Source organism: Boleophthalmus pectinirostris, unplaced genomic scaffold, assembly GCF_026225935.1.
Source record: "Boleophthalmus pectinirostris isolate CB_2022bp ecotype Guang Dong unplaced genomic scaffold, ASM2622593v1 HiC_scaffold_17, whole genome shotgun sequence".
Taxonomy (NCBI): domain Eukaryota; kingdom Metazoa; phylum Chordata; class Actinopteri; order Gobiiformes; family Gobiidae; genus Boleophthalmus; species Boleophthalmus pectinirostris.
In genome coordinates, this window is record NW_026571115.1 from 16240393 (window position 1) to 16365043 (window position 124651).

A 124651-nucleotide genomic window follows, 5' to 3' on the forward strand; every position below is an offset into this window, starting at 1 on the left:
ATGTCATGCAATATAAAACAAGAAATCACTATCCAAAAAAATACATCATGCTCGAAAATACTGGAAGTGTGCAAAGAAAAAGGTCAAAATCCATAAATGTGCAAACTGGGACTTGTAAAGAGCATAATAAAAAGTGCATGTATTGGTCTTATTAAACAGAATACATTTACAACACCCAAAGTGGCTTAAGAGTTTAGAGCATTATTTATTCAGACAGTGGTGGTGGGCTGCCTCTCCACGCACTGCCAGTCACACTGACACATTTATACAGACAACGTGGGTGAAGTGTCATGTCCAAGGACATAACATACAGAGCTCACACTAGACATTGAACTGCAAACCATTTTGTTAGTGGGCGATAATTATGACAAAGTTAGTTTTGTCTGAATTAAAAGAGAATGCCAGACTTTTTGTACAGATTATTCCATGTGCTTACATTATAAATTTTACAAATCAGAGGTCACACTAATTGAACCACCATAATTGAAAATAATTGAAAAAAAAAAAAAAGAAAAGAAATGCAAAGCAAAATAATTACATCTCCATGGAGAAAAGCAGGCGGTGGGCCCTCCACCAGAAAAGTGACATAGTGCATGTATGCAAGTATATATAAAAACATACAGACCTAGAAGCAGAAATTAAATTGCAAACCATTTAGTTAGTGGGCTTGGGCTATAATCAATAATGACAAAGTTAGTTTTGTCTGAATTAAAAGAGAATAGGAGACTTTTGTACATTAGATTATTCCATGTGCTTACACCATGCATTTTCCATAAGTGCACTTGGGTAATTGTACTAAATTACTGTACAACATATATAATGCCTCCATTGTAGCTGGGTGGGTGTGATCAAAATGGGCACCACAATCTTTGACGTAATTTCCCCGGCACGCTGCATTACAACTCTGGCAAAGATTGTGAGGAAAGTTGGCATGTGTGTAAAGAGGAGAAGGCAGCGGAGAGCAAAGGAAGCCACAAGTTCAGGTTTTCCCAAAATGAACAAAAAACACTAAAAGTCAAAATGAATGAGAAACTTCAGGATCCGCCTCTTCCGAAAAGTGTAGCACAGCCCAGAGCACACCCCTGGATTCTGGGAAAAGCATGCAGCGCATGGTGTTGAAACTGTCCAGAATAGATACAACTTTGAACAAGTTCAGATGAGGAAAAGGAGAGAAGAACGGTAGTAAAAGGAGTTTATGCAACCTCAGAACATGTGTGTATGTGTGTGTTTGTGTTGGTGTGTGTGTGTTGGTGTGTGTGTGTGTGTGTGTGTGTGGGTGTGTGTGTGTGTGGGGGTGTGTGTGCGTAGGGGGGTGGGGCATCCTATTTAAAACTGCACAACCATCTCCCCCATGACAATGCTGGGACTTGACATAAACTGATTTCACAATGATTTTGGAAAGTTGCCAGGTCAAAAAGTGCAGATGTTGTAGTTATGTGTGTGCCCTCTATGTGTAATCCATCATTTTCAGTCGGTGCGCTGTTTAGACGTAGGCAATAAATCAACATATTGATTATTGTTGTTTTGAAGATATGCATAATTTGAATATTGAGGGTACTGTTGGTTAAAAATAAAACAATGACATGGGAATCTTTCAAACAAAAGCAGAATCTGAGTGCCATTTTTACAACTCCTACTTATCAAATCATTATTACAAAAGCTTGCACATAGTTCTTACCTAACCTAGTCAAAAACACTGCTGCAGAGGGACAACCTCAAAGTACATTTTGAGTAGGGCCTGGGCTATATCACTAACAAATTAATTACATCCTTTTTTCTAATACTGACTGATCACAATTTTCTCTTTTTTGAAAACAAATTAAAATGTTTTTCAATGTTAATTTCCTGGACATAATAAAGAATTTTAATCATTTCAAACATTGCCATTTAGCTCAACAAATTTAAAGTTAAATTTCTTCCTCCAAAATCTGCTTTTACTCTAGATTAAGAAGACTGAAGTGGATCGCCCACAAGAGGAAATGACTCAGTCTTTATCTTTCAGATTTATATTTGATTGATTGCACAACAGTAATTTTGTGCAAGTTAGTCCCATCAAAAGCTTTGAAGTTGACTTTTTTAACCAAGACTTTTGAAACTGTACCTCCCTCATGAGACATCACCTGGTTTGTTCAACGTAAACATCTAACATATAAGTTACTGCCTGCAGGCTCCAGTAGATAAAGATATACCGGATTATCTTCAGACATGCTCTCTTTGACAGCTCTCACACAGAAGATGAAGATCAAAGTTCAGGAGGCCGTAGTGTTTTTTCTATGTGCATTAGCCATGTGGGAAAAACATACATCATTCCCACAGCTCCATAAGCTTTGCCCTGAGGTTAACCAGCCCCAGACACCATGCCAATAAGATGTCAAGCTACTCGTCAAAACACAGCCAATATACAAATAACCTCAATTTAGCCAAGTAACTGTGGAAACAATGGCTTGTAACCTGTGTTCTTGTCAACAGGTTACATCAAAGCTCTGTGCTGACTGCTTGGACTGGCGCTTCACATGGCGGGCTACATTTTGACAGATGAGGTGCTGATGGAGAGAGAGACAGGATGGTGTATGGTATGTTGGCAGACCAGGAGTGAGAAAGCGAGAGAGGGGGAGAGGGTGAGAGACATGGAGTCCTGGAGCTGGTACCAAAATAGAGCTGCTGTTACATTTTAGCATTACATCACATAGTGACTTCACCATACCAAGATGGCTGCCACCGCCAAAGTGTCATGGGACAATTGGAAGCAACGCCTGTGAGTCACACTGCTAGCCGTTAAGGAGGGAAGCTCAAGGAAGATCCAGTCTTTCCAGATCGCAAAATGGGTTGCCAATGTTACCGCTGCCATATAAATCAGCAATAGTAACAAAACAGTAACATAATGACTGAAAAGAGGATTCTGGGTAAAATCAATGTTTGTTTAGACAGTAATCAGCTCACATGCCATATTAGACACGCACCAGACACAACACGTCTTACACAAATCCCACAATATTTATGGTCACGCAACAGACATAAGCATCACCAGTTACTTTACCAATGAAACAGTATATTTTTTCAATTAATGGCAAGTAACAGCTGCTTTCCATGTGACTTCCAGTACAGAGTAGAAAAAATAAAACACTACAAGAAAGTTTAAAAAGTCTGTTTCACTTGATATGGTATAATAAAATTGTCCCAGGTATTATGGTGTGAATAAAACATTATATTTGAAATGTGTCTGTATATATTTTCCACAGCATACCAACTTTTTAATTATAACTGACTCATCCACACACGGTTTTGGGATGTAACTATTTTAAGACATTCTTGAAATGCTTTTTTCAAACAGGCAGCTAGAGTTTTGTGTGGTAGGAAACATTAACCAATATATTAACTCAGGAAGTATGCGGCTTAAGTAGCTGAACCGGTCGGTCGGCATGTTTGACCTCCTCAGACACCGCAGCCATGCCCCACATCCACAAATCAGCCCAAACTATTGTTAGAGTTTTTCAAAGCGGACACTGCTGTAATTACAGACACACAATAATAACTATTATGTAAGTATGTATGAGAAGAACCCAAGAGGTGATTTATGGGCGAGACTGATACAAAAGAAATGTGATGGAAAGTATGGGAAGACTTTTTAAACAAGGAGCTAAAGATATGCATGTATTTTTATGCTGCTGATAACCTGGACCTGAGTACAGTATTTAGTTTCTGGGTAATTTTTATGCTGAAATGACAAATAAATTCTGATTCTGATTTGAGGTACTATTTTTGTTTCTCAGTATTGCATCTGTCTAATCTTGCACTTTGCAAAAATATTAAACATTTTAGAATTATTTTCACATTAATTCTATTGAATCTCTTAATTTGCTTCTGCAGCTTGTACCACCAAGAATTTTATTAGAGGTGAGCTTATCAGCAATTGGTTGCTCTAGATTCTTAACAATCGATGAGTATCAGCTATGAAAAAACCTAGCTCTAATTTTGATGCTATTGAAATGTAACATCTATATTAAACAAGTTGAATTACGTTTCAGTTTGTTATCTACAGTTACAAAAGTTCAAATCTGTAGCCACAGCACTCCACATTTTTCTTTATGAACCAGTACAGACTGATTTAATGATAAAACAGTGCATTTAAATATAGTGTAATTCAATTGTAATAGACATAATACTCATTATTAGTCACCCACTATTACAAACTATTGTCTGTATTATGTCTGTATTAGTGACACTTGCCGTACGTGTCAGAGCAGCAGCCTAGGGTTATTTAACTGCATGTAATCTCCACACATGGAAGAGTTCAACCCAACAGCTCTTTTCATGTTTCGTCAGGAAGAACGTTCAAAATGACCCACAATCACAAAGAGGCCATCTGTAATGGGACCGGACAGATTTTCAGATAGAAAAGCTCAATTTCCAGGAAACATGGCGGCTTTGTGTTTTGTTAACTGTCCGTCATCTCATCATCAGTGGATCAAAGAGATTTCGTTCCTGGTTGATTACTGTGACCTGTGTGTGGAGATAGAGTACAGAGCAACATCTTGAAATGATTAGGACACATTTGGTGCCATAGTGAAGCGTGCGCCTGCTTGACTTGACTTTGGTTTGAATCAAGTTTGACAATGTGCAACACCCAGACCTGCTTTGTAGTTCTTTGAAGGCAACAACTGTGGAGTTAGGGGGCGATACAATGGAAAAATTAACCACATTTTTCATCATAGTGAACAAACTTAGAGTATGAATTGTTAAAACATAAACAATCATTGCTATTTAAAGGACTATGTCTCTTATATATGTTTCTTATATGTCATTGTGCTGCCTGGAATGTTCTACAGCATGACATTAAACATCTCTACCTCTCATTTATTAAATTACATGTGGTTTTATAGCTCAGAAATACCTAGAAAAAACAGATTTTGAGCAGGGTTGCCTCACCACAGATCTGAGCTGTAAATTGGACCAGTTTGGGCTAAATGAAGATAGAAAGGTTTAATACCATAATGTGAAACAATCCAGACAAAGCAATAACATCTCCATGAAGAAAAGCATTTGCCGGACTCCCCACCAGAATAGTTACACAGTGCACCTTTAACAAAAATGTTCTCATGAATTTAGAGAAGAAACTATCTGAATCTCACTTAAAGTTAGATTTTTTTTGCACAGTCTTATGTGGTGTATTTGTCATGCTCATTGAACTTGGGCCAGACAAAGAGATACAGACAGATCCCACACCATGAGTCACTCTAAAGTCCCTCAAAAACCTCACATACCACCACGATGCCAGGTAGTCAACACACGCACGGCCCCCTGGGATGGTCCACCTGCTTCAGCTTTCTAGAATACCCAAGCCTGCATTCAAGCTAATAAACTTTAACGCTGCACAATATAACATGTTCACAGTAGTTAATGCATTATAGGCCAAAGCAATAGGACCAAATATAAAATAAAGAGAAAATGCTGATGGAATATTTACACTTCTAGACACTTTTGGCTTCATTAACTCAACTTTACACTGAAAAACTGTCACCCCTCTCTCTGTAACTGCTGCTGTGAGCCTTATAATTTTTGTTTTAAATGTACATGTTAACCCACTCTACATGATCCTGGTGTTTTTATTTTGCTATTTTGTCGGTAAATTAATTCCTATAAATGCTAGCATTGTGAGCTTCATTTGACTGGAGCCAAACACTATGGGTAGCATTACACTCCCTCAGTCCACCTCTTCATACAGTCTATGACTCCAACACAGCTTATTACACATTTTTATTATAGCAATATCAGCCAATCAAATTTAACCAGATTTTACTAGAAATAGCTATTTTGAGTTTGTTCTGATGTTTTAATTAATCTGTTTTATAATATGATTGAAACAGTGATTGTTAGCATAGTTTGACACAGTTTTGACTGAAGTGATTTGAGCAACATACAGAATTATATAGTTATTGCATATTAAAATATCTTGCCTTTTAACTATAATATTGTGTCTTTTAATGTCCTTTGTTGTCTATTATAATTGCTTCACTATATCCTTGGGTATCTTGAAAAGCGCCAACAAACTAAATTAATGTTTAATAAATTGCATGTTTTCCATATTATGCAACTAATAAACACTCTTGTCTGTGTCTCTGGGTGGACTTGGATTTAAACTGGAGATGGCCCTCTTTTATCAGTTGGATTACATCACCTCCAGCCATGATGATACCCCACTCTCTCCATGTGACAGGCTTTCACTGTGGGCACAAAACCAGGCCATGTGCTCCAATGTCCCTTCTGCCAAAATAACTCAGCAGTTTCTAATACAGTAAGTGTACGGTTTCACTTCATGTATTGTACTCAGGTCAGGCATTTCATAGGACAATGGGATCTCATTTTAAAGGTACTGGGGTTTTTGGACTTCAGATGAGTCAGTGCACAAAGAGGTGGTCCCATGTGTCCAATGCATTCACGGGATTTTGTGACGGTCATGAGTCACTTTGAGTCACGGTGAGTTTGTTTTTTCAAAGGAGGAGGAGGAGAAGTGGGAATAGGGTTAGGGTTATAGACATAGGTAGCCTGACCTTTTCCAAATAGGACGCAAGCATGGACACGTTTCTGGCTCCATCAACTTTGGTTCCAATTCACATTCTAATGAAAAACCGTCGCCCCTCTCTCCGTAACTGCTATGAGCCTCGTGTGACAATATTTCAGTCTTAAAACTCTATGTGATCCTGGTGTTTTTATTTTGCTATTTTGTCTGTAAATCCAGACAAATCAGATGCCTTCTTTTCCCGAGGTCTCTCCCACTAGCATTAGTAACTAGTTTGATTCACAGCGTTGCTAAGAGCCCATTCCCTGCTAAACCAGCAGTGAAGCCAGACAGGGGCGTTGCCTTAAACAGCCTCGCTCTGGATTGGGTCTTTGATTGGTATGATACTCGCAGGTGGAATTCTGCTAGTCTCCATATGCTTCATTTGACTGGAGCCGAACGCTATGGATGACGTCACATGCCTTAGTCTATACTTCATACAGTCTATAGGCGCAATGCAGGAAAACCTCCAAAAGTCATGTGCATAGAGAGCATGTAGTGAGAGACACCACCCCAGGGCCAGAATTTTTAACTACTCCCCTGCTTGCAACACAGGACCAAAATCAGGTCATCATGTCAAAACAGGACTAAAATAAGAAAATACTAAAGGAAGAGCTCTAACCTCTAATGCCCAGGTCAGGACTGAACACGGACTGATCTGAACCAATACAAACCAAGTCTGTATCACATTAGCTCTAAAGTTAAACCAATAAAAACATACTCAACTACTATTAGCCTACTTGACCACCGCCAATCAAACATAAGCAGAATGGATTAAGTGTCTGGCCCAAGGACACAACAACAGGATGCACCAGATGGAATATCCCTAGACTTCGAGTTGGTGGGCGATCACTGAAACCACTAAGCCACTGCCGCCCACAACAACAATCACACTGAGCAAAAACGGAACCAGGACCAAAACGAGTCCAAGTCTAAGTATAAACCAGGTCTGAACAAGAAATAAATCCCAATTGTTTATGACAACATCTCCATAAAGACTACAGAGTACAGTTAGAGCGAGCCTGTATACACCACCAGCAGTGCAGGCAAAATCCCTTAGGGTAAATTATGTCATTGTAGTGTGGTCAGAGACAGGAAGTGTGACACCCTGTTGTTTTAGATTCATAGAAACACATGTAGGCCCTAAGTACTACACGGATGCTCAGAGACGTGGAGTGGGAGGTGATGAATTAGAAGTGTGAAGAAATGGCGTGACTAAAACACATGTGACCAACTGCATTATTTAAAAACATTTTCAAAAAACTTGTGTTAGATCATCACCTAATTTCACCATTTAACCTTATGTCTGGTGTAGAAATTGTCACTAGGCTGTGTAATAAATTGTTATAGGCTATGTTATGAATGAATTGGCTCAAGTTCAAAAGTATGTAGAGTATGGCTGTGTCTCATTGGTCTATTTTTGAGTGCAAATGGTAAGGTATGCCACACACTGGGTAATGACAGGGCCTGGGCTAGACTTTTAATTGCCACATTTTACAATAAGGATCCAGAGCGGTGCATTTCATACAGACATGTGATTTCAAGACAGCTTTGCTTTCTTAGCCGTACACTATAAACCTTTCAATGACACTGTAGTAATCTGTAATTCATTCTACAACTCGTAGTAAGAGCTTATCCTGCTAGATCACGACGTTTGAGCGTTTCCTCCGCGGATCCTGCCTGCTCGCCTGTCTTCCGTATGGGCGACCACACGGGAGAGAGACCGTACTATCACGATACACAGTAATGTCATAACTTACCCTTTTCACCAGCCGCTCTCGTGTTCTCCAACTGTGGAAAAATCCCGTTTGAATGAATTTCCGCAGGTAGCTCTATGAATGATTGGTCACATCATGCTGACAGCGATGGCACTGTGCGTTACGCGCGTATTTTTTTCCTTTCCTGTAATATTTTTCAAAGCTAAAATGCAGTGTTACATTTGGTCTGTTTCAATTATAGCAGTAGCCGGGGCGGTCCCGCGTGTTGTGGCTGAAGTGCGCTTTTCCTCCTACGGTCACAGCATTCCCACACTCCTCCATGGATCGAGCCGGGCTAAGTTTTCTTCTGCCGGTTGTAGCCTGGTTCAGTTTGCGGAGAGGCAGCCCCGCCCTGTGGAGAAGGGGCTGTGGAGACGGAGAGCGCTGGCCAATAGCTGTACGCAGGGAGGCGCTGCTTTCCGGGGATCACGCCATGATTTACGCATGGTTTACGCCGGTGACTAAGCGATATCCTCACACTGTAGTTCGGTCCAGGGGGAAGACACCAGTAACCTTTTTTTGTTATTCTACAAACACAGTCCTTTTGCCTCTTTTTAAGGAAGTAACTTACCAGCAATTTGGAGATGTAGGGGCTACACTTGGCTAGGGATAGTCACTGCAGGGGTCCAGGGTCCAGGAGAGTCGCACTGCAGAAAGCCCAGGGAAAATCAGTAGGCTGCATGAAAATCAAATTTGAAAATGATAAATTAAGGGTGTACTTTGTGACATTTCTAGTGGAGGGTCCGCCACCTGCGTATCCCCATGGAAATGTTATTGCCTTGACTAGAATGTTCCACAGTATAGATCAAACATATCTGTCGCAAGGGAGACAAGTAGGTTATAGCGCTATGCTGCATTACAGTTCAGATCTGTGGACAGTCTCCCCTGTTCACTGTTACTGTATTTTTTGAGCAATAGAAACATCCGTAATGAATAAATGCTAGATGGATGTGTTTAATATCATACCATGGAACATTCCAGGCCAAGTAATGACATCTCTATGGAGACAACCAGGTAGCAGACCCTGCACCAGAAAAGTTACACAGTGCACCTTTAAATATGACTCTAGCTCTACTTTAGGCTATAAGTTGCTGTTGAAAGTTTTCATCACCAGTTTAACTTGTAGTCAGTTTGTTTTCATAATGATGGCGTTAACTATGAAAAAACACACCGACTTGTGGCCTAATTCATCGGAAACTACCTAGGCCTATTTATTTATTTAAAGGGGGTTCTTAAAATCTACTATTCTGAATAATAGGCCCAGTACAGAGTATTGGAGAGTGGAGAGTTGGATTTATTACAGCAGTGTGGTCAAAAAAAACTTTGACTGGCCTACAGAAGCCTATTCAATCATTTTCAATCATATCTCAATGCCCTGGCACATTACCCTAGTATCCAAATGTGTAATTATCCAAATTAGAATAACATAAAATCAAAACAGGAGGCATAGTAAATGTCTAAAGGCTCAGATTAACACTATGGGACTAGCAAAGCAAAGAAGTTTAATCAAGATTATGATATTACCTTCTACTAATTACACAGATTAGCCATAGCCTTGTAACCATTTATGATTGGGTTCATTGCAGGCTAACAAGTAGGAGCCAAAACCATTACCACAAAAAGAGGGAACATGTTTTCATATACTTCGAAACAAAGGAAATCTGAGGCACAGTCACATGATAAAAAGGCTGTTTGGAGAAGTGCTTACTGTGCCAAATGCCTGAAAGCAAAAAGAACTGGAACCACGAAAGATTTGGTGATTAAGATGAAGCAAATGCATTTTTATGTTAAAAGGAAAACTGAATAATTAGAATATTGCAGTTTCTTTACAGTAATGGAAAACAGATGTAGGGTAATTTACCATGGAGTCTGGTCCATTGTTTCCAACGAGCTGGTGGTTGTTGGCAAATTAATTAAATGCCATTACACTAAACCTACCCTTGATGAGTAGACTACCCTAGCATATATATTACTTTTCTGTGCAAAATGACCAAAAATTGAATAATTAAATGTAAAAAGTAGCTGCTAACGTGACAACCACAGCTTTATGGCATCACAAGGTGGAACAGAGCATTTTAAGCTTTGGAGATGTAGATATGGACTATACTAGAATAATAAAGGGTTACTCAAACATGTGTGAATGAAACAAAACACACCGCCAGGTATGTTTTTGAGGAGGTAACAGCATTCTGACATGGCTTAAAGCTCACAAGAGTCGATTTTGCATAATTATAGGACCTTTAACAGAGACCCAGAACAAAACCACATTCTTTTGCCTATTATGTGACGTCTACTCGAATCAATGAGAATCTACATTGAGAGTGCTGCCTGTTGGGTCATATGAATCTGAGGTCTGGTCTGCTGATGTCGAGTGAGGACCATTTCACTCAGCCAAAACAATGTCTCCTCTGCACTCTGACCATATTTGCACAGCTTCTGCCCAAAATATTTAAAATTTTTATAGGGAAAGGGAAGATGTTTTTGCATGTGTTGATTAGTGTGTGGAAATATTTGGCTGACATTTATTAGTAATTGTCAAAATTTTGAGGACTTATTTAATTGCTATGGCCCCAGTACTTATTTTTCATGTTTTCATCTTTGGAAACTTGTTATATTGACAACTGATTGCTATTCATTTCAGGCAAACAAATGATGGATACTTAGCCATTTGGGGAGAGCATTTATTTCTGTAGACATGTCTAGGGTCCAGTGGAGCTATTAAAATAAAGTATATATATCAACAGCAAATATTCCTGTTCACTTACACATGTGTCCAATTACAATACAACATTTATATCTGAACATCTCATCCCTGTTCTATGTTTACACCTCCTAAAAGGGCCAATGCCTTGTCAGTAGTGTATTAAGCATATTTAAAATAAATGTGACTAACCTTTACTCTATAATAAAAAAAGCTATTACATTGGATTCCATTGTGTCTACAGCTCAGAGACTGATCCAGCTGGGACTCCTTTTATATTATGGGAGGCAGACGTTTGTGGGGTGTTGAAAAGGGGCTCTGCACAGACAGTTTACCTCAGATGAGGTTTCAGGGTAAATGAGATTCAAGTTCCTGTTAAACCACATCTTGTTAGTGGTCATTTTGATCTACATAATTAATGGTCTAAATTAAAAATGGTAATTGTATATAGGCCTACTGTACAACTTTACACATCCTAACATACAAGTCTACACTGCTTGCTTTTTTGTATCAAGGATGTCAAAATGAATCGCTTAATCAAGAATAGAGATAGATCGATATGTCATCAAAAGCCAGCATTTGCACTTTTTAGCTAATTGGCTATCAGCCTTAAACCTCCAGCACAGGCTGATATTTCATTTTGGCTAACCTGTTGCCTAAAGAGTACAGACAAACTATTATTTGAACACTTATACTCGCAAAGCGACAACTATCAAAACCTGACTATACTGCTCACTGCTCCGTTCCTGTTAAAAATAGGCTGTAGGTGAGTTTGTCGATATCATGACTTAAATATAGCTACTTTTATTTCACAGGCAAGTAACTCTAATAAAACCAAACAACAAATCATATTTAATACTGAGAATTTTTTCAAAAAAAAACTTGCTCTTATAGTAAAAATTTCCACCAAAGTTTTCTTTCTCTCCCAAGAAGGGTCCTGTGTCTGCCTGCATGACCAATGGTCATCCAACATGACAGGCCATTCAAAGCTCTTAAATTAAACTGAGAGAACACATTTTTGACATACTGATGCTATGGAAGAACTGTTTGGGGGCTTGTGGCTAGTCCCTGATCGATATAGCATGAAGTGTGAGTAATTAATGGTTAAATCTCCCCTTGGGATTGACACAAGTTGAAGCTCCAGGGCAGACGCTGCAATTAGGTAGTGACACAGAACCTGTAGGAGCACTCGCGGTTCCCTTAAGTCCAATCCATCAGGTGCAGATAAAAGGGGTCAGAGCAAAGCTAATGTTTAACCCAACCACCACTGTCAGACCGCACATAAACGGTTTCCTCTTTCAGACTATTTGTGGCTGGCAAAGAGTTTGTTTGACATTGTTTACACCAGCAGAAACCTTCAAAAAGATATTCTCAAACATGCCACTTTGTAAGAAAAACACTTGTGGTTTTATTCGCTGACAGGCCATAGAGCCAAGGGAAAGGTAACTCACTGGAGCTAAAGACCAAAGCAGATGATAGCTGGTAAAAAGAGCATTGACTTAGTAGATTTATGTTGAGCTCTATGTTTGACTTAAGTGTTGTCTCTTGCAGGTGTGAGCGGACACAAGGACTCATTGTCAAAAGCGGGTTTTGAAAGGTCAGGTGAGCATAAAACATCAATAAAGCACACAGCTGGGGCCCGGGGAGCAGTTATAATGATCTACTAAAACAGGCCTCTCATTGTATATGTGTGAAGAGCACAACACAAACTAAGAATAAGAGAGCAAACAAAGAAGAGTTCAACTTCAAATCAGGAATAATAAGTTGGGCCCAGTCAAGCAGAAGTATACAGCAAGGCCAAAAATTCAAGTTAATGCATCTGATATAAAAATTTATTCAACAGATAGCATATGTACTCTAGTTTATGAAACTGTTTACCTTTTTTCTGTACCATTTTTGGTTCTAAAGTTACATATGTTTCAAACATACCATGTATGAAACATGGAACAAAAATTATTTCCCAAATTTCAAAGACCTGCAAATCATGTAAATAAATTGATGTCTTTCATCATATCTTGTGTTATTCGATCTTTGAACTGTTGATGAAGGTACATGATTTTTCAAAAAAAAAAAAAAATTATTTAAAATGATAAAAATTTGCTTGGAAGGACTGACATATTTTATAGAAACAGTTACCTTTCATTTTGAAGTAATATTAAAGTATTTGGAAGAAAAAAGCTGACAAATTATGCAAAATCATGCACCTTCTACTTGTTTGCACAATTTTCCCTCCGTTACTTTTTCCTCCGTTACCATGACCTTTCTTAATAAAAAATCTCATGACTCAAAAAGTAAGAGGTTTTTCAACCTAATCTTGTACCATATGGTAGAAAACTATATTAAGCAAATATTCAAACCAGTTTGTTAAGGATATGTAAGTGAGAACCGGTAGTTATCACTGTTTGTATTTATTGCCCAAAAAGTTCTGCAGATTTCATTCCCACTGTTACCGACAGGAGTTTTAAAATTTTTTGTCAACAACTTGAAAGAATATCGCAGGGTTAACTTTACCCTGTTGGAGTGTTAACTCTTTCCTACATTCTAATACCTTACTAATTTCAATAGTCCCTGTAGTTTCTGAATAAGCGCTATTTGAATGTAAAAAATCTGCCCGTTTCCCTCCGTTACCACTTGACCGGACCTAGTTGCATTCATGTGACCTCACAGCATTTTAGGATCGGTCAAGTCAAAATTAATGTTTGTGTGCCTGTATCTGTTATTGGGCCTATTCACATGAAACAAAAGCAGGCATATATTCCAGATATTTTCTAGCAGTATAAATAAACACAACAACTTCAGAAAGTGGTGCCATTATTTGCAGTTGACTTTAATATGACACGTTTGCGAAGCCAAACCCTAACAAATAACAAGGTTCAACTTTTGTGTATATTAAAGGTTGTATGGAGGATTTTTTTTGTTTTTTTTTTTTGTTTCAAGTTGTCAATGATAGCATTATAGAGGTGCAGTAGCCTTGTAATTATGATGACCAAAAAAAAGAGAATAAAAATTCATCAACTCTGGACGTGGTGGGGCTAAACATTTGCCAATAGATAACGACACTGCCTCGTTATCTGTTAGCTGACAGGCTGTCAATCAATCTCCCTACGTTTCTAGCGTAACTGACTTGCCTGCGCGCCGCCGGTACGTGGTTTACGTACGACTGTCACGCAGTCCACAGACGCAAGACGCACAGACGCTGTTTACTCCACCAACGCAACAGTTCTTAGCGCTTTTTTTTTACCTATATCTTCCTCGCAGTTAGCACAAAGTTTGTTGCAATGGCAGACAAGAATCCAGGAGCAGTTAGCCGCAAAAGAAAGTCCGTTTTTGAGGTCGCTGAAAGAAGAAGACAAGAGGAAAAGCAGCGAAGCCAAACTAAGGTGATTCTTGAAGATTCATTCCAGCGATGGCGCAACTGAAGCAGACGCAGGGTCTAAAGACTGACGCATTGGTCGCCAAATTACTCCTGGACAGGTCACTTCTGCTTATTATGAAAACGTACTTTATTTCCAAGAGCTAGTCAAACGTTTTTCAGGACACGAAAGCGATATCCTATGTCTGAAAACGTAATTTTCAAGGCAAAGAAAGAGTCCGCTTGCTGCTGTGTGTTGTAGCTAGTTCATTCGCACAGAATCTCAGCGCACCCTTCTCTGCTCCCCTTTCCTGCTCCTGTCCCCGCTGCCCGTTCCGCTCTTCCCCCTGCTCCTCACTTCTCCGGGCACGGAATCTCCGCGCACCGCTCCCCTCTCCTCTCTCCTCTCTCCTCTCTCCCTGCTCCGCTCTTCTCCCTGCTCCTCACTTCTCGTCCGCGAACGAAATGTCCGCACACCCGCTCCCCCCGCTCCTCACTTCTCCACCTTGCCTAACCAACACTGTAGTTAGTTGTTTACAAGTCATGTGCAGCGCACCGGCTGTAAACAAACCTGTTTCTGGCGTAAAGAGGAGGCGGGAGAAGGCGTTTCTACGTAGGGAGCTGTAGGGGAGGGGGGGTGGTTTCACGCATGCGCAACATTTGAAAAAGGACAAACAGTCGCTGGATTTCTCGTTCCTTGGAAAATCCTCTATACAACCTGTAAGTTTGAATGTTTCTTCCAAAAACAGCGAAACTCCTATAGAGTTACGTGAACGCAATATAGATAATATATGTTAGATGCACAATCCCACGCTCTCACAAACTGGAGCTGGTTTGTCTCTGGTTTCATTTACAAGCTCCAGCAGATCTTTGTGAACACTTGTTGTGGTCCCTTTTGTTTTTATTGAATATTTACATGCTCTGTGTGTTGTGTTTCTGTCTATGATGTGTACAGTTGTGTGTATGTATGTTTTCCTGCTGGTGTCTGTCGGCCTGGTCTTGGTTGTAAAAGAGAATTAGTTTTCTAAAAATGTATCAGGTTAAATAAAAAATGAAAAAAGTTTATGAGCTAGTCCAGGATGATTTCTGCCTGTCCAAACAGCCCTCCCAAGCTCATCCCTTTCGAGCTGTGGTGGATGCTGCTGCAGGCGCTGGAGAAATCAAAGAACAGGATCCTCACTGTGCTGCCGGGCCTCTCCAGGTGAGACAGAGAGCACGGGACCCGTCTCTCACATGTCTTCATCAGATGGGACCTCAGAGCCACTGGCCTGAAGCTGCTGAGGTCTGGTGTGTGGTGCCTTGTAGATTCAATAACATGTGACCAAAAATAAATAAATTAATCAATAAATATTATGTTTTTATGGTATTCTTTTTCTTCTTCTTCTTATTATTATTATTATTATTAAAACATAAAATGGCTATGTTCCATGCAACAATTACCAAATTCTGCCAATTAAGGAGTTTAAATTGTGTACTTCAGAATGCATACCTTGAATACCTGCTCACATTTTAAGGATACGTCTAAAAGTTAGTTTGTTTTTTAATCTATCCTTTGCTTCAGGACATGTGGGACTATTTTTTGTGTTCTACTATAGGAGTATATTTGGGATCAACAAGGGATAACATTGGCTGTGGCAATTGTCAATTGCCGTGAAGGCTGGCAGTTCAAACATTTCTCTCACTACTGCATGCTGTCACTGTGCATCCAGTCTGATCCACTTTATTTCTATAGCACATTTCATAAACAAAGATGGTTTCCAAATACATATAACGCTTGTCTCCAGGGTATGAAGAGAGAGAGCAAGAGAGATCTCTAACACAAAGTAGTCTGCCACACAGAATGAACTCTCTGACCCACACATTTTTGCATCAGTCATTTTCTAGGACAAACCTGTGTGGTCTATGCTAAAGCTGGGCTCATCCTCAGTGGAGCAGACAATAGCAGTGTGCACACATGGAATCATCTCTGTGTTTATACCTGTGGCGTGGTGCATAGATTCCTAATGTGGAAAGTAAAAGACATGTTTTCATAGGGGTCACAGGATATGAACTCTACTACCCTCTGCCCATGACGGGTGTCCAGTCATCTGCAGAACAAGACCCCGCTACAAACAAGAAGAGCAAATTAATCTTTAATCATCAGACATTCATAATTAATACAGGTACAGGTATTCAGAAACCTTTGAAACTGCACCTGAAATCTAACAAAAGAAAAAACAGACACTTATGTTTATATGATGTGTTCTTGAAACAAAAACAAAAAACCCCAAAAAATCAAAAAAATTAGGCGTGTTCAACATGTTTAGTGTGTCATTGTTATATATTCTATATTCACCTGTATATACATTTATTATGTATATATATATATATATATTATTCAGCCAGTCAAAACTATATATATATATATATATATATATATATATATATATATATATATATATATATATATATATATATATATACACACACATTCATTTTCTTCTTGTATTAAGTCACTGTGTTAAAATTTCGTGGATGGATATAATAAAGTTAATTTATGACTGCTTATTCTGCAAATACCAGCAGCAGATTATGTAAGCAAAGCAATAAACATGTTATTTTGGTGTGTTTGTTTATTGGTCAGTAAAAGGAAATATGGCGAAGCTGGTCTGTCACTGTTGTGAAATTTAAGACATTACAAGATGTGTTATTTTTAGCAGCAGGAACATTGTAACTGCTCAGTACAGCTCGCAAACCTTTAAAGATTGTGAGCCGTACTGAGCAGTAAAAAGTACAAGTAGTTACGTACTGTAGTTAAGTATAAATATTAGGTATGTGTATTTTACTTAAGTAGATTTTAAAGTGGGTACTTTTAACTTTTACTTCACTACATTTAAGAGCAGGTGTCTGTATTTTCTACACCTCTACATTTTCTAACAGAACTCCAAAATAAAAGTATTTTTCATGATTGTTTGAAACCTGCTAAAAAGGCAGTTTTTTTAAGCAAGTAAATTTTTTGAGCAAACAAAATATACAAATAAAAACAGCTAGAAATAAGCAACAGATTCAGTTATTTCTACTGAACAAAATACAGCACACATATTCATCAAAATCTGTACATTTAAAGCTTTATTAGATCTCAAAATGTGAGTGAAATACTTTTTACATTAAGTATACTTTTAAACAGGTACTTTAATACTTGATTAGATATTTTTCTAATATATAACAACTGGGTGTTGGTGTCCCTTTGTCCCCTGTTTTGTGTCCCCTCTCTGCTGCTGAAGAGTGGACTTGAAAGTGGTCCAGAATGTATTTGGCCCAAGCTGTGAAGATTATCAGTGGGGGCAATAATAAGAGATGTCTAGATCTCATATACTTTCCAATGCTGCTGACTGGTAATACCAAAAGCCACAAAGCAAACAGCAGTCTTCACCATTCGGTCCAGCCGCCCAGGACTAAGTCAACACAAGCCATGCCAGGACTCCACTGCTCCACATGATCAGCAGATTTTAGTGCAATCTGTGTTGGAGCTAGAGGACTAAAGTTAACGATTTCCTTACAATAATAAAGCATGTGGATATGTAGTTACCATTGAAAAATCACATTTAGTTGTGTCTGAATGTTGTCTTGGCATTTGAAAACAACTGATTTAAACTACTGTGTGTTAGTCAGTGCTCAGTGAGTCACGTATAGATTGTTCATTAATGCTGGATGTATTCAACTTTAGGAATTATAGTGCAGAAAAAGTGACAATAATAACACATGAATGTCCATAAATGCAAAATCATAATATAAAGTTACAGCATACTAAACAGGACAGTTACATTCATCCCAGTGATACAAATGTTGAACGTAGGAATTTTTATGGTACTTTTTATGCTTCTCAAGTAGATCCTGTTCCCCTTGATCCACTAAAATGGTGTCATTCCCTGCCCCCTCTCACATAGCACACACAGGGCCGCACCTCCTGAGCACACTCCACGCTCTGGCATCTCTGCACTGTGGAGAAGAGAGGGAGGGGATTCTCAGTGCAATGATTTGATTCACTGTTGGACATTATCTTTTGTGGTATGAATTGAACATATAGAACATTTTATTAGACAATAAGAATAAGACTGTACGGTATTAGTAATTTACAAAAGTATAATTTCTGATCATAATAGGTCTGTTTTATATTTATTATGTTTAAACTATATAATTAAATATTTATAGTAATGCAGAAGATGCCCTAAAGGTAGATTTTCAGATGGATGACCTACAAGGAATATAAATTACTAATAAAATTATTAACAGGCTATAAATAAGTATTTCCAGGCTTAAGTAGGCTAAGGCTACTTTGAACCTCATGGACTGATGGCTTACAGCTAAAGTAGACAAGGAAAACAGACATAGGATAACCATAGACCATAATAGGCTATGCACTGGCTACATAATATTAGCCTAAATCAGTCTAGGGGGAAAACATGAAAACTCCACAGTTTACTAACCCACCGCCCCTGGCTCGAACTCGTGGCCTCTGTGAGGCGGGAATTCCACTCACCGTTTTACCAAGTTCAAGTTTAAAAACCTGTTATTCGTTTGTTTGAAAAAACTCAAGAATAAAATTCCAGCAGCCACGGGAAGGACATCTCTTTTCGCGTCCCACTGGGCCATCCTTACAATTTGCATGGAGGAGGAATGGGGACCCAAAGACCCCGTTAGGGACAGAGACGTAGACCACTGCCCTACAGTGCAGGTGGTTAAAACACTGCTCATTTATTTATTGCTATTTAACATGTACATTCAACCCGGTCAGTGAAACACAGCGCGTTTGCCATAGCAAGTGACCTAATATTTTAAAACAACATCTTATCTTTTGTATAATGAAAGAATCTACTGTAGCCTATGCACAAAACCAGACTTGAATGTTAAAATATTGTTTAAATTATGTGTTTTTGTAAAATTATATTAGGTTTAGTTCATAGACCGTATATATTCTTTTATAGAGTCTGTATAGTTTAGTCCCGCAGACTTTCACCTGTAGGAGAGGAAACCTACATCTGGACAGTGACTCTTAATATGAATTTCGCAGCGCAGCAAATATTTATAAAGTTACAGTCCAGTAGCTTGTGGTCTGACCGTGTCACACTGACTTTTCCTCAGAGAGTCGCACATGCGGACCTCTGTGCCCTGGGCCAATCTGGCGCTCTGGATTTCCAGGGCACGGGCTGCAAATGAGAACTGTAAATACACTCTTATAAGAGGCAATGTTTTCAAGCGAGGCTTAAAAAGATACTATTCACACAGAAAAACACGCAATACTCATGTATGCACTAATAAAGAATAGATACAGGTCTTCTTTCATATTTTAATCTTAGTCAAAAATTGTGCGTCGCCCCTTTAAGAAATTGACAACACGCGCATTCCTACTTCCTGTTAGCGCTAGCATCCAGTCACAAGAGAGCGTAGATATTACACGTTTTCTGTTTTTATTTCTAGTTTACAGCTGTGATTACATGTTATACTACGGTGGTATGTCAAGGAGAAAGAGAAAAACACTATCAATACCAGAAGAAGTTAATGCCAAAACATTAAATAAGCACGGAAATTGCCCAGCCAAACTCAAAAAGGCCAGTAATGTCGTAAATGATATCGAACAAAGTCATTATTTTATCAAAAGTGATCCAAACCTCAGACTAGGGGAGGATTTTTTCAAACAACCATGTGTCAGTTTGGCAAAAGCATTCCTTCGGCAAGGTAAAGGTTAAACTTAGTATCTTGTATATTGGTATATTTGATTGTTGCAGTTGCTGTTGCTATTGTAAATGCTATGTAAGTTACTACACTGAATAGAAGTAAATATTTTTTTTGGAATATGATACTGATTGACTGTTGTCCCATCATAATTTTTGCCTAAAATAATAAATGATTGCATATGCTGTAAATGTAGGATTTCACTACTTGAATATGCTTTGCTTAACAACCTAAAATATTAATGTATGTATAGCCTCCTATTTAGCACCAACTACATATGAATTATGAATTGTGAGAGTGCAGTTTCAGTTCGTTGGTGTTGTAGATTATGCATTAAACAGTAGTGTGTGTTTACCCCCGCAGGTGTTGGTCCGCAGGTGTGCAGATGGAGTGGAGCTGCGGGCGAAGATTGTGGAGACTGAAGCATACCTTGGAGGTGAAGATAAAGCCTCTCATTCAGCTGGAGGGAAACGCACTGAGAGAAATACAGCCATGTATATGAAGCCAGGGACTATCTATGTCTATCCCATTTACGGCATCTACCTCTGCATGAATGTGTCCAGCGAGGGTAAAGGCATTCATTATTACCACTCCTATTGTTATTGTGCAGTAAAATACATTACGTAATAACAAAGTCTCTAGGGAAGTCAAAGGTTTAGACAAAACTTTAAACTTTCTCCTCTGGTTTTTCAGTCAAACACTATTTTGATGTAAAATTGGAATATGATTTTAAGCATGAGTGTCAAAACCTTTTTTTTTCCTTCATGGCCAGAGAATTAAAGCATGGGCAAAGTGGAGCTGCATCAGTTGGTGAGTTATTATAGAGTGAATAATTCAAATGGGCACAAGTGCACATTTATTTAAGCTTAGGGAACCACACCTGCCTGGCTGTCCCACACCAAATGTTACTGAGGTTTTGATGGATGCTTACAGGTTTTTAGTACCGGTAGTAGTAATACTGTATGTCTGGGTTAGGTTCAGAGTAGCTTCAGTGAAGTTAGCTCCTACCTTCAGGCAGATATAAGGCTATAAGAGCTGTATGAGTAAGAGTATTCGATCAAAAAGCTTTGGCCCAGTTGACAGAATTATATTTCTCCATATTTTAAAGAGTTGGGGAGGCTAAGCACTGTGAATTGATGCTGTGTTTTGTTGCACAGGAGAGGGAGCCGCTGTACTGCTGAGGTCCCTGGAGCCAGTGCAGGGTCAGTCTGTCATGAGACAGTTGAGGAAGGCAAAGCGCAAAGATGGAGCGAAACAACTGAAGGACAAAGAACTGTGCAACGGTCCCTCTAAGCTGTGCCAGGCGCTGGATATACCGCGCTGTTTTGACCGCCGGGACCTGGCTTCAGACCCAGAGGTTTGGCTGGAGAGAGACCCCAGTGCCGCTCCAGAAGAAATCAGCAATATTGTGTCAGCACCACGAATTGGTATTGAATCACATGGGGAATGGGCTAAGAAACCTCTACGATATTACATATTAGGCCACCCATGTGTCAGTGTAAGAAATAAAGATGCAGAAAGAACTGTTGAATCTGAAATGGTAAAGAAGAATTTAGATTCTGTACAATTGCCTTTATTGGTATAATGTATGCATGTGTTTCAATTACTGTAACTGCTGTTGCAATGGTGCTAATCTTTCATAATGGCACGTATAGCACATGAACACTGGGATTAGACTGAACTTAACCTGGACTACCCAGAGCTAAACCAGGTCTAGAGCAGAGCTAGAATCAAGACTACTTCAGGACTAAACTGGGCTCACACCAGGGTCAAATGAGGAACACACCCTCTGAAACGCATGGATTGTTTAAATTATCCGTTACCAAATTGTTTCAAACTGTACTTTTAAAGGAGTAAAACCTGAAATGAAACTGCCCTGCCTCCAGTGAGCAAAGTGCATCTGTGTTTTTAATGAAAATATGTGTCTTCTTAGTGATTTCACAGATGTCTGGAAAGTTGTACTTCCTTCAAAGCCAATGCGACTTGTCTGATGTTGAGTATCTCTGCTTTTTCTGGGTCCTTGAATCTCCACCTTAGGGATTCCTGGACAGAGGTAGTTTGGGGTCTGGAATGGTCATTATTCACTATGCTCTATTTGCTTTCTACAGTGTAATAACAAGAGAAACAGGACAAATATAGTAATAGTTTTCAAAGATTTTCATTATGTTTTTTGAGGTGTTTAGTTCTAAATTATAACATACATTTGATTATAGTTCAATATTTTGTTCACTGAACTAAAAAGGCTTAATAATAGAAACAGGTTCATCTACTTCCTGTACAAAACTGCAGCACTGAAAGGTTTGTTTTGGCATTTCACTAAAGCAAGCAGTGGTTTTTGATTTACATGTTTTGTATTGTTGAAACTGGCTACACAACTTTTAAAAACACAACATATATGACTATGATTTTTTGGTTTTATAATCATCAACTGAAATGTTCATATCGCTCAAACCTCATTCAGAGCAATGCAAACCCAAACATGCAGGAATCATTCAAAATACAAGTTAATGATGAAGGAAAACCATTAATGCTGTATAATTAGACTTTATGTAATATGGTCCTTTTAATTATGAAATAGACTTGAGACATGGGTGATTTATACAAAATAATTTAATAGTGTAAATATTATTTGGCTCATAAAGACAATGTCAATACAAAATCATTATTGTTAATTTAAAATTAGGGGCATAATGATATCCAAGTCTCCCGATACGATATTGACATGGTATGAATCTCACGATACGATATTTATTGCGATATCGTGGGAAAGCTCACAATATGGTGGGGAGGCTCACGATATTACGATATTATACATAATAAGACGACTAATATTATTAAATGCTTTGCCCAGTCATTTGGTACAGCATTTATTGTCAAATTCATATCGGTGATATTTTCAACAGCTTGAAAAGCCTTTGAAGTTGAAGTGCAAAATTCAAGTAACAAATAAATAATTGTAATAAAACTGTAGTCAGTAGCGTCGCAGAGTAAGTCCGACAGAAGACAGAAGCTGACCGCATCAACGCACTAGGAGCAAGCTGTTTTTTGAGTCACAGAACACGCATTTACCCATCTCAAATTAGAATTTTTGTTTTAGGAATTCATTGGTTGGATACATTTTATTAAAAAATTTAAATTGTGCCTCCTTTACTTTAGGGGGAACTGGAAAGGAAAGATAATTTGTTCTAATTATTTTAAGATCTTTCTTTTCAAAATTCCTTTTAAGAATATAATCTCTTTTAATTGGCTTGGGGAAGCAATAAGGGTCCGTCCATATGAAATCAGCAGCCCTCCCCTATGAGCCATCTCAGATTTGGCTGAAAAAAATTACCAGATGAAAGAATCTAAAATTTTAGCTCAATCCCTTCAGTCGTTCCTGAGTTATGGCACGTTGAAATTTTGGGGCCATGCCCACTTTTCCAGAAACCTTAATTTATAAGCATTTTTGAGAGACCATAACTTCATAAAAAATAGAGCTAAGAAGCTGAAAGCTCTGCTGTGAAAGCTCTGCTCTGCTTGCAGATATCTACTCCAAGCAGATATTTGCAAGCAACTAAAGGTAATTTAACATTTCTAGCAGGTGGAAAAGTACCGAAGCTCCACCAAAAATTACCCGTGAGAGCTCATTTTAAAAAATTCTGTTTGAAATGAAGTAAGTTAATAGTAGATGTTTTTATTACTTTAAACTAATCAGAATATTCCAAAGTTTCTCTGGTCAATTTTATCAGCATCTAATTGTGCCCACATGAAGAACTGAGCGTCCAGAGAAGGGGCCAAAAAGGTCAAATTTGGTCTGTGACCATATTTGGGACTTCACACTATCCACATTGAAAGCTAAGAATAGTGTGAGATTGCTGTCAGAAATGGTCATTCTCTCAAATATTGAGGTTCAGCAGTTAGTTTTTAAATATCTGCTTGGAGTAAATAGATCTTGGACCTCAAAAACTAAAACAAAAATTGAGTAGCAACCAAATTTGAGAATTTGGGGGCCACAGCACCCCCTCTAATAAAGATACCAACAACAGATTTAGAATCTATGACCGAGAATCTACAATAATAAAAATTTTCACTTTCCTAGCTCTATTTTTCATGAAGTTATGGTCTTTCAAAAATGCTTACAAATTGAGGTTTCTGAAAAATTTCGACAGGCCATAATACAGGAATGACTGTAGTGATTGATCTAAAATTTTAGCTTCTTTCATTTGATAATTTCAGAAATATTTTGAATTTTTTTCAGCCAAATCTGAAATGGCTCATAGGGGAGATTCCTTGAAAAGGGCCGATTTCATCTGGAACGACCCATAACTTAGTAAGGGACATCTCAAAAATGTGCCATTGCACTTTGAATCACAAAATTCAATGCCTTCAATGTGAAGCTGTCTACCCAAAATGCTTTTAGACCTCAGAATTAAAAGTCATGGTGCGTCCACAACGGGCGCACAGGCCGATGATGCGGCCACAAAGGATTATGGTCCATGTAGTTTACTGAGCTATGCATAACAGGAGCAGCCTGAAAATTCATATTTTTGCCTAAAGACATACAGTTTAATAATGTGACGAGACCACAACGATATCTTGATATCGCCAATATCATTACACCCCAAATTAAAATGTAAGGTAACATCAGGTATCTCAAAAAAGGCTAGAGCTAGCACTTTTTTGTCGTCATTTCTCCATTGGCGACTGAAAGATTGAAATAATGGGATCTTCATGGTTGGTCACCACAAGGACACTTCGAAACTTGTCAAACAAAGTCTTGAGCTGTGAGCGCCTCATGTTCTCATTGTACATAATCTCCTCCAGGTGATGATGTCCCCTGAAGTAGTGCAACAGCCTAAAAAAAAGCATGTGTTTTACCGAGCCAGTAACTGTGCAAATCAACCATGAGACAGTGGCGCTGATGAGAGCTGTCGCTGCTGTTCAGCAGCACAAATGGATGGGTCAAGAAGCACTGTAACATTATATTCTGATTGAAATTTGCAACACTCTTGAAAGTTAATAAACCAAAACCTTACTTAAAGTAAACATATCTGGAGTTGTGTTTTGTTCCATTCACACATTTTTGAGACAAAAATCCTGCATATTTAGGCTGCGTTCGTCTCTCAAACAGAAAACACTTGGTTTCATCTTATGATGTTATATGGTAATACAAGAAGTGCTCCTCTGTGTTTTTAAACTGCATACACCTTCACTAGAATCATTTTCATAATTTTAGCCCTGGAATTTTCCTTCTCAACTGAACTACAGGTAAAAGGTAGCTGTTAACTTAAAAAACTACCACTACATGATGTCACAAGGCGGAAAACAGCATTCTGAACTTAAGAGATGTAGACAGAGTAATAATGAAGAGTTACTCAAACGTGTGAATGGAGCAAAAAATAACTCCAAGTATGTTTTTGAGGAGGTAACAACATACTAAGATGGTTTAAATCTCACAAGAGTCAATTTAGCATAATATAGGACCTTGAAGAAAAAGTTTTATGCAAGGTTGTGTATTTTACACATATTTTGAAATTGTTATCATAACAATGTAATAAATAAAATAGAAAAAAAATTGTCAAATTGCAATACCATTACAGATTTGTGCTGTTCAACTCCTGTTTATTTTAGACTAGGTTCATTCCAGTTTTGGTTTGGAATTACATCTGATTTAATTGTAGTATGCATACCTAAGATCTGATTTTGTGCTGTGTTAATGTTTTAAATCAACAACTACCTGGCAAACATTCGTAGATCTTCAGGATTCTGTGCCGCCGGGATGTTTAGTATGACCTGTCTCTCGTGCTCTGACAGACTGGACAGTAGAGTTTCTGTCATCCTTTTGTTGAGCGGTGAGTCCCCTCCCGTCACCAGCTCTGCACTGGAGTTGTCCATACTGGGGCTGGTCAGGGTCATGTCATCACTGCTGGCTGCACAAATTCAACACAGATGTTACAAGACACTGGGGCTTTAACTCAAGGTAAGATATCTATGGTGGTATGCAAGTTCTTTCAGACAATCTTCAAGAGTCTCTTTGATAAAAATAAATATTATTGTCTATGTGCTGTAATGGTAACTATGGCGATAACTCGTCAACGACTCTACAACAATCTCTGAGATTGGTCTAGTGAAAACCTTTGTACCATCTGATTTGGTAACCTTAACCTCTACTGTACGAACCACCATCTTTAGAAGGAAACACTTGAGTTATGAGTCCAAGAGGCCATTGGTTTCTGGGTATTTGACTGTCCTTAAGCAATACAGTACTCCCTGGTGTCACATTTGGATGGTCAGATTGCAGCGTGGCTGAAGTGTGGGCAAGAATTCTTTCCTCCACTTGTCTCAGAACGTGTTTGACAGGTGTTGAACCTGCCGCCACTGATGCTTATAGAGGTCTGACACTGCAAAGTTGCCTGCTGGTGCTTAAAGTGGGGACCACTTTTGAGTGAACAGAGTTGCTGGTGTCAGAATGAGAGGGTAGGGTAGGGTCAACAGAAATGGGAACAAGGGGCCTCGCGTTTATAATGGATGACATCTCTGGCATGAGTGAGCTTTGTCTTCTTGAGCTTGAAAAAACATAGTATCCAATATTTTCTGTGGAATCATCATTTCCCATGATCCACTGAAATGTGAAGCATGAGGTGGATTATAAGTCCCTGTTCTTTCAAGCAGGTTTGTATGGCTGTATTGTCCATGTTTGAGGGGATTTTGAGTTCTTTACATGCACTGACAAACTTTGTGCCTCTATCAGACCGAATGGTTTTGACAGGTCCTCTAATAGCTAGAAAACTTCTGTGTGTATTAATGAAACTAGATGTGTCAAGGGACTCAATCATTTATGATATGAACTACTCTTACACTTAAACATGTGAAAATCACAGCCCATCTTTTCTTTTGAATAACATGTCCCCTGGTTCTTTCTGAAGGCAAACCATGGGCCAAAGACCCCTATGCCCATGTGAATGGAGTCTAGAGAGAGATGGTCTGGTGGGAGGTCAGACATTTTCTGTGTGCTGAGAAGGGCACAAAGTCTTTTGCAATTGGTGAAGTTGAAGATGATTACACTTTCTTTTGCCTCTGACAATCTACCAGCCTGCAGCACAAACAGCTCCTTCTGTGAACAGGCGACCTTGGTGATAAGTTTGTTCATGGTAGTGCCTTATGAGAAGTGCTGGAACGTGATGGTGACCAGGAATGATGAGAGGGTTCTTTTCATTTTGGTTCAGATTTGAGTTAGCCATGCGACCACCTAGTTGCAAGAGCCATTTTTATCCAAGAATGGGTCGAGGTTTTTTAACGGACTGGCTTTAGGAAGTTTTTCTTGTTTTTGAATGCACTTTGTGGACTTCTGCTTCAGTGCCAGGCTCGACAAGGTCAGATTTGACAGTGGAACAGTTCTGAGTCTGAAACAGAATGTCTGGGCCTGTGAGGCAGTTATTTAGGGGCAGCTGGTAAGCAGGGACAGAACAAGTGGCGTAGTCTGTGGGGTTCTGACTGCTGGCAATGTAATGCCACTGACTGGGCTGAGATGACCTGCGAATTCTGTTTACACGGTTGCTAACATAGACATAAAATCAAGGTGTTTCATTATAGATATTTCCTAAACTGTTGTAAGGATGGAGGAGGACGAGAGCACTGCAGCTGATGGTGCTGAGGCACATTAGGTGATGTCGTAGTTGACTGCAGATTTTGGAATCATGTGAATGGAACCTGGGGCTGGTATACTGGTACTGGCGGTCACAACTGGCAGATGTTGTTGCACTGGAAAAGCTGGGTCAACTGATGTGGCCTGGTATTGGACTGGCATAGATGCTGTTGTTGAGAGGTGTGGCATAATAGCACTTGTTGCTGCAAAGGCTTGGTACAGTTGTACATAACAAGTAGGGATGAAAGGCGCTGTACCTGGCTGCATAGTAGGCAGCTGCTGATATATTTGACTGTTAACTGGCGGAATCATGTAGGCTGCATGATATGACTGGTTTTGGATGCTGTATCCACTTGGGCCCCCTGACCTGGTTGATCTGGAGGGGCACTGTGAGCTGTTGCGACCATCCTGTTGCTCCTGTTACTGTTGTTCTTATGTCCATTTTAATGTCTGTGTGAAGTAATCTGGCTCAAAGGACCATTGTTGGAGATAGCTAGGAGGACAACAGAATGTGTACTGGGACACTTCATCCATACAATACTCCGGTCAGAGAGTAGAAACAGACACCAGAACGTATTTTGAAGCCTTTAATGTCCTGTCTTCAATCTGTTTTGCTGTCTGTTAATCTACCTTTCATCTGCATTATCCTTGCATCTGGTAATCTATAGGAACATTTGAATCATATTACTAACTGAAGTTACACACACATATAATCAGTCTATGTGTAACAGTTAAACAGTTAACATAAACAATAAGGTAAATTAATCAAGTTAATGAAGTTAATTTGCATCAGAATATTACATGGCAATTAAAGAAACAATTCCATAAAAATTACACACCCACCTCTGTCATAGGACTTAGATAGGTTAAAGGTAAAGATCTGATAGGTTAAAGGCAGAGCTGAAGCTACAGCAGTTAGGCCACAAGTAACAGCGTCACCAAGGTAACAGTGACAGCATTACCATGGTGCTCCCAAGGACCCCTAAGCTACCTATGAATGCCTGATCTAAATAAACAGTTCTATTAGGGAATATACAACAATAAGCAATATTAATAATAAAGCTACATACTGGGTGATCCGAAGCTGAGAGCACTAGGCGTGCTTAGGCTGCGGCCGCCGACTCGCGGTGGCAACAGGGGGTCTTCATCTTTAAGGCTGGGCTCATCTTCACTTGGAGGAACCAACAGACAAACATATGTGTGCAGCTGGATTAGCAAGCGCCGCTGGAGCATCCACACCACCATCTGTATTAAATTGGCCTGCAGGGGAACCAAATGATGTGTTTATATTATAAGTCACATCTTATGAAGAGAAAATACTAGATAAGATAACATAAAAAGTAACACAGTAATGACAAACGTGCTACATAGGCCCTAGTCCAATCTTGGCATGTTGCATTTGTAGAATCTGATAATTGTTGGTCCCATTACTCTCCTCTCGTGGCTTGAATTTGTTATATAATTGATAACAATAATGGATAATGATTGAAACAATATACTATGGGTCATGCATAGTTTGAGTTCAAAATGGGAGAGCCATGGACCTAAAATAGCTCAACAAAAAAGCACTGCAGCTCTGATCTTGTGTTCATGAAAAATGGAGGACGATGTCCCTTTCATATTAATAATTTATAACCAACTGCTTGGCTCCAAAATCTGATGGGTCAATGAGAACATCTGCTCATTCTGCTAACAAAATACACTCAATGTCTTAATATTTTAGCAATAAAGTCACAATGAAATATAGTGCCTGTGTGTGCTAGTCTCATTCCAAAATACAACAACAAAAAAACTCCCAATTTATATGGAAACCAGGCTATGCTAGGAGTAAGATGGAGTGAGGTAGCCCTAAAGTCAGTGTTGGTGAGTATAGGGTTACCTCTTGTGCAGGAGCTTCCAATGGGTTTCTGAACTCAGACAGTGATACTGGCAGTGAAAACTTTGCTAACATTGAGGGCAAATCATGGCCAGGAAACTGCTGGGCAAACTGCTCTGCCAGTGGAGAGTATCTGTAAATTCAAGAGTGGCATGTAATGAAAACATTTAATATGGAATTGTATGATTATAATAAATAAGGGACAGTGTATGAAAAATGTAAGCAAAACTATTGTGTTGAAAATGTGCTGACTACATTACTCACAGGCTGATGTTGGCGTGAGGAGACAGCATGTAGACGTTATTCTCACATAGTGGATAAATTATTATGGCTTTGCCCCAGTAAACCAAATGAGCAGCAATTTGAAAAATCTGAGAAAAAAGCAAAGATATAAAAATATTAAAGTCTGTCTGGACAATGTTTTAGAAATGCTTTTGTAGATAATTGCAAGCATGTAAAGCATTTATTTCATTTAATTTGTTCCACAATGGGGAAATTGCAGTGTTGCAAGAGCAAGAGAATAGAAATAGCCACTAAAAAATCTAGATTAATAACTATTACAAAATGGACTACTACTAGATAATAGGCTACAGCACTCTAATGAAAAAAAACTGTCTCTGACTATGGTTACGTACAATACAGCATATGGACAATTATTCACACAGTACCATAGAGTGTATAAAGATATACATACATATTACACAGTCTAAAAGTAATGCCATTGTCCACAAGATGGCAGTAACATGCTGTCTCATTACGTTGTGTAGCCCTAAATAGGGTCATGTTCACAGTAAAGGATGTAGTAGAGTGGTGCACCTGGAGAAGAGCCAGGTCAGCGTCCTGGGCCAGTTGCTGCAGGTTTTTCACAGGAGAGCAGGTTTTGATGAGGCGGACCATCGCTGGAGAACAGTCCAGAGGGAGCTGACTTAGCAACACTTTTTCACTCTCCAACAACAGCAGGGCATGATAAGGCCTGTAAAAACAAACAGCAAATTAAACTGTTGAGAGCACAAATTCAAACAGTGATAGATTTTTAAAACGTAACAGTGTTTTTGAAATAGAGGCCACAGAACTCACAATCTAATGAAATCAAGTGCAAGTGGGTAATTTAAGGTTGTGCAAGTCCATTGAGATAACACTAGGGGGCAGTATGGCCTACACATACTGTCTCATGTTAGCAGCTCAGGATCTCAGTATTTACACGTACATGGTAAAATGGTAAAATGTGGACATAAGAGATTTGTATTGTTTTGTAAATATCTGTTCATACATACTCATGCACATACATATTCACAATACAATAACAAATGTAGAAAGAGAGTGGGAAGAACACAAACATAAACTGCCACCTGATGCTCAGTTACATTGCGTACTTTGTACTTTAGAAATGCAATTGCTTTTACTCTTTCTTTTCTTACTAATTCATGCATTTATTAATCTTGTTTTCTGTGTGTCATCATCATTCATGCATATTAGGTTATCACATTATGCTGCATAGATCTGAAACATAGCTACATGAGGACCAAGATACCAGTAAATTAATAAATAAAATAAATATAAAATAACAATTAAATAAAATAGTCCCACTATTGTCAAAATAAGGTCTTTAAAGAAAACATATTTTTTCATTTTACATTTTGTAAATTGTAAAAGAAATTGAGGCAGGAAAGTAAAATTTGGCCAAAGGCTATTGTGCTGCTAATATTGTGTTTATCTTGTGGTCACCATGGCTATTTCATTTTATTTATTTACTGAGCAGGGACTGTGTAAATTAATTAAACATTATTGCAAAGGATCTGATTAACTTCATTAGGTCTTCAGTTATAACTGTACTATAGTTTTTTTTTATGAACACACCATGACAGCTCTAGCTACACTTGTGAGTGCAGCCATAATATCTACTTAATATGGTTGGGTCAAATTCTATACTTATTATGTGAATATGTGTATTCATAGCACCAGCAGATGTCACAAATGTATGTAATTTAATCAATATGTCGATTTCAGCATGCCAGTAATACTTAACTATAAACATACAATCCTGCAGGGTTAGATTGTGTCATTATCACTTAAAATTGGTCAGAAAACTTCCTGCACATGGGGACCAGTGAGTGGGGCTTTATCAGACATGTGTAATGTCACATCATTACTGCCAGCAAGATCAGCCATTACTTTATTTGTTAATACTAAAAGATCTGTAGAGGGGCTTTGCTGTTTGATTAAATAGTTTTGACTTTAAAGTGGGCTAGACTGCATTATAGTGTGAAGACCTAACACATTAAAGGAAATTTAAAAATATTAAAAGAAACAAATGGATTACACTACCTTATGGCTTTTAGACTGCTTTCTAAGGCTTCTGGTGGGATGTAATAGCCTCCTATCCGGTGAATTTTGTGGGGCAAACAAAAGCTCACCTCCAGCCAGTTATTTATATGGAGACGCACCACTCCAGTTGTGCAAAGGCTAAAAAAAAGTGCATTAAGTATCAGCGTTTTTTAATAGTATGTAGTAAAGATCAGCATACCATACAAATAATTTCAGGCCTCTCACACACCTATCATAGGCATCCTTCAGATCTCTTGCGAGTTTACACTTTGGAAGGATTTGTCTGAAAGGAGACTGGGGACTTCCATCTGCTGACCAGAAAAACAGGTATCAGTAAAATGATAAAAAATTATCTTATTTTAAAACTTATGTAATAGAAAACCCTATGTCATGTCAATAACTATTTCATCTTTGCACTGTTTCTTCCTTACCCACCTCTTATATAGCCAAGATATATTTGTATTACTATAATTTTATATTTAAATTTTTACTTGAACATGTACATATACATTTGGATAATTATGCCTCATTTAACACCAGTCTGTTGCTTGCTCATTTTGAATTTATTATTATTTATTATGATTTATATTATTTCTCTTTGTTATTATTATTACATTGTAATGTGTGAGCTACTGTGTCCAAACATCAATTAAGTTCTTGAAGTTAAAATGAGTGTCTCACTTTCAGTCATGGTGGTGATTTCATCTTGAACTGAGAGCATGAGTTTGGCTTCTCTGGTCAGGTACTGACAGCGGCGCTCCTCATGTTGCAGGGCTATAGCGATGCGCCGGGACAGATTGTGCATACAGCTGATGACTGAGGGGTCTGCGTTAGCCTTTATAAAAACATACAAAAATAACAAATGAACTAAAATACACTCATTTAGCACAGCCCCATTAGTATTTTCATACTAAATGTTTTTAATTCCACTTTAGTGACTGTTTAGGGAGTGTTTAGTACTAGTAAATGTTAAAGGTGAATTGTTTAACTTTTCTGGTGGAGGGTCGCCAAATGCTTTTCTCCATGGAGATGGTATTGCTTTGTCAGTATGGCATTAAACCTTTTTATCATAATGGAGACCAAACCCAACCAAGTTACAGGTCAGATCTGTGGAGAGGCAACCCCCACTCAGTCAATTTTTTCTCGGTATTTCAGCTATAAAACCATCTGATATTGAAAAAATCTAAGATAGAGCTGATTAATGTCATACTATGGAACATTCCATGCAAAGCAATGACATATCCATAGAAACACGCAGGTGACGGACCTTCAATATACCTTTAAAGGTGCACAGTGTAACTTTTTAGCCCCAAAATAAAGGCGCACAGAGTAACTTTTTAGCCCCAAAATAGAAAATGAAAGTCTGTGTCCTTACTGTAAGTGGGCTTGCACTTAAACAAAACTGACTCTTATGGTTTTAACTTTGCATTTCAATGGAATATGCAGGAGACATGCCATCTCCAGATAGTTACACATGTCGTAAAAATATTAATACGTTTATTGCAACATTTTCAAAAATAGAAAATAAGGTTATTTTTAAAAATGTTAAAAGGCATAAACAATTTAAAATGTTATGTATTGACTTGAACATTCTAATAACCATGGAATACCTGTAATGCTATTGTAGAATAAATATGAATATGAATAAAGCATTTGAATGACCACTATTTAATTCACAAACAGTCAAGTAAGGAATAAACAGAGGCCATAACAAAACATGACAGAGCATTTTTACCCAGTCCCACCCAATCATGTGTTGGACTAACAGTGACTCAGCATGGGCCACGCCTGTTCGCAGCATATGATTAGGCTCCACTGAGGTTCCCATGCTCTAACAGATAGCGAGTGTTATCATCCACTGACACCCCTCCTTTTCTTTTAGATTTAATCTACTACGGTCTATATCCCACCCAGAAACAGCTTCTGCTAATTCAAAAGGAGGCACCATCATGTATTACTTTTACTGGGTCAACCATTGATTAGTTGGGATAACAACATAATAATCATGTCATAATAGATACATACCCTTAAGGCAAAAACCACATTAAACAGGATCATTGTAGGCATTTCTCTTTTAGGTGATGGGTCGGTTTTAGAACCCTACAAAAAATAATGAGAGGTGAAAAATTCTATTATGATTGTAAGAATAATTAAATGTACGTCACCACTAATAATTACAACAAAACTCAAATGTAGTACAATTCAATTAAAACAAAATACTGAAAATTCTAAAAAAAATTAAATAAATAAATAAATAAATAAATATATATATATATATCCATCCATCCATCCCCTTCCGCTTATCTGGGGCCAGGCCGAGAGACATTGTCCCTCCAGCGTGTCCTGGGTCTTCCCCGGGGCCTCTTTCTGACGGAACATGCCCGAAACATGTCCCGAGGGACGCGCCCAGGTGGCATATGTAACAGATGCTCGAGCCATCTCAGATGGCTATCTCAATGTGTAGGAGCAGAGGCTCTACTCTGAGCTCCTCCTGTGTGGCCGAGCTCCTCACCCCATGTCTAAGAAAGCACCCAGTCACCCTGTGGGGGAAACTGATTTCAGCTGCTTGTATCCGTGATCTTGTCCTTGTCCTCGGACCCCTTCCGACCCCTGACTGCACCTAGAAATTCTGTCCATAAATATATTGAACAGAACCGGTGACAGGGGCAGCCCTGGCGGAGTCCAACATGCACCGAGAACAGATCTGACTTACTGCCGGCAATGCGAACAGAGCTCCTGCTCCATTCATAAAGGGACCGGACAGCCCTTAGCAAAGGGCCCCGGACCCTATACTCCCGGAGCACTCCCCATAGGACACCACGAGGGACATGGTCGAATGCCTTTTCCAGATCCACAAAATAAATTTAATTTAATTTAAAAGACTTACATGACAGAAACATGCAGAGGAAAATGTACATTTTGTTGTATGCTACTAGCAAAGTGAAGTGCATGTAATACTGTCAGTCTTCTTATCAGATGGCCTTTTATCATGAGAATGTTAACCCGCTCAGAATGGGGCACTAGACCTGTTTTTTGTTACCTGGATGACAGGAGGATGCTGAAGGAGTGTTGGGTGACCAACAAAGCGAACATTGTCAATCTTCAGCTCAAACTTCTTTCCACACATGTCAGATTTGGTGGCCAGGATGGTAGCAAGAATGATGTCAGAGAACCTAAAAAATAAATTGTATCACAAACTGTTACCTTAAAAATTGTGTATCATTAAATGAATGACAAGGTGTGAATAGTTGTAATTTGAGTCTGGCCATAAATAATGTTACAATTGTCAGAAGCATGGTGCTCCAGTGTGATAATAATGTATACAAGAGCTTGTGTGGTAGAAAGATAGATAGTCCACTTTGCAGAAAAAGTTTCTGCGCACATCAAGATTGTGAAAGCCACATGCCAATGCTGCTCAAGTAAATCATGCTTCAATCAGAGGGATCAAAATCAAGATGCTAATTTCAAGATTGATTTAACAAAGGAAGAAACTTTACATGTACCCCACAATTATTATTTTTAATAAGATTTATTGGATAGTATCTCAAAGTACAAAGAAATGTTGAAAGTCAAATTAGGAAAATAATAATTCATTAGACTTTTAAAGAAATGGATTTTCTAAGATCAGGGTTGGGGTTCCTTTAAGGACATAACAAAGAAAAAGAAAGGGATAAAAGGGGTGATCTAAGCATAGCCAAGGTGGTTTTAGTGATTCGGTCTTACCCTGCAACCAACTGTTCGTCAGTTAGTGAAGAGTGTTCTCTGAAATGGGATTTGGGCCATAAAAAAAGAAGAAAGAAAGCAAACAATAGGGAAATGCAACACACAGTTGGGCTGAACGCAGCACATGGACATTAAGCAACCCTGCCTGCAGCAAGCTTATCCAAGTTATTGTTTTGACTATGAAGTTTTTTGGCAAATCAAATTTATTTAAGTCAAAAATATATCAAATTGCTGCATTTCACAGTAATACCCATCAAACTCGATTTTCTTCAATATAATATCTTAGTGTGTATTCTAATTCTTGCAACAAATTATAACCTGGAAGAGTTCAGCTGCCTAAAAATGGCCACCATCCATAAAAAATAAAAAATAAAAAAAAAGTATGCCATGAAGTACCTTGAATCACCATCTTGATCCTCTGGTCCGTCTCCAGATGTGTTGAGAGCATATCGACTTCTCTGCTTTGCTGGTAAAAAAACATACTTGGGAATTAAAATTATGATTTATGTTTAAAGTAATAATGCACTACGCACTTTTGATAATTTCCTCACAGACACTCAAAGCGTATGTTTTTTATTATTATTAGAATGAATGAACATTAGTTATATATTAAATGTGGCTATTTTGATCTTCATTGTAACGGCTGAACTGAACATGAAAAAGGTTGAATGGCTAATGTTTCTCGTACCTGTCAAAGACGACGGGCTGTCAGGGACTCTTTGGAAAGGGTAACGAAAGAGCAGTTTATTCCCCCGGCTGCCAGAGCTCACCAAAATAACACTGATGGGACTGGTTTTATCGCTACTTTTGTACTCATTACTTCGTGTTTGAGTATACATGGATTTCCTCTCTGCTTGCGGGTTATTCATCATGTTAGCATTATTTAGCTATATAGTCCACAGCTACAACAAAATAAAATGCAATCGCTATCTAAGCTGAAAAGTAAACATCAAACTATTCCTTCACAGTGTAGTTATTTCTACAGAGTTGCAGAAATAAAATCCTTAAAACGTTTTGGTAAAACGTAGTTTCCTCGAATTTGATGCTTATTTATCCATGTACAAAACGCTGCTTGTTGTGAGTCACAGTGAAAAGTGTTCGATAGGAACAAGGTACTTTAAGTAATAGTTCCGCAAATGTTTTAAAAAAAATCATTTAATGCACAAAAACGCTCAAACAGGCTAGCAGAATTATTATAAAATCTATATTTTATAATAGATAGATGTTTAAGTGTTAAATATATATAGATATTTTGTTCCCAAGTATTTTTTTTTATTGAAATCCATTAGATATACAATTTCAAGCATATTACAATAATGTGTTTTACATCCAAAAACACAGAACAAAACAAGAACAAACCCACCCTGTTGCACCATAAAAAAAAAAAAAAAAATAATAATAATAATCACAATAATAAATACATACAAAACATTACTTACTAAACAAATAGTAGTTACTCCTGTGAAATAAGTGAGGGATCAACATCTTTGATCATACTCAAAACAGGTTGCCAAGTACTGTAAAACTTATTGGCACAGCCTCTTATGGAAAATCTGATTTTCTCTAATGTTAGATGGTATATAAGATCAGCAAGTCATGATCTAAAGGTTGGAGGTTGTTTGTCCTTCCACTTAAACAATATTAGTCTACGAGCCAAGAGTGTGACAAAGCTAATTATGTTTTTATATTTCTTATGTTAGTTCACAGATTGTAACGATATCCCAAATATTGCAATTGTGGCCTCAGGTTCATCATTAACCCCTAATGCATCTAAAAGAAACTTAAAAATTGATTGCCAAAAGTTTCTCAGCTTTGTGCGAAACCAAAACATGTGTGATAATGTCCCTTGTTCAGTGGCACAGCGATCACAGTTAGCGTTAAGTTCTGGTTTGATCTTGGCAAGTTTGACCTTGGACCAATGTAGTCTATGAACAACCTTAAATTGTATAACTCTTTGTCTTAAACAGATTAAGGACAAATGGATATTATCTAAAATCAATTGCCATACATCTTCAGAGAGTTCCATACCCAGTTCTTCCTCCCACTTCAATTTAACACGAGTCAGAGGTTTCACATCATACGAGTTGATTAAAGTGTAAACTTTACCAATAATTCCTTTAGAGTTTGGATTTAAGTCCAAAATGTTTTCAAGAAGTGAGTCCGGTGGTCGCGAGGGAATGTGGCCGAATGAAGTAGACACGAAGCTACGAAGTTGAAGATATCTGAAGAAATGAGAGTTTGGAACATGACACTTTGATTTCAGCCTTTCAAAGGAGGCAAAATTATCTTCAATAAACAGGTCTTTCAGTGTCCTTAAACCATTTGTCACCCAGTGTAAAAGAGTCATCAATAACCGAGGGACTAAACATGTGGCTTTTCACAATTGGGGCATATATTGACATATTTTTGAGACAAAAATTCCTCCTAAATTATGCCCAGATATTTTTTTTTTTTTTTTTTTACTTTTATTGCCACAAATCAATTCACATCAACAGTGTCCTGAGACCGGGCCTTCACACAATTTATATATTCACTTTTTTTCTCCCCCTTCCCCCCTCTAGAAGAAGAAAAGAGAAAAAAATAAATAAATAATTTGCAAAAACAAATTAAAAAAAATATATATATATATATAAAAAATTAAAAAATAAGGCATATTAGGGAATATGTGTCTTATTTGAAAAAGTCAATAATTGGGCTCCATTTCTTTTCAAAAGTTGGCACCTTGAGCTGTAGTTGAGCCATTAACAGTTCCATTGTATAAACTTGTCTGATTTTTGACATCCATTGTTCAACAGTTGGTATTTCAGGTTTCAGACAGTAGATAGTGATCATTTTTCTTGCAGTCATCAGAAGAAGACGCAGCAGGAAGCACTGATCATGAGAGAGACCATCAGGGAATATATCAAGCAGAAATATCTTTGGGTCCATCAACACAGCCAATATATCTTGTAGAACATCTTTAACATTAATCCAGAAACGTTTTATATTGGGGCAGTCCCAAAATATGTGAGTCTGGTTGCCCACAGGTCCACACCTTCTCCAACATTTATCACTAACACTACATTTTGAAAAAAAAATTTTGAGCGCAGTTCTAAAAAATCTCAATTTGACCTTCCAGTCAAACTCCTTCCAAATCTGACTTCCTACCCCTCTTTGACAACCAGAACAAATACTCTCCCAGGTATCATCATCCAACGTCACATTCATTTCCATTTACCATTGTTGTTTTATATGATTTGTATTATCAGACACGTCCATTAACAATTTTTGGTAAATCTTACTCACTTGCTTTTTCAATACGCCAGAGTTTTCAAGTAGATCACTAAAATATTTCTCAATATTTGTCAGGTCTCTTCTGATATAATCCCAGTCCTTATGTTTTGTAATATTATTTCTTAACTGTAAGTACCTGTAATGGTCACTGGTAGAAAAGTTGTACTTGGCTCTCAATTGGGAGAAAGTCTTAAATACATTTACTTCAAATAACTGACTGACTGTGATCAAGCCTTTCTCCGCCCAGCGCTTAAAGCTCCTATCTGAAAGAGATGGCAAGAACTCAACATTTCCATTTATTGGGGCAGCTCAAGACAAGACCACAGCTCCCTTTAATAGTTTTTGTACCTGATTCCAAACATTCAGAGTATGATTGACGCAAAAATTTGTTATCTTAATTTTTTTTCGTGACTGTGGACTAAGAAATGGTAGACTCGAGAGGGAAATACCTGGTAATAAATATTCCTCCATATGCACCCAATGCATTTCTGGATCATGAATAATCCAGGCCACTTTAGCTTTTAATTGGGCTGCCCAGTATTAAAATTTCAAATTAGGCAATCCAAGCCCTCCTTTTTCCTTACCCGACATCAGAATTTTGAGTCGTACTCTTGGCCTTCTATTCTGCCAAATGAATTTGGATATAATTTTTTCTATCAATTTAAATGAAGACTGTGGAACCAAAACAGGCAGGTTCTGAAAGAGAAATAAAAGTCTTGGAAGAACATTCATTCTTAAACATTCAATCCTTCCCAGAAGGGAAAGTGGTAGTACATTCCACCTATTTAAATCCTCTTTAATTTATTTAAATAACTTTCCATAATTAGAAGCAAACAGTTGAGTCGTCTTGGGGGTAAGATTTACACCCAGATATCGAAACCCTTGCTTGGACTGTTTAAATACAACAAGGTGATCCAACTGTGAAGGCCATTCCCCAACAATCATCAGTGCCTCTGATTTATTTGTATTTATTTTATAACCTGACACCATACTATACTCATGGAGACTGTGGAGCAAAGCTGGAACAGAGTTGACGGGATTCTCCAAAAATATTAAAATATCATCAGCAAAGAGTGACAGCTTGTGTTGAACATCACTTTCATCTCTAATTCCATGTATGAGAGGGTTGGATCTAATTAGTTTGGCTAAAGGTTCAATACTAAGTGCAAATAGCGAAGGTGACAAGACCTCGCCCTGTCTACTGCCACGCCCCAGAGAGAAGAAATCTGAACAATGGCCGTTGACCCTCACCCGAGATCTGGGGTTTCTATAAAAGGTTTGTATCCATGTAATAAAAGTGTCATTAAAGTCCATATGTTTGAGAGTCTGTTGTAGAAAGGCCCAGTCCACTCGATCAAATGCCTTCTCAGCATTGAGGCTGAGAAACATAGATGGGGTGTTCCTTTTGTGCCACTATTTGGTGATTTAGTGCCCTTCTAACATTATCAGTTCCACGTCTCTGTGTAATAAAACCTGTTTGATCAGGTTTCACCAATTGTCTCATGAATTTTTGAATTCTGTTTGCGATGATGGCTGTAAGTATTTTCAAATCAACACAGAGCAGGCTGATAGGGTGATAAGACATGCATAGAGTCGGGTTTTCACCATCCTTATGGATGACACTAATGATTAGAGCCCGACCGATATGGATTTTGTTGTGGCCGATATGAAACCAATATAATGGGAGTTGGAGCTGCCGATAGCCGATATAATCACAGATATATTTAGTGATGTAAAAATTCACAGTAAATCTTGAATTGTTTAAAAAAACGTAGGTTTGGCTCTAGTGGATTCTAAATTGGGTTTATTTAGGCAATATTTATTGTTATTCTGACTCTTTACGTCATATTTACATACAGTAGATTGGTCTAATGGCATTTTTGCATCACATTCTAGCTACTAGTGATGGGTATTCCATTTTTTTTTTTTTTTTTGGAGAACCGACTCTTTTGGCTCGGCTCACTAAAGCAGCTGGCTCTTTCGGCTCCCAAGCGACTCTTGAGATTGTTTTGTTGCAAGCAGGACTAAACCAGAACTGAACCAGGACTGAAAAAGGACTAAACCAGGACTAAAACAGATTTAAACCATGTGTAAAACAGGACTAAACCAGAACTGAACCAGGACTGAGTGTCGGGACTTGGTCTCTCCCTGACTCGAGCCCAAGATTAGTCCTGGTTTATTCATTTTATGCTGAACTGAAGCCAAATATGCACTTTTTTTAAAAATCCTATGCACACGCAGATTTCTGAAAGTTTCGTTTTCAGCCGCTGCTGCTGTCAAACTACGGGTCTACAAGCGGCTTGAAGAGAAAAAGTGAGAAAAAGAGAAAACACGGCTCCCAATAAGAAACATGCTCCTGTTGTTCGCTTCAAAGAGCCGGATCTAAGAGCCGCTTCGATCGTGACCGACCCATAACTATAGATAGTAAATAAACTACCGCTATTAGCCTTTAGCCGTAAAAACGTGCGCGCCGCGGTAATTAAGTATGCATAAATGTGGATCATTCACACGTCTATTCACAGCTCATTTACATATCAATGCTGGTCCAGTAGCAAATATACGGCCAATATAGTCACTTTACAATAGGCCAATAGAAAACAGCCTGTTTATGTGCGGGAGCTACAGCAGCTAATCGCTAATAACAAATAGCGAAAACTAGCTTCAAAGTCGAAGTATTTACAACACTCACCGCTCACACAGGCTCCTCCTCACATCACAAGTCTGCACTAATAAAAGTTCTTTAATCCAGACTCAAACCGATTGTCCGTAAAAATAATATAATCTCAGTGTTGCGCACTGCGCACTGGTGTGTTCAGGGACAGTACGGATACAGATACTGACAAATTACACTGCAGATAAATACTGATGTGGAGCCACATATTAGGACATTTATCTGTCTGTAAATTGGATTAAATGAACATAATGTAGAGAGTCTAAGCTTTATAACGAGGTATAACATGCCCACGTGAAATATCGGCCCATATCAGATAGCCGATATGTCTCCTGGTGCCCATATCAGCCAATAATATCGGCCAGACAATATAACGGGTTAGCTCTACTAATGATTGCTTCAGACCACAACTGAGGAGGATCACCTTTTGTTAATGCGTAGTTATAAACCTTATACAAAAGTGGGGTCAACTCTTTCTCAAACTGTTTATAATATTCTCCAGGGAGGCCATCCACTCCTGGAGATTTATTATTTTTGAGTCTCCCAATACTATTTTTGATTTCTTCTACTGAGATAGGGTTTGTTAATAAATTGGCCTCCTCCTCAAATAATCTACTAAGATTAATTGAATTTAAACATTTTAGTATTTTTTGTGTTTTATTTGGATCCCCTTCTTCTCTATACAATTCCTGATAATAACAGGCGTTTTAAAGCCTCTGCAATCTCCTTAGGTTGGGATAAAAATTTTCCAGATTTTGAACATTTAATTTTATAAACCACTCTGCTTGACTGTGCTTTACGTATTTGGAATGCTAGAAGCCTGCTCGCCCTGTTACCATATCGATAATATTTTTGATTAGTAAAGCGAAGCTGCCCCTCAGCCTTATATGTCAACAAATCATTAAGTTTTTGCCTATTCTCCCTCAGAGAGGTCAAAATGTCATTATTTTGAGTTAACTGGTATTGTTTCTCTAGTTTCCTAATTTTGTTTTCCAATTCTAGTTGCTCTGTAAGCCTCTTTTTTTTTAACCTCAATGAAACTGCTACAATATTACCCCTCAAAACACTTTTGGCCCCCTCTCACAGCACTGATGGCAATACACTATCATTATCATTAAATTTAACATATTCATGTAGGCATGTTTGAAGTTCTTGCCAAATATCTCTGTTATTTAGAATAGATACATTAGCTCTCCAATATTTAAACTTGTTGTTTGAGCCTATCTTTAATTTTAAGCAGACTGGGGCATGATCGGAGATAGTAACTGCTTCTATATCGCATTGAGTAGCCCTATAAGAGTCCACCCCAGATATTAGGAACATGTCTAACCTCGAATGGCTACAGTGTACATGTGAAAAAAAGGTGAAGTCTTTTTCTTTAGGATGTAGATGGCGACACACATCTATGAGGCCTAACTCTTTTATCAGTGCACATAAAGTAGAAGATTTCTGAGATTTAGGGCCAAAGCCTGCAGGAAGTCTATCCACAGACCCTCGCAAAACACAATTGAAATCACCTCCTACCAAAATGATTCCTTCAGCTCTCTCTGCTATTAGTAATGGCAATACTCTTAAAGAACTTTGGGCAGTCCTCATTTGGTGCATATAAATTTAATAAAGTGATTTTAGACCCCCCTATTGAACCAATTACCATCAAATATCTCCCCTCCTTGTCTGTGAATGTTTTTTCATGACAAAAATATATTGTCTTACTGAAAAGAACTGCGACTCCCCTCTTTTTCCCATTTTGATATATAGTGCTATATTGTTGGTCAACCCATTCTCTCCTCAGCTTCATGTGCTCCTTTTCTGAGAGGTTTCTTTAAATGGTTCAATATTTTCTTCCTTTTAATTGGACTGCCCAAGCCTTTTACATTGTAAGAAACACAAATTAAATGATCCATTTTTTAGATTTTTAGCTTTCCTCAATTTTACGCGTAAACAACAATTATTGCATATAGTGAATTAATGGCCCATAGATAGTCTCAGAACATAAGAACATTTAAAAGTGAACTTAGAACAAACATTAACATTAAGAACAATAACTTTCACATACCAGACTGGATTAAGAACAATTGTAATACAACAGTTATTATACTGAAACCTGGCAAATCCAGTCCCCGATGTATCCTGGGCGGAGGGTGGCGACAGGTCCTCCGTGGGGGTGAAAAAAACACGAACAGTGTGTTGTCGCTGTCATCCGCTCCCAGTGAGGTTCGCTGCAGCTTTAGGCGAAGTGGTATCGAATCCACTCGTGTCGTCTTGACGTCCAGCCCGGAGTAAAAAGAACAATAAAACGATTTCTTATTCCTACCGTATACTTATCAAAACTATTCAGATGAACTCGGCGAAAACTGGATCCGTTAATTCAATCCTCATCCATAAAGAAGGCTTTAATCTCCGCATGGGACATCGTAGCGGGGCCTCTACCTGGTCTTCCTCCTGCGGTGCTCCACCGGTCCCGGGACAGCTCCGTTTCCAAGCGCTCCCTCTCATCCACACGTACTTGTAACCCCAGCTACTGTAGCATCGGTAAAGCGTCCGTCATTGTCGGGAACGTTTTTTCGCTGCCATCCATGGACACTCTCAGCTGTGCAGGGAACACGCACTTGGCTCTGATATTCTTCAGTTTTAGCTGCTTCACTGCGTCCCGAACCAGCGCTCGCTTCTCTGCAACTCGGGAGAAAAATCGTTGTCAAAATAAATCTGCTCGTCCTTGTACACGACTCTCCTCTGCTCCCAGGCTTGTCGTAGTATGATTTCTTTCACAGAATAGTCCCAAAATCTGACCAGCAGCGAGCGTGGCGCAGCGTTGGGCTTCCTGGGCTTGGCGGTGATGGCTCGGTGCGCTCTCTCGATGCCGATGTTAAGTTCAGGAGGAAGTTGAAGGACAGATTTAAGCAACTCTTGGACAAACTGTTTAACATCCTTTCCCTCACTTCCCTCTGGGACACGATAAATTCTCAAGTTGTTCCTCCTGAGTTTGTTTTGCATGTCCTCACATCTTGCCGTCAGATCCATTTCTCTGTGTAGCAAATACCGAAGTGCCCGTCCGTGGCGCCTGGCGCTGTCTTAATTGGCGCTGATACGGTCCTCAGCCGCTGTCGTTCTCTTTTCCAGACTCGTCATATCTTCTCTTAGAGTCTTGAAAGACTCCTCCAGTCTCGTCAAGATTTGTTGGGTTTTCATGTGGCCATCTCTATAGTCCTTCCTGAGTTTCTCAAGCTCTGCTAATATTCTTGATTCTGAGTCACGCATGCTAACGTTAGTAATAGCATCTACAGCCGCAATTGAGGCTTGCAGAGTTAGTTGTTTCAAATATTCGCTTTTATCTTTAGCTTGATCTTGTTTGGTTGCTCCCTTGCCTCTCAGAGATGCTGCCATGTTGATCTGAATAGAAATCGCCGAGTTATATAATGGGCAAGTTAGGAATTTATATTAAATTGGACGGAGCGTGTAATTTACGATGTTGCCTGTAACATGGCGCCACCGGAAGTCATGCCCAGATTTTAAATGAGTGTTTAATCACTGGATTTAAAGAAAATGTATCTAATGATTGAGATAAAGGTAGTTTTGAACAAAGTAAGGAATAAGAGTTAGAGATATATTTAAAAAAAAAAAGTAATATTAATTACGACTCCTAATTTTAATTGCTCACAGCAAAATCTACTCCATGGTTACTTTGTAACAAGGAGGGAGTATGCTTAGCTTCAACTATAAACACTCAATAATTAACATTTTCTTTTCATTAGGTTATAGACTATTTATGGCTTTGTACATACATTGTTGGTAATTCATTTGAACAATATGATTTTTCTTACAATGTATATATAGATTATGTAAAAGATATTGTCAGCTTCTCCTGGAGGCAGCCTAAACAGAGGATCTTAAGAAAGAGACTTGAAGAGTTAGAAAAGGTCTCAGACATGTCTCTTTATTAATTCAGGCAGATTCAGGTCTCATGATTCAAGTTGATTCAGCATGATTTTGCCTACGCGGCGTCTCTCTGTGCGTCGGTCGTCCCTCGACAACGCAGTCGGCGTTCCCCCACTGATGCACAGAAAAACTGGATGCCTTTTATACCAGCATAACTGTTGAGTTAACATCTTCATGGAAACTTACACAGCACTTTGTCCCAACACGTGTCCCATAACAGATTGGCATATGCTAAAGGTTGGAGATACACCCCTTATCTGTCCCATATACATTCACCATTGACACTCCAAAGTCCAAAAACATACACAGCATGTAACAGGGCAAATTACAGGGCGTATTAACATATGAATGAAACTTTAAAAACACAGGGTAGAAGCCCACAATATCTATAGTTCAATAAATAATTAATAAATACAAACAACAACTTGATGCATTTGCTCATTTATTTTTATGGTATACAGACTGACAGGGTATTCAGATCTGCTGCTGTCTTCTCCAGTTTACCGGTACTTCTCAGACAGTGCACGGGCCAAAGCCTGCAGGAACTTGTCAACACATGCATGGACCTCAGGGCTGAAGTCAGTTGGGAAGTTGATGGCAAAGACAACCATGAGGCAGTGGGCCAGAAGCTGCAATAAAAAGGTGCAAAGTCCAGATTATTATTACTATATATATTTTACCATAAAATATGGTAAAAATATATACCAGGTAAAAAGATGACGAGGATATTATATATATATATATATATATATATATATATATATATATATATATATATATATATATATATATATATATATATATATATATATATATATATTACATTTTTGAACTTTAAATGAAATTGGACACAATAGCAGTAGCAGTATGTGAGACCACCAGTCAGTTATAGTACCCTGAAGTTGCTGGGGTCCACACGCAGGGTGAAGGCATGCAGCTCACTCAGGGTCACAAGTCCGTTTGTCAGGTCATCAATTTTGCTGATAGCGTCAGCAACTCCTCCCATCACAGTCTTTCCGTGCTTCCTCACTTGAGGGGACTTTGGGCTAAGATCCTTCCAGTGAGAGAAGTAGGTCTTGGTCTGAGGGTACGCCGAGAACAGCCTAGTAGAAAAAAAGCACATAGATTAGTCCAACTTGTTTTATGATGCAGTAATAATTTATGTTCAAATAGAATTTACCTGATCAGGGCATCAGCACCCATGTCATCAGCCTTGCCAGAGACCTTGCCCCAGAAGGCCTTGACTGTAGACTTATCCTTGTCAGAGAGACTCATCTTGTATGGAGAGTTGGTGGCTTTGGTTCAGTGGTGTGAGATGTGGACTTTTATACATGACAGAAGGCATGGCACACCCACTACACCGAGGAGATACACTGTGGCATTTGGATGGGCTCCAAAATTTGGAGCAGTTTAAGAGAGATAAAACTCTGAGAATATTTTTGCCCCCTAAAGTCGGCTTTAAATTAAAAGATTGTATATTCTAATATAGCCTTAATTGTTATAGTTTTGATGATACACAAGGAAGAATATGCCACATTAATAAACATGAATTAAAGTTTGTATTAGTGAAAATGAGTTGAATTAAGTTTCACTGGGTCACAATATTTATAAACAAACTGAACATGGACCGAATGCCATCCACACTCCATAATACTGTAAAACAATTCAGATTAAAAAACAAAAACAAAAACATAGGCAATGCACAAATGACAACCTCAGACTGATTGAGAACACACATATGAACACAAGACAATACATAACCCAGATAACTAGAACTAACTCAGAATGAAGCAAATTCTGAAGCAGAATTAAACAAGGACTAAACCAGGACTAAATGAGTAAACAAGAGAAATTATATTTTGTAATATGAAGATGGGCTGAGTGGGCTTGATCTGGCCCCTGGACATGAAGTCTTTTCTTTTATTAAATTTAATCATTTGCAATTTTGTGTGTGTGTTAGGTCATTCAAGGTTAAGGTTGTGGGTCTCAAGTGTCTATAGGGCTTATCTGTACCAAAGGGGTGGATCCGCCAAGGGAAACAAAATGAGATAATTCCTCTTAAATGTGCAAGTTGCAGACCTTATTTGACAGTGTGACAGCCTTAATAATGTTGGCTATTTTATTTAGGATTCTGGAAATATAGTATCTTTTGTCACCAAACGCGCAAACTCTCCTTGCCCCTATTCTTAATGGCAAATATACACGCGGTAGTTGCGCTCAAACGTCCGTTTTTCTCTGGATATGTCAGGTTTTTTTTTTGTTTGTTTTTTTTGTTTTTTTAAGTGATGCAAATGTCCGGGTTTTCATTACCTTTCATTGGACCGTTAAATTGACCGGCACTCATAACTCTGTACACTCAGAAGGAGCGTGCAGACACAGAGTCGATCAACCTGCAACATGCTGAAGCGCAAATGTGCATTTAACTATGACTTGCACAAGAAATTCCCCGCTCTCCATCCTGGTCGGGACAAGTGGGAGACCATGTGCACAGTATGCAAAGCAGGCACAGCTTTGCGAGGTGAGAGTAGCTCAATGCCGAGCCCCACCCCCGGTAAGGTGTCCGGGTTTTCACAAACGGAAATGTGGTCATCCTAATAACACCACAAAGAGGTCTCATTTTTGTCACCCTTCTACTGGAAAAAAAGTTCCCAATTAGGAGCGTCATTATAGGTGCGTCCTCTCATGTAGTTTACTTGCGTTCTCGCTTTGGAAAGACCACAAGACAATTCAAAACCCGTGAGCACAAAAGCGCAACAAGACGCCAAGACCCTAACTCTGGTCGCTGTTCATTTTAACCAACTGAAACATGATTTGAGATCTTGGGTCTTCTGTGGGATCGAACAGGTGTCTGCCCCGCGGAAAGGGGCGACCATGATCGGGCGCACGAAGCATATTGGATTTTTTCTCTACAAACTCTCAATTGTAAAGGCTTAAATTATGAATTGGTGTTCAGTGTAATGTTATGATTTTTGATTGTTGTTTGTTTTGTTGTTCGGCGTTGTAATGAAGAGCGCATATAGACTTTCACAGAAGAGAAGTCCTAAGGGCAAATTTGAGGAAAAATCGGTTAAAAAAAACATTTTTTAAAACATAATTTAAGGGTGCTGATTCAGAATATTGTGTTTACCAAGCTGGATTTTGAGTTCTAAGCCTTCTAATTTGCATATTAATATATATATATATATATATATATATATATATATATATATATATATATATATATATATATATATATACATATATATAATTTATGAATATATTATCCATCCATTCATCTATCCATGTTCTTCTGCTTATCCGGGGCCAGGTCACGGAGGCAGCAGTCTAAGTAGGGACTCCCAGACTTCCTTCACCCTGGACACTTCCTCCAGCTGCTCCAGGGGGACCCTGAGGCGTTCCGAGGCCAGCCCAGAGACATAGTCCCTCCAGCGTGTCCTAGGCCTTCTCCCATTGGGACGTGCCTCGCAAGGGAGGTGTCCAGGAGGCATCCGGAACAGATGCCCTCCCCTCAGCTGCTCCTCTCCATGTTGTGGAGCAGCGGCTCTACTCAGAGCTCCTCCTGTTTAGCTGAGCTCCTCACCCTATTTCTAAGGGAGCGCCCAGCCACCCTGTGGAGGAAACTCATTTTGAGCGCTTGTATCCGCGATCTTGTCCTTTCAGTCATTACCCAGAGATCATGACCATAGTTGAGGGGAGGAACATAGACTGACGGTAAATCGAGAGCTTTGCCTTTCGGCTCAGCTCCCTCTTCACCACAATGGTCCGATACAGCGACCGCATCACTGCCGACGCTGCACCAATCCACCTGTCAATCTCACACTCCATCCTCCCCTCACTCGTGAACAAGACCCCGAGATACTTGAACTCCTCCACTTGAGGCAGTGCCTCTCCACCCACCCGGAGAGGACAAGATGCCTTTTTCTGGTCGAGAACTACAGCCTCAGATTTGGAAGAGCTGATCTTCATCCCAGCCGCTTCACACTTGGCTGCAAACCGCCCCAGTGCTGCAGGTCCTGGTCTGATGAAGCCATCAGGACAACATCAGACACGTGTAGAGCTGGTCCAGTGTTCCACGGCCAGGACGAAAACCACACTGCTCCTCCTGGATCCGAGGTTTGACTATTGGCCAGATTCTCCTCTCCAGTCCCTGGCATAGACCTTATCAGGGAGGCTGAGGGGTATAATTCCCCTGGAGTTGGAACACACCTTCGAGTCCCCCTTCTTAAACAGAGGGACCAGTCCAGAGGCACGGTCCCTGACCGCCGCACGACGCTGCACGCTGCAGAGACGTGTCAGCCAAGACTCACAGCATCCAGAGACTTAAAATACTCAGGACGGATCTCATCCACCTCCGGAGCTTGGCAACAACCTCAGTGACTTCAGCCCCCCCCTCCTTGGAAGATGTGATGGTGGGATTGAGGAGATCCTCAAAGTATTCCTTCCACCATCCGACAACATTTTTTTTTTTTCTAAATGGGATAAAGGTAACAAAGTAAATCACATTTGGAAAAAAAAAGTCTTAAACTGGAAATCAAACTAAGATTGGATATGAATCCATCAAATACAAATCAAATTTATTTACAGCATTTTTATTTTAACAGAAGTTGCCTATCCAACTGTAGGAGACACTAACCATTAACCATTTTCCTTGGAGTCACTGCAAAAATCACAAAACGTCACACATCAGGATTTTATGTTGTGTTTAATGTGTGTTCTTTTATGTTGTGTTTAATGTGTGAGATAAGGAGTTTAGAGAAAGAAGTGCTAATTTACTTTAATTATAACTGTATTGTTAGTCCTCAATGACAGCACTTTGGCATAGGTGATCTGGAATACTTCTACATTTGTAGCCACTTATACAGAACAGGCCAGCACTGTGGCAACTGCATTTGCTTGTCTTACAGTCATACTTGCATCTGCAGGTAACCATCAAGTTGAAGGTTTTTGGGATTGCATCAGTTTGGGTTCCAGGTTTCCACTGATTACGTTCCATCCCATTTCCTCTACAGGTGGTAGAAATGGATTTGTTCTGTTCGATTGTCTCTGTACTAGAGCTTGGTAATGTACTCTTCTAATAGGCCATGAGCAACAGCACTTTAGGGGGTAGAGCCTCAGGTCCCTGACATCTGAAAAAAAGAGTGGCTCTTTGTGGCAGTAGCTCAGTTGGTCAAAGCATTTGTCCGCTCCGAAGGTTGGCGGTCCGAGACCACTGATCTGAAGGTTGGCGGTTCAAGTCCACTGATCCGAAGGTTGGCGGTTCGAATCCCGCTCTCAACATAAACATAATTGGTTCAGCGGTCAGATCCACTGACCCACAGGTTGGTGGTGCGATTCCACCGCACACAGGTGAATGCTGTCGTGTACTTGGGCAAAACACTTAGCCTTTCTCGCCTCCTCTGTAACATTTACTACTAACTATTTTGTGATATAATACATAACAGTAGCCTATATTCTGAATAAAGAATGAAAACTGTCCTTAGTAAACAGATAAATGACTTCCAGAAATAAAAATGAGCAATCACCTAGAATCCAAACTTAGTAAAAATCTGAACCAGGAATTTGTTTCATTTCTGCTCATCAAATGAAGGAAATGAAAGACGCTAGCTTTGAAAAGCTGCAGTATAGCCTTGTTTTTATTTCAGCATGCTAATTAGGGGTCATGTGGTGACTTCTATCTTAGTCATAATATTTACCTGATCTATATACAGTATACTAGTATTTGTTTTCTGGATTTTTAATGAAATCCATTCAATTAAAGAGAACTTTAATTTGATTAGCCTGGCGTCTATGTTATTATGCTAATTAGCATAAAAACTCAAAAAACTCCAAATCCAGCTTGGTAAACAAAATATTTGGAATCAGCACCCTGGCATTATGGAAAATAGCACGTTTACCGACTTTTCCTCATATTTGCCGTTACAACTTTTTCTGAACAAATTTCTTAGAACTATTCTCCGTCTAATATATACGACACCTTCCCTCTGAACCACGAAAGCGGTTCATGTTAAACTCTTCAATGCGCCGCTTGTTTTTCTTAAAAATTAATTTTGTCTGTAGAATGAAATGTTGCTAACTTTTTTATGTTGATAATTGTCTTTATATATTTTCTAATCATTATCTATGTGTTTTAATTCACGAGAGACTGGTGTATAGCTAATCATATATAATATTGGGGTCTAATTGTGAATGTATTATTTTTCACTGCTGTGATAGGATCATTACTCTTGAGGGCGCAGTCCCTTAACTTATAAAAGGGGAGCGGAAATGGAAGGTCTGTGGGACCGAAACGTCGTATCAATAAAAGAAAACCAGGAATGAGATAGTGTGCGTTAGCTTTTCTTGAAAACAGCCAAGTGCCAAGTGCCTCTCCTTCAACGCACCTGTCGCCCAGTCAAGTGTGCAGAGTCTACACAGAAACGAGGACTCTGTGAATATAACAGGTAGTCGTTATTTGTAAACCGCTTATATTAGGTGCACTGCATAACTTTTCTGATGAAGGGTACACAACCTCCTTGTTTTCGAGGAGACGTTATTGCTTTGTCTTGAATTGTCCAAAGAGGCAAGCTGTTACCAGCAGCAAAGTTGCATATAGTGTGTAAGTTATCACTTTAACCCTGTGGCTCATGTCCAATTGATAACATTTACCTTTTTGACAGAATGTCACAGAAATATTATTTAAGTTTGAAAGTAGACTGTAAAATATAATGGGTGGCCTCACACCAGAATCACTCCCCAGGCTTATCTGTGATTAATTCTCAGCACTGACATTACATTTGGCAGCGTCACAAAAAATAGTGGAACAAATGTTTTTTTTTAAAGTTAGGATTTTGTACAACGGTGCCCTCCTGTGGACACAATATACACCTATCATGTAGAAATGCCACATTCATACTTGTGTACATACATTTACATTTATCCCACTTTTCCCAATTTGTTTTTCCATGGTTTTGCAGGTTGTGGAATCACTGAATTGTGAGTTTGAAGATAATAACTGGAGACCTGTTTAAGAAAACACAACACAGTGTAATAGATATACTACTATGCTATACAGTATATACTACATACTATATATATATGTATACTATATTGACTTATTATTAACCTACCATATTAACATACCTTATTAACATACTAGATCTTGCTTAGACTCCATATGATGGCGCTCTACTTCTGCCACACTGTCAATACTGTGAATATGATACACAGTAATATGTCTATTATCAAACGAGTACTAATAATTAATAATTACAATACAAAGTACTAATCATAACCAGAATTTTAAAATACACACAATACAGGATTACAAAACAACAAACCTTTTAATTTCCACCATAAACTGTTCTTTCACCAACTCCTCCATAGTGTTCTTCATTTTGTCCAATCTGCTCTGGAGGCAATCCACCATTTTCAAACCATGGATTTTTATTAGAGCTATGCGCACCTTTGTAGCATCCCCTAGAAAATACACAGATGAAGAGAAGAAAGAAAGACAACATGACAACAGCATTACTCATACTTGTCTTACCTTCTTGATTTAGTGCAGCTAAATATTCATTGTATACTTTATTCTGAACTATGGAGTCAATAACTGCAATATCAGAAACGTTCATCAGCCCGTTGGTTTGGACCCAGGAAAATCTATCTAGTAATGCATGTGGAACAGTACTTACTATTTCTATCAGTGCTTGGACAAGGATTGATCTCTTCTTTGTCCTTTGGCTCTCTTGCCTCTCTATCGAACAGTGGGGATTCTGCTAACACCTAAACACAACAGAATAGAAACATGCATACACTGAAGATTGTCTCTGTCATATATATTGCCAGCAGAATTCCTACCATGCTGCTTATAGTTGTGTAAGCCTCATCAGCATTACATGATATTAGACTTCTGTGTGATTGTGGCTTAAAAATACCAAGAAAAAACATTAGGGTACATTTATAATGAACAACAAGCAATCATCTTAGTAATCATCACTAGGATATACTGTATACATTAATTACCTTGGCAGCCTTTTCATCTGGCCTTATCTTAGACTGCATACTTGATTGACAAGAACAAATATTAAAGTAGTAGGAACAATTAATATGTCAAATGGTTTACTGAACATATCTTACCATTCTTCCTGAACACCAAGACTATTGCCAGGCATTATTTGTTCACACATGCTCAGATAGTAGGTTTGGAGAATACTAAGTATGGCCTGGAATCGCTCTACTTCCACCTTTATGACAGGCATAGCTATATTTATTACACCTCAAAATATGCAGATTGCCGATAATGGTATATGTTCAGTAATTGCTGGCCAAATAGGTCTGTTACCTCCTCAAAAAAGTTGTGTTTTGTTTCATTCACACATTTGACTAAACCTTTATTATTCATTTTTCTATATACCTAATCAAATCTAAATGCTTTGATCCACTTTGTGATGTCATGTAGTGGTGGTTTTCAAGTTAACAGCTACCTTTTCAATTCCAAGGCTGAAATTATTACCAGATTACTCCAGTGAAGGTGTATGGAGTTTTAAAATACAGTAGAGCCCTTCAAGTGTTATCAGAAGACATCAAGGTGGAACAGAGTGTTTTCCATTTGAGAGAGGAATTCTGCCTAAATATGCAGGGATTGTGTGAATTAAACAAACGGAGTGTGTATTTGCACCCTGGGTGTTAATAGTTCAATGGACACGATTCTTCTATTTACACCCATCTCAAGAAAAAAAAGGGAATGGTGACGTGTCTGCTTACGTCGTTTCCTATGAAAAGTGCGGGAAGATGGATTTCAGAATCCAAAGAATTAAAATTCAAAACGAAGGTAGGGTAAGGTAAAAGGTAAGTCAGTGTTGCTACAAAATATATTTACAATACCTGTCCGACCATTACTGTTTGGGTAATTAAGTTAAAGGCATCACAGCATCATGGACAGCTCGAGTAAGATAATGGAAACATTAAAAGTGGTTCAAATGTAAGCATTTGACCCTCGTAAGCACCATAATTACTATAGAGCGACATCAGCCCGTTTGAGATTATAATGTATTTATGCAGCTTTGCGCACAAAAACGAAACCTAACGCTACAAGGTTAATCTGTATAAAATACCCGCCGAAAAAACAGTTCGCTCTGTGCCTGATGCGGAGCTTCTGTCGGGCAGTGGTGAGTCTACTCTGGAGATGGTTCATGTAAAATTTCACAGAGATCATACATGTGCAGATCGTACGTATGCAGGTTCAGCGCATCTCTATTCAACAGTCATTTCACTCATGTACAGTCATTTTATTTACGTCGGTTTCCGTGTCACTTTCGTCTCCAGGAAAATTCTCCATTACGCGTGTGCTGTCCTCTTCATCACGCAGCAGTCCAGCCTTTCCAAACTCGTTGGTTATCGTGGATTTTTTTTCACATGGCTCCACGCTGTCACAGTGCATGATACAGTGTCAATACCGGTTCACCCAATACGCACAGTACGCACACTGAGTAGGGCCCCGCAAACCAATAGAGGTCCTCCAGCTCCCGTACGCCGCGTTTCCTCCCATACGCCGCGTGTTCTCCAGTACAGCGCATGGACCATGCCTCTTCCCGTGCGCCTCTAAACCAGAACTAAGACCAGGACTAAACCAGAACTAAGACCAGAAGTAAAACCAGGACTAAACCAGGACTAAAACTAGGACTAAAACCAGGACTAAATCAGAACTAAACCAGAACTAAAACCAGTTCTAAACCAGGACTAAAACCAAGTCTAAACCAGGACTAAAACAGGATTTAACCGGGATTAAACCATTATGTGCAGACTGCAAATAACTGATCGATGATTCCGCATCATTTTGAGTAAAAAAAAAAAAAAAAATCAAATATTACTGATTTTCACTGGGCTGATGCCTTTATGTTTGTACTGTCAGTGAGTTGTTTTTTTAAATAAATAAGCTGGGTGTAAAAAGCATTTTTGTCTAGGAACACCCGGGTGCCCTTCTATGTGCCACGCTAAATACACCCGGGTGTAAATAGCAACAATGGCTACTTGCCCTATGTGTAAATAACAATATTAGCTATTTACACCCAGGGTGCAAATAGCATCTGCCTTAAACAAAACTCCAGATATGTTTATTATGATACAACATTATAACATAGATCAAAAAATAGTGTAATAAATGGGCCCTTCCATTAATTTAATTTTGGAATCCACCTGTATAAGTGTTGAATGGTGTTGCAGCAAAACATCTGTGCAGTCCACCAGCCACCCATCTTCTTTTACATGAGCAATCTTTTGCTCATTTTCCTCCCTTCGTGTATCACTTATGGACCATAGTTCTTCAAGTAGGTCCTGTCACAAAATTATCAATATTCTAGTGAAAGTAAAGGTTTTTCTTTAATAAAAAAAAAAAAAAAATCTATAATAGGATAGTTTTTTGCTGAAATTGGGCCTTGTTTTGCCTCACATGAAGAAAAGTTTTGTTGTAGTCCTTTTCCCACTGTGAAATCAAATCCTACTTTGGGTCAGTGCAGTGCAAATACAATTTAAACTCATCTCTGCAAAAGAAAATACTTAGGTATTGAATAAGTGAACAAACACATGGAAACAATTAAAGATTATTATTACACCTCAAATTAACAAAGTGTAATCAATGGCAGCATGTTATCCCCTTAGCTGTTGAAATACTGTTTTTACTTTATTCACATATGATTCAGACTATATCCCAATGGAGGCAGATGGATGCTGCAAGGTCCTGTTTATGAGTGATGGTTGAATTATATGTGAAGTGAGTCCATAAAGTAAGATTTATGAATCAAAGCAACAGCAACAGTAATTGCTATAAAAGAGGTGTTTCTACAATTTTATGTGAATCAAAAATTTTCTCACTGCAGGAAGTTGCTCATCAACAATAGACAGGGGCTGGTCATGGTTAAATGATGACTCAGGCCCTTATGACAAACATAATCACATTTATTAGGTTCAGGAAAAAACAAATGTAATCTTGCATTCTTCCAGTTCTATGTTAAGGCTCTTTCTTGTTAGATTCAAAGCAAGTTCATAGTCCATGGATCCAAAAGTGGCTCACCACCATTTAAAACCAAGATTAGACCAATGCATTTTGAAAAACTGGTGAGATCATGTACAGTGTAAATTATTATTATGATAGATAAAATTAAATACTTTGTACTTAATTAATACTTAATAGTACAATTGTATCACTTACCTCCTGTTGGTTGGTTAACTGGCTGTAGGATGGACTCCACTGCTTTAAATAGCTCTTCCTCATCAACATCTGCATTCACATGGACCAAAATGTTCTGTTTCGTACCAAACCATTCCTCCAATTGTGGCCATGTATCTTCAAATGCTGCAACTCTTTCATGGACAGTGATGTTAGATAAAAATAGTTTAAAAAAAACAAAAAAAGTTATTAAGTTTTGTTTTTACATTACCTGCTTGAAATTTCAGCCAGCTTATTTTCATCTAACAAGACAGTGGCAATTAAAATGTTAGGTCCTTAAATGTCAGTGATAAAAAAATGTAAAAAAAAATCAAATAAAAATCTGCCATTACTTATTACTCATACCTGTTTGTTTTGCTGTTCGTGATGTAACACAATCGTCTGAAACATCTAGAATCAAAGCCAAGTCCAGAACTGGAGCTGAAATCTTAGCTGGATCGTTAAGACTGTCACTAACTTTACCCACTTTTTCGTCAGACCCTCCTAGGGCTTTCTCTATCAGATGTGCCTGGGAAATGTTCACAGGAAACCCATCCAGGATCCAGCCAGAGTAAGCAGGAAGGTGTCTGTGGTTTAAATATGAAAAGTTTACATATTTGAGATATTTGATTTGATTGTAAGATCCTACCTGATTGCCTCTGTTATAATGTCCACTAGTAGCTCATTGGAGAGTGGTTTCCCTTCTGTCATCACCTTGTCTGCAGCTTCCCCAAGCAAGGCCCATTTGGTTAGCTGGAAAGACTACACATGAATACGAATGGTACTTTTGTGTATACTTTTGAATGTTTTAATTCCTCACCTTAGTGTCTGTAGATTCTTGATCTAAAAATGAAAATGAAAGCTAATAGTAGTAGGACCACCAGGCAGCAAGTTTCAAGAGATTGTAAACTTGTGAGAAAAGGTGTTGTGAAGTTGACCTACCGTCTTTGGTGTGAGAATTTGATTGCTGATCTGAAATCTAAATAAAAAGTGATGTTATCATCATTGGTGTCAGTATAAGTAACCATAAAAACTCTGCAACAATACATGAGTCTCACCACATCTTTACTGTGATACGCATTGAGCACCTCCTCAACCAGTTTGTTAATGGATAAAATGTAGAAACCATGGGCTGTGGATGGACAATGATGTGACCATTATCTGAAGTTCAGTGTTTTTGAAATGTTTTATGTAGTTTACCTTGTGCTATCTTATCTAAACAGGTTGTCTTCCCGGAGCAGGACTTGCCTAGGACACAGGCCTTGAGGATGAAGGGAGGAAAGGCAGGAGTTGGATGCACAATGTTTCTCATTTGAACAATCACATGGTCAAAAATGCTGCTTTTAGTTGATGGTATCTTAGTCTGTTGTGCTTCTTCTGGTTGTGCCCACTCACCAATCATTTTCTTATTGAAAAATAGATAATTATATTAGTCTTACTTGACCCTTGACATTCATTTAGGATGGTGTAATCAATCCACACCTCGTATTCTTCATAGTCGAGTTTGTCCAGTACATCCTGCTTCAGAAACTCCACAGAATCAAGCTGATTATTTTCCTCTTTCTCATCCTGAACTGTCTCATATAGAGGCAGGCCACTGAGCAGGAACTCCTTCCACTCTTTCATCTGTTTCTCAGGGATAATACTGGACATAACATCACAAACAAATACAAATCATTTAGTTTTATTAATTTCAGTAACAAAATATTACCAAATGGCTGATATAACACAAGATTACATGGTATCATGGGTAGCTGCTGAATTTGATGTTGTTTGTATCCCACTTATATGAATATTTTACTTTAAATGATAAAAAATTACATCCAAAATAATGTCCCAAGGTGAGTTGTCAATATTTATTAGATTATTTATTATTAGACAGTTGGATTTCTGTACCTGGCAGTGTGCAGACGGTAATCTCCCGCTTTAGTGGCCAAATCCACGATCTGCCCCATGACCACTTTGCAGATGTTGAAGTGTTTCATGTATCTCTTCTGTTTTCTCTCAGCAGCAAGTTTATTACACATATCCAGCTTCCTCTGGATCTCAGCTGCAGGTGTTAGTTTTTCCTGTCGGGCTAGAAGCTAAATTAGAACAAGACTCAAATTATTTCTAAAAGTATACTGGATTATGTATTGTGGTTCTTATTGTGATACAGGAAAGAGATGTCCTAAGTTCAGTTCACCCCCATTCCCTGGGGGTGTGATGCTAACTGACGGCACTGCAGAGGATTGTTAGACATTAATCTGAGCTTTATTTTAGCACAGTCTAACCACAAATAAATTACTTAACTAAAACGACAGGTGAGCTAATTTGTGCAGGTAAACAAGTCTCTCACACATAAAATTGCAGACACACGCTAACAGTTTTTCAGTTGGTCACTCTCATCTTTATGGTTGTAAATCAAACACCTAAACAGGACCATGAACCCTCCTGAAACCCTCCTGAAAATGTGTTGTAGTTCTTGAATTTTCAGACAATCTTTTTTTGAGTTTGAGTTTGCTAATGTGTGCATCAGATACAGATGTGTAGAACACCCCAGTCTGATGTCACTACAAAGTATCAATAATACTGTATGTATACTGTAGGTTGTGTAATTACCGCCTCTCTGTCCAGTGCCTCCTGAAAGTCTTTCTCTCTCCTCTGATGAAACTGCTGCTGTCTCATGAGATTGTTCTTTATCATCACTTCCTTCTGTAAGCGGATATGCAGGAGCTCTGACACCAGGTGCTTTTCCTTTATTGTCTGTCGGGTCAAACGCTTCACCAGGGACTCTTCAATCTGTTCATCCTGGACCAAAACACAACCATGGAAGACAAGTTGAACATTTAAAAGGTCCCTCAGCCTAAATACGCAGGATTTGTGTGTTAAGTATGTGAGAATGAAACAAAACACAACTCCAGGTATGTTTGTGATGAGGAAACCACATTGTGATATAGACAAACAGTGTAATAAGGGCCCTTTAACCATTTAACTACTGCAAGTATAGTAAGTGCATAACCTGTTCAGTCTTTCGGGCCTTTGACTGCTCCACAAGAAACTGAGCTGCTCTCCTCTCCCTCTGTTTTTGAGTGAAAACATTCTCCTTCAGTCTTTGTCTGATCTGCTCGATGTACTCAGAGTTTAAATGCTGTTTTGATTCAATATCTTTTGCATAATCAGCTTCACTCTTTGGTTCCTCCAGGGAAAACTCACTGCAAGGATGGAAAATGGTTTAAAAAAAAAAAAACATCTAAAAGTGACATAAGAATTTCACAGTGATTATACTCATTGAAACATTAATGCATTTAATTTAATTTTCCTCAAACCTTATGGCAGAAATAGTTAACTTTGTGTTTTCTTCAAACTTTTGAATTTCATTTTGAACAATCTGAAAAATACAAACACACACACAGAATGGTGGTGATTTACACATAGCTACAGCTAGCTTGGGGCTGGCTGACAGAAAAGCCTACAGATTTAATGGCCAACCTGCTGTTTATAGACTCTAGCGGCGCCTCTGTGGGCCCTTACACAAACTGTGGCCAGTGAGTTTTCTAATAAAACATTGATTTAGAGTTGTACCTGTGCCTGTTTTTCTCTGCGCCTTTGTTCCTCTTTTTTCTTTTGTAGAGCCTTTGCTTTTTGAACTATTGTGGTCTGATGGGCACAAAGCACAATTCATGCCATAGATGGTTAGAAAATGCCAGAGGTGGAATCTATAGCCAAACAGTTAATATCAAATGCTAAACAGCACTATTACCACATTCATTCTTCCTTTTGTGTTGTCTTTGACTGGAAGTGGTTTCTTGTGTTGAGCAGCATCAGCCTCCATCAATTTTAAGTTTAACTGCTGATCTTCGTCTTGAATGGGCTGAGATATCTGGCCAGGGTTGGTATCTGCACTGTCAAACCCTCTATGCAGTCTCTAAATTGTATAAAAGAACAGAGCAGTAATTTTGAATTAACTTGCCATTTTAGTGAACATGACCCACACAAACCTCAGAGTACAGGTCTTGCTCTTTCTTGCACCGATATGCAGAGGAAGCCTTTGGCATAAGGCTCTCAAGTGATCCTCCAATTATTTTATTTTTCTGTTCCAGTGCAACATATAGCATATAAATGAGATGTGAGGCAGCACCCTGGTTCCCCTCCATCAACTCTTGGACAGTGGTTTCATCAAGTGATATCTCAATCATCTGTAAAGTTGTCCTAAGACGGCTGAAGTTGTTTGCCTTTGAAGACTTGTTGCTTAAAAAAGTACTAATGTGTTAATTTCTGTGTCTCAACAGTTGCATTTTAAGTAATATTTAACATTATCAAGCATTATGTCATTGTTCACATGAATTGAACTGTACTTACTCATCTTTGCTAAACGTATCAAAGTCTGTTTGCAGATTATATTTATGCAGAATCTCTCCAATGAGGTATCCATTAGAAAAATCTCTGGCAAAGGTTTTTGGCTCTGTTACGATTTAGCAAAGAAACATAATTTTAAAATGGAGGAATAACTTGATCTGTAATATGATACACTAGGACTACATAAGCTTTTTATATATATTTTGGCTGCCCTTGTCATTTACTTATCAAGAAAACAAGAGAAGATATCACTTACAAAACAACTGCAACTTCCTAAGAGCCCTTAGCCATTTCAGTTAATTTCCTACCATTTCGCCTCTGAAATAATATCGGGGTACGTATTTTTCTTGGGCACTAACTTAATCTATAATCACCAAAACGTAGCTAACCGCGCAAAGGACAAGATAGATAATAACGTTAAAAAAGTTATGTCTGATTATTATTTGGGCCTAATATAGCCTTTATTTCACACAAGAAGCTGTTTTTGAGTAACTTTAGGTGAGTACCCAGACCACTTGCTAGTCGATTCATGCATGAAAAGTAGCCTAAACTTACCAACAACTCGAGAGAGACGCAGTTTCGTATTCAACCACCTACACAATATATAACTCATTTTAGTATAATTTACAAAACCATAGCTACATAAAGCTATTATTGCTCGCGTTGAAGAGCCCAAGAGCTGCACGCTGTTGGCATGGTTACAGGGTTGCCAGGTTGGCATTGAAATCATCTACTATCAGCCATGATCTATAATAAGAATTTCCATATTATGAGCACACACAAGCGATGTACTTAAAGCTCTCCAGTCTTTGGTTACGATCTAATAATAAACTACCTTTTTAAACTTGTCTATGAGATAACGTTGTTGAAGAAAGCTTTTATCCCTTCTAGCTAGCAGGGGTGGAAAATAACTAATTACAAATAGCTTACTGTAATTGAGTGGATTTTGGGGAGTAGGTTAATTGTACTTGCTGGACAAGATTTTAAATCTTGTACTTGTAATTGTGTGTAATTCTAACTATATAGCTAACTTAGCTAATTGTCATTAGTTAACGCTAACTACATTTTAAATCATAGAAGTTACTGTGGGGCCTACCGATTAAAACAAGGCTAATTAGTACTCTGAGTAGGCTACTATTTTTATACATAGGCCTGCTTTTTACTTTTAGGGCACTTACACAGTCACAGTTTTGGCAGTAGTACTTGTAATTGAGTAGGCCTACATTTTAGCTATACATTTTTAGTCATCTTCCCACCACTGATAACTAGTACTCTAGAGTGCAAAATTCAGTGGAAAGTAGCTTCAGAAAGGCCTACTTGCTGGTTATTGTAGCAGACCTTTGTGGTCCACACTGCTGTCATTCTTAATCTTTGTATGTGCACTTTGTTACAAATATACAAAATAGACATTCAAATGGTATTTTTGCCTGCATACATTTATTGAACATTCATGTTGATTAACACTTTCTTTGTTTTCTTCTGTTGGAGTTTATCTGTATTTCTCTGACAGAGACAAAGACACTGCAGCCAAGAATTTGTCAAAGGACATGTGGACCTCAGGGGTGAAGTCAGTTGGGAAGAGCATGGCCAAAACCACCATTATGCAATGGGTTAAGACCTGTAAAAGACATTAAGACATTGTAAGTCACTTTATTTTATGTACCCATCCTTCACATAATATGAAGAGGTTTACCTTGAAGTTGGCAGGATCCACACGGAGAGTGAATGCGTGTAGTTCACTCAGATTAAATAGGCCACTCTTCAAGTCATCGATTTTTGACACAGCATCTCCCACTGCCTTCATAATAGTGATACCATGCTTGATCACGTTAGGGGAATTTGGGGTGAGGTCATTCCAGTGAGCGAAGTAAGTCTTGGTTTGAGGATACACCACAATCATCCTAGTGAATCACATGAGTTAGTCAATCTACAAATCTCACATACATAGGCCTACATCTTAGATTTTCTATATCAGTTTTGTAGTAGTTAGAGCTGTAATCAAAAGTCTTGGGCAACTAATAGTGCATAGATTAGTCAACTAAAAGAGAGCGTGTTATTAGCAATCTATCTCTATGATCCAGTCAATCTGACCAAAAGTGAACTGGCACGACTAGAAGAAGTAGTAGTAAAATGCATAGTAAGATGAATAAAAGCAGAATACATTCACATTTCATTTCAAATGTCACACTCACTCAATGTCCTCTCCTTTCTGATCTCCTCATAAATCTTTTGTCATCCAGGCAGGCTCATTATCAGAAATTTGGGCTCTCAGAGCAATAAACCTCAAATAGCCCCTCCGAGACAATACACCTCTTTGTCCCCTCTGTCAATTCCCTTGCATCCTGGTCAAATAATTAGTCGACTAATAGAAATTTCGGTAATAGTAGTTACCTGGCCAGAGCTTCCCTGCCGATGAGCTCGGTTTGAGGTTGGCATTGGGCCCAGAAGGCTCGGACTGTGGCCTTGTCCTTCTCCGAGAGGCTGGTCATTGTTGAATGTCTGGAGCTGTGATGGTCAGTGCGGACACTGGGGGCTTTTATACCCGACAGAGTGGACACACCCGCGATTGGTCAGCGAACTATGGTCTGTCTAAAAGAAGATAAATACTGTGGAAGCAACAAAGGGACCCATAAAATAATAGTTTGCACACAGTTTCATAGTACACATGTATGTATGTAGGATATATACATTAATAGGCAATGTAAATCAATAGTGTTCAATACAGGTGGAAACATTTTTAAACATTTCTGGACTAAGCACTTTTTGTTGTTTTATATGTTTTAGTTTACAGAAGTTAATAATAATAAATAATAATAATAATGCATTTTATTTAACTTCCCGGGTACTCGAGGACACCATACAATCAAAAATCAAGACACATTAAAAAAAAGTATTAAAAAACAATCAAACAACAGGACAGGTTCGTAAAAAGTTCTGTCAAAAATAAATAAATACATAAATAAATAATTTTACAACTTGCATGTTTAAAGTATGTTTTGTAAAAAGTAGTATTAAACACAACAAAGTATATATAATATTTAAAAAACAAACCATTGCCAGTTAAGCATTGGTAACCATTTATGTTATAAACAACAACATAATTATCAGATGGTAAGTTAATCTTTTCTATATGATGAGGCAACATATTCTTTAGGGCTTATCTATACTGCCCTGATGTGGGTGTAACCTCAGTAAAGACAGATATTTTTGTCATGAACAGCTTCCATATGGTAACTTGTCAACTGTGTGAACGTATTTTTTTATTGGGTCCTCTCTGATATCTCAAAATAACTGGTCATTCTTTCTCATGCTGACCCTGGTGGATTTATTTACAAATGTGGAAAATTTTATTCAGGTAAAATTTAATATGAACTGTTATGTAGCGGTATAATGTAAATCCAGTGTGGCGGTAGTGACTGTGTGGTTTGATTCCAGCTGCTATTGTGTCCTCGGTTAAGACACTTTGGCCACATTGCCAATGACCGTGGGTGGTGTCGGAAGGGCTGATGGTGCAAATTAGTGGCCTCACTTCAGTCAGACTTTTTAAGGGCAACTATGAACACAGAGGTAGCATATCACAACAAAGTTTTGGGAATAAATGATACCTATTATTATTCATAATCAGTGGTGGAAAAAGCACTAAATGTTGTTACTTTAGTAAAAGTACAGATACCGGAACAACTAAATACTGAAGGAAAAAGGAAAAGTATCACATAAAAAAATCTACTTAAGTAAAAGTATTAATGTAGCCATTTAAAATTGTACTTAAAGAGTAAAAAGTATTTTGTGAAGATGTTGAGATCTAATAAAGCTTCAAATGTAATGATTCTAATAAAGATTTGTGGTGTTTTTTGTTCAACCAAAACAACTGAATTGTTTTTTTTTCTAGCTGTTTATTTGTAAATTTTTGTTTCCTCAAACTATGAACACGCTAATTATAAATATTACTTTTCAGTCTAGTTAAAAAATTTAGTGGAGTAGAAAGTACAGATACCTGCTCTTAAATGTACTATCCACTTTCAAATTTACTTAGGTAAAGTACAGATACCTAAAATTTTTACTTTTGGGTCCGGTCAAGCGGAAACGGAGGGAAACAGGGACAGATTTTTTACATTCAAATAGCTCTTATTCAGAAACTAGAGGGACTATTAAAATAAGTAAGGTATTAGAATGTAGGAAAGAGTTAACACTCCAACAGGGTAAAGTTAACCCTGCGATATTCTTTCAAGTTGTTGACAAAAAATTAAAAAACTCATGTCGGTAACGGAGGGAATGAAATATGCAGCGCTTTTTGGGCAATAAATACAAACAGCGATAACTACCAGTTCTCACTTACATATCCTTAACAAACTGGTTTGAATATTTGCTTAATATAGTTTTCTACCATATGGTACAAGATTAGGTTGAAAAACCTCTTACTTTTTGAGTAATGAGATTTTTTATTAAGAAAGGTCATGGTAACGGAGGAAAAAGTAACAGAGGGAAAATTGTGCAAGCAAGTAGAAGGTGCATGATTTTGCATAATTTGTCAGCTTTTTTCTTCTGAATACTTTAATATTACTTCAAAATGAAAGGGAACTATTTCTATAAAATATGTCAGTCCTTCCAAGCAATTTTTTTTATCATTTTAAATACTTTTTTTTTTTTTTTTAATCATGTACCTTCATCAACAGTTCAAAGATCGAATAACACAAGATATGATGAAAGACATCAATTTATTTACATGATTTGCAGGTCTTTGAAATTTGGGAAATAATTTTTGTTCCATGTTTCATACATGGTCTGTTTAAAACGTATGTAACTTTAGAACCAAAAATGGTACAGAAAAAAGGTAAACTGTTTCATAAACTAGAGTACATATGCTATCTGTTGAATACATTTTTATATTAGATCCATTAACTTGAATTTTTGGCCTTGCTGTATACTTCTGCTTGACTAGGCCCTTTAATTTCATTACAGTCCACAACTGTCCTTAAGACTAATGCAAAGATGTCCTGCTGAATCTGCAGATTGTAAACTGATCAAGGTGGGGAAAAAGGTATACATTTGGATAGAGAAGAGAATTACACCAGTGTGATCAATTATGTATCCCATTATTTTACTATTCTATAGGCTAACTATACCCAAAGTTAAAAATGTTGCAGAAATATGAAAATCTCACACGTTTACTTATTTCTTTTGAAATGGTATAGAAAATGTTTGTGTCTAAAAATACATTTAAACTTGATTTAATGTATGTACTTTTAGTTTAACCAGTCTTTGGAAGGTCTCTAACCCTAACTTAGACTCAGTTAACTGCTTGGTGTGGTATAATCTTGAGTTGTTTCAGCAAAGTATGGCAATAAAATACTATGTACCATAAAATATAATCACACAAACAAAAGAGTAAGAAAGCACAGAGGACAATTGTTTATATTGTTATATTTTGACTTTATTGCAGCAGTTGATATTAAGTGCTACTGTTTATCTGTACTTCTCAGACAGAGCCATGGCCAGAGCAGCCAGGAACTTGTCAAAAGCCATGTGGACCTCAGGAGTGAATTCTTCAGGGAACTTGATGGCAAGAACCACCATGACACAGTGGGCCAGGCTCTGCAGAAAAAGACATTACAATCAATTAACTACAACAACAACAACTCATGTTGTTTCATGTCATCTACAGTCTAGGTGACATGAAAGAAGTATACCTTGAAGTTAGCAGGATCCACACGCAGAGTGAAGGCATGCAGCTCACTAAGATTCAGAAGTCCTCCCTTTAAGTCATCGATTTTGCCCACTGCATCAGAAACGGCCTTCATAATGGTGATGCCGTGCTTGACAACATTAGGAGCTCCAGGGCTGACATCATCCCAGTGAGCGAAGTAAGTCTTGGTTTGTGGGTACACCGCAATCAGCCTGGTAATACATAAGCCAGTGTTAGGTTCTGTTAAATATTCATAAGATAAAATATCTTTTTGTGCTAGATAAAAATTAAGTTCAGACTTTATTCAGATCCATTTAATTCTTACCTGTTCAGAGCCTCCCTGCCAATCTCATCATGGTAAACTGAAGCCACTTTCCAGAAGGCCTTCACGGTTTCTTTGTCCTTGGGGTTAAGGCTCGTCATCTTGACACTTGACAGTTCACAGCTGCTTCTGTCACAGCTGGATACACGGTGGGTATTTATACTGTCTCTGAGATACACCCACCCCCAGGATGCCTTATCATGTGATGTCAATGCCAAAATAGTGAGATGTAGACCATATGAACAGATGTAGATTTTAGAATTGTTAATACATGTGTTTATGCTGATAGCTAAAAAGGTAGTATATTTCCAGAAAACGCCTTACTAATTTAGGCAATTAATTAATTAATTAATTACTTAAAGAATACAAATTTTGAGTACCTGTGTACGGATACAATCATTGAAACAAACATAAAGCTGTTTTAATCATAACATGAGTAAACCATGTATCACAATACTTAACAAGATACATTTTAATGTATTCATCTCATCACTGCTAACATATGGTGCCTTTCAGTGTAATAAAAAATATAAATATATTAAAATCCCCTTTCCATAACTCAGTCCCAGGACTTATCAGAACATTGTTTGGGTGGACCAACTAAGCCAGACAAAGATAAAGCCTGTCTGTGAGCTGCACACAGACACTCCAGATGTGATGTCATATCAAACATGCTCTCAAAGCCACCTGCTTATATTGATCAGGGTATCTCATTGTGTGGAATATTTGTAACAATTGCCATGAATTGTTGAAATAATAATTTTCTATAGTTTTACCATTAAAAAACCCTTTTACTTTACTAGTGTAAACTAAGAACTATATATTTTTGTAATTCTAAAGTTGTCTGATATTCCAATAGCATGTTGTATGTTCTAAAGCTTTAAGTTTAGGATTGGAAACAAAGGGTCATTGGTTTAATTTCAAATGAATCTATTTATTATACTTATTTTTATTTGTTATATATTTTTAAATACCACAATTTACAAAATACTTGTATGTCTCACCTCTGCTTAAAGAAGCCCCCTTTAGTGGGGTATACTTTACAGACAATAAATCACAAAGCTTCAAGGAACAATGTGGTCAACATTTCTATGTAGACTTTATAGTGTTTATTATCCAAAATGCACAAATTAGAACATTGAAAAAACATAATCCTACATAAACCTTTACAAACTAAAGCCCCTTTGCGATTACAAACGTAGATTTTGAAAATTATAAATGTGTAAAAAGATAGATATTAAATAAAAAAAATATTTCAGTAACCAAAGGATACAAAAATTGTGAACATTTAAAAAAAAAAAGAATAAAATTTCAAATCCATCAATAACCTTTAAAAATTTGACTCTAAACATAGGCATATATTATTCTTACATTTTATCTTACAAATCCTGTTGAGAAACTTTCTGAATCCCTGCCAAATCTTTCCAGTATCCTTTGTATTTATCAATCTTTCTTTTACACTCTAAAACTCTTAACATACAAAATTTCAATACAAAATACTCAATACATCCTTCCAGAGACACCAATGAAAATACCTTCATGTATAAAACTGCAAAGTACCACATTCCTGTAACTATATCTAGCGCCAGAAAGGCAAGGTAAATCATATTTGGGCTTCTTGGTGTACATGTTTTTTATTATAAAGTTCTAAAAGAAAAAGTACTGTTCTCATTGTAGGCCACACAAAAAACAATATAAAAATAATCTTGAGTAAATTAAGAATTTCAAATTGGCTTTAGGATTGAACTGAAGTTTTTCTGCTGCAGCACCAAGATAGTTAATGCAAGGACACTTACTGATGTTTCTGTGATTTTGTTGGATGACAACTCAAAAGCAATTCTATTTTGAAAAATATGTTACTTATATGTAATAATGTATTTTTAATGAAGTGGTTTACACACACTTTACAATTTACTTCAGCAAACGAGTTTGGCTTTAAGTGCTGATTAAACAGTGCTAAAAACAACATTGTTATTGCAAGGTAAAATTTCCACAGATAATGTTATGGACTTCAAACAGGAGCACACTATTTTAAAACATAAAGTGAAGCTGGCATATTGATGTGCATACGTTACACAGGGTAAAAACTCATAGCTTCATGTTATAAAGACAAAAGCAGACAATTATGAGCAGTCAGTGTAAAATGGAGAGAGAACTGGCAGTTTACTTTAAGTCACTCGATGGAGGAGAGGAACCTAGGAGTGGAGACTTTGGAGAAACCTGCAAATAGAGAAAAATACACTGTATGACTGTTTTCTCCTGTTTAATTCAAAATAACATCATTGGAGATTTCCTGAAATAGTTATTCAATGTTTAATGTAATTCTACCGTAAACTGAAGACACTTCATTCAAGCCCTAACATTAAACCAAGGCTAAAAGATTTCCATGGTTACTGTAACCAACTGTGGACCAAATTGAGCTAAAAGAAACCTAGAATAGTGTAAGGCCCATAGACTGTATAAAGAAGTGGACAAAGGGAGTGGGACATCACCCATAGTGTTCGGCTCCAGTCAAATGAAGCTCACGAGGCTTGCAGTTATGAGGGCGAATTTGGAGCTGAGTTCCATATTAGGAATTGATTTACGGACAAAATGGCAAAATAAAAGTACCAGGATCATGCACAGCAGGTTAATACGAACATTTTAAGACCAAAATCATTAGTCTGACTTGACAGCAGCAGTTACGAAGATAGGGGTGACGTTTTTTGAAATTAGATTGAATTAGAGTTGGAGTTGATGAAGCCGGAAGGACGCCCATGCTCACTTCCTATTTGTAACGTGGCAGCTAGTGGCTTAGATATGTCCATTTATATATACAGTCGATGATAAGACCAAGCAATTATCTTTTATTACAAATGTTTGTGTTCCCAATGTATGTGACCTCTTACAGGAGAAGGAGGCTTTGCGAAGTTGAGGTGAGCGTACAGAAGAACTGCAATGTCGTTCTGACTGGCCTCCAAGGCGATAGACAGAGCAGTACTGCCATCCTGTCAAAGCAAACAATGGTAAGTCTGACATTATTACACAGGGATGTATGTTCAGAAGGGGCACACTCACATTATCGGTGAGAGTTGCGTCGCACCCTGGCACAGACAGAAGCTGTCGGACGATATCAACGTGGCCATGTTCGCAGGCGCACATAAGAGCTGTAGAACCATCGTCATCTCGAATATTCACCTGAGCCCCACAGGAGAGCAGCGCCCTCACCATGTCCCCACGACCGTGACTAACTGCAAGCATCAGAGCGGTCTGACCAGCCTGCGAATTTAAAAAATTAGGTATTTAGTACAGTTTTTAATTATAGGATAGAAACTGTGAATGTGAGTGTAGATTAGGGTTAGCTGATGATGTTTTAGAATCTATCTAAGAGATGGGTGTGTTGCTTTGTTTTTTTGTTTAGCCATGTCACATTCCCCGATTGTAGCTTGTTTTCTTGTTTATAAAACTCAAAAAGGCAATAGAAAAACAATTTTTACATGTTGTATCACTTCAAACTATGAAATACTGTATTTTGGTCCCACACTTTGAACTACTGTTACAACTGAATTTAAGGTTACAAATCAGATTTAACTTTATAATAATAAGACCTCAATAGCCTAAATAAAGGCTCAATAAAGACATAATGAACAAATAGTTTAAGTTTTATTTATTCATTTTATTCATAACTCCTTACTTAAGGGTGCATGGTGTAACTTTTCTGGTCTGGAGGGTCTGTCACATGCTTTTCTTTATGGAGATGTTATTACATTGTGTGGAATGTTTCACAGTATGGAGACCAAAACAGACCAAATTAAATGTCAGAGCTGTGGCAGAGGCAACCCCGCTCACAGTCAGAATGTCTGTTTTTCTAGATATTTTTGAGCTATAAAACCACCTGTAAATGAATAAATACAAAGTAGTGCTGTTTAATGTCATACTGTAGAACATTTCAGCAGAGCAATGGCATCTCCATAAAAACAAGCAGGTGACTGCCCGGCAACCAAAACATTACATAGTTCACCTTTAAGTAGTGACTAAGCCCGAATCTCTCCTTAAAAAGTATGAATAAATTATTAAAACTCTATTCATCAAATCATGATTTATTGGATGTAGTCATTATAAAGTATCACCCAGAATGGTTAATTGTTTAGGTTCTGCATTTACAACTGCAGTGACATACAGAAGCACTAGAGGGCGCACCTGGCTGGCCTTAGCGTTGACGTCCCCAGTGCGCAGCAGCTGCAGCACAGTCTGGAGGTCGCTGTCGGAGTGAAAAGCAGCCAGAGCAGTGAGCATGATGGCCGTGTAGCCCGCCTTGTTCTGCTTGTCCGCATTACACAAACCTGTCGAGTAAACCAGGTCACTCAGTGTGGCAGGCAACATAATAATAACAGTGACATTGTAAGGATGAAGAATGAGCACAGAAAACAAGTAAAATCAGAGTTAGACTACTAAAAAGTAGTTACGATAGCGCTATCAGTGATGGAAAGAATACTTAATTTAAATGTATTTAATTACAGAATACTGAATACCTGCTTTAAACTGTATTTTGCGATGTATTCTGATACATGGCCCAATCAGTGTATTGTATTCTGAATACTTAGAATACTTTTACACAGAGTTACATTTAAATTATAGTGTGGGAATAACAGCTTCATGTTTGTTTCATAATTTGTTATGCATTTATTTATAGCTGGTCATAGAAGAAAAAAAATCACACCTGCACTCACCACAAGTTTTCTATTATTCTCACTGAATATGTGCAGTGTAACGCCATATATTACATGATCAAATGCCACCACCAATACCACCAAATGAAAGAATAATTGTACCAGAACACAGATACTCAAAAGATATGTATTCAACTACAGTTACAATACTTATTAATATTCAAGAAGTTGTAAAGGTAAGATTATAATTATGCTATGAACTTATATAGCACTTTTCAAGATACCCAAAAGAATGACTGGCAGAATTGTGGCAATCTTTTTGACCACCACCAATTATTAAATCTTGGCTTTAATTGTCTCCTTTTGGGATAGTTTGCGAGCATTACTACTAATACAACCCTACTTATTGCCTTGCTTTAAACACACCTTCACTAGAATAACTTCAATAATTTTAGCCATGGAATTGTTAATCTCTAATAAACTAAAGGTTAAAGACAGCCGTTAACTTGAAAACTACTGCTTCATGACATCACAAGGTGGAACAGAGCATTTTGAGCTTTGGGCGTGTAAACAGACTAATAATAATAACAAACATGTGTGAATGAAACAAAACACAACTACAGGCATGTTTTTCAGAAAGTAACAAGATAATTACAGAATTCATTTTGTGTAATATAGGACCTTTAAAGATATGAATCCTATGAGATTCTTTAACATAATTACAAACTATTTAATTATGAAGGCGATACTAAAAAGCCCAAACTATATTAAATCTGGAGAGACTTCTATGTATATTACTACAAAACAACTATATATGTTGTGTTTATGCAGAAATCGAAAGTGACCTGTGTCGAGCAGTAGTTTGACGATGGGGAAGTTGGAGTGAGAAACAGTGTAGTGCAGCGCTGTGTTCCCATTGCCGTCGGCCATGTTGATGATAAACTCCAGCAGCTGAGGGGAGACAGTGGCAAAGGTGTCCATGTACCCTTTGACCATGAGGGGGTCTGCAGCCTTGTGACAGGACACACGCAGCCATTCCTGTAGGACGGTGGTGTACGCTGTCCGCTGCATCACACGCAAGAACATCATTTTACTTTACAGGCCAACAAGAGAGCAATAGAAAGATAGACAATTGATACTTTGCAGCTGATATCATCAACAGTCCCTGGGGGTGTGAGGCTAACTGAAGGTACTATTCTGTGACTTAAGTTAGAGTGTAATCTGATATTTGTTTTAACACAATCTGACCAGAAAAAGCTGATTTAGCTGGAACTACAACAGGTGAGCTGTGCTGTTAAACAAGTCTCTCACACATAAAATTACAGTCACAAGCGAGCTAGCATTGGCCAACAGTTTTTTTTAGTTTGCCACTAAAATTTTTGTTGAAAATCAAACACCTAAACAGGACTGTGCACGCTTGTATTAATCACAGGCTCTTTTTTGGATGTGTTTGCTAATGTGTCACTATGGTAATTACACGTAAAACAGCCTCAGTGTGAGGTTACTGCTCAGTATCAATCGACAAAAGACAACAGAAACATAGGAAGACATAGCCAGATCAGAAAGACATTTAACATCAAATACGTACTGCTTCTTGTTGGCTGAAAGCATTTGGGTCCCCCAGAGCTTTCTGCAGGGCATACAACGCTGACAACAGGCTGTCACTCAACTCCAGTCTGATAAAAGACACAGAGAACAAAGAACGTGTCAGCCTCTATGTGTATATGAGCATGGGGTTTTCATATACTATTATAGTTCCTGGAGACAAGCAGGCCAAGTGTGAGGTCAGATCTGTGGAGAGGAGACCTTGCTCACTCTATTGTCTTATTATCTTTGAGCAATAAAAAACTGCAAGATGGTAAGTTAAGTTTAATGCTATACTGTGTAACATTTAAGCAAAGCAATCACATCTCTATGAGGACAAAACTGTGACAGACACCCCACCAGAAACATTTCATAGTTCACCTTCTCTTCGTTTTAGTTTATTACTTATAGTTACTATAGTACTGTAGAAAATATTCTTATCTGTATTTCCACTTTACCTGGGTGGTTTAGGTGGTGGTGAGCCGACATTGCTTGTAGCCCCCTCTGGTACAGACTCTGGTTGACTAGAATGGCTTTCAGATTGGTCAGAATGTACGACAGTTTCTGATTGGACAGTTAAATTATGTGTGGCTTCAGTAACACATGGCTGTTCTTGCTCTGTTGATGTGTTTGTAGATGTTTGTTCAGTTGCAGTGGTTGTTGTAGTAGTAGTAGTAGTAGTAGTAGTAGCAGTAGTGGGTATTTCTTGTGCTTCTTGTTGTTCTAGTTCTGATTGGCTGACATCTTCAGAAATAAACATGCTTGGGTCTGGTGGAGGTGGCAGTGGTTCGCTTGTATCTTCTATAGTCTCCAGTGCTGGTGAATGGACCTCTTCTGGCATTTTTGTGTCCACATTTGGAGACTGGGTGGGAGTTTGCTGGTCTTGGCTGATAGCTGGTGGGTCTGTGGCTGATTGTTGAGGTACAGTGTTGTTCTCCTGCTCTAGTGTGTGCATTATCTGCTGGTGTGTGATTGTGGATTCTGGCAGTTTTTCTCTGGCTTCGTGGTATTCACTGGAGTCACTCTCTTCATCTGAACTCTCACTACTGCTGTCTTCTGATGATGTAGATTCATAACTGAGAGACAAAAACACAGCAGACATGGTGTAAAAAGCATAGCTATAGATAGATACATGGATGGATGGATGGATAGATACAGTATACTGAATACAGTCCAATAGCATTTACCCACCCTCCATTTACTCCTATGAACTGTAGGTTTTTCTTAGTGGAAGGAGAACCTGGTTTGCCCTCAGCTTTCCTTTTCATTATTGACCGTAGAGAAGAATTAGGTGAAGCTGCAAAAGAGAATCAGTGACACTGACAAAAATGCATTGCCACTTTCTTCAAAATAAGAGTAAACTGAGATAAAGTCATGATGCATTACCTGTCTGTGAGGCATTCTCCTCTGACTGGACTTCTGCAGTTGAAATCATTTGAACCTCACGTTCCTTTATGATGATGGTGCTGCTCTGATTCACTGCTGCACCAACAGCGATCACCGGGAGAGCCACTGGAACTGAAGTTGAGAGCTCACTCTTCAACACATCTCGTACCTGGACTGAGCTGACAGCGAGCGGCAACTCAACTGGACCATCTGAAGGCACAGTGGGAGCAAGTTAATACTGTCCACCCAACATACACATATATCACAATCCTTGAACAGGACTATAAAATCAAATAAATGGCACAAAACTTGTAATAATATAATTCAAATACATTTTGAATATTTTAGGAAATAAGAAAACTGCACCTTCAAGTTGCCTCTGCTTGACCTCTGGTTCTGGTGGAGCAGATGGAGATTGACAGGTTTGAGCTCGAAGCAGTGTGCCCACCTCCACCACAGTGGGCTGCTCCAGAGTGTACACCTGGATGCCCACAGTCCTCTGCTCTTTCTGCTCAGGCTGCTGTGTGAAGCTGACTAATGTGTGTAATCTGCCCCCTGCTGGCTCCTGCCAGCCAGTGCTAGTGGCCATGACGGGGTGCTCTGCCAGAGGTGCCCTCTGAGCCTGCTCTGCCAGTCTCTGTGCAACCTGCAGCTCCTGTAATGTCCTCTTTAACTGTCCTTCCAGCTGTCCCACCTGAGACTTTAAGGCCAGAGTCTCCGGGACAAGCCCCAGATCCTCCTCGTGAACGCCGACTCCAACATGCCTTTTACTCCGCTCGCCCTCGGGTCCTACTCCAATAGTGCGCACTTCCCTCTTTGCACTCGGCCGTGCCCCACCTACGATAACTGTGTCCTCAATCTCACATCCTGAGTCCTGTTTGGAGGCTTCTGGAGAGGTGGGAGACAGCTGCATGGCCATCTTACTGCTGCTCTTAGCCCCAGCGCTAACATCTTCTTCTGGGATGTCGATGTAGAGCTCCCCTCTGGGACGACCTCGGCCAAAGCTCAGACTGTGACCTAAGAACTTCTGGCTCTTGAGTTGAACGCTGAGCTGCCGCTTCTCCTCCTGGAGCACAGAGATTTTCACCTGCAGCACTGGAATGGTCTTGACTTGCTCCTCCAGCTCCTTGATCTTGCGGAGGGCTGCAGCCATCTGTTCCCTCACGTGCTGCAGATGGGCGGGGGTGGGGGTGACAGGAGTAGACAGTCCTGAGCTCAAGGGGGTGAAGGACCCCCCTGCTCCATGTGCTCTGTTGAAGCTGTGTGCACTGCTGATGGAGGTGTTGGAGCCAGCCACACTGCTGTTCATGCTGCCTAGATTGGAGAACCTGCGGCTCTCCTTCTCCTCTTCCAGCCTCTTGCGAGCGTCCAGGAGGGTCTTCTCCACTCGGGCCGTGCTGAAGCCACTCCTCTGGGTGGTATGATACCCTGGGGCGCAATAAGAGAAGGAGGAGTGCCGACTGTCCATGCTGGCGTTAGAGCACAGAGACTCTGTGGAGGTCCACCATGAGCCCGCATAACCATAACCTCGAGGCAGGGAGCCATAACGCGGTCGCCGCTGAATAGGCACCTTCTTAATCGTGTTTCCTTTCTCAATGTCATTGACGTATTTGAGGAAGTCTAGGTCCAGACGATAGCCATACGGGGTCTCCACTGAGTAGGGTGCCTCCTGTTCTTTGCCATGAAGTGAAGTGGGAGCAGGCGGGTTGAGTTTCCCTGAAAAGGAAGGAAATCACGTTCAAACAAACGGAAATCTGTGTCTAATCTTGGGCTCAGACTTTAGAAAAAAGCTTTGTATATTTATGCAAACTGAGACAATCACCAAATTAGGTACAAAGTGGCCCTGTAGCCTGTACTTTGCAGTTCCTTTCATCTGTAATCAGTGTAACATGGCCTATCTTTGCTTAAATAAAATCATGTAAAAGCCCACCTGGAAAAGTGGGATCCATACGCAGCACCTCGGCCATCCTGAGTGTGCGACCACCGGTCCCAGAGCCGCCCACAAACTCTCACCTGCAGAGGACAAAAGAGCAGAACATTCATTCATTCATTTCCTCCATCTCCACTAGCGCTCAGTTTAATTTAGACCAATATTATCATTTGTACCACCCAGTTCCTTTGTTTAATTTCATCCCTTCATTTTCTCAGAGTGTTTGTTGCTGTTCTTAGCGTTCAGTCGAGAGGAGTTACAGAGAAAAGTTTCCTGGCAGCTTATACTAGTACGGAGCATTGAGACTGCCAGTTTCAGCCTTATTAGGAATCATCCGCGCACGCTAACTTCACTTCTTGATGTAGGGTTTACACACAGCTCTCGTATAAGTCTCTGGACCTTCTCCTCTTTGCAGTTCCCTTGGTTTCTCTTTGTTTTCTACTTTATTTAGCCCTTTCAAAGTCAGCTGATTCTCATGAGGGGTTTACAACATTGCTGACTTAGATTCCTTAGTTGAACTATACAAAGAAAGTTCAGTCTGTTTCCTCATTTTACTCATAAAATTATCCAGAACTTGGGAGTTTAAGATAAATTATTGTATTCCAGCGGCAAACAAGAAGCAGAAAGTGAGTCAGTGCACAGGGAAAGATTAACTTTCAAGGTCATCACTTTGCATGGGAGGGGAAAGTAATACTTAATCTACAACATGTGAAAAACAGTTTGAAACAAAAAAAGTATTTGTGAGAAAGAATACAGAAATTACTTCTTGAATCGTGATCTGAATGTGCCTTGTGTCTCTGTGCATCTTGTGACCCTGGTCAGTCAATGCACGCTCTCTTGTGAAAAGTAGGGCACTTGGAAACACTGACTAATTTGACCTGGAATGGTTTTTCACTTTCTGGAGTCGATTTTAGATGAATTTCTCCTATCTCTATCCCTGTATTATTCTTGTACTTGATCTTCCATGCTGTCATGATGTCAACTCAAGTCTGCCATTTTTTATACAATCTTTGTTTACTGAGTCGCTTTATAATGACTACACTTTTAATTGCATGACCAAAGACTTAATACATATCAAATAGTTCCTTAAGAAATATTCAGGCTTAGTTACTACTAACCCTTAAAAGGCTAATTATTATAAAGCAGTATCCAAAATGCCATCAGCATAGATCAACAACATAGATTAACCAAACTAAACTAATGATAATCCTTGGAATTTAAGTTACCATATATACTTCATATGTACTAGGAATGCAGAGAGCTCAGTTTAGATAGAAACACTTCATACTTATCAGGAATAACTGAGGAGTTGTTAGCGGCTTTATCTTAAACATGGCTGAAATGTGTGACTGATGATGTGCTGTGGTTTATACAGCGGCATGGCCCAGTTCTAGACGTGTGAAAAGCAGAGAGCTGAAGCTGAGAGCTGAACCTGGGAGGGGCTGGACCGGGGTGTGAGACAGGCAAGGAGGGCGGAGGACAGCCCTGACATGGGACAGTTGATGAGGTATAATTACAGTGAGCAGTTTAGCAACCAAACATCCCGTCCCAGTAGACATGGGTGACTGACAATTTCCTCTTGATTCCTGAACACACCACATTCATATTTCTAGTTTGTAACAGAACTGAGTGAAACGCTTCATTTTGTAAACAGTAGACGAGTGGGATGACAATAGGCCTAAATTATGGGTTTACCTCAGAAGACCTGACTCCTTTTTAAAACTCTGTTGAAATGTGCAGATCAATGCCAACAGCAAATAAACCATTGTACATTTGAAGTTCTAATGTAACATATAAGACTATTTAGATTGCCTTCTTGCTTTATTAATGCTAGTGCTATTGACAGAGTCGCCTTATACGATTTATGGATTTATATTTCAAAATTAGTTTAAGTGAGAGTGTATATCAGTTGCTTGTCTCCAGGGAAATGTACTGTAATGCCTTAATGTTACACAATATAGTATTAAACGCATATTTCTTTTGCTCAAAAAATACGTTATCTTAATGTGAGCAGGGTTGCCTCTCAGTGATCTGACCTGTAACTTGGCATGGTGGCATAACCTACTTGTCTCCATTGGGGTACATTTAATGCCAAACTACGGGACATTCCAGCCAAAGTAAGAAAGTAGCAGGCCTTGCACCAGAAAACTTGCATCTTTAAAGTTGATCTTCTTGACAAAATGCGAGAAAGTACCCTGAATTCTGTAGCTTGTCAACAACAGCCAACTTTAACTTGCTTATGTCCTCCTGAACCATTTGCCAAACATGACAGCAACTTCTGGCCCAAAAACCATAGTGAGCTAACATGTCACTGTCAATAATTTCCATAGCACTTTCTCTCTTAAACCACTGTGCCTTTTTCTAATCCAGACATTCCTCCCACATCGCACCCTTTACGCCCACAGCCTCTGCCTCCTCCACATCTGCCTCCTCACCAGTGGCTCCGTGGTTCTGTGGGACATCTGTATTGAAGTGTGGGTGCTGTGGAGTGGTTGACCTCCCTCCCTTGCCCAGACAGAGTCCCTTTCAACTGAGAACAGAACCCAGTGTACTCCTCGGGGCAACTTTCTAGGACCAGTTTCATCTAGGACAAATGCCCCCGCCAATTACCCCTACCCCCCTTAAAACCACCCCAACCCACCCTGCTGCTCCAATCCTACAGCCACATACCACACTCATAGGCGGAAGTTTAACAGCATGCCTACCATTAAGCCTAACACGGCCCGGAGGGGGTATGATGCCGGTCAGCCAGTACAAATTACACACTTCTGGTATGTCCTGTAAGATGTCACAAGAATAGCTCTATAATATGGTGGCAGGGGCTATCTGTCTCTGCTTAGTAAACAGTTTATGCACAGATAAGACTATATACGTTAACAAAATAACTCAAAAAAACTCCTCCCTCGTTGTATCTTTCCTTATACTACCTATATATTTGGATTTAAAGGTCCTACATTACGCAAAATTGACTCTTGTAAGCTTTAAGCCATGTTTGAATGTTGTTACCTCCTTACCTAGAGTTGTGTTTTGTTTCATTCACAAATGTTGGAGTAATCCTTATGATTAGTCTGCCTACTTCCCCAAAGCTCAAAATGCTCTATTCCACCTTGCGATGTCCTGTAGTGGTAGTTTTCAAGTTAACAGTTACCTTTTACCTTTAGTTCAGTAGAGACAGGACATTCCAAAGCTAAAGTTATCTAAATGATTCTAGTGAAGGTGTATGGAGTTTAAAAACACAGTGGAGCACTTCTGTATTACCACAAGAAGAACTCTCAAATCTAAATATGTAAGGTTTGTGTGTTAAACATGTGCAAACACAACTCAGGTATGTTGATATGATGAAGAAACAACATTATAATTATAACAGAGAACAGAAAATAGTGTAATATGGGCCCTTTAAGACCACCCTGAAGCACTTTTTTTAAAAATGCCAAGCTCAACATAGAGGTCAGGTCTACAAAGATTATCAAACTCTGCCTCCATTCAAAGAGTCATCTTATTAGTATTGCCATTGCAAAGGATTAGACTTCATAATTGCTTTTTAGGTCAAGAATACCAGTTTTCCCACCACACACTGTGAATCTTAGTACATTTTTCCGCTGCCTCGCTCAATCTACCAGCGTATGCCATTCTGCAAAAGCTCACAAATGGATGGTGCACTTGGAAAAAGTTTGTTTCCACTTCGTACCAGCTACTGTAGCTGCAGGGACAGGACCACGGCTCCCCAGTTCTCTGCTGCCCCTTCTTTAGTACCCAAACCTGAAAGACACACACAAAAAACAAATATTTAAATGTCTGGACATTACATCATGCTCTAGCTAGGAAACTCCTTTACCAAACACCAGTTTGGGAAAGTTATTCATATTTACGCCAGCTGTTGTTTCAATCAAATACAATACATATACACTAATCAAATACTGTATATTAAAGGCTTTTGGTTATTTTCATGTCCTCTCAACATTTACAATTTATTGTAGCCTATCAAATTTCAATTACTTAATATTGTGTTAAAAAAACAAAAAAAAACAAAAATGGCTCCTCACAGTCAGACCAGTTGGGAATATCAGCTTTATTACTATTGCTTATATAGCCTGTCAATGTTAAGAAATCACATTTTGCAAGGTCCATAAGAATAAATACATTTGCACATGATAATTGACATCATAATTGAATTATACTAATTTGATTAGTAGAGCAGTAACACATCCTGTTTCTCATGCTCCATACTGTTTATGGCACATGTGAGCAAAGGGCATGCTGGGATTTAGGACCTTCTCAGTTCATTAAAGGGGAGTAGCTATGTTGACATGGAGATAAAAACAGACTTATGACAGGTTACAAAAGCGTGCACCCACAGACTGTAAACATGGGTTGCAAAGCCTAAAAACCATCTGAAAACATTCCAGTGGTTAAGACTGACATGTTTCAAGTGAACGACATACAACCCCCTGCTAGACTCAACCCATCCATCGAACTGCAGCACATCTGGTAGAAAAACAAAAGGAAAAGTCCATTCTGACTGTCCAGAGCTAATGAATTCAAGACAGCAGGCTTTGTTGCCATGTGATTAGTTAACCCATTAAAGGTCCTATATTATGCAAAATTGACTCTTGTGATGTCACAAAGCGGTAGTTTTCAGGTTAACAGTTACATTTGACCCTTAGTTCAGTAAAGATTTGCAATTCCAAGTTTTAAATTATCCAAATGATTTTAGTAGTGTCATAGTACTTGAGACCAGTCTTGAGACCAGCATCAAGGCCATTTTTTATGGTCTTGGTCTCATCTTGGACTCGACCGCGTTTGGACTCGGTCTTGTCTCAGTCTCGAGGTCTGACACTCAACGAGTAATAGATAGATTTATAAAACATTGATATATATTTGCCAAAGTAACTGTAAAATACAAATAAATAATATTGATGGGCCGTGGTCTTGGTCTTGTCTTGGTCTTGGCATTTAAAAGTCTTGGTTTTGTCTCAGTCTTGAGCCTCTAAGGTCTTGGTCTTGTCCTGGTCTTGGGACCCTGTGGTCTCACCAGGTCTTTGTCTCGATTAGTGTGGTCTTGACTACAACACTAGATTTTAATGAGGGTATATGGAGTTTAAAAACACAGTGGAGCACTTCCTGTATTACCACATGACATCACAGGGTGTTTTTTTATGTTTGAGTGAAGAACTCAGCCTAAACATGAATTATTTGTGTGTTAAACATGTGTAACTGAAACGAAACACAACTCTAGGTATGTTATTGATGAGGAAAAAAACATTTTAACATAGATAGTAAAAAAGCATAATATGTAAATCCAAATGGCAACTACATGGTACACACATCCTTCATTTTTGTGGGAACCGCAGACATCACCTATTAAGACCTTAAACCAGGCCTCTCCCATAGGCTTTATAATGCGCTCCCTTCATGGACACTGTAGCCTCCGCCTGCTCTTTTACTGCAGAGTGCATTGTCCACAGATAAGCGGCATGACTGTGTCTGCTGAGTCTCATACTTCTCACACTCAGCTCCATATTTTGTCAGGGGGGTCTGGCTGCCTGAATAAGGAGTGGTATTTGGAGAAAAGTAAATTGAAATTCTGCTATCTTTGGATAAAACCTATCAATCATCAACAGCTACTTGAAGAATTTGGTTTGTGGCTCTAGTTAACTTCATGAAGCACTTTGTAACATTGTTTTGAAAAGTGATATATACAAATAAAGTTATTATTATTATGAGTTGGTAAGATAGCTCTTAACATAAAGGTCAGATTTTGAGTTACATTCAACCACTTCTAGATTTAGTAAAACAAACAAAAAAAGACTATAAAAAGAATTCTACTTTCTTCCTAAAATAGCACAGAAATTCCATGGTTTATATCTGGTCAAATAAGCATATCAGCATCACATTACAATTGTGAGACAGGGCCAAAATCTTCACATCCTTATAATTACTAGTACTGTATGCACTAGAAGCAATGACAAAATAATAATAGCCCTTATGAATATATGTTTCCTATTAATACCAGTTTTAAGATGTTAACTCTGACTTGCGTATGTTTCCAGATGCCTGTTTACAGTAAGAGTGACCTTTACTTACATCATAATAGCCATGCTTGTTGTCGTACTTGCATTGTTTCCCATGCTGTCATGCCAGTAGCTCTGAGGGCGGAGGGGTAAAGGGGAGCAATGGACCTTCAGGGCTACAACGTCAGCCAAATCACAAAGAGCCATTCATTCGGAGCTAGTCCCACAGCTGGTTCTAATATAAGGCAAGGAGGGGCACGGGCAAAGGACACAGGCAGAACAGAGGTTTAGACAAGAATACTTCACACACATAAACAAACAGCTGATAAAAGACGCACAAATGTTACAGTTGGCGAGAGAAGTGTCCATGTTGATGAGGGCTCAGAAAGTATGTTTGAAACTTTGACGCCAAATATTACTCAGAACTGATTCATATCTACACAAACAAAATAATACAAATTTGGCTTTGGCTGTAGACTACAATAGTATCAGTAAAGATCATGTAAATGTTGACAAATTTGAAAGACCAATATTTTTTATTATGTTTTGCGATAAATAAGATATGGGCTAAATTGTGTCTGTAAATGTCTTGGTTGTGGATTATTTACACAAAATTAAAAATGCATAGTTTTTGTAGATGTGTTGCAGATTTGTATAGACAATAAATTTCATTTGTTTCAACTATTCTAATATTATCCTGAAGACTATATACTGCCCGACTCTATTTAAAAGATAGCCCAAAAACAGGAAGTACAACAGACAATCTTTGTTATATAATCCAATTGTAGGCACATGCTAGGGTGCATGTTCTGCCAGTTCCAAATGTAGAGATATGAAGAGGATAGCATAAAGAAGGACCTCTGGAGTAAATCAAAACTGTTAATCAGTGAATGCGGGGAGCTGTATTATCAGCTAGGATGATTAATTTCAACACACACTTTAGGTCAATGGAGATTTGGGTCCTTCTTCTTATTGTGAATAGCTTTGTCAGATAAACACCAAACTACAGGAGACAACTCATACTCCCATCCGCTCCCACTCAGCACAGATCAAAACATACAGCTTTGAGCCACTCCATGCCTAAAAACTCCCACAGCTTAACATAGACAGCTGTAGCTTTTAGCTTGATTTATCTCAGCAAGGGCATCTAACAATGTGAACAAGTGATAGGACTGTTTTTAATTTGTCTGTCCCCGTGATGATTAATCTGACAAAGATGATTCACTTCTGGGTCACCACTGCTCGCCGCACAAGTAGCAACAGTTTGTCAACAAGTCAATTGAAGGCGGACACTTGTGTTTTGAGAGTTTTCAATGGTGTAATGTGAAGCAATAGGCTGAGGTTGGCTGGAGAAGCAGTTACAGGAAAGGAGTTGCGATTTTCCCAAAGGATTTGCAAGAAAAAAAAAAGTTAAGTCACTTCCTCTGAGCTCAGGAGTAACAAGAAGAAGGCAAAGAAAGCACCGGAGAGGAGTCCATTTGGGGAAACAGAAGTCGGGAATGTGCAAAAAGAGTGCGGAGGAGAAGGGGGTGAAGAGGGGGTTAAAAGTACAGCTGAGATTTGAATGGAAAAGTTCTCAAATGTGAAGACCATGACTCCTCTCATATTTGAGGATGATTCACTATATACTAATCTCAAGACCAATTTTTTTTTTAGTTTTTCAGAGTTAGATGCGTATAATTTTATCAGAAGCTTGGTATTTATATCAGATGCCCTTCCGAATATTACTATCTCTTGTTATTGTGGTTTTGGAGCAACCAAAAAGTACACTGCAAGAAATCCCCCGGTGCTAGATCAAGATATAGTACTTAGATGATCTACTGGGCCTTAAATCACCAGCACAAGCTGAAAATTTGTTTTGGTCGAAATGCTGCCTAAAAAATACACCCAAAGTTTAATTTAATGCTTTAGTGCAAAGACTACACAGCTTTCCTTTAGGTTTGTGATAAAAAAAGGGATGGGCGAGAGTGTAGTCAATTTAGATGACAGAATTTAAAAGAAATAATCAAAATCAGCCCTAGATATTGGTCCAAAAATATCGCCAGAGCTAAGCGGCCATTGGTTTCTCTGGATTTAAAACTATCGGCATGAGCCAAAACCCATATCGGTCGATCTCTCGAGCTACATTCACACATATTATCTTTAATAAGTTTGGAATATTCTCTTTCCCTTTTTTGCAGCCCCTTCGGCAATTTTACAGTGCTTATCAGTTTTTTTAATCAGTTTTCAGTTGGTCATTTCATCAGATGCCCTTCCAAACAAGATTCGTTTTCATTTATGGTAGCATGGTTACCAACACAAAAGCTACATAAAAACCCTTATATTCACTCTTCGGGTGCTATAGACAATAATCTTTCAAAGAACTTATTTTACAAACTGCTCCAACTTAGAGGCTTGTTATCATTATGCATTCCTTGCCTAAAAATAGCACAACAATACACAATTTGACATTTCAGTTACATAAAGCGCACAGTGCAGTCGCATCAATGTTTTATAGTAGTGTTTATCTTCTTGAGAGCTGGCGTAGTTCAATCTGCCACTCCTGAATGCAAAATATATCCAACAATAGAAAAAAATCTTATACAAAAGAATCTGAAATGTAGCAGTAACAAAGGCATCTTGTCATGACTCTAATGTATACTGTGTGTTTGACAGACAGGGCCTTCAGCTCTGCAGAGTCTGGTGATCTCATATGAACACAGCATGTACTTGTGCTGGCGAAGAACATGTTTTTCACCCAATATGGGCTGTAAATTTAGGACAGTGAAGTCATGGACTCTCTTCACAGCAGACTTGCAACCTTTGGGAAAAAAGTACTGTGTTTTACATTAAAGATCCTATATGTAACTTCTCTGGTGGATATACGTATGCCATCTGCTGTCTCCATGGATATTTGACTGCTTTGCCTGCAATTTTCCACAGCATGGTATTAAACTTATCACTTATTTTTTCATTTCAGGTGTTTCAAAGGTGCACTGTGCAAGTTTTCTGGTGGAGGGTCGGCAACCTGCTTGTCTCCAAGGAGATATTACTGTTTTGTCTTGATTACTTCACAATATAGAAATAAACTTGACAATCACAATGGAGACGGGTTAATAGTCAGACCTAGAAGCAAGCCTGCACATGGTAAGAATTCATGCTTTTAAGGTATTTTTGAGCTATGAAACACCTGTAATTGAACAAATGCAAAGGGATATATTTAAAGCCATAGTGTGGAAAATTACAAAGAAATAACATCTCCAGGGAGACAAACAAGTGGCTGACCCTCCACCTTAGAAGCTACATATAGTGCAGCTTTAAAGAATACCATAAAACATGAATTCTTAATGTGAGCAGGGTTGCCTTTCCACAGATCTAGCCAGATTGTGTCACCTCCTTGTTTCCATGGTCATAGATATGTTTAACGCCATCCCGTGGAACATTCCTGTAAGCAATAACCTGTTCACTGGCACAAACAGCTGCTAGAAAAGTTGCATAGTGTGCCTTTAAGGAAATGGCCAAAGCAGGCGATTGTAGTAGTTTTATCAGGAGGGGCTATTCAGCTTCAGTAAACAGCCCCATTTCAGCCATTGGTCATTGTGCTGAGCTTATAACAGGAAACTCAAGGAGGGTGGGGTCCAGGGGTAAGGAGCCGCACCGGAAAAATGAAAAAAAGTCATTTAGGGGAGAATTCCTGTGTGCGCATTTTAGGGGGAGGTGGGATCAGCCTGATGCAGAGCAGAGGGGGAGTGGTAAGAATAACACAGTCCAGAAGATGCCCCGAGGATGGCTTAAACCTGGTGCAGGGTAGGACTGGGTCAAAAGGGCAAACTGTGGTAAGGCACAGCGGGAAGCAGGAAGTGATCTGTTTGCATCCTCTTAGGGAGTTTTAATAATTACTTCCCATTTCACTCAAACCAGCTTTGATTAAATAAAGACATTAAGATGAGTAACAGTAAAACATAGATAAAGTTTAAAATTACATTACAGTTCATTAAATTGACTTAATGGGTCCATATTATATCAAAAACATACCTGGAGTTGTTTTGTTTCACCCACATGTTTGAGTAATCCTTTATCTGTATCTTTAGTCTGTCTGCATCTGCAAAGCTCAAAATGCTGTTTCACCTTGTGATTTCACGAGCCGGTAGTTTTCGTGTTAACAGCTACCTTTTACCTGTTGTTTACTAGAGATTGGAAATTCCAGAGCTGAAATTATCTAAATGATCCTAGTGAAGGTGTGTGGAGTTTAAAAACACAGTCGAGCATTTCCTGTATTATCACATGAAATCACAAGGTGGAACAGAGTGTTTTTTGTTTGAGAGAAGAACTCAACAACTAAATATGCAGGCATTGTGTGTTAAACGTGTGAATGAAATGAAACAAAACTAACTTCAGGCATGTTTTTTAATGAGGAAACAACATTATAACATAGATTAGAAAATAGAGTAATATGGACTCTTTAAGTTAGATTATCTGGCTATATAAAGTCGCATTAAAGTGCAAAAGCCATTTTAAGACAGTAATGTAGGTTTGTCCATCTATTTACACAGTCTCGTAGGGAGTAATGGGCTTCTCTATCTTCTGCTCATTAAACCAAAGTTGTTCTTACCAGTGTTTGTTTTTGCGAAGGAGTTGGAAAATGAATACTGCCAAAGCACTGACTTATTTAATTGTGTTGGACCTGAAAATGGTCTGAGACGCTGAAATGTAAACTGTGATGTTTCGTGTGCTTTGTGAAAACATACCTGCTTATTAGAACTGCCTTACTATTTTGAAGCAGTCGCTGACACAATATTTCACAAAGTTGCAAGTATTTTCCATGTTGGTTTTGAGAGACTACAAGTTTGGATTTTTCATATTTTTCTAGTTCACAAACTGGCCTTGGAGTGCAGTGATTTTGAGAAGAATATTGGGACACTTATCTGTCTAAATGATTCCTCATTATCTACATTGTTATGTCTAGGTTAGGTTTGTTTATACTGGATCAAGATTATGATTACTCTATTTTATTAGAATTAGTCAAGGTTAATGTTGGTGTCTAGAATGTGGTTTTGATTGTGTATGCTACATTCAGTATTTAGGTTACTTTTAGTGTATAGTGAGTTAATCCATTAAAGTTGCACTATCTAACTTTTCCTAAATTTGATTGTCTCCAGGTAGATGTCCGACAATATGGCAATAAATAAAACTATCTTCACTGAGCCAAGCAAATAACTCCATCAGAGCCAAGTTATGTGTCAGATCTGTGGAGAGGTGACCCGCTCAAAGTAAGAATGCATGTTTTCAATGTATTTTTGAGCCATGAAAACACACAATGACAAGATAGGTAAGTTTAATGCCATACTGTGAAACATTCTGTGCAATTTTTGAGATTTAAGTAGCCATTTTGGTCCAGTCAGCATTTATCTACAGACAACAGATGGGGGCAAACTACGAAAACATCATTATCAGTTGTGAATCGTGGACAGTGACAGATCTGTGCTATGCAGATTTAAACTGTAATTTCATTAAGACTCACTAAGCCTTTTTAATACCCGGAGTGTGGTCCCCTCTCTCACCAAATTGGGCTTTATAACTCACAATCCCCCCTGTAACCCTCTGCACCCCCAGGCCCACATGTTCTAATGAGAAAATCACATTCCTCACTGTCAAGAAAACCTCAGGAAGAAGTCTCCAGCTGCAACTGCTGCTAACCTGATATACGCATTTACTCTCCCAAAGAGGAAGCTAGGGTTTCTTAGGGGAAATCTGGACATCTGCAAATGACCAATTACCATCAAAACGTAGAGCCGGACAATAACTTTAAATTAACTTTAAAATGGGGAAAAAAGGGGGTTTCTCATGTTACTGCAAACCCCCATGGACTGTAAATGGAGAGAAACCATGTCAAGTCTGGTATGTGAGGTATTTTGATCTCATTGGACCCCAACTGTGCCACTATATAACACATGCCATAAGCCACACCTCTTTGTTTATATAGGTTAACTACTACTTTTTTCAACTGTCTTGTCTGGTATTTAAAGGACCTATATTACGCTATTTTCTTATCTGTGTTATAATGTTGTTTCCTCATCAGAGTTTTGTTTTGATTCATTCACACATGTTTAACACACAAAATTTGCATGTTTAGGCTGAGTTTTTCTCATGTCATGTGTTAATCCAGGAAGTGCTCCACTGTGTTTTTAAACTCCATACACCTTCACTAGAATCTCCACTGAACAAAAAGCAAAACTAACTTGAAAACTATGGCTTCATGACATCACAAAGTTATCAAATGTGTGAATAAAACAAAACTCAAGGTGTGTTTTTGAGGAGGTAACAACACCATAACATGGCTTAAAGCTCACAAGAGTACATTTTTGCACAGTATAGGACCTTTAAGGATGAGTTTTCATTGTTTTTATAAATGACAAAGGCATCTTGTCACATTGGCAGTTTTTATTGACAGTTACTCATAGGTATAAGAGAGGAAGCTATCAATCAGCTATGAAGTCACTGTCTTCAGCTGTAATAATGTCACATCTGGAAAACTGCAGAAGGAAAACTGACTCACACTAATAGTAGGGACTGTGTAACTGTCTGTCTATTAATTTGGTAATATCTAATAAAACCTGTAATGATACTTCCATATTGTATTTTCAAAAGGACGCAGAAAACCACTTTTTCCATTTTGGGGTCTTTTTCAGGAGTTGAACACTTACACAAATGGTGAAATGCAATGCACGCCTATAAAATTACAGTTATAAATACGGTTTCCTCGATGCCTGCCATTCAGACTAGCATAAAAAGGCAGGTTTAAGTAGAGCAAATTCAGCAAGTTTTTTTTTTTTTTTTTTTTTTTTTAAAGTTCGTATTCCTTGTAAAAGCACATGATCCAATAAAGGCAATGAAAGCAGTAAAGCACATTACAAAAGTGTAGCCAACTAAAACCCATTAGTACCAAAATGCCCACTGCTGCTGTTTAAATGAGCAGTTCTCACTTTTTGATGCCATGGCTCAATTCCAAACCTTTTAAGATATACTTTTGCTGTCATCAAATTAAACTTTTTAAACTTTAAACTTTCTAACTTTGCTTTTATCTCTGGCATTAAATCTGACAACTATATCATTAACATTTTATAGGTCTAAATCAGAGTTAAACAAGCCTTAAACTTTCTTCCAGTCTCACGGTTAGATAGTGAAAATGGTTACTGATACAAACCCCAGACCTACGCTAGAGTCAGCATGGAGTTAATACAAATAGGAGGGCGATGAATAGTGTCATGAAGAGACTACTGTAATGACATAGTTATGAGTCTCTTAGGTCCGCTACTTGCTTGTTTCCATGGAAATGTTAATGCTTTGCCAGGAATGTTTCACAGTATGGCCTTTAACTGATCGATCTGTATGGAGACAAGCAGGTGACGCCACTGGCCCACATTATAGTCCAGGCTTGCGGAGAGGCGAGCCTGCTCACAGTACGAATGCATTATTATAAGGTATTTCGCAAACACCTGTCACTGAATAAATGCAGGATAGAAATGTTAATGCCATGAACTGAATTTTTGTGTTATTTATAAATTACTGTAACACGATTAATGACTAAGCAGTTGACTGATGAAAATAAACTTTCCCAGCAAAGCAACAACATCACGGGGAGACTAGTAGAAAAGTGACATAGTGCAGCTTTAACTTGTTTAAATGTGTCCTCTCTGTCTGTTATCGCGCTGCAGCTGGTCCAGTGGTTGGCTCCTCGCGTACATGATTTGATTCAGTGAGAAAGTCATTACACAACACCAGCGGCCGCCCTCACACTGGGGTATTGTACTTTAGAGTAACAGCCTGACGATGACTGCACTTTCAAACATTCTGCCAACTCCTGCCCGTCCATCATCAAAACAACATCAAGTCCAGCTACTTTTAATCCCCAAATACCGCTGCCAAAAATGATCATTATCTGAAAATCAACAATCACACAGGGCTATTCAAAGTAGCAGCAGTTGTGTGTAGAGTACCAGGATGTTGCGTCTCAAAATGTGGTGCTTTAACTTTTTCTGGATGCACACAGATTGTATTGTTTTGTTATGCTATTATGGTTCACACATCTAGTTTGGTTCTTGTTTGAGTCCAGTTTAGTCCTAAAGAAGACTTGGTTTAGTCCTGGTTGTATCCTGGCTTAGTTCTGGTCTAGTCTAAGATTAGTTCCGCCTTTAGTCCCAGTTTACACTGTTTTCATGTGATGATGATGTGGGGTGTTTGAGGCTTGTTTTGTCCACAGTTACGGTGTCATTATTATCAAGTCATTTGGATTTGGTTTTCGTTCAGGATTAGTCCTGGTTGTATTCTGAGTAAGTTCATTTTTTATAATGGTAAGGCAAACTTTAGTCCAGTTTTTAGTCGTGATTCAGTTATTTTGACATCTCTGAAATCTAGGCTAGACTTTTGTGTTGTGTTATAGATAGGCTAGAGGAGAAGATAAATGAGTCAATTTAAAAATGATGGCCAAGAATAGTTTTGTTTTGGTTAAAAGTTAAAAATACAGCTTCAGCTTTGACCTCCTAACACACAGCCCTATCAGGATATGAATTGGCCTCCGGTGACCACTGACCAGCTCCAAGCAAAGAGAGCAGCAGCAAATCTGTGGCCAAGACGCACAAGGAAAAGCTGATGAACATCTGGAAGTAATGAAGAGTCGCAGAAAGCGCGGACCCACCCTCTCCCCCGAGCTCTTACTCATTTTTCTCTTTCAAAATTTTAATGAAATTATAAAATTGGTTCTTGTGCAATGCGCAAACTATTTTGTTGCAACAGTAATGTCTTCACAAACAAACAGCAGAGATTTTGTAACAGTAGACAGAATAGGCTACAGGAGAATGTAAAATGCAATAACAAAACTGCACACCCAAACTTAGGGTGAACTAAAGTTAACTTGTATAGAACTGCATAGACTTGCTTTTGAATACTTCATTGTAATCCCTTCAAACATTTAACATATTAATAAACTGGACTGTAATATCCGTAAAAAAGGCGCTGAGTCCACAGCTCCTCTATGGAAACAATTAGACCAGTGTGACCAAATGAGGACATATAGAGAAGAACATTAGCCTTCTTATGAACCTTTGCCCAAACCAATCCAACACTTCTGAATGCAAATACATTATATTAAAGCTGTTGTGGTAGCTTATTTAATGACCAGATTTGCCCCTGACCAAGGGATGCTCTGAACAAAAAGACACGCACTAGCGAAGCACCGTGTCTCTCTTTGACATTCCTCTGAACGCTCGAGCCAAACTAGTGCAAAATCAAAAACACGCTGTCTCCAAAGCGAAGAAGAAATGTGAGTTAAACTAAAGCCGCGTGTTTTTCGGCTCAAAAGCGCCGTTAGTTCGCGCAGGGAGGAGAGGAGAGCGGAATGGGTTGGTCCGCGGCTCTACAAAGAAGTCAGACTCTGAGCCATGCGCTTCATCCACAGTGCTACAAATTCAAGTGCAAAAACAACCCCAGATTTGCAAAAGACAGATTGTAACTTAGTGTGGTCTTACCTGTGCTCTGTCAGTCCTCTCAGCCGCCTCGGCCCAGGGGCGCTCTCTGACAGAGACAAAAACACTGCAGCCAAGATGCTCCGTCCGCTCCCCGCGCCATCGCCCCCACCCTTCCGTGCGTCTTAAAGGGCCAGCGACCACGGGGATTTCACAAGCTCTGCCTCCCGCTCTCCATCACATGTAACCATCAGCTCTGGCTCTAAGCAGGCCCCACTGACCTCTGCAGGCCCGCTGTCCTCATGACCCACATTGTCTGCGCTGGGCGTAGGAGCTCCGGTTATTGACAAACAGGAGGTCCTGGGTGGTTACATTACACACGCGGAAATAACATTTTGGCTAGGAATGAGATTCATACAACAGACAGGCTTTAGGTAATTGGTAAGGAATGGAGGCAGGCTTATGAATTAATGACTCAAGAATTACAGTATATTCATAACTTGGCTATATCCCCTAAGCAACGCCTGTTGGTTGTATTTTGAACTGCTGTGGTAAAGTTTTCAATCTATTACTCGGCATTACTAGAGGTTTACCTAATGCAGTGGGAAATTAGGTCAACAACTTTTTAAAAAATCCTCTCGCTGCCATTACATTGACTGAAACTGGTGAATGTAAACATAGAATGCCCTATAGTTTAACACAAAGACTGGTAAAGTTTTAAGACTGCAGCCAAAAGCCAGAGTAGAGTCGTTAATCTAATCAGTGCTGCTTCACTTGTTTGGTCCCATTAGTTTAACGCAAGTAATTGAAGAAGTAAGAGCCACAAACATTTGGGAGAGAGTAAAAGACTATGGAGGAAATGCACTACATAATAAGCTTATATGGTGCTGTGGATTTGAGTGTAAATGAAAAAAAGTATGTTACAAGTCCTTTGTCAAAATATTAGAATCAGTGAATAAACAAACATGATGAAATATTAATGTTTTCCCCATTACTGCTCAATAGTAAAAGACTAAAACTTGTAACTAAACTGTAAATTCTCATCATTAAAATTTTGTCTCATAACTGAATAGAATTTAATCTTAAAAACGAATAAAGTTACTTAAACAAATCACTCCAAAATGTAGAAAGAAGGATTTAATTGAAAGCAGTAAAAATGTAAATAAATAAAATATTTAACTAAAGAGTAAAAAACATTTCCAGGCTTGTAAAAATGATGTTTTAGAAATACAGTGTTGTGCCACAGTTTAACATTTATAATAGTGCAATACATAGATACAGTAGATACATTTTCTCCCACAGCTGTGCAGAGTCAGACATACATTTGATATTTGGAGTGCTTTCAGACTGTTTTTTTAAACAGTCGAAGATAAATTGCCATAAACCTCACATTATAATGCATTAAGGCTTCAGTAAGATCTTGGTTTACACATTTTATACATTTGAAGTTAAAGGGCATAGCGTTTTGTCTTATGCGAGTACAGTGCGTATTTCACAGTTAATAAAGTCCCCATCCCATATCAAACTTCCACAATGTAAAAAAAGTGAGCAAATAGAAAACATTGACTGGGAAAAGAAGGAATGCAAGACATTTGGTCAAATGTTTAAAAAAATCCATTAGAAAGACTACCTGCTTCTGTTAGCCCAATACTACAGTAGTATAATTACATTAAGAGCCTAGTATTAAAATAAACAATTTGGAATGTTTAGTGTACTGTGTAGCGTATATTGAACATTTAGCTTTATCACACTAATAAAAAGGTAGTTTGCTAGAAAATGTCTGTTCATGACAATATTATGGTCCCATATAATAGACAAAGATAACACTGGCAAATTAAAATATGGGTTGATTCAAATGTTTTGTATTTTTGGGTCTACTTTTGAGCTTAATATTGATCCTGATCAGGACCCTAAAATATTGAACTAAAATTATACTTGTATTTAAAAACATGTACAGTATATGGCAGTCCTCAGAGTTAGTGGGAGAGATTTGTGTCAGTTTTATGCAGTAGATACCCCTAAAAGGCAACAAGCAATTGAAAAATTATATTCAAGAGTTTCCAGCTATATATATGGTATCTACTATATTGTGCAGCTCTATGGGGGGAGTCCTTTCTGTAAATAATGAGATTTACAGAGCAGATAACCCCCAGTATAAACAATATGGTGGTGTTTGGACAGAGGTGGTGGGGAGCAGACTGGTCAAGTGGAGGTCTAATATGCTAATAGGTGACAAGTGTGTGTTTTGTCTGTGTGTGCTAGCTGCTACAGAGAGGATTATGGGAAGAGTGGGTGGCCGGCTGCCTGTGGGGGGTGCGACCTGGGACAGGATGGTGCGTGCGTGTGCTCGGGACAGTTGCTGCTCTGCGGGGGGAGGGGGGAGCAGTCGAGAGGAGATGGGGCGACGTCTTTAAAGCTTGTTTATTTGAACGGTTGACTTGTTTGACGTTTCAGCAGTCGACCCGGCGCAGACTGGACCGGCCGTATGAGTTCCTGCAAGAGAAATACAGCATGTTAGTATGAAGAAAGGGAAGAAATACATGTGAAATATGAAGCTTGTAGAAATACTGTACTCAACAAAATGTATAGTTTAAGCAAAATTTACTCTTGTCAATTTAGTCATGTTATAATGTTGTTACCTCATCAAAAACAGACCTGCAGTTGTGTTTTGTTTCATTGACACATGTTTGAGTAATCCTTTATTTTTAGTCTGTCTACATCTCCAAAGCTCAAAATGCTCTGTTCCACCTGTGTCATGAAGTGGTTGTTTTCAAGTTAACAGCTACTTTTTACCTTTTGTTCAGTAAAGACGGGAAATTCCAGGGTTGAAACAATCCATATGATTCTAGTGAAGATTAATTGCGTTTAAAAACATTAAAACAGTGGAGCAGTTCCTGTATTAACACATGACATTACAAAGTGGAACAGGGTGTTTTCTGTTTGTGCATTGAATATGTGTGAATGAAATGAAACACACCTCCAGGTATTTTTTGGGAAGAAGTAACAATACTATAACGTAGACCTGAAAATAGCCTAATATGGGCTCTTTAAGCAAGTAATAATATAGAAAATTTTCTCTATCTAACATTAGAGATGAGGCTGCCAGTAAAACTACTATTAAATACAAGCCCACTGTTACTACAATAAGACAATCATATTCATTACTACAGTTTACACTATCCATACATATCACACCAGTGTATAGAACTAGTAGCATATCATACATTTCTGCATTTGTGTCTAGACAACAAAATACTGTACAGTACCAGCAGCAAGAATAAAAAGTCGGCCTGCACGATGATAGACTTTCATTTTGTTCTTTGAAGAGTACATTCTATTATCTAAATTGCAGCCCTTTGCGATTTGATAATTGCTCCAACTCAAACTGCAATTCTGATTTGATTGCGATATATTGTGCGGCATTTGTTAGGTTTCTAGTCTTCACCCACTTATGCTTCAAACTCCATCAGAAGAGCAGCCAAAACAGCAATGTGAGTATTTAGTATAATTTTGAGGTAATAGTAGCCATTCCTTTAAAATGTTGTTAAGCCGAACAAAAGGATCTAGTTAGCCAAACACTGTAGGTGTTGCGCTAACTCGATCCTTTTAATAAATATAATTAACTTAAAACAAAGTCGTAAAATGGCGCTTGCATTTTAACCCTACTCTTTGGCAGGTGGTGTTACTTTGAATATGTTTTCAATTAGAAGCCCAGCGCTCCACAGACCATCACATGAAAATGCTGAATCAATGCCAAACACAGATAAAACCAGAAACATATGGTGAGATAGTTTCCCAAGTCAAACACACTGCTCCGCTTTAATCCTATCCCAGAGTAAACTTTGAATGTAAGAACTTATAAATCTTGGTTAGAGGCGACAGTTTCACAGGGTTTTAAGGAGGGATTTACATTCAAGTTGTGTCCCTGCTTTGACTCAATAGATGATAGACATGACTCTGAGCTATGCATATTATACAACTCCAGATTATGTTACAGTAAAGACAAGCATGAGCTCATATTATGTGTCTTAAGTGTGGGCGAGTGTGTTTTGTGTCTCACGTTACCTTTGTATTTGCACTGTCTGAGCCGGCAGCGCTTGGTACAACTGTGGGATTTTGCGGTTGATAAGAGGCCCCAGTGCTTCTTTTAACTTATTGTTGTTTCTCTCCAACTCTTTATGGTACTCCTTCTGGTCCGGACCAATCAGAGCTTTGTTCTTCTTGAGGGCATCCTCGCACCTGCGTTAAAAAGACAGCCAAAGTAAAGTAAAGCAGGGATTAAGACACTGCTATTAGTTACACTGTGAGATCCATCTGCTGCAGTGTGTGTCATCACCTCTTAGTGAAGTCTTTAAAGCAGAGGCGCAGTTTGTTGTGATGGCGGAAGAGTTTGGGGTCGTCGGGAATGTCAGACAGAAAGACCTGCGCCACCTCAAGGGGGCCCTGCATGGGGAGAAGACAAGGGGGTTACATATGAGCTCAGGAATGTGTGTCACTGATGCTTTAATCTCTGTCCAGGGAACAATAAACCCAGGCAATGTACCCCTTAACATTGTTCGGCTGTACTTAGATAACAGTACTAAGTCATGAAACAACAGTGCTAATGGGGACAGAAACTGAAACAAAAATATCTATCAATATAACAATGTTAATTGTTAAAAATATACCAAAATCATGACAAGTGGATCTGGAGCCTTATATCTTTCACATTTCAATGATTGACAGGCGGATTAACCAATCAGAGAGATGCATGCTCCGTTTCCATCAAAAACAAACATGGCCGTTTACATGTACACAAAGGGACAAAACAACATAAAGGACTGAGAAACAGCATGGATTTTTGCAGACTCAACAATGCTACAAATCAGCAGCTGTGGTTCAATTGTCTCAAGTTTGGACAGAGGATTTTCAGCCTTAATTATGCATTTTCAATCCTTTCTGGATTCAAAAAGAATGCAGAAAGACTAGCTGGTCAGGCAACGTAATAGCCCTTTGTATGTGCATTGTCAGAAATGGGAAATATTCAACCAATTTACAGATTAAAGGTGAATCAAAATAGGGTCGAACAAGACTTACAGCCATCATAGAAAAAAAACTCTTCACCTGGTTGACAGTGGTGCCGACACAGCCCTGCAGCACCATCTGAAGCATCTTGGAATCAGCAGGGTCCTGGTTTGTGGCGAATGCAAGCTCCTGAGTTTTCTTCTGCATGTCCTCAATGGCCACCTCAATGGGCACAAGAATAATCTGCAAAAGACAAAACACAGACATTTTGTAATGCTAGGGACATTAAGACGCACTAGTTTTTAGTCATAATCTTGCGGCGCACTTTGATATGGTTACCAGGGATGCACTGATATGAAACTGGTATTGAATATCCCTTACTGAAAAAACTGTCTGGATCAGATATCGGTTTCATATTGGTTTAGGCCGATATCCCGGTTGGGGCTTTAATTAGATGTAACAAAACTATTTTCAGACTGATTTAAGACCTCGTAATGTTTGAACTTTAATTCATATGCAGTAGTTATTTGAAGGATCACTTGTGTAATAAGTTAATTGTGTTTTTAAGAAATAAATGCCATTTTCTGTCCCTACACTGGTATCTGTTAATATCAGCAGATACTTAAAGTCATAGTATGACTATCGGAACTGAAAAAGCTGGATCGATGCATCCCTATTTACTGCATTAAAATTTTTCATTCCTCGATTTAACACTCACTCAGGCAGACTTATGAGATCGAAAAAGCCTGTCTTTACCTTTACCCACCAAATCTAGTTATTTTGATTGCAACAGCTTACATCACTGAGGCACTGTAATATCCATCACCCACCTCCTCTTTGTGGATGACATTGATGCGAGTCTTGATGTAGGGGAAGGCGTGAGACGTGGTCAAGATGGTTTTACGCTTGTATTGCTCGTGCAGCTCTCCGTGGGCGCGTCCATCCAGAGTGAAGGGGGTGCAGTACATGAAGGTGCGCAGGTTGTAGTTTTTGTCGAAGTACGTGATCCGCTCTTTCAGTTCATAGGTGTCAAAGTAAGGCTCTACATAAGTGATTTGGAGGTAGGCCTAGGATAAGAACAGACATTAAAATATAACATGGATGCTCAACTGTCAACTGATTGATTTTCCCTATATCTTATATCACATTATGGTAATTTGTTAACCAATAGCCTGTTAGTCTCTCCTGTACCTTTAAAATCCTAACAAATTAAATACAGGAGAAATGCGACATTGAATTTTACTTGCAGAACCAGACTTAGATCATAAATAATTTTACATTCTGGTAATTGTATACAGCAATAGTGATCTAAAACAACTTTACAACAGAAAAAGGTCTATGTTTAAAACTGTTGGTGTCGGACTCTGAACCAAAAAGTTACATAATGCACCTTCAATTCAAAGAAAATCGTTAATGTCTCCATATTTGCAAAATACTGCCTTATACAAAATGCACTGAAAGTACATTATAAATACTAACAAAGATGTAATTAGGCACTTATTATACATTTCACTATTAGCTATCTATTAATAACTGGTACTAAACTACACTACTGTTAGTGTTAGCATTTGTTTCTTTAAGTAGTTAGTACATTTACCTTGTTGGGATCAAGTTTGTGTTTGTCCACTGGGTTTGAGCCTTTGATAATTTCTACCACATCATCTCCAAATCTCTCAGAATAAAACTCCTATTCACATGGGAGATATATATAGATAAATATAACACTCATAAATCACTGGTGACACAATGATTATCTAGATGACTAAAATTAACATGCCTCAAGTCGGTGAGAGATCTCAGCTAATTTTGTGATTGATGGCTCTTTGTAGACAAACTCCTGCTCGTCCAGGTCTCCGAAGTGACATCCATAAAATCCAACCCGGAAGTAGGTGCCAAACATCCTCTGAGCGCTGAAAAGGTTAAAGGGAAATGACACTTTCAAAAAACGTCCAACGTTACTGACTTGAGTGATGTGTTTTTCAACAGTGGTTTAAAATTAGCTTGGCCAAAGGATGTCAAACTTACCATTTCAGTGCCATTGGAAGAAGGACAAGGGAATTATGAGAAAAAAAAAAGATAGTGAGATACAAGTGTAATTTTATTCATACTAATCCTGTAAATAAATGAAGCTGTTACCTCCCATCCCGAGCTCTGAAAAACAGATACAGAGAAAATTTAAATATATCGAATACTTTCTCTTCATTCTTTTGATTATTTGAACCTTTTTGTGCCAATTAAAAGCTAATATGTAATCAACAAATCTCACATTCAAGGCAACTCTTTTTCTTTGTCATCTCCAATCAGTTTAGTCATACTTCTCTAACTTCAGGCATCAACAAAGTATTTGAACCATGTAACTACATAAATCTCTACTTTGCTTTGCTTTTATGAAACATGTGCTTAATAATGTAATGTTTCCCAATCATAAAAGAGACTACAGAGATGGAGAAACCACTGAATCCAAAACATTTTAAAAGAAACTTGATCTTTACTTTGGCATAACAAAATTACACTTTGTTGCTCATTGGATTGGCCAGAAAAATTAATAAATTAATAAATAAAAAGTAACTATATAGTTCTGATAAGACTGCTTAAATATGAAATATAGGCAATAACTGTAAATTTATAGGCCATGCAAAGTATGAATATACAAATGATTTGTCTGCGTCTAAAATCTATGTTACACGCCGTAATATTCCATTTGGGTGTATTCATAACAGACTTTGTTGACTCAACTCACTTGATTGTAGACTTTATTGAAGGCATCTTGCAGTTTTCCGTGGACAGTGGCTAACTTTTTAAACTCTCGGTTGGCTTCGTGGATGGGCAGCAGGATCTTGTAGACCTCATTTATGGCTTCATACATCCCGGCCTGTGTTTACAAAGGCACAGAGAGGCGGGATTTCCATAAGCAGTCAATCATAACTTGACCATGTAACAGCCCTAGCCCCTCTGCTGTGTTAACATGAGCCTGTCACCATGTGGTCGGAGAGAGTGAGTCTTACCATGTTAAAAGAAGCAGCTGCTTGCTCAAGGAGGCCGACCAAACCCGATTCACTGAAGTACTTCCCAGCGCAGATCCCCTCCTCCTCAGGGGACAGGACGTCATCGGATACAGCAGACTCCTCCAGCACGTTGGAGGAGATATTCTATGGGAAAAACAGAGGCGTCAGAAAGAAACAATAGTAGCTGCAAAAAAGAGTGACTAATGCATCTGTTATTTGTTTCAGAATAGTTAACAACAATTAAATAATGCTCATCACAAAAATAAACAGTTTTTGCAAAATAAACTGTGGTGAGAATTACATCATTTTAACATAATCTTTGTCATCTTTTCTGGTGGAGGGTACGCTACCTGTTTTTCTCCATGGACATGTTATTGCTTTGTCTGAAATGTTTCACAGTATGGTATTAAACATTTCTATCTTCATAGAATCCAAACCAGGGTAAGGTATAGGTCAGATCCATGGAGAGGCAAGAGGCAGGTCAAAATACCTGTTTTCTACATATTTTTAAGCAATAAAACCACCTGTAATTGAACATATGTAAGATAGATCTGTTTGATGTCATACTGTGGAACATTTGAAGCAGAGCAATGACATAATATCTATAAAACAAGAAGGTGACGAACCTGCAACCAAAAAGTTACATAGTGCCCCTTACATACTGCACAACATGATGTTTTGAATTGAATTTTAAAAATAACACTAAAACCCAAATGGCAGATTACTTCTTACAATTATGTATGTATTACATAATAATGAAGTTGTTCATTTTTTTTTCGCTAAGAGAGCGGACTAACCTGAAACGTGACACAGCCTATGGGCAGATAGCGACAGTCCTCAAGCATGTTCAGATATTCTGCCACCAGGGCAGCGCTGTGGACCAGGCAGTGAGCAGCCTCAGCGTGGTTCCCTCTCTCCGAGTGCTTCCCTGCCATATTCTGGAGCCAGGTCAAACGCAAGTCGGGAGAGTTTTGATAGCCTTTGGCAATTCTGTAGAAAATGTAGAAAAAATATCAAAAATGTTGTTTTCAGGGTTAATTTTTGATACTGTACTAGACCTGTGGTCCTGTACCTGTACATGAGATCAATGAGCATCTCTGGGTCCTGCTGGTGCTCCTTCATCTTCACAGTGTCAGTAAGAATCATGTGCAAATTGAACACAAGATCTTGAACCTTAGTTTGAAAGGAGAAATGATATCATGTTAGTCTATAAAGTATATTTTCTGTTTCTATAACTTCACTTGGATGCTGCTGCACACCTGCTCAGGGAAAGGTGTGTCCCGTAGCTCCAGGTCCTCCTCTGCGTAAGTCAGAATCGTCTTAAGAGACCGACGAAGATGCTCCTCATTGAAATTTTGAGATGTACCAACCAAAGATGACAAGGACATCGTCACCTGCATCTTTACTCGAGCAAAGTTCTGGAAAAAATTTACAAAAATAAAGTTAAAGGGTGAATTAAAAACTTTCGGATTAACATAAAATTTTAAACTTACATTCCCTATTTCAAAGTTTTGCCTCATGAGCAGGTAGAGGGAGGCAGAGGCGTGACTTCGGACAGAGCCCACACTACTGCTGCAGTGACGCAGGAGACGTAAGCACAGGTCGGCACAAAGCTCAGTGTCTTCTTCAAACAGCATTTCTGGAAACTAAACACAAAATAGTGTACAAGGATTGAAAATATCAATATATCTACCCATGACTATCACTACCTGCGACCAAGCACTGCCCATAATAAATATATGCTTACTCTTAAATTATAAAAAAAGGCACAGTTCAAACAAAGGTACACAAAGATACATATTTTACAAATTAAGCAGAAGTTTCTTAAAAAAAAACTACTACAACCGACAAATAATAATTGCAAAACTAAGGTGAGTTGATATAGAATATTAATATTTGCACAGTTGTGAAATAGATTTGACTATTGAAAAACCCGTTATTAACTAAATCACAAGCTTCAGCATTTTTTTTTTTTAAATTGCACTTATCCATGTTTATTAAAAAACACAATTTATAAAGATCTAGTACCTTATATACTAGTGCTCTTTGTGTAGTAAAGCAGTGCTGCAGGAAGAGGGCGCTCTGGTTGCCTGCCATGCTGTGAAGAAGAACTCTGAGCACACCACCCAGTACACTCTCCTTCAGCTCTGAGGCTACCACAGTCTAAAAGGAAAAGTATATTCAGTTAAATGTGATCAATAAAATACAATATTGTTAACGACTTTTTTTATTGTTACCTTGACAACAATCTCCAGTGTGTCCAAGACTATTAAAGATGCTTCAGTAGCCAAGTTTCCATCCACAACAGATTCCTGCTCTACTTCAGTCTTAGTTCTAGCAATTAAATTGTATCTTAGTATTTGTACATAATAAAAGTAAACTGCATCTTCAGAGACTTTCAATACTACATACTTATCAACTCTGTCAGTGTTTTGCTTCCAGTGCGTAACATTTTTCCTCCATCTCACATTCTCCTGGCTGCCATAGGGACTCCTCTCTGTAAGATGCAATTTCCTCACACAATTAAAACTGAATCCAATACTTGAACATACCCATCCATTACAGCATTACATTGACTTTACCTCTGCAGCGTCGTACCATCTCCTGACGGGCTCCGATGGTCCCCAAAATCGCCTCCTCTAGTCGAGCCTTCATGTCCTGGGACTTTTTAAATGTCAGGCTGTTCATTCTCTCGAGAGCCTTTCTGCCCTGAAATGTAAACCATAAAAACACAGTCATTTTCAGGAACAAGTTAAATGTGAGATATTTTTATGTGTCTTTTATGTGTTTAAAATTGATTATACAAAGTAGATTTTATAAGACAAAATACAGAAGCATATGCATTACCATAACAAAAGGAAATACTCTGAACATTGCATTTAGTTTGAGCAACTTTTCTCAGTTTAATTGAATACTTCAATGTTACATAAAATTATATTCATAAGTAACAACTGACACAAAAAAGAGAATCTAGAAAAAGAGCAATAAAATATATTTTTTTTACAAATATTATATAATACAGACTGTGAAAAATAGTGCATCAGATTAGAGTTACTAAATTTGCTATTAAATCCTTGCGAGCTTTACCTTGTATTCAAAGCAGGATATACAAAGATGTAGCAGATCCAGGAGGCGGTTGATTTGTAGGATGGACAAATCGGACACCCATCTCTCCAGCAGGGCGGCGTCAGCGTTCTTCAACACCCAAAGGAAACACAAGAGCAGAGTCCGGCTGCACTCGGCTGACAGGGAGCTGGACTGCCTCCCAGCCTGAAGGAGGAGACAAGTATAAAAAACAATATGAGGTCAACTAGTCTGACACAAAATCACTTGAGGACTGTTAGAAAAGAGCTAAGGAGGCCAATGTTGACCCTGAGGCCACAATCTCAATATTTGGTATATCATTGAAATTTCTGCATTTCAATAAAAATATAAAAATGGTATTGGTTTTACCACATTCCTGGCTCGAAGTCTAATACTGCTCAAGTGGAAAGACAAACAACTTCCAACCTTTAGACTGTGGCTTGCTGACCTTATACGGCATTTAACTTTAAAGAAATTTAGATTTTCTATAAAGAGGCTGTGTGGATAAGTTTTTCAATACCTGGCAACCTGTTCTGAGTAAGATCAAAGATGTTGATCCCTCACTTATATAACAGGAGTTATAGTGCTTTTACTTCAGTGTGTAATATTATTTGTATATATTTTTATGGTGCTACAGGGTTTGTTCTGGAGTTTGGGCGTAAACAAAAATACTGTAATGTGTTTCTCTTAAATGCTCAATAAAAAGAAAAAAAGAAAAAAAAGAGTGGATAAGATACAAGAAACAGTGAAACTTGTGTTATTAGTTGTGCTATTTTTGCAGATATTCTGTCTATATAGTATATTTTTCATTTTGTATTTATATCAAGTCTATTTTTATTCTTTTGCCTTATTTTTATGATACGCCTTATTACCAAAGCACATTCATTTCAAATGTCAAAGTAAATTAGACTTAAAATAGATCAATTTTAAGTATCTGCAAGAAAGGGGTAGCACATTGTAATTAATTTGGGTAACTAAATTAATTCAAACTACTGTACTAGGGGTCAACACGAAATGTGACACCAAATAAACTACATGTAAAAACTGTTATTGCTTTTTGAATGGGTGGGCTTGGTTTATCAATGTGACCCTCCCACATTTGGGCCAATCTGTGACCTGTCTGTGCATGAGATCTGTGCGTGAGGGAGAGAAGAGGGAGGGCGTTGAGGGTGGGGGCAGCCTGACCCCAGCTGATACCACTCACCACTGTCGGCAACACAAACGGGTTGGCTTTGGCGTGTGGTAGAGGAGAGCCGGCGATTGCCATGGCAACAGACTGACTGATGGTGCTGCTGCCGTCGGGGTCAACGTCGTCCGTGTGGGCTGATGCATGCCGGGCCCTGGCTGCTGAGTCTGGGGATATTAAAATGAAAATGTATGTATGTAAATATATTCTGTTTGGAGCAGTAATACAAAAGGAAAATAAAGGAGATCAGAACAACTGTGTAAAAATTAGAGGAGGCTGAAAGACGTGCACAAGTCGGATTTTGTTGGTATATATTTAAGACAATTCAAGATAATGAATACTACTAATTCACTTTACGCAGCTGTTACTTTTTTATATATGCATCTATTTGTGTAGTCTACTTTCCATTTGTATAGATATATAATTGCATGGCTCTTAATTGTACAAATAGTTTCTCTATTTTATGTTAGAAAAAAATATTTTTAAAACAGTAACTAAATACACAGTTTATGTGTATTAAAATATTAAAATGATAAATGTGTCATATTCTTTGAGTGGGTATTTAGTTTTATTGTTTAATAAACTTGTGTTTTTAAAGTTGTACAATTTACCAGAGAAGTCGTAGAGCTGGGGCAGACTCTCCATGACGACAGGCAGAAGGGGCAGATAGAGCTGAGCCACGTGAGCTTTGACCTGAGTGTCGCTAAAGCGTGGGTCTGCGTCGTGGCTACACAGCAGGGAGTGAACAGCGCTAATAGCCTTTTTATGGAGGAAGAAAGCCCTGTGGGTGGAATAAAAAGAAGGTTTCAGCCCATTTAATTCAACTCAGAGTTTCCTAAGTGTCATGCTGAGCCTAATTTAAAAGATTCTGATGGTGCCTTCAAGGAACTCAAGTAAATTTTAGTTCATTTGTTCTTACGCAAAAACCTTACCCTTCACTTTCAGGGTCAAGGATGAGAGAGAGCTCACAGAGGAGCAGTCCAGACAGGAAGTGCTGCTGCCGAAACGGGACGGAGAGCTCAAACATGCTGGCAACCCGCTGGTCCTGCGCCATGCTTGAAAAGGCTGAACTCTGGGAGAAGAGACATGTAACAACAATTTAGAGAAAGTAAAAATCATTAAAACATCACCTAATATTTGGGCTTGACATAAAGCACGAAATAACCATGTACAATATGCACAACTGCAAGTGCAAGGGATGCAAAGTGAACAAAGACAATGAACACAGGGAAAACATAAATGTGAAAAAAAAAAAATATATATACAATAATAATTAAAATCCAACATATGCTGCATTAATATTACAAACTCAGTGGTACAGTTATAGCCTAAATCTGGTCTTCAGATCACTACCCATGAACAAGCAGAAGCAAAGGCTACGCAGGGAAAACTAGCCCCGCTCTGCTCAGGATGCTTAAAGCAACTGAACTCCTATAGGTCTTATCTGGATCCATCAGTGCATCACCACATTACACACAGCACCTCTTAACCTTCTTCAAGCATCCAACTGAACTGAATGTAAAGGTGCTATGGGAAGAAACATGCAGTCAAGTTCTTTACTCTACTACTGCAACTATAACTACAGTTATTGCTACTGCTACTATTACTGCTACTATTGCTACTACTCCAACTGATACCTGTGAGGTTGTAGAGGAGGTGGAAGGGGAGGGGGAGGCTGGGGGGCTCAGAGTCGAACACGGCAGATTGAGGATGACGTAGTGCTCGTGACTGCAGACAATACGCATGAAATCCATCCTCAGGGCATTCAGAGCACTGGGGTTCTGGGATGTGTGAAGCTTGTTTGAAATCTGGTGAAAGAGGCAGTAGGGTTTAATAAAATAAAAAATGACAATAGTGGTGAGACTAAAGGAAGAGAAGAGGACACCTGTTTGTAGTAAGTGCGGATGAGGTTGAAAACAAAGCCACGGTCCACAAGAGACAGCAAGTCATTCAAGAAGAAGGCCAGACTGCTGTTCAGCCTCTCCACAAGCTCCACATCCTGTAAGTGGAAAAAAGAATAATCATTAAGAGATATGATATAATATAAAAAGACAGGACACTATAGTGAAAATGCTACCTTATGATATCGAGTGGCAATGTCTGCACTGATGGCACAAACAAGTGCAGCAATGTCATCCACAAAACGATCTGGGAACCGCAGCTTCCTGGGAGCATCTAATTTTGAGGTCAGGAATAAGTGGTGGGCCATACTCTTTGCCTGAACAATAAAAAGTTGATTTTGAATACAATGTTGCGATGTAATTACAATGCACTCCTCAGTTGACGTCTATTAAGAGTGTAAATATGCAAACAGACAAACCATGAGCTGGAAGAAGAACCAGGCCTGTTGCAGCGCTGCCTCCCTCACAGTGCTGGTGCTGACCACCCACTGCAACGCCAGCTCTTCATGGAGCAACTACAGGGGACCAATACAAAGTGTGGTTTAGTATATTATTGTTTTTGCATTATTATTGAGGCACAATAAACTATTTTATAATAATATTACATTTCAGGAAATTGTATTTATAATAACTATTCCATTTAGTGCCTTATTAAAGCATGAAGAACAAACGTATGATAATTTAATAGTTTATCAAATGAAGAGGTATAGTAACTACTGAATTATGAGGTTAGGAGTTAGGGTATTAACTAAGTAGTTACTTTGCCTAAACCTTACTAATAAAAAATGTGTTCATGTTCATAATTTCTTTCTTTCTTCATGCTTTATAAAGACTAGGTAAGGTGTAGTTATTGTAAACTGTCATCAGGTATGTGAGTCATGTGCATCACAAATATTTACATTTTTTATACCTAAAAAGTAAATATTTACCAAAACTAAAGAATGTAACTGCACTTTTCTTTTCTTTTTTTTTTTTTTTTTTGTATGTATACTCCCAGTACCTTTGTCCCAGGACTTTTAGCTGGAGAACAGTTTTTTCACTAAATAAAAACAGAATTGCACACAAACTTGTACTGAAATTACAACGTAGGTTAGTGATGGTGAATGAATGTTAGCACACATATTTTGAGTGGTTTTCAGTTTTACCTTTTTGGCAATCTGCCTCGTGGGCACTGAAAACAAGGCCACGCTGTCCAGAAAAGAAGACATGCGATTGCTGCCGCTGTCGTTTGCCTGACATGGAGTGGTGGTGCGATGGACATAGAAATGAGCACAAAGTGATGTGAAAATGGGTGAATGATGAAATGAGCTGCGATGAGAGCAAGAGATCTGACAAGGCCCAGGCAGAGCTTACGACACTCCGAAAATATCAGATGGAGAGTGTTAGGAAAGCTTTGACAGGTTTGAACAAGGTGTAGCCATGAGATAAAAGCCTGACAGGTAATGAGTGGCCGGTGGAATGACAGACAGACATACTTGGATTTGATGGCGGTTATGGAGGGAGGTGAGGACAGTGAGGGGGTGGGAAAAGGCGAGAGAGGATTTGGCACCTGCTTGAGATCACAGCTGGAGTTGGGGTTCCGGCGCAGGACAGATCTGGAGCCCCCGGGGGCATAAGCAGAGTTTACCCAGGAGTGAGAGCGGTCAATGCCCTGCCAAAGCCACCGCAGGAGAGGCACACACACACACAGAGACACAGAGGAGGAATGGCTGGGTAATTATCAATCAGGAGCACATTAAGAATCATTTAAAGGTAGGATCATTGAAGCTGTACAGAACAGGGAGGCTGGGAGGATAAAGGAAACCACTGAAAAGCCAAAAGACATTTGATATAAACAACAAAATGAATCAAGGGAACATAATAAATATATGGCACAAATATATAAATACAGAAATAATGAAAAAAATTGCATCAGTTAGTACAGAAATAATGCAACAAAAATAATATGGCCTGTTAAATTATCCAAACCTTTTCATATTGCATTACTCATTCACACTAGCTGGTAATAAGCTACAATAAGATAGATATGGCTTCTGCTAATCTGTGTCAATGCTGGAGTCAATGACTACCAACACTCACATTCATACTTAAGTAAACATAATTTACTATATATATTAATTAATTATTACACAGATGATAAACTTATATTGCTTTTATTTACATTTTATTGCCATGACTTACCTTATTTCCTATAATACGTTGCACTTCCTCATCAGGAGAGACAGGAGTGGTGACTAGGTCTGGGTTTGAGTTACTGATGCTCTTTGATCTCGACAGATGGAGGCTGCTTGGGCGCCCAGTGGCTCTGGACAAAGTGGCAAACTGCATCGGCATTTCATAGGACTGGGCAGCTGAATGTGGAGAATATATAACATAGATTAAAATAACATTCTAGGAACAAGACAATATTTCTCTCATGTTTTTACACCATCACATGCATATTTAGTTTAGTTGTATTTTTTTGTTTACCAGGAGGTAAGGGTTCTGATGTAGCCCAGGTTTAAAATTTGTTAGGACCTGGTTTTGACCAAGTTCAACCCTAACTAAGCTATGTTATAATACTATTATCTCATCAAAAACATACCTTGTGTTTTGTTTCATTCACACCTGTTTGTGATGTCATATAGTGGTAGTTTTCATGTTAACAGCTCTCTTTTGCCTTTAGTTTAGTAGAGATTGGCAGTTCCAGGGCTCAAATCATCCAAATGATTCTAGTGAAAGTGTATGGTGTTTAAAAAAGTGGAGCACTTCTTGTATTACCACATGACATTACAAGGTGGAACAGAGTTTTTTCTGTTTGAAAGAAGAACTAAATATGCAGGATGTGTGTGTTAAATATGTGTGAATGAATCAAAACACATCTCCAGGTATGATAGTGATGAGCAAACAACATTATAACAGTATGTTGATGGTTGTGCTTTGAAAAGCAAATATTTTGAGCTCATATGTGATAAGTCTGTGAATCAGTTGTTTTGACAAAAGGATTGTTTGGGCACTTGCCTGAAGGAGGAATTGGGGGATCAGCTGTTGGCAAATGAAAGCAGTATTGAATGTATGAGGCCAGCAGGTTGTTGCGACCGTGCTGGTCCTGGTTTCCATCCAGGTTTTTGTGGATTTGGTTCACTAGTAAGGCCATTGCTTCAAAAGCAGCCCGACCAAGGTTCACTGTGAATAAACAAAAGGGTGATGGTGGCTGGCACATTAGGTAACATGGCGTGATTACATTTAAGCTTAAATTAATTAAAACACGTCAACTATCTCATTTTCCACTTAACATATTACCACATTAGTTCAGCATTGTTCACAAAAGGGCTCTTCACATCTCTAAATGATTCATAATAGAGATAGAATAGCGTTTTGACAGTCCACTTACCGATTTGTCCTGAAATAACTGGTGGATACACAATGAGTTGAATGAGCTTGTTGAGCAGCTGGTGCAAAAACCTGACACAGATATCGAGCTGAGCCCCTCTGAGGGCCGCCATGCTGGCCTTGAGCTCGCCCTCCATGTTCGCTTCAGTGATGATCACATCCTTCAGTCGAAACGGGAACGAGTACTCCTCCAAAACATACACCAGAGTGAAGAACTTGTCCAAGTGCGGGTCCTACAAAGATAAAAGGAGGGAATATTTTTACATAGTTATGGGCGAATAAAAAACTAGGGCAGATGCAAAATGAATTAAAATAGAATTGGAATCACTATTTGAATAGTCACGGTTAGAATATTATTTGGGTAAAATAATGTCCTCTCCATTGAACTGATTTTCCCAACTACAATATATTAGGTACATAAAACCTACTATAGCTGGCATGACATGTTTGTAATTAGTGTCTGTTAATATCTGTTTTCTATCAAAACTTAACACTCCTCTGTGTTCAAAATATGCAATGTAAACAGAGCATCAAAAGTAAATAGTCACTATATTTCATATGATAGCAATTTTATATTTTGCCAAAAATGTTCAGCCATATAAAGCCAATTAAGACAAGAAGAAGAATACATAATGTAATAATTTTTTCCCTTTTTGTTTATTTTGTTCAAAATGTGATTTCATGGAAAATAGTAGATATAAATTTACCAGTACAGCTACGTTTAAACAACTCTCCTTTTTCTAATGAGATTAAGGCAGCAGAATATATTGAAGGCCATAATAACTTTCTTTGAACAACATTTTAAGTTTGTAGTGCTGTTTACTGCTGAAGTGCAACAGACATCTTGGCAAACAGAAAACAGCAACACAATAATGCAAAGGTTAACAGCAGAATATATTATGCATTCCTAATCCAATGCGTCTAAATGTAGGAGTTATAAAGTATGAGTCATGATGTGCGAAATGAGAAAGAAATCCGTGTACCTGAGTGTGAACTGAGGAGGCCGCTGTCACCTCAACATTAAACACTGCTTTGTGATTATCCACCCACTTCATACCCGGGAGCTGGACCTGTCATTTTGCAACATTCACTTAATCAAAAGTCAACGCCACCGAGCCGTAAGTAACAGTCTCTGACACTATTGGCACACGCTTACATCAGGGGTGAGCACAGAATAGCTTGGCGGAGGCTTCTCCACTGAGACTGGCAAACTGAACGAACCGGTGCGCAGACGGCCATGTTGCATCAGCGGAATCCACTGTAGACAGAAAAATAAAACAGACAACCTAGCAAAGTCTTACTCTTGGCAAGGAAAGAGAAGCAGTGCCCAGACAAACAGGTGTGTGGGCGGTAGTTTAGTTGAATATGGGCCAAATAAGGATGCTAAACTCACGGTGTAGCCCACGGGGGTCTCCAGAGGGGTGTTCTGTTTTGGCTGGCAGCTGATGTGGTAGAAGGTGAACAGGAGGTGGTGGTTGTCTGTCAGGTTGGCGGGAATCTTCATTTTCATCTCTTCGTAGAATTCAGGTGTCCTTGAGGCAAAAAAAAATAAAGTAAAAATTTTTGAGACGCCAATCTGAGGCAGGAAGGGACCGGACAGATGCCAAGAGGAAGATTGTGATGTGTCAGTCGTACTTGTTATGGTAGATGACAGGTGTGTAAGCCTCTCTCATGAACTCGGCACAACTCGACTTCCCAAAGATTACCTGAAAAATGTGAACGGGGCAAACTTATCCTCCAAACACCTGACTTGACTTTGCATTGAACAATATTAGAAAAACATGTACTATCAAACAAGGACTATTAATTTGGATTTGAATAATAAACCCAATGAATAGTACATATTTGATAGTACATCTAATAATTGAATAAATTCAGCTCAACTATAATTATACTTAATTCAAAAAATATAAGCAGTTATGTTGATTACACAAGTACAAAGTCATGATTTCATTACCAATTGTTTACAAATGATGTATTAACAGCTTTGAACTTCACTTTTCAAAAAAAAATTCTACAGTTTTGTAGCCTGCAGCCATTACATGTGGGGAGCTGAGTGTTATATGGTAATTTGATAAACCACAGAGACTCACAGGCAGAGCTTGGCTGGGGTCCTCTCCCGCCATGAACTGCACCTTCACAGCGATGTTTCTGACAGAGCCTTGGCGACTGTTGAAGTTAAGACTTTGTGGATAAACATAAAGGAGATTCCTGGAAGACAAAATAATACAATATTTGCTGTATATGTAGCTCTACTGTAGAAGTCACTTTTCAGTTTCATGTATTATTCACTCACTCCTTATTCATATTCACTAGTAGTAAGTTGTTTCTATAACCAGGGCTCTTTAACGATGATTGAAGGTAACATTGGTGCCATGTCTTTCTCCTTTTTCTTTCCTTCTATGTCCCACCAACACATTAATATTATGCTCAAAGTATGCATTAAATGTTTCTTTATATAGCTGCCATATTACATAGTTACTATTACACAAGACTTTTACAGTTTATCCTCCTGCCTAGGCAAAATGAAAGAGCCATCCAGTAATATTGCTTAAAACAGACTTTACTTAAAATCACTGCCAAATCAAATAGCAAAGTTAACAAGTTCAGGCATTAAAATAGAACAAATTGCTGGTAATCTTCTGTGATACCTCTGGTCAACAGAGATTAGATATTCAAATATACAGATATTTCAAAATCATTGTGACATTGAGCTTTATATTGCCTTAAAAGTACTTTTCAATCACATGGATTCCACATGCTTAAGTTGTGACCCAAATGACAGAATCTATTTTAAGGGTTAAACTTCAAGGGGAGGTCATAGGGTGACAGAGAGGTGTTCACAGCTGAGCTAATGTTTTACCAGGGAATCATATGCACACATACAATATAAGGCCCATCACAGACACACCAGGCTTTGAAGCTGCAAGAAACCAGTAGTAAATTTCAACTTTGCTTTGAAAAAATATTCACATTTTTGAAAGGGAAAGATTTTGGATGTACTCCAGCAAATAGACAGATTTCTAAGATTGGATTGCTAGACAAAACTCAAGAGAAAAATCAAGATGATCTGGGGACTGTTATGTTTTGCTCTGGCTCTCAAAACAGTGAATACAGCGCCAGTCAGAAAAACAGGAAGGATGGAGCCCAGTGCAGCGCCCCAAGAAGAAGTCAATGTGCTGATGTTTGGTGTGATACAGTTTAGCGAATCCCTCAACTATGCGTATGACAGCACTGAGAAAAAGATAGCAAAAATTATCCTGACTTTGAAGAGCCATGAACTAACCCTGCAACAGCTGGGGGCGCAGACCGAGAAGGCGGCAGAGGTGGAGAGGCAGATTAAAGATGTGATAAGACTGCTACAGGTAAGAAAACATGCATTTCTCTCTGATGTTATGAGAGGGGCTTGAAGATATATGCTCTGTGCAAACATTCACAGTATACTGAAGGTATGTAAAAAGTAGTGAATATTGATAGTGGGAAAGAGCTCAGAATTGTGCACTTTATTTTTAAATAAGCTATACATGCCAGTTTTAAACACAATTTGAAAAACATTAACTAAACAATTTTGTTGGTTACTCACAATATCATCAGAATATTAGTTGAGAATTACAGCTTTGAAAAGGATCTGAGATTGCCTTGAAAGTAGATTTAGATGCTTCCTTTTACTCAAACAAAAGATTATGTAATGTATAACTTCTTTGTAATAATCCCACTTGTATGCAAATTGCAAAACTATGCCATTGTAAAGAAAGCACAAATGTGCAACGTGTGCTTGTTCTTTGAGCGTAGGTTAGGCCACTGCAGCTGCTGGGGGATGGCTGGTGGGGGGAGACTAATGTTGGCAGATGCTCTTTTGACAGGACCAGATGGCCAAGCAAGAGGCTCAGACCAGGATGACGAGGGACTGGCTGGCCCGCATCGAACAGGAAGAGGAGCAGCTGAGAACCAAAGTAAAAAAACTGGACTCATATCTCAACATAGCTTCCCCCACGAGCATCAGAGAGCTACAGGTAATAAAAATATCTGCTATACAATCATTATGGGATAATACATGCCTGAATACAATGCATTATATGTTGCAGGAAAGAGCAATGGAGCATTCAAGTGTGTTACAGGGGTTACAGCTCCTAAACGATTTCCAACGGGAGAGAATTGAATCCCAGAATGAACATCTAATGAAGCTACAGGAGAGGGTAAACCACTGTTTGGATTTAATAACTCTTAATAACTCTTTAATAACTGTTTAAAGATTTCATCTTAAAAAACATAATTTCTCCTCTCTTAGATACCTAAGTTCATGAACAAGCACCAGACAAACTCATGACCAAGATCCTCAAGTCACTGCACTCCCTTATGCCACTGATGTGTTCAAATGTATTATGTATTATGAATGTAAATACAGAATACTGTCCATGTTGATGCAGCTATTTGATATAAGTATGACTTTGGTTGGAATATTCAGTGAAACTCAGATTTTAAGATGACAGTATTGTTTTTGGATCTAAAACAGCATATTATGTAAACATATAAATGTTATGTGTGAGTATAATGCAAAGTGGTTTATTTATTTAATGTATATTGTTTAATAAAATTATACATACAAGATGATTTGTTTTTTTCACTTCAGAACCAAAACAACTAACTAAAAACTAAAACAGAACCAAAATCAATAGATCACAAAGAGATAAATGCTGTCTATGGGTCAGGGTCAGTGCATCTAGGTCAGTTCACCTATAGGGGAGTGTGGCTCTCACCTGTAGGGGGAGCTAGGCTCTCACCTGAAGGTGCATGATTCAGATTCAGATTCAAACATTCAACACAAAGGAGAGCTCTGAAGTCTACGAAGCACCCAATAAAAAGGCTTATCTAGGTAGAATTTATAAGGCGAATGGCAGTAGGATTAAAGGTTTCAAATATCTTTTCATTTGTGAATAGGGGAATAGTGATGGCCTGAGGACAGTAAAGAAAACTAAATTTTTAAAATATGACTCTGTGAGCTAAGTATCAAGTTAGCTTTTTGTAAAATGTGTGTGTTACACAAGGAAGCCAGGTCCCTCTGCTGCACTCCTATGATTTTGGAGCTGATCATAACGAGAGAGAATTAAGACTGTTCTTGTCTTTGACAGCGAGGTTGTTAAACTAACAAATAAATAAAAGAAAAAAGCAATCAAAAAATAAATAAATGATAAAAGTGACAAAGAATGGAGGTGCAGTCTCTGCTAGCCATGTTAGACAACATGGCCAGCAGTGTTCACACCAAATTTAAGTTGGTTGTCAAAAAACTTGCCCAGATTCAAACTATTTCAACTTTGTCAGTGTGGATAATGCTCTCTGTAGGTGTTGTGGGGCTCTCACCTGTAGGTGGTGTGGGGGTCTCATCTGTAGGTGGTGTGGGAGGAGAGGAGCTCTCACCTGTAGGTGGTGTGGGGCGTGTACACGTCACGGGCTGGGAACTCCAGCACCTCTTTGGTAGGACGCACGCGTAGATCAGGGTATGGCTTCACATGCAGCAGCTCAGGGGACAAACAGTAATGAGGAGAGTCTGGAGCTGGCGAGATGTCGATTTTCAGCTGGGCTAAAGGGCAAACAGTAAATGTTTACATAACAAGCACTCAAAATGTAAGGAAAAAGTTCACGATAAAATGTCACCTGTAACAGGCCTTAGCCTTCTCAAAACAGAGGATGGTCTGCGCATATCAGCCAGATACTTGTAAAGGTCTTCATCACTGAGTCTGTCCCCCTCCTGTTGTAAGTACATAAAAAACATGGAATATATATTTACAATATATAAAATTGTGAATGTTAATTTAGCTTGCACTTTTAAATTAAGTACACAATATTTAGAATCACACCTGTTTGAAGAAGTTTGTAACTGTCAAAGTGGCTGGACGGAAAGAAGCAAAGTTGCACATGTCTTCACCAACACTCATCCGCTCAAATCCTTTCTTCTTTCTTTCGTTCCACGTCCCATGACCTTTCCGCTCTAAAAGTCATGCACAGACATATTTGATTAAGTGGTGAAACACAAACCGACCTTTGTAGATGTGTATTTTAAACTCATGATGCAGCAGACTGTATGTAAGAGAGGACAGACAGTTACCAGTGTCAGAGTCCGGGTCCAGTCGATCCAGGCCCCCCACACTGCTCACGATGTTCAGGAGGTGAATGGCCGTCCAGGCAAAAGGCATTCGAAATCGCCCCAAACGACTGCACGCCTGCTCTGCCTGCTGCTTTAGTTTTTCCAGCTTTTCCTTATGCTGAAAGAAGAGTTAAAATATTTACTATATATATTAAAATCTATAGTACTTACTTACCTTGGCCATAAAGGATAAATAATGTAGCACTGTAAACACTCATCTTAAAAACGAGAGATATTATCAATTATCATCAGCAATTTTTTTTTTACTCATACCTAAGAAGCCTAGTTACTGTAATAGTAAAGAATTAGGACATTTGGAGATCCTTAGTTGAGATTTTTTCATAGTGACTTGTACAATATTTAATATTATGAATATTTACAAGTTTACAATTAACTCATTATTGGCATTGACAATTGTCTGTGTGTGGTTAATATTGTTATTGTTTGCTTATGTTTGTGTTAATACAGTGTTTCTGTGTGTCTTTGTAAATCTTTTAATATGAAAAATCTTAATACACTGTAAACCTGTAACTCAATAGTTTGGTGGTAAGAAATCTAATAAAACTAATTATTTACTATTACAACAGTCATATTCACTATACACAATTTTAAATAAAAAAATCACCTTTTTCCCACCTGCCTAAAACTTAAGCACAGTACTGCACGTTATCGTCCCACCCACTAATAAATCATAACAAATTATTATTATTAGTGTATTAACAGTAAGAAAGACCTACTGTGAGCTTTGGCTACCATCCACTGGTATTTGTAATTTGTTTACCAAATGATTTTGGCTGAATACCTTGGTAGAATCGGACTCTTTCATCACCATGTACGGTTCACAGCACTCTCCAATGTCGCCTTGCTGAAGGACTTTTTCAAGCTGCAATGCAAATCAGAGTTATTACATTTGAAAACAGATATCGTCTTCATACACATAATGTTGTATGTAAAGTTGTAATACCTTTATGACTAAGAATATATCAGGAGAAGGGTATGTAATGGAGAAAATGGCAGATCGAGCCAGGGTGGAGATTGCGGTGTGAGGCGTGTGAGGTTTGAGAAGGGCTTTCATTGGATCTGAGTTGAGATCGAAGTAGAAATTCTCTGAAATCTGTTTGAGGGATAAGTGGAGAGAGAGAGAGAGAGAGAGAGAGAGAGAGAGAGAGAAAACGGGTGGGGTTAGGGTAATGCACATCAATTGATTTTAATTCAGTTTTGACTCTGTAATCTTAACTCTGATACCACTTAGACCTTTTAAGACAAGGGAAACTCAATTAGTCATGTATGAGCTCAGCATTACGTAAGTGGTTTCTCTTGGTAAAATTAACTTAGAAACACTGACTCTATCCCATTACTCCAATAAAAACATACCTTTTTCTTTTCTCTGACGTCATAAAGGGCGAGGGTCCCGAATATGGGCTCAATTTCAATTTCAAACCTAAAACACATGCACACACAAATGTAATATTAAAGAAAGCAGAATCTTTAAAAGCACAAAGGACACAGATAATGGACATTTAAACCACTCACTTCAGAGACAAACACTTGACCATGATTCTCTGGCCACAATGTTCTTTGGGCACTTCTGGGACTGAGCATCTCTCCACTGCCTCATCCTGCCACACACACACACACACACACACACACAAGCATAACATTTACACAAACGTCATGGCAACGGGTGTGCAGTTAAGGGAGTACGACAATGCAACAGCAGATGGATGAGCACAGAGACAAAGAATGGGGTCAGAAGTAAAGCAAATACTTTTCAACAAGGGCTAGATTTTAATCTGGATATTTGCCTTATAGCAAGTTAGGGACATCATGTCTCTTGAAGCAAAGCAGGAGCTGCGTGCACTGCTCAGCTTTCACACTGTATACTAATAATCAAAGGCAGTGTACCTGATTTTTGAAGTGGTCCAAATTTATTCCTCACTTTATTAACACATTACTAGAATCCTAAAGTTTCGCTGGTTTCATCAGTCCCTTCTCCTCAGCTTCTTCAGTGAAGGAACGGCAAGGTTAATCTTTCATTATTGAAGCATAATATCAGCCAACTAGTATCAATGCATCCCAAATATAGGTTTCTTTAGTACATAATATTTACAACTAAAACAGTTACAAACAAGTTCAGACTTCAGTTCAGACTTTGATGATAAAATGTAGGCAATTTTTTTTTGTTTTCATGTTCTTAGAATCAGTACTGAACCCATTTTACACAGACCTCATCAGGAGGGGCATAGAGGCCAAGTAGGTCGTTGTGGCGGTCCCGCTGCCGTGACTCTGTGTTACGGCGGTCCAGGTCTTCAGCTGCCGTGCGCTCCAGCACAGACGGCAGCAGCGCATCCGGGGATGAGTTCTTCAGGTCGAAGATACTGGAGGCCCAGCTGCCCCGCGGGGTTTCATCCAGACTGACGGAGCGGCGCTTTACGTCATCCTGAGACACACAGCAGGAGAGAGAGAGGTGCAGAGTGAGATCATGTTTTTGTTCCTCCAGGCAAATGTTTCAACTTTAATCTCCTCTATGGGGGAAGGGCCACTTTAACATAAATAGGAGTTAAAATGTGTAATGTGTAGTTTTATAATAGGTGATGAGTAATGATGAACAATCTACCTCTACAATTTACAATATGGTGATATCATCACCATTTTACTCAGTATTTTTTCTGCCTGTAGACTTTATTGGACAGGACAGGGCTTGGCAATATGGTGATCTCATTCCTGTGGTAATGTTCTATTTTTGCCACATCATGATTCACAAATTTTCTCTTGAATGCAGCTCTATACTTAAACAAAGAAACTTTTTCATTCCCACATCTCTGATTGGTCAATATCAGCAACACTCTGAGTGAGTGAAAGGTGGATTTAGCCAATTACAATGAAGTCAATTTTAAAATACTAAAAAAAAAAATACAAGGCAATATAAAGTGTAATCAAAATTGTGATCTGGCTCCAAGAAGATTGAGAGATTCATTTTTTGGCATATTGCTCACCCTCAGGACAGGAAAATGTTAAGTGTGAAATGGGAATAATAAATGGGGAGAGAAATTCAAAGAAAAATTCCTGGAATCCATGGAGCCTGGTATACAGTATGTGCTGTAGCCTTCACCACTAGACATAAAGTATTATATTATATTATATTATATTATAATTATATTCATTCCCATAGACAAGATGCATTCTAACAGTTAATACAGTTAATCTACCTGATCATCCTGGCGCTCTACTGCGGTGACCTCATCCAGTTCAAAAGTCTGTTTGACCAGCCCTCGCTGCCGCTCTCTCTGTCGCTCAGAGTTTTGAGGTGTGTACACAGTGCTGTATTTCTGGTATCTACAGGAAATTACAAAATATGGGCCCCATGTTAATGTACCTGTCAATCATATGAATAATAAACAGGGTCTTGTGTAACTTAAATAAACAATGTGATGGAGGTTAGTTCAACAAAACCCACATCAGACAGTAACATACTTTCTTTGAATGATGAGCCAGTCATCTGTGTAGACTGCCAAGGCGTCTCTCACTCTGGGATCCAGTGGACTACATAGAAAAACACATAAATAATAAAGAAGGCTTTTAATATTTATGTTTATTCAGTGTGAGAGAAAAGGCTTTGCTCCATCTTTAGTGCTGTTTGTCCTGTGTTGGAGTTATATTGTTCCTCTGAGTGTGATAATGGAAAGGGCAGGATGCTTGGCCATTTGCCTTGGACTCACTCGTCTTCCTCAGGCAGAGGGGGCTCCAGTGTAGTGCACTCTTTGTCCAAATGGAGGAGCTCCAGATCATCGGATGGAAACTCTATGAGCTGTCGCAGAGGCCCAGGCTCCACCCCAGGGGCATGGCTGCTCACATACTCCTCGAAGTCTATGGGCTCCACCACATCAGTCAAGGGCAGCTGTCAATAAACATCAGTTAGATGGGACTACACTAAACATGAAGAGGAACGCAGGTTTTCTATTTAAATAAAAAATCTCTAGCAATGAAATATCTGAGACATTTACAGACAAAGTGTGATGATCTAGGCAAGGTTTGGATGGCTGTTAGAAAAATTATGTTGTAGGCTACATGCTATGAAAACCAATTAGTTTTGCCACAGTAAGAGTAAACATTATTGCTCATTTTGCTGCTACTTACTAAACAATTAGTTACCTCAACTAAAACACATCCTTCATTCAAGCACTCCTTGAGTTTAGGGGATTCCACACAAAGTTAGCCACATCATTCCTGGATCTCACTAATTAGATTTCAAACAATAGGTTGTGAGCAGGCCAAACACAGTTGTTGACTCACAGGGAGGTGTGCTGCTCCTCGCTTCTTCGACAATTGAGGAGATCCATAGTCCCTGGAAACTTGTTTTCTGACCTCTGAGGCAACCGTCCTGGGACAAAGAAAAAAAAGTTTATTACAATGTTATGCTGGTTATATAAAGACAATAATACACATTGTCTGCCTCTTGCATTATGTTAGTTTAACCCATAATAACATCAATTTATTGAATGGAAAATGGCTCATCCACCATTTGAATGCATTCTCACATGGTTTTCAGCTGCTACTCGCTCTGATGCTGATACAGCTGTTGTGAAAGGGAGTTTAACAGATCTCACAGAATGGTGGCGTCTTGGCTCCAGAGACCAGGCACAGGGCCAACTCTGTCCCAGGCCTTTATTAACTAACGGCAATGAGGGGCTTACAAAAAGACAAAGCAGGGGATAACAGTCCTCTAACTAAAACTACAGGCAGATGGAAGGTGAGTGGTCTGAGAACATAATGCTAATTTTTACATAAAAATTAGTACACAATTGCGAGTTGAACTTTTGTAGAAATTGTTTGTAATTATTATTTGGTCCCTCTTAGGCAGTAAAATGAGAAATTAAACCGTTATTGTCCCATTGCCAGGAGTTTTTATCTAATACCACAAATGTATCTATTAGTGACTTGGCAAACTAGAAACTTGCAAATGTCTGGACATCCATTTAAAACAGGAAAGAGGAAAGCTATGGACTGTGAGGGCCAATAACCATAACACCCCTCTCTCCCACCCTTTCCTGCATCCGGCACACAACAATAGTGCAAGTCACACCAAGAAGAAGACTTATAGAATGAAAGTTCAATCTGCAAAGTGCACACTAATCAACTAAAAACAAGTAAGCTAAAACAACTGAGAATAAAAAGGAACACTTTCACTCTTTTGTTTTCTGCATACATAAGAAGAAGAAATTGGGAAGAAAGTATAACAGCATAATAAAATAGGGCATGCTTTGCACAAATAAGCACAGCCTATAGATCATCAATCCATCCATGTTTACAGTCCATACAAGTGATGCCACCTTAACATGGAAAGAAGAAGAACCTGTTTACAACATGTGGAAACAGGCAGTAGTTCTCTTGCTGCAAGGTGTTCTCACACTTGAACCGAACAACATTTAATCCGATACCAAACAAGCTTCCTCTTTACCACTGTGTATAATCACACTTCTCACTTTTACATGGAGATTATCTGTCCAGTTATAACGCAAAGCACGTAGTTAATGATAACGCACAGTCCTTTCCACACACAAGTGTTATGAGTGGCTAATAAATCTGTAGTCTCAGCAGATTAAGAGATTGTGTGGGTTATTGGAAATCAGATGCAGCAGTGTAAATAGCTTTAGGATAAGCAATACAACAAATCCTAGCTTAAAGGCTACGCGCACTGTGTCCAGTGGGTCACTATCTCCAGAGAGGCTGTAAACAATAACTTTTGTCATTTACCGGTTGATTTTATGAGCAAACGCCCTTCTTTCGCTCGCTGTTGAAGTCATTTCTTTTCCCCATGTGAAGAAAGTCTAAAAGTAGAGTGAAATTACTACTCCCCGCGGTTTCTTGGCTGTCCCGTCTGTGTTGTGGGCTTGGGACTTGGGAACGCTTCCTCCTCCACGCTGGGACCCGGGCAAGGCTCCCTCCTTGTTGCTCCTAGTGGCTGGGAGCTGCACATGCAACCACTCCGCGAACATGTTTGGCAAAGCAGCGAACATTACTGTAAACTCCGCCTCATCCGCCGAGACTTCAGAATAAATGTGCACTTTTATCTTTTATCATGGATCTATTGACTTTTATCATCAGTTTAAGCAGTTGGCTTGGATTGGAGTCATAAAGAATATCATCGTCCTTTCGTCCATTCATGTTTTTGAGTTTTTGATTTTTATTTTATTTTTATTTATTTTTTGAGTTTCCACAATAAATCTGAGGAATAACAAAATCATATCTGACATGTTCCGTTTCTGTTATGTGTTCACCATTGTGCTCAAATGTCGATTCTCTCCTGGTCAAGACTTCCGGTACTTCACAACTTTACGCACAGAGACCTCACCTGACCGGTTTACAGCCACTGAAGACAAGCGCTCAGACTCACAGTTTAGGGTTACAAGCGTTTCAGTTCACTGACATTTACAAAGTAGTATGTCTCAGCTCAAATTCTAGTTGTTTTGTAAAATTATAACTTTGAATCAAAGCTACTGAGCCAGTCCATTCAAACCAGCCTCCTGGACGTTTACTGATCATGCATTGCTGCATAAGGTGTGATCTATGTTCCTAATATAATTAAGCTCTATTGTGCATTACAGCCAGTCGTAGCGACATCAGGTGGTACAATTACCAGTGAAGGAACTTACTGTCCTGAAACCACTTCACCAGCAGGTGGGGCCGTTTACCATAAAAGGTAAAGAAAGAAAGCCATGCCCCAAGTGTGATTGTTTAAGATTCAGTCCTCAAATGTGACCTCTACAAGATGACACATATGTAGCTGCATTTGTTGGTTTATCGAGTGTGGCTAAGTGCTGAATTAATGTCCCTGGTCTTATACAATAATTTGGGTTTAATTACTTGGCTATAAATGTCAGCATTAATAAATGTTAGGTAAATAAACCAACCATGTCTTGAAGGCTTCACTTCACTAAACCATATAATAGTGTAAGCTAAACAATACATTACCCTGTAAAAGTGCAATTTCGACTTAGACAGAATATTATTACTAGCCTAAATATCCAAAACATATACTACTACTATGTTCTCTTTACATTGTACTATGAAGTATTAGTAGTGCTACTGCTGCTGCTGTTTTTGTAGCCCTCCCCCCACCGCTCAGTCAGTGCCTGTATCCCGCAGTAGTTCTTTCAGCACCCTGGAGAGCGGCTGCAGGTAGCCGAGCTGTCCTCAATGAATGGCATGAATTGGAAAGAAGGGATATGAAAAATGAAAGAGCACAGTCCAAATTAACCTTGTGTGACAGTAGATTGGCTGATGCAGAGCAGGGACAGACATCTTGGGGATATATGTTTATGTATGGAGAGGCAGAGCTGCAGCATCAGGCTCACAGCAGGCACTAGTCTGTCTCATAAAAGAAAGCTAACAAAACTAAATGAGGCACTGCGTTTCCCTTTGAAGCAGCCACTCGGTCACGCTTTCACCCCAGTGTAGAAAAAGAAATGTTAATCTTCAGTTGAGCTAAACCTTTTTGAAATCCTGCATACACAAAAACAGATGTGTTTAATTTACCACTTTTCATCCTTAACTAGAAAATACTGTCAAATGTAAATGTATATGTGTGTAACATCCATATATTTTCTGCAGGTTTCCTATACTTATGCCACGTGGCAGTCCTCATGCATTCTTCACCCGTCTGTCTGCACCTTTCCTGTCTGCTTATTTGCTTTTCTGTTCATCGAAAGCTTTCAATTCCTAGATCTGTACCATTGTTTGAACGCCCAGCCCCCACCGCTGAGTGTGCCCCCACCTCTACTACCACCACTGCTGTGTTACCGAAGAACAAAAGAGAGAGTGTCAGACACCACCCACTAGATCTCTTTCACACCAGGGCCCCCACCTCAGTTCCAGATGGGGTTGCCTTTTTTCAGGGCTTCTCTCAACCCCAAGAGTCCTTCAAAATGGAGGCCCCCTGCCCCCCTGGAGACCACTACTCAGCTGCCCGTCATCCACCTGCTCAGTCGCCACGCGCCCACGGCCAGGACACAGTCCCTCTCCCCTCACACCCCAAATCCTACACTCCACCTCGTAGAGCCCCATTAAAATCATTAACCACTTTTTACTGAGATGTGCTTCCAGGACATTACAAGCAGCAGTAAAAAAAAAATAATATAAAAACTAACATCATTATCTCAGAAAATGACAAGCAAAAAAAAAAAAAAAAAAATCATTAGTTGGGTAAAAAACCAAAAATATGGAAAATTTGGAAAATAATCTTTTTTTCTGAGGAAGTTTATCACAACTTGAATTGTAATAGTAACACATGCTTTGATTCTTGGCTTTTTCAGCTGCCTCCAAGGATAGATGGAGGAATCAGTGTTCACCAGACTGAGCACTGTAATCAATAATGCTAATTCGAATCTCCTTTCAGTAGCAAAGGGACAGGCAGATGCACATCCACATGTAACATCTTCAGGAGGTTCTCTCCTCTGACCTCCAACCCTGTCATGACCTTTACCCTCGAGGGATGGAGTGAAGTAAAGCAACAAGACACATCTGCCACAAGACAGCTGTTAACTCCATGAATGTTTGTGCTACAGAGAGGGGTGGGTTGAAAGTGGAGGCTAAAAGTATTTAATAGGTAAATTACACCAAATCTGCTTAATTACTCCAGCAGCATCCCAAGCATCCCTGTCAAGCTTAAAACTATACAGCTGCACAGTGTGATGCAAATATCAATATGGCTAGATTATTGTATTTAAATGCTGTTATGGTCCTTCTACATCTGGGAAAAAATACAAGTATTAGCCAGCATCCTTAACAGTCTGTTTCTTTCTTGAGTTCTGCATGGCTAGTATAGATGAGTAGTAAGTGCAGGGACTTTACAGGGATATAACTGATTAACTTGTTTTTGTTTTGTTTTGTTTTGCTTTGTCAAAATTTGTATTACAATCTTAAACAT

At 38.7% G+C, this 124651-nt stretch overlaps 9 protein-coding genes and 1 long non-coding RNA gene across 19 annotated transcripts in view; 2 read left to right on the forward strand and 8 right to left on the reverse strand.

The window, feature by feature from the left end:
* rhbdf1a (rhomboid 5 homolog 1a (Drosophila)) overlaps positions 1-8665 on the reverse strand; it is a 49254-nt gene extending 40589 nt beyond the window's left edge. Inside the window, exon 1 of the mRNA XM_020933077.2 lies at positions 8317-8665. The gene's annotated coding sequence lies outside the window, so the exon portion shown is untranslated. The remainder of the gene's footprint in view (positions 1-8316) is intronic.
* An 11780-nt stretch (positions 8666-20445) lies between these two features.
* On the forward strand, positions 20446-21952 carry mpg (N-methylpurine DNA glycosylase). Its single transcript, XM_055152628.1, has 2 exons — positions 20446-20514; positions 21236-21952. The coding sequence occupies exon 2, from the start codon at positions 21292-21294 to the stop codon at positions 21661-21663; it is 372 nt and encodes a 123-aa protein (XP_055008603.1). The 5' UTR covers positions 20446-20514; positions 21236-21291; the 3' UTR covers positions 21664-21952.
* A 718-nt stretch (positions 21953-22670) lies between these two features.
* nprl3 (NPR3-like, GATOR1 complex subunit) lies at positions 22671-36732 on the reverse strand. 5 transcript variants are annotated; one of them, XM_055152625.1, is made up of 14 exons: positions 36315-36732; positions 36023-36092; positions 35627-35665; positions 34944-35076; positions 33929-34003; positions 32585-32738; positions 32133-32211; positions 31904-32041; positions 30395-30551; positions 29843-29949; positions 29582-29711; positions 28773-28962; positions 25795-25987; positions 22671-24912 (listed from the first exon to the last, which is right to left on the reverse strand). In XM_055152625.1, the coding sequence occupies exons 1-14, from the start codon at positions 36496-36498 to the stop codon at positions 24744-24746; spliced, it is 1818 nt and encodes a 605-aa protein (XP_055008600.1). In that variant the 5' UTR covers positions 36499-36732; the 3' UTR covers positions 22671-24743. The 5 variants fall into 5 exon arrangements, with proteins under 5 accessions (XP_055008600.1, XP_020788338.1, XP_055008602.1 ...); XM_020932679.2 differs by having other exon boundaries at positions 32133-32214; XM_055152627.1 differs by lacking the exon at positions 36315-36732 and adding an exon at positions 36160-36280 and having other exon boundaries at positions 32133-32214.
* Positions 36733-45935: 9203 nt separating this feature from the next.
* LOC110166402 (hemoglobin subunit alpha-1-like) lies at positions 45936-46847 on the reverse strand. Its single transcript, XM_020931642.2, has 3 exons — positions 46687-46847; positions 46402-46609; positions 45936-46135 (listed from the first exon to the last, which is right to left on the reverse strand). Exons 1-3 carry the CDS (start codon positions 46779-46781, stop codon positions 46007-46009), a joined length of 432 nt encoding a protein of 143 aa, XP_020787301.1. The 5' UTR covers positions 46782-46847; the 3' UTR covers positions 45936-46006.
* Positions 46848-49625: 2778 nt separating this feature from the next.
* Positions 49626-61639, reverse strand: LOC110168762 (sperm flagellar protein 2-like). Its single transcript, XM_055152722.1, has 25 exons — positions 61582-61639; positions 61030-61132; positions 60669-60918; positions 60431-60595; positions 60253-60327; positions 59997-60055; positions 59690-59882; positions 59290-59478; positions 58585-58772; positions 58171-58333; positions 57889-58093; positions 57747-57820; positions 57631-57667; positions 57509-57531; positions 57338-57450; positions 57055-57275; positions 56921-56951; positions 56692-56843; positions 56355-56416; positions 55680-55817; positions 53622-53728; positions 53508-53547; positions 53177-53267; positions 52823-52961; positions 49626-49785 (listed from the first exon to the last, which is right to left on the reverse strand). The coding sequence occupies exons 1-25, from the start codon at positions 61637-61639 to the stop codon at positions 49626-49628; spliced, it is 3036 nt and encodes a 1011-aa protein (XP_055008697.1).
* Positions 61640-62509: 870 nt separating this feature from the next.
* On the reverse strand, positions 62510-63524 carry LOC110166851 (hemoglobin subunit alpha-2-like). Its single transcript, XM_020932175.2, has 3 exons — positions 63418-63524; positions 62720-62927; positions 62510-62644 (listed from the first exon to the last, which is right to left on the reverse strand). Exons 1-3 carry the CDS (start codon positions 63513-63515, stop codon positions 62516-62518), a joined length of 435 nt encoding a protein of 144 aa, XP_020787834.1. The 5' UTR covers positions 63516-63524; the 3' UTR covers positions 62510-62515.
* A 2965-nt stretch (positions 63525-66489) lies between these two features.
* LOC110166841 (hemoglobin embryonic subunit alpha-like) lies at positions 66490-67139 on the reverse strand. Its single transcript, XM_020932163.2, has 3 exons — positions 67035-67139; positions 66714-66921; positions 66490-66618 (listed from the first exon to the last, which is right to left on the reverse strand). Exons 1-3 carry the CDS (start codon positions 67130-67132, stop codon positions 66490-66492), a joined length of 435 nt encoding a protein of 144 aa, XP_020787822.1. The 5' UTR covers positions 67133-67139.
* Positions 67140-67993: 854 nt separating this feature from the next.
* Positions 67994-92178, reverse strand: kank2 (KN motif and ankyrin repeat domains 2). Of its 2 annotated transcripts, XM_055152425.1 has the most exons (14): positions 92095-92141; positions 82665-82826; positions 80269-80339; positions 76581-76663; positions 75017-76366; positions 74651-74860; positions 74456-74561; positions 73723-74340; positions 73269-73356; positions 72526-72745; positions 71211-71353; positions 70089-70289; positions 69920-70018; positions 67994-69251 (listed from the first exon to the last, which is right to left on the reverse strand). In XM_055152425.1, the coding sequence occupies exons 4-14, from the start codon at positions 76615-76617 to the stop codon at positions 69195-69197; spliced, it is 3129 nt and encodes a 1042-aa protein (XP_055008400.1). In that variant the 5' UTR covers positions 76618-76663; positions 80269-80339; positions 82665-82826; positions 92095-92141; the 3' UTR covers positions 67994-69194. The 2 variants fall into 2 exon arrangements, with proteins under 2 accessions (XP_055008400.1, XP_020787801.2); XM_020932142.2 differs by lacking the exon at positions 82665-82826 and having other exon boundaries at positions 92095-92178.
* Positions 92179-93153: 975 nt separating this feature from the next.
* On the reverse strand, positions 93154-121693 carry LOC110169265 (dedicator of cytokinesis protein 7-like). Of its 5 annotated transcripts, XM_055152428.1 has the most exons (50): positions 121480-121693; positions 120019-120106; positions 119445-119623; positions 119200-119268; positions 118935-119061; positions 117953-118165; positions 117259-117344; positions 117100-117166; positions 116690-116839; positions 116528-116608; positions 115687-115843; positions 115439-115569; positions 115236-115329; positions 114999-115161; positions 111677-111794; positions 111219-111289; positions 110977-111115; positions 110740-110841; positions 110567-110653; positions 109585-109816; positions 109218-109376; positions 108393-108568; positions 107761-107862; positions 107357-107443; positions 106631-106726; positions 106388-106528; positions 106196-106309; positions 105948-106118; positions 105243-105382; positions 104922-105091; positions 104329-104477; positions 103128-103310; positions 102623-102749; positions 102453-102537; positions 102278-102374; positions 102069-102203; positions 101534-101686; positions 101300-101458; positions 101113-101213; positions 100838-101030; positions 100041-100184; positions 99776-99907; positions 99172-99186; positions 98813-98938; positions 98633-98722; positions 97866-98102; positions 97135-97278; positions 96368-96474; positions 96097-96270; positions 93154-94524 (listed from the first exon to the last, which is right to left on the reverse strand). In XM_055152428.1, exons 1-50 carry the CDS (start codon positions 121527-121529, stop codon positions 94482-94484), a joined length of 6354 nt encoding a protein of 2117 aa, XP_055008403.1. In that variant the 5' UTR covers positions 121530-121693; the 3' UTR covers positions 93154-94481. The 5 variants fall into 5 exon arrangements, with proteins under 5 accessions (XP_055008403.1, XP_055008405.1, XP_055008404.1 ...); XM_055152430.1 differs by lacking the exon at positions 107761-107862; XM_055152429.1 differs by lacking the exon at positions 107357-107443.
* Positions 104359-105439, forward strand: LOC129408584 (uncharacterized). The gene is made up of 2 exons (XR_008632021.1): positions 104359-104499; positions 105256-105439. It is a non-coding gene; the product is annotated as an uncharacterized LOC129408584 (long non-coding RNA).
* Positions 121694-124651: the final 2958 nt, after the last annotated feature.

Coding starts and splice junctions, on each gene's coding strand:
- LOC110168762 (XM_055152722.1), bottom strand. CDS start 61,639: ATGAGTTATATATTGTGTAGGTGGTTGAATACGAAACTGCGTCTCTCT. Junction 53,268..53,507: donor CAGATGAAAAGGCTGCCAAG/GTAATTAATGTA, acceptor TGTTGTGTTTAG/GTGTTAGCAGAATCCCCACT. Junction 52,962..53,176: donor TCCAAGCACTGATAGAAATA/GTAAGTACTGTT, acceptor TGTATTTTCTAG/GGGATGCTACAAAGGTGCGC.
- LOC110166851 (XM_020932175.2), bottom strand. CDS start 63,515: ATGACCAGCCTCTCGGAGAAGGACAAGGCCACAGTCCGAGCCTTCTGG. Junction 62,928..63,417: donor GGCAGGGAAGCTCTGGCCAG/GTAACTACTATT, acceptor GTGATTCACTAG/GATGATTGTGGTGTATCCTC. Junction 62,645..62,719: donor TGGATCCTGCCAACTTCAAG/GTAAACCTCTTC, acceptor TGTCTTTTACAG/GTCTTAACCCATTGCATAAT.
- mpg (XM_055152628.1), top strand. CDS start 21,292: ATGAGACAGTTGAGGAAGGCAAAGCGCAAAGATGGAGCGAAACAACTG.
- LOC110166841 (XM_020932163.2), bottom strand. CDS start 67,132: ATGACGAGCCTTAACCCCAAGGACAAAGAAACCGTGAAGGCCTTCTGG. Junction 66,922..67,034: donor GGCAGGGAGGCTCTGAACAG/GTAAGAATTAAA, acceptor ATGTATTACCAG/GCTGATTGCGGTGTACCCAC. Junction 66,619..66,713: donor TGGATCCTGCTAACTTCAAG/GTATACTTCTTT, acceptor CTTTTTCTGCAG/AGCCTGGCCCACTGTGTCAT.
- LOC110169265 (XM_055152428.1), bottom strand. CDS start 121,529: ATGACTTCAACAGCGAGCGAAAGAAGGGCGTTTGCTCATAAAATCAAC. Junction 115,570..115,686: donor GGACCCGGACTCTGACACTG/GTAACTGTCTGT, acceptor CATGACTTTTAG/AGCGGAAAGGTCATGGGACG. Junction 115,330..115,438: donor TTACAAACTTCTTCAAACAG/GTGTGATTCTAA, acceptor TACTTACAACAG/GAGGGGGACAGACTCAGTGA.
- nprl3 (XM_020932679.2), bottom strand. CDS start 36,498: ATGATGAATAACCCGCAAGCAGAGAGGAAATCCATGTATACTCAAACA. Junction 34,004..34,943: donor AGCATCCTCCTGTCATCCAG/GTAACAAAAAAC, acceptor TATTTTTTGTAG/GGTTCTAAAACCGACCCATC. Junction 29,712..29,842: donor CCTCACGCCAACATCAGCCT/GTGAGTAATGTA, acceptor TTGAATTTACAG/ATACTCTCCACTGGCAGAGC.
- kank2 (XM_020932142.2), bottom strand. CDS start 76,617: ATGGCCGAGGTGCTGCGTATGGATCCCACTTTTCCAG. Junction 74,562..74,650: donor GGAGAATGCCTCACAGACAG/GTAATGCATCAT, acceptor TCTCTTTTGCAG/CTTCACCTAATTCTTCTCTA. Junction 72,746..73,268: donor CTTTCAGCCAACAAGAAGCA/GTACGTATTTGA, acceptor CGTGTGATGCAG/CGGACAGCGTACACCACCGT.
- LOC110166402 (XM_020931642.2), bottom strand. CDS start 46,781: ATGAGTCTCTCTGACAAGGATAAGTCTACAGTCAAGGCCTTCTGGGGC. Junction 46,610..46,686: donor GGTGCTGATGCCCTGATCAG/GTAAATTCTATT, acceptor TTTTTCTACTAG/GCTGTTCTCGGCGTACCCTC. Junction 46,136..46,401: donor TGGACCCCAGCAACTTCAGG/GTACTATAACTG, acceptor TTTTTATTGCAG/CTTCTGGCCCACTGCCTCAT.